Source organism: Nicotiana tabacum, chromosome 20, assembly GCF_000715075.1.
Source record: "Nicotiana tabacum cultivar K326 chromosome 20, ASM71507v2, whole genome shotgun sequence".
NCBI lineage: Eukaryota > Viridiplantae > Streptophyta > Magnoliopsida > Solanales > Solanaceae > Nicotiana > Nicotiana tabacum.
Window position 1 is genome coordinate 149075777 of NC_134099.1, and position 144179 is coordinate 149219955.

At 37.3% G+C, this 144179-nt stretch overlaps 3 protein-coding genes and 2 long non-coding RNA genes across 16 annotated transcripts; 3 read left to right on the top strand and 2 right to left on the bottom strand.

The window, feature by feature from the left end:
* The first annotated feature begins 49253 nt into the window (after positions 1-49253).
* Positions 49254-51522, top strand: LOC107809880 (uncharacterized). Of its 2 annotated transcripts, XR_001653509.2 has the most exons (3): positions 49254-50261; positions 50834-50917; positions 51074-51522. It is a non-coding gene; the product is annotated as an uncharacterized LOC107809880 (long non-coding RNA). The 2 variants fall into 2 exon arrangements; XR_001653508.2 differs by having other exon boundaries at positions 50834-51522.
* Positions 51523-59601: 8079 nt separating this feature from the next.
* Positions 59602-63890, bottom strand: LOC107809879 (uncharacterized). 9 transcript variants are annotated; one of them, XR_001653503.2, is made up of 8 exons: positions 63595-63890; positions 62903-62973; positions 62515-62784; positions 61308-61413; positions 60849-60935; positions 60660-60754; positions 60487-60573; positions 59602-59795 (listed from the first exon to the last, which is right to left on the bottom strand). It is a non-coding gene; the product is annotated as an uncharacterized LOC107809879 (long non-coding RNA). The 9 variants fall into 9 exon arrangements; XR_001653505.2 differs by lacking the exon at positions 59602-59795 and having other exon boundaries at positions 60162-60573; positions 62515-62622; positions 62715-62784; XR_001653504.2 differs by lacking the exon at positions 59602-59795 and having other exon boundaries at positions 60162-60573; positions 62515-62625; positions 62715-62784.
* Positions 63891-64702: 812 nt separating this feature from the next.
* LOC107764932 (uncharacterized) lies at positions 64703-68606 on the top strand. Of its 3 annotated transcripts, none has more exons than XM_075241070.1 (3): positions 64703-64821; positions 64954-65124; positions 67894-68606. In XM_075241070.1, exons 2-3 carry the CDS (start codon positions 64960-64962, stop codon positions 68449-68451), a joined length of 723 nt encoding a protein of 240 aa, XP_075097171.1. In that variant the 5' UTR covers positions 64703-64821; positions 64954-64959; the 3' UTR covers positions 68452-68606. The 3 variants fall into 3 exon arrangements, with proteins under 3 accessions (XP_075097171.1, XP_075097170.1, XP_075097169.1); XM_075241069.1 differs by having other exon boundaries at positions 64709-64849; XM_075241068.1 differs by having other exon boundaries at positions 64709-64811.
* Positions 68607-80350: 11744 nt separating this feature from the next.
* Positions 80351-82668, top strand: LOC107821461 (uncharacterized). The gene is made up of 2 exons (XM_016647893.2): positions 80351-81513; positions 82050-82668. The coding sequence occupies exons 1-2, from the start codon at positions 80351-80353 to the stop codon at positions 82666-82668; spliced, it is 1782 nt and encodes a 593-aa protein (XP_016503379.2).
* A 37330-nt stretch (positions 82669-119998) lies between these two features.
* LOC107789563 (uncharacterized) lies at positions 119999-124857 on the bottom strand. The gene is made up of 5 exons (XM_016611401.2): positions 124070-124857; positions 122832-122984; positions 120737-120832; positions 120504-120656; positions 119999-120380 (listed from the first exon to the last, which is right to left on the bottom strand). Exons 1-5 carry the CDS (start codon positions 124598-124600, stop codon positions 120246-120248), a joined length of 1068 nt encoding a protein of 355 aa, XP_016466887.1. The 5' UTR covers positions 124601-124857; the 3' UTR covers positions 119999-120245.
* Positions 124858-144179: the final 19322 nt, after the last annotated feature.

The window sequence follows — 144179 nt, forward strand, 5'->3', positions numbered from 1 at the left end:
TATATGTGTAATTATTGTCAACCTGCAGTTTGACATTTGGAATTGCTTTTTTCGATTAAGAGCATAATTTTCAGATTATGAAATGAAGACAGTTCATCATGATAATGCTGGTTTATATCCAAGCTGGTTTAGCATTGAATACCTCATATTAATGGGTAAACCATTGCTTATGACAACAAAGCTTCATGTGTTGGTCTAAAATTTTCTAAATTGCATATAGCAGCACTTGTATGCATCAGACCAACAATATATGATAAGTCCTCCCTTCACAATTGGTTTAGGATTAGAAACCAAATATTTTTACTGTCTTTTGTTGCGTGGTATATGATTAATTTCTCTAACATAATACACAAAGATATGTTTCCCAAAGATGATTGGGGGTATATGTTAGTTTTTCTAACATTTGAGGGATGGAATAAGCAGCTAAAAAATATGCTATATGAATCGAATTATCATTAATATAATCCTCACTTAGAAGATAATTCAAGTCGAATGCCAGGAGCATTTGTTGATCCAAAATTAAATATTGTATTTCAGCTGCAAATGCTCTTATTAAAATTAAAGTCCCTGAAGGATAAAGTTTACTACACGCATGAAGCGTAGTAAATCGATCGGTTCCAAAGGTAACAATCCTTGAAAAATAATAGGAGCAAATGATCATAATGAGGAGGAAATGAGCTCTAGAAGAGCCCACGACATAACATTTGATGAAACTCCAGAAGAAGTTCAGGTACCTGAAAATAAAGAAAGTTATGAGATCTCAACAAGTTATGCTGCTTAGGAACCGATACAAAATGATCTTCGACGATATATTTGATACAATATAGTGCACAATATTGTAAAAGATTGTGAGGATCAGACCTGTAGTCCAGGCACTTGGAGATATCATGCCATTTAAATGCAAGGCATAACCTATATGACTCATTTGATTAAGTTTATATGAAGATCCCTGAAGGATTTAAAATGCCTAAAGCATATAATTCAAAGTCTCAAAAAATGTACTCGATCAAATTATAAAGATCTTTGTACAGTTTAAAGCAATCTGGGCGCATGTGGTATAATCGCCTCAGTGAAAATTTGCTGAAAAAAGGTTAGATAAATGATATTATTTTTACATATATTTTTATAAAGAAAATGTCATCAGAATTTGTTATACTTATTATTTATGTTGATGGCATAAATCTTATTGGAACTCCAGAAGAGCTCCAAAAGGATCTTAAAAATGCTTTTACATGGACAAAGTGTACCCATTAAGTACACCAATGGATATTCAATCACTTGAAGTAAATAAGGATCCGTTCCAACCTCTAGAAGAGGATGAGGAACTCCTTGGTCCTGAAATACTCTATCTCGGTGTAGAGGGTGCTCTTATTTATCTTGCTAATGCTAACAAAAGTGGTGCAGATCGCATTGGTTATGCAAATGCAGTTTATTTATCCAATCCCCATAAAGCTCGATCTCAAACTGGAAAACAGGGAATGCATATGATTGAGATCAGTGATTCATTCGAGAAATGTGTGGGTTGGAATGTGATAAAAGACCCACAATATTATACGGAGACAATGTGCATGCATAGCCCAATTAAAGGGAGCATTTATAAAAGGAGATAGAACGAAAAACATTTCACCGGAATTATTCTACACACATGATCTTCAGGAAAATTGTGATATTGATGTACATCAAATTAGTTCAAGTGACAATCCAGCAGATTGTCTTTACCAACTTCAACTTTTGAGAATATGGTATACAAGATTAGAATGCGGAGACTCAAATATTTGAAATAAGATTTTCTTCAGGGGGAGTAAAATGCGCGCTATACTCTTTTTCCCTTACTAAGGTTTTTCCCACAGGATTTTCCTTATAAGGTTTTTAATGAGGCAGCCAGCAATGCGTATTACTAAATATGTGTACTCTTTTTCCTTCACTAGATTTTTTCCCACGGGATTTTTTTTCGAGTAAGGTTTTAATGAGGCACATTATCTTTTAATGAACATCCAAGGGGGAGTGTTATGAATATATTATATTATGGATGTTCATTTAATACTCCGTTGTAAATAAGCTTCCTGAAGAAGCTTATCCATATGGGAGTCCGCCGTAAATATGTTTATCTATTTAATACTCTATTGGAAATAAGCCTCCTGAAGAAGCTTATCACTTCAGTACCCGGTTATGGATAAACATTATCCCCGGTAGAAGATTATCTATACTGGGTATAATAAGCTTATCCTTTCGATACTCGGTTATGGATAAATATTACCCCCGGTAGAAGATTATCCATACCGGGCATAATGAGTTTATCTTTTCAGTACTTCGTTATGGATAAACATTACCCCCAGTAGAAGATTATCTATACCTGGTACAATGAGCTTATCCTTTCAGTACTCCGTTATGGATAAACATTACTCTCAGTAGAAGATTATCCATATCTGGTATAGTAGCAGCTTACATAGCAGCTTGCAGTAGCAGCTTATACAGCAGCTTCCTTTCTTCTATAAATAGAGGAGATTTCAGTTCATTATGTACATCAGTTTGAATTCGAATAATATATCAGTTTCTCTCTATATTTATCTTTACTTTACAGTCTTTATTTTATAACAACTTCTAGTCTTTATTTTTTCCTTCTATCCAATTTGGATTTCCTTATTCTTGTTCACAAACGAATTCGAATTCAGATCTTAACACTACTTTTTAATTTTCTTGATCTTTTTGGTCTTCTATTCTTGTTCCAATATATTATCGATAATCCTCTACATCATCATTATATTAAAAAAGTGCAGCCTAGTGCACAAAGTATCTCGCATTCATGTACGGTTCCGGGAAGAGCAATCCCCCAAGGGATATGATATAGACAACTTAACCTAACGAAAGTATTAATGACTGCTTCCACGATTCGAACTCATAACCTATAGCTTAATCATCTTAATTCGTTAGTATTTTTTTAGAACTCTTCTATGCCATAATAATTGGTTAAATTTGCCTTGTTGAAAGTAGCATAAAGGAGCATTTAAAACTGATCTAAAGGCTTCATATGCATGGATGAAATGAGCATTCATTGATCAAGAAATGAAATTGTTTAACTAAAAAGTGGAATTTTGGTCAAAGCTTTAATTTAGAAAAACACGGGTTACTGATAATCAAAACTGAATAAAGGAAAGTGATTTTGCTAACAATAAGATAGACAGAAGAAAACAAAGTAAACCAGTATATTCAGATGATCTTTCGTGTCCTTACAAATGATCCATTCTCTCCTTTTTATAGCTAACTCAAAGATAAACGTTTTGCCTTTGTCATAATAAGGCCATTATAGATAATTAAAGGCATTAAATGCTAAGTTACATAATCATTGTAATTTAATACAGATTCTCTAACGTTTTTAGTATTCAATGCTTGTTAAATACTGTATCTGTACTTTCTCGTGTTGTAAGATTCATTCTCCTTGAATTTTGGATATAAATAGGTACGAGCGTTGAGTCTTTTGAATAACTGCTCGTGCCTCTACTTGTACCTCTGCCCGTATCTATTGCAACTCGTACCTCTTTTCCAATCGTCACTCTTTGACCAGTCTTCTTGTCATGACACGTCGTCTTCCAATCAGTTCAATATGTAAACTCAATTTTCCCAATACAGATAGTCCCCCCACTGGCCATGTCTTCATCAATTGAATATTTGGGAAGTGAATTTTATTAAAGCTGGAATATTTGCCGCTATTAATGCTACGGTAGAATCGACGCTTCAATTGTCACTTCCATTTAATGCTTATCACTCGTGGCACTCTTTTATTCGCTCTGCAACTTTATAGAACTTTTTAAGGCTTTTTTACAACTTCACTAATCACGAAGCGACAGTTCCCATTATGACCTTTCCATCATTGCACCTTTTCCTTTGACGGTTGCTTCTTAGTATAAATATAGTTTTCGTCTTTATCCTTATCACATAAAGTTCTCTGAATATTCAATTCTTGAATTTTTATTTGCTTCTTCCTCGTACTATCATGTCTTTATTAGACCCTAACCCTAGAAGAGTCCCCACAGTTAACAGGAGTAGAAGAGGAGGTAGATTTCGTAATTTAGGGTCTGCTTCTATACGTGGTTCTTCTCCTCCTTCATCTAGTTCCAGTCCTTCTTTTAGAACCAGAGGTTCTTTCTCACAAAGATATTCATCCAGGGTTAAGGAACCCGTTGAACCTGTTCGTGAAACTACAGTAGAAGAAATACTTCCTGCGAAACTATCTTTCTACAATGATAGGCAGTCCCTTAGAAATCAAGTGTCCTCTTTAGATCGTGCTGATATCTATCCAACTCAGATCACAAAGGGTCTGATTTCTTTAGTTCGTAAAGACTGTCATTGGAGTCATAACTTCCCTATCATAATTCCCAACGCGAATCAAAGAATCACCTTTTATTTAATTGGATTTTCCTTTGTTTATACATACCCTTTCACATTAGGATTCAAACCTGCTATTGATCTTGTTATTCTCGAATTCTATTATTTTTTCGATGTTTGCTTAAGTCAAATTGGCCCTATAGTGTGGAGGGTTGTTGCCTATTTGAGGCACTTGACTAACATGGCCGGTGTGCCTTTCACTTTTGCTCATTTAATTCACCTTTACTCTCCCAGACTTTTCCGCCAAGGTGTTTTACTTTAGTAGAAAGGAGTAAAAGAGTTCTGGTTAGTCCAGAAGATGACAGAGACCGTGGCTGGTACGCCAGGTTTATTGCTGCCCCCACTGTTGGTTTAGTGGGTGATGAAAATATTCCCTTCCCCGAGAAGTGGAATTTTGCACGTGAGCTTTATTTTTTAATAACTTTCTCGTACCTTTTTCTTCAATTTTGATAATCATTATTCTCATTTCTTTTTCAGCAACCACGGGAATTGTTGAGAAAATTCCCAATTTACATGGTTGGGTAGGAAAGTTATTAAATAAAGCCCCAATGGAGGGTAGATCTTGGAAGAATCTTTCCCAACGATTTGGTTGGAAAGTGAAAACTCATGGTAAGAGTTTTTTTTAATTTTTTTATTTAACTCTTTACTGTTTTTCCCAGAACTTATTTTAATCCTTCTTTTATCAGGATTTGTTGTTCGAGGGATTAGTGCCGAGGCGATCGCGGCTTCCCTTATTTCTTTGGAAAGATCCCAAGAGATAATCTTGGGTTCTTCATCTAAAAGGAAAGCTGCTAGTGACCAAGACTTTGAAGAAGAGGAAGATGGGGGTTCCTTGGTAAAAAGGCCACGAGCTCATAGGCGAATCATTTCTGATGATGAAGCATCCCCGCCTCGTTATGTTCCTCTTACTGAGTCTATTGAAGCCCTGGTGATGATCCCTGATGATGAAGTTCCCGTTGCTGCTCATGATTTAGTTGAGCAACTTTTTACCCGCGGGTTTGGTGGTGAAAATTTAGTTCCGGTTTCTGATGAAGCACCTCTTGCTTATTTTTCTACTCTCGTTCTTGTGATTCCTCCTTTGCCGGTCGTGGCTGTTACCATTCCTCCCCAGGCTATTATGACTGCTTCCACAGTTCCTCTCTCGGCTACTCTTCCTTCAACTGCTCCTTACACAGAAGTTGGTTCTTCAAGTAGGAGTGGTGCTATGAGGCGAGTTACCATTGAAGTCCCCGCAGAAGGTAACCTTTTAAGGAAATCAGGTCAAGCTGACGTGTGGCTAAAGTCTTTGATTGGTCCAGTTAAGAGATCTAAGCTTGATAGCCATAGTTCTGTGACCTTGATGAATGATATAGTGCATGCTTCTTTAAAGGTATTCCTTTTTCAAGCTTTACTTTGTCATTTCTCTATCTTCAGGATTCTCATTTTCCCCTCTCTTTTTTAGGTCAATCTAATTGGCACAGAGATGAAGAAAAGGGTTACCCTCTCAGAGCAATTAGTGCGTGACTAACAAGTGGAAGTGGATAATTAGAAGGAACAATGTAAAAGTCTTCATATCGACGTGGAAACTTTAGAAGAAAGTAATAGTACCTTAGAGCAGCAGGTACGGGCTTTGACTTCAAAGTTGGCAGTTGAAAAAGCTCCTTCAAATCAAGCAGGTAAGGAAAAGGCTCGTCTGGAAACCTCTTTTTCCGAGCAATTGTCCAAGGCAAGTGAAGAAATTAGAGAGTTGAGGGCTCTCTTGGGTGAAAAAGAAGCATATGCTGGTGAACTCGTGCAGAATTTGACTCAAACTCAAGAAGACCTTTGGGTATCTTCTGATAAGGTTTGTTCTTTAGAAAATTCTCACGCTTCTCTTCAAGCTTCTTATGAATCTGCCTTGGTTGAAAATGAAAAGTTAAGAAATGAAATTGCTGACTGGGAAAGAGATTACGAGATCCTTGAATATAAAAATACCATTGAAGTGAGTTGGGCATTTTTAAATTCTCGCCATGATACCCTCGTTGAAGTTAGCCAGGAGAATTTTAACTTGGAATCTAAGTTAGCCAAGATCAAAGAGACTATTGATAAGATTCAGCAGAACCAAGATTTTTCTTCCCCCGTGGCTGAAGTTTCTGAAAATGTTGAAGATGATACGGGTATCCCCACTACTTCAAATCAAGTTGAGCCTGTTGCTGTTGATGTCCCTGCTTCAGTTCCTTCATCTTCTCAGTGAAAAGTTTATGTTGTTTGAATTCTTTTATGTTTTTTTTTCTTTTGGTGGTATGTGATTGTGACCCTTGGTCTTTTTAAGGGTTTGTTGAAAACGTTAAGTCCCCAGACCTTTTATGGAGTACTTTGTATAAATAACTTTTGGTTTATGACTAAGTTCATACTTAGTCTAAACTTTTTAATATTAAGAAGTTTCCGTTGCTGTTTGAACTTGTGTTTTGTTTATTCTTGCCTTTATTTTTAAGGACTTACTGAATAACTTACATTTTTATTCTTCAAAAATTCCTTCATGAATACTTGAATTAATCATGAATTTTATAAAAGAGGGCCCTTTTATATTCGACACTTAATGAAGAAGACGTTTCAACTTCATAATGGTGTTAATGTACGACAAAAGAAATAGGAACACACATGTTTCTTGAAATAACTTTGATGAGTTAATATTTGAACTTTTGTCAAGTTTAAATAACACTTTGCATGTATTTGAATTACTTCTATAACTTTCTCGCAACTGTTTTCCTTATAACAGATTTCAAAAAAGAAAATAAAAACAAGGTTTTTACTTATAACCCGTTTCAGTACATTGCCTTTACCCTAACTATGATAAGGTTTTTCTTTGGCCTTAGCTCGTGACTTTGCTCTGTACTTGACTCATTAATGAGTGAACTTCTCAGGCTTGATCTTTGATTATTTCTCAATCTTCTTTGCCTTCTTTATACACATGTCTGTGTATATTATATAGTCCTCCAAGTGTTTGAGCATTGAAGTATGAAGCCTCGAGCACTTGATTGTTCCTCTCATTCGGTCCTTTCCCTGAAAAGAAAAAACACACGGGACTCGGAGGTGCGATTATAGATGAAGACTGCTTAACCCGTCTGAATTTCTATCAGAATAGTTGTAACCCTAGACCGGGAATTTCAATTTATTCCACGTGCCTTGCAAGTCGTGATTCATTATTTAGTACGAGCTAGCTTTTTTTCTATCATTTAAAATCGTTAGTAAAATTTTAACAATTCAAAAATAAAAATTTAAAATATGGATACCTAACCGTGGGTATTCCTTAGAAATAGTATCTCTTCAAGTGAACAACATTCCAATGTGAAGGTAGTAGCTTTCCATCCATCGTTTCCAGTTCGTATGCTCATTTCCCTATGATATCATGAATCCTGTAGGGTCCTTCCTAGGTTGGACTTAATTTCCCCGCATTGGCTTCCTTCGTAGATTGAAAAACCTTTTTGAGCACGAAGTCCCCAATCTTGAAGAATCTTAGGCGTGCTTTTTGATTGTAGTATCGTTCTATGACCTGTTTTGTGCTGCCATTCTTATTAATGCAGCTTCCCTTTTTCCTTCAAGTAGATCAAGATTTATGTGCATTTCTTCGTCATTAGATTCTTCTGACGCTTGTGTAAACCTGGTGCTTGGCTCTCCTATCTCAACTGGAATTAAGGCTTCAACTCCATAAACCAATGAAAATGATGTTTCTCCCATTCTTATTTTTGCTGTTGTGCGGTATGCCCATAAAACACCAGGTAACAATTCTGGGCAATTACCTTTAGATTCCTCCAAACGCTTCTTTAAATTGTTGATAATGACTTTGATTGTTGACTCAGCTTGACCATTACCCACCGGATGATAAGGTGTGGATGTAATCCTTTTGATCTGCAAACTCTGAAAAAACTCTGTGATTTGTGAGCCTATAAATTGAGGGCCATTATCACACACGATTTCCTTTGGTACACCAAATCGACATATGATGTTTCACCAAATAAAATCTCTAACTTATTTTCTCGCACCTGTTTGAATGCTCCTGCTTCCACCCATTTAGTGAAATAATCAGTGAGTACAAACAAGAATTTTACCGATCCTTTTGCTTGTGGTAGTGGACCCACTATATCTATCCTCCATTTTATAAATGGCCACGGTGCAATGACCGGATGTAATAACTTTGCAGGTCTATGCATGTTATTACCATATCTTTGGCACTTATCACATTTAGCCACGAAATTTTCCGCTTCTTCTTCCATTTTAGGACAGTAATAACCTTCCCTAATCATGGTTCTTACCAGTGATCTTCCTCCAGCATGATTCCCACAATGCCCCTCGTGTATTTCTCTCATTACATATTCTATCTGAGAAGGCCCGAGACATCTTGCTAAGGGACCACCGAACATTTTTTGATAAATATTGCCTTGCTTTAAACAATATCGAGCAACCTTTTTTGAAGCGCATGAGCTTTTTTCTTATCTTCAGGGACGGTTCCATACTGCAAAAAAGCAACAATCTCGTTCCTCCAATCTCAGGTTAAGTTGTTAAAATTTACCTCATTTTTATCTGGATCGAGTACTGAATGAAACAAATGGATCACGGAAGCATTACCATTGCTTGCCACATCTGCCACACATGTGAGATTGGCTAGGGCGTCCGCCTCGACATTTTCATCTCTTGGTATTTGCATAACTTTACAGGTTTGGAATTGCTTGATCAGATCCCGTACCTTCTCTAAGTATTGCTGCATCCGTACTTCCCTGGCCGTATAAGTCCCCGGCATTTGATTAACTACGAGCTGCGAATCACTTTTGATTACAATCTGATTATTATCGAGTTCTCGTGCTAGTTCTAAACCTGTAATCACAACTTCATACTTTGCTTCATTGTTAGTTATAGAATGACATTTAATGGCTTGTCGAATGGTTTCACCCGTAGGTGGTACCAAAACAACTCCTAATCCTGCACCTTTCACATTAGACGAACCATCAGTAAATAAGGTCCAAATTCCCGGATTAGATCCGTTGAATACCTGTAATTCTTTTTCTGCTTCCAATTGCATTCCTTGGCTAAAATCAGCCACAAAATCTGCTAACACTTGAGATTTTATCTCAGTTCTAGGCTGGTATATGATGTCATATTCACTTAATTCTATAGCCCATTTGGCTAATCTACCTGACAACTCATGCTTGTGTAATATATTGTGTAATGGATAAGCAGTTACTACAACAAGCTTTTCTAATTGAGGATACCGCATCTATGCATCTAATAAAGATTTGCTGACATAATAAACCGAAGACTGTTTACCTTAATCTTCACAAACTAACACAGCACTTACCGCTACTTCAGAGACAACAAGGTAGATGAGCAATCTTTCCCCAACTTTTGGTTTGGCGAGTAACGGCGGATTTGATAAGTATGTCTTCAAATATTTGAGTGCTTGTTGACATTCCTCAATCCATTCGAACTGATCTTGTTTTTTAAGAGCTGAAAAGAATTTAAAGCGCTTTTCTGATGATTTAGAAATAAATCTCCCCAAGGCTGCAATTCTTCCTATCAACCTCTGCACTTCTTTTTTACTTGTAAGCATGTTAGGGATTTCTTCAATGGCCTTAATCTTTGCGGGATTCACTTCAATACCACGGTTAGAAATAAGAAATCCCAAAAACTTACCTGATGCAACACCGAATGCACATTTCTCGGGATTTAATTTCATATTGAATTTTCGCAAGATCTGAAACATATCAGACAAGTGTGATATATGATCTTCTGAATGTTGAGTTTTAACGAGCATATCGTCTATATATACCTCCATAGTTTTTCCCAAATGTTCTTGAAATATTTTGATCACTAGTCTTTGATATGTTGCACCAACATTTTTAAGACCAAAGGGCATTACTTTATAACAGTAAGTCCCTCTATCAGTTATAAATGAAGTTTTTTCTTCATCTAAAGGATCCATTTTGATCTTGTTGTATCCTGAATACACATCTAAAAAGCTTAACAACTCATGCCCCGCAGTAGCATCAATTAGTTGATCTATATGTGGTAATGGAAAAAAATCTTTAGGACAAGCTTTGTTAAGGTCTGTGTAATCTACACAAACACACCATTTACCATTCTTTTTTGGTACCACAACAGTATTGGCTAACTAGTTAGGATACTTTACCTCGCGGATAGACCCAATTTTTAGTAATTTTTGGACCTCATCTTGAATCACCTGATTTTTGAAAGTTCCTTGCTTTCGCTTCTTTTGTTTGACAGGCGGATATGATGGGTCTTTTAATTTGCGAGTCATTACTTCCGGTGGTATTCCTGTCATATCAGAATGGGACCAAGCAAAACAATCCATGTTAGCTTTCAAAAATTCAATCAACTTACCTTTTATGTCCTGGCTTAGATTGGCCCCTATGTAGACTTTCCTTTCAGGCCATTGTGTGAATAACATTACAGCCTCCAGTTCTTCAATTGTTGTTTTGATATTTTCGTTTTCCTCTGGTTCTTGAATGGCATCAGGCCTTGAGTCCACATCTGTTCGCCCTTGTTCAGTTGAGGTTTGTGTTGTGGTACCCTCAACTAGATTCTATAACTGCTATTTTTCTTTGTTTCTCGTACTTAAATCTATTACAGAGTTGATGCTCCTGGATGTCTGTTGATCCCTACGAATTTGACATACTCCCCATGGTGATGGAAATCTAATTACTTAGTGTAAGGTCAACGGAACTGCATCCATCTCGTGGATTCATGGTCTTTCGAGAATCATATTGTAAGCCATCTCCATATCTATCACCTAAAACTTTGTATCTTTGACAACTCCTTCTGCGAATGTAGTAAGTATTACCTCCCCTTTGTCACGACGCTGGAATTGTCAATTCCAGACAAAGTATGCGCCTTTGGTATTAATTTATCTTCAGCTTGCATCTCACGCAGTATTCTTAGCAGAATAATGTTCACGGAACTTCCTAGATCAATCAAAACTCATTTCATATTAGTATCATGTACAAGTAGAGATATTACCAGTGCATCGTTATGTGGAGATAATACACCATCCACATCTGCATCATCAAATGTAATACTTTCTTCTTCTAAGACATGTCACACCCGCTTCCCGTGGGTAATTGTGACTTTGGAAATTTTATTGGTTGTTGTGTATGTCACACCACTGATGTCTTCACCTCCGCTTATAATATTAACGGTCCTTTTGGGAGAAGGTGGTTTAGAGGTCTCCTGCCTATTCTTCATGTATGCTTGCTTACCTCTCTCACTGAATAATTCGATGAGATACCCTTGCTTTAATAGATGATCAACTTCACCTTGTAGCAACCTACAGTCTGTCATTTTATGCCCGTGATCGTTGTGAAATTCGCACTAGTGGTCAGGATTGCGCCTGTTTGGATTCGATCTCATTTTTTTTGGCCACCGCACCTTATCACCCATGCTTCTTAAAACAGCTACGAGCTTGGAAGTGCTTACATTAAACTTATAACCGCCAAATCTTGCCTTCAAGTTTCTATCATCATCCCGTGACTCTCGCGTGTTTCGATCATTCCCAAATCTTGATGACGAGCCCGACTCTCTATTCCTCGACCTATGATCGTACCTGGGATTCCCGCTGGGCCTATATATGGTTCATACCTATTTTTGCTGGACCTTTTTTCGGTTTCCGCCCGTTTGGAACTTATCTTTTCTTCTTTTTGCTATCATGAAATAATATCCTCTTCTATCCTTAGCTTCGTGCTATACCTGTTGTAAACGTCATTCCACATTGTGGCAGGGAATTCACGAAGACTTTCCTTGAGTCGCCTCGTGGCTTCTGAACTATTTTCATTCAAATTACTAGTGAAGGCTATAGCTGCCCAATTGTCAGGTACACGCGGTAACGTCATCCTTTCACGTCGGAACCTATCCACGAACTCTCTAAGCAACTCTGAGTCCCCTTGCTTAATCTTGAAAATATCTTCCATTCTTTTTTCGAATTTTTGAGCTCCAGAATGTGCTTTGATAAATGAATCTGCAAGCTCAGCAAAAGAATTTATGGAATTTTCGAGTAAAAGAGAATACCATGTTAGTGCTCCCTTAGTGAGTGTTTCACCGAATTTTTTGACCAATACTGATTCAATTTCCTGTTTGGTCAAGTCGTTGCCTTTTACGCCTGTTGTGAATGCAGTCACGTGATCTCGTGGATCAGTTGTTCCATCGTATTTTAGAATATCGGGCATTTTGAACTTTTTTGGAATTGGGAGGGGAGCAGCACTTGGCTTCCAAGGTTGTTGTGAATATTTATCCATATCTATCCCTTTGATTACGGGTGGTACTCCAGGTATTTGTTCTATGCGGTCACTTTGCTCCTTGAGCTGTTTCTGCAATGTTAGTACTAAATTTTGTAAATCAGAATTGACTAAGTTACCTGGTTTGCCTTCTCGTGACTCGCTAGGGATTCCACCACTGCCTGAATTAGCAAGCCCAGAACGAAGGTTTTCCAAAGTGTTGTTATTTGGAGTGGGTGTGGGTGGTGTAACAGGTAACTGGCTGACAAAGGCCTCAAGAGTTTTATTGACCTGTTGAGCGATTAGCTTTTGCAAAGCTTCATTAATAGCTTCATCATTTTTGAATTGGGCGTTTCCATTTGCATGAGATCTAGAAGGAGTGCCTTCTCGAGACCGTCGAGGGGAGCTTTGTGGAGAAGGGATTGGGATGTGATCATCCTATGGATTCTCCTGGAGTTGTTGGTTTCCTCATTGATGTTCGACATAGTTGATGCAACAAAAAAGGTTAGGCTAAGAAAGAGTAGATTATCAGATTCCCGGTAACGGAACCAATTTGTTTAACCAAAAAGTGAAATTTCGGTCAAAACTTTAATTTAGAAAAATACGGGTTACTGATAATCAAAACTGAATAAAGGAAAGTGATTTTGCTAACAATAAGATAGACAGAAGAAAACAAAGTAAATCAGTATATTCAGATGATCTTTTGTGTCCTTACAAATGATCCATTTTCTCCTTTTTGTAGCTAACTCAAAGATATACGTTTTGCCTTTGTCATAATAAGGTCATTATAGACAATTAAAGGCATTAAATACTACGTTACATAATCATTGTAATTTAATACAGATTCTCTAACGTTTTTAGTATTCAATGCTTATTAAATATTGTATCTGTACTTTCTCGTACTGTCAGATTCATTCTCTTTGATTTTTGGATATAAATAGGTACGAGCGTTGAGTCTTTTGAGTAACTGCTCTTGCCTCTACTTGTACCTCTGCCCGTATCTATTGCAACTCGTACCTCTTTTCCAATCGTCACTCTTTGACCAGTCTTCTTGTCATGACACGTCGTCTTCCAATCAGTTCAATATGTAAACTCAATTTTCCCAATACAGAAATGTCAGAAGAATATTTCAAAACAATACATACTGTAGACAACATCTAAAGGGAACATCACACACCGTACTTAGAATTCAAATAACAATTTAACAACCCAAAGAGCACATCACACACCAAAATTAAAGACAACATTACACAAAGCAGAAGGCGAAAAACGACATAGTTTAGAACAAACAAACTTGTTGCACGCATTGCTTATTTTGCACACAATAGCTATATATCTCCACCACCAAGCTTCAAATTGCACCATTATTCTGTTGAACCAATTAGATGTTCGTTTTGCGTTTAAGAGCTACGAATAAACTTATTGCTTCACCAGAAAGCAAATCAAGATATGCATCCTCAAGCTTTTGTGTGTAGAGATGAAAGAGTTTGTCCAATATTTTTGGACCACACTTTTCTTCAATCAGTCCCTCAGTTATAGCCCTAATGTGCACGGACGCATCTTTAGCAGTTAGACCATTGATTGGTGATGTTTCCTTTGGCAGAATCTCCAGTTTTTCTATGTCAAAACATCCATTTCTTGTAATTGCTTCTTCTATTTCAGAAGGAGACGTGCTGTACACTGGTATATTGAATGCATCCACCTCGTCTTCCTCAATCTCACCCTGCAAATTAAAATTTGCTAAGTGAAACTAATAACCTAAAAAACTAATGATTTCTTTGTATCGTGTCAAATATGGTAAGACCTTCTAACATGTGTATATATAACACGCATGCCAATTAGTTTTGCCAAATGATCATCAAATTAGAGGCAAATATAGGGTTTAAAGACCGTAAATAGTCCCCTTGAGTTGAGGGTCTATCGGAAACAGCCTCTCTACCTTCTAGGGTTAAAGTCTGCGTACACACTACTCTCCCCATACTCCACTTGTAGGATTACACTGGGTTTATTATTGTTGTCGTTGTTGTTGTAAATAGTGGCGGAAGTAGGATTTCTGCTAAGGGAGTTCAAAAAAAAGTTAAAAGGAGACGGTGACCAATGGGAAATTAACCAGCGACCTCCAAAAAGTTTCGAACCCCCTTGACCACCGAGCTATGTTTTTGGGTAATGTCAAGTAGATTCAAAATATTATATATAGAGACACAAAATAGATTTTGCTTTATATGTACAGTGTAATTTTCCGACAAAGAGGGTTCAGGGAACCCCTTCCGTGCTCCTAGATTCGCCTCTAGTTGTAAAGACCATAAATAGTCCATACGCAATCTTAAGACTTTTTTCTTTAAACATTACTACTATATATATAAAAATATGCACTTTAAGTACGAGACTATGGGTGTATACCTGCTTGGCCAAATCCACAAAACATGAACCCAATGTGTCAGCTAAAATATTGTAGATCACCTTAGAATGAGGGGTTCCATCGGGTCGGGCTGGAACAGCGATAAACACTAACCCTCCAGGGACTACCTCTTATGCCCTGGCGTTAAAAAACGAGTTCATATCTTTCTCATGTTGTCTTTCATATTCCCTAATCACCTCTTCTTTAGCATGGGAATAGTAAACTTTTCCTTTGTTCCAAGCAGGTGAAGTTTTGTCTTCAACCTCACTTGGAACTTTGGACAGAAAATGTAGACCATAAGAGCAGTTAACAATATGAAGAGATTCATAGGAAAAACACGATCGTAGAAAGAACCCACAGCAGCAGCAGCATAATATGATTTATTCGTAGGGAGAGATGCGAAAAGGGTATTGAAATCATTAAAGGAATGATCACTAAAGAAAACTTGAGTTTTAGGTATTTCAGTGTCATTTGTTTTCTTCTGCTGGAACTTCAGTTCCACAGATTCGACGATGTTTTGTACTGAAATAAATGTATTAGGCCCAGTTGAACAGCCCATATCAGTGATCTGAAAAATTCCACGTATATTAAGGCTTTCAACTTGGAGTTTCTCCGCCACCACTACATTCACGAGCTGCTTAATAGCACGAACAACACGTCTCTGCAGAAATTAAACATCAAAATAATTGTTAATATCAATACTTAGCTTACCTACATTAAAAGGGCGGCCCGGTGCATTAAGCTCCCGCTATGCGCGGGGTCCAGGGAAGGGTCAGACCACAAGGGTCTATTGTTCTTCTGTAAGAGACTGTTTCCATAGCTTGAACCCGTGACTCCTGGTCATATGGAAGCGACTTACCAGTTAAACCAAGACTCCACTTCAACTTTTAACTTACGTACATTGATTATGTAAACTTATTTTTGTACAGTACTATCAAGTTTAATTTAACTTGTTCTCATCAACTTGTGAATTATGTCTCATTTGCATGTATTATTAATGCATGTTTAGGGTAGTAAGAAATAAAACCTGATAGGCGGAATTTTTCTTGTAGCTGAAAGGGCTAGCTCCACTAGCCATAGGAAATTCATGAGAACTGTTGATATTCCTTTCGACAGCCATTTCCCAAACCTATGAATGTGAATATGTGATAATATAAAATACTTACAAATCAATGCTATGTGTATTTCTGTGTGATGAATAGCTTCGTGATGGCCACTATTTATAGCCCATAGACACCTAGTTTTTCTATCTTTTATAAAAATAAAATAAATTATTACATGCATGGTCGACTGATTATAAAAAGGAGAAGGATTTGAAATGAGAGTTTGATCATTACTGACAAAGAGATAAGTTAATATAATCATTAGTAGTTGAAGCCAAATAAGGAAAACATGTCTTGCTAAAAAGAGGACAAAAATAGGAAAGGAAAATATAAAAAACTGTCAAGCTATCATGCCAATGCATGTAGCGATACAACTTATTCCATCCGTTTCAATTTAGATAATTTAATTTGACTTGACATAAAGTTTAAGAAAAAAATAAGAATTTTAAAATATGTGATCTTAAAAGCTTAAAGGACAAAAGCTTTGTGGAGTCATAAACTCATAATATTGTGTGGCTATAAAAACTTCTCATTAAGGTAAAGTGGGTAAAATAAAAAGTTTAAAATTAAATTATTTCAAAATATAAAAATGTGTCATTCTTTTTGCAACAAACTAATAAGAAAAGTGTGTCATAAGTATTTATTTACTGTATATAGCATATTTCGGATGAATTAACTACGGCCACAACCCCCTCACTGGGAAAAATGTGTTCTAAAAGACGTTTGAAGTGTTATGGAAGTATTTGAGACACCCTTTATGATTTAACAAAAGGGCTGACTAATTAACAATGGTTAGGGGTGATTTGGGTCAAATTAAATATAAAAAAATTTTGGGGTAAAATTTAAAATATTACAAAATAAAAAAACCCATCTTTTAATCTCACTTTTCAAACTTTTCTCTTTCTTCCTTTTTCCAAACCAGACGAGCGATTTTCCCCCAAACTTCTCTTCAATTTTTCTCTCAGATTCAATCTCCAAACTCAAGAGTACTATAGGACTTCAAAAATCGGCTTCATTCCATTCAAATTTGCTTTGAAGTCGAGATTCCATTATCAAGTTAAGTTTTTTATTTCTTTTTTCTACCATATTGCTAAACCCTAAATTTGTTATTTCAACCCTAAATTGATTTTTTGGGTGTTTTGGTATCTTCTTGTTGTTGTGTAGTTTTTGTGCCTAAATTCTATAGTTATTGTGTAGTTGATATTTTTGACCAAAAACTTGGTATTTTTATATTTTTTAATTGTAGCCGTTGATGTGGTTGTTCCATGTGCCCATAAAATTAGTTATTGTGATGTTGAAACAGTTATATTGCTCTATTTTGAATTTGTGGAACACTTTTTTGCCCAGATGTTTCAAACATGCCAGTTGAGTGTTTGAAACATCTTAAGATATTGTTAAATATTCGTGTTGTTATTGTTGTTCTTGTGTGTTGTGAACTTATTGCAATGTTTATCTGGGTTTGGTTAATGATATTTTGAGCTGAGTATTTGAAACATCTCATTAAGATGTTTGAAGCTTAATATAAGATGTTTGAAATATTTGTAAGGATGTTTAACAATCCATGAGATGTTTCACTAAAAGATACATGATAATTACAATGAGATGGTTGATTATTTTAGCGATAAAAAAATCATTGATAGAGATGTATAGATAAAGAAGTTTAGAGAACTATAATATGAACATTGCTAGCTTGTTTTCAAATTCCATCTAAATAGCTAGAAACTTAAATTACTATATCTTACTTGGCATTTGTAGATGGCAGAAAATTGATTTTGCCTCTTAAGCTCAATCTTGTATGACCATTCCATGCAACACCTTTAGAGATGTTTCAAACATCTCATTAAGATGTTTCAAACATCTTAATGAGATGTTTGAAACATCTTATATGAGGCTTCAAACATCTCACTGAGATGTTTCACCAAAGAATACTTAAATATTTATAGTTTTATTTTTTTATGTGTTAAGAACAAATTATTTATTAATTTTATTGGTGGTCGTTACTTCTTTGTATGTGCAGATAAAATGGCAAAGGGACATGTGTCAAAGACAGGTGGAATAGGAAGAGATAAATCTCCTTCCAAAAGATCTAGCAAAAGAATTACATCTCAAGAGGATGAGCTACAAAAATCAATTGTAGCTGAAATGGAAGCCAAACCTCTTTAAGTAGTAGAAGGAGGGAATGCTGGAGAAGAAAAAAAAAGAGAACGAAAATGAAGAGAAATTGAGAAGGAGAAAGAATAGGAAATAGAAAAGGAAGAAGAAGAGGAAGCAAGGAAAGTAAGAGAAGAAAAGACAAATGTTGATGAAGAAGAATCAAAAGAGGAGACAACAATAGATGAAAGAGAAGAGGACACAAATATTAATGATGAAGCATCAATAGCAAATACTGAAGAAGAAGCTTCAAGAGAAGAAGAAGATAAAGAAGAAGAAGAAGAAGATGATGATGATGATGATGATGAAGAAGAAGAAGAAGAAGAAGAAGAAGAAGAAGAAGAAGAAGAAGAAGAAGAAGAAGAAGAAGAAGAAGAAGAAGAAGAAGAGGCAGCGGCAGAAAAAAGAAAAAAGAGAAAGAATGATAATGCACCTTCTCAATCTATTGAGATAAACTTAATACGTTTCAAACATCTCTCTGTATGTTTGAAACATCTCTCTGGATGTTTAAAGTTTCTATCTAGATGTTTGAAATATTTTCTAGGATATTTCACTAAAACATGACTGTAAAGAGATCTTTTTGATTATTAAATTAATTATTCTTTTGCCTTTGATTAATCAACACCTTTAAATCATGTACAGGATGAGATGCCTAAGGATGAGTCTGACAATTGCGAGGTTGAAATTGTAAAGCTTCGATCGGAACTTCCACCCTTAAAGTACAAGATATTTTTAGATGATAATGAGACATTAAACAAGAAGATCACTGTGAGATCCTCATTAGGATTAGCAGGTATAGGTGAGTTCCGAAAGTTGTTGCAGGATGAATGCTTCAAAAACAAGTTTAGGAGTAGTCCTTTCGGGCATTTTTTGGATTTGCCTGAGAGGCCACTATTTCAAGCATTTATAGTGCATGGCCTTCTACTTCGTAGAGTATTGTCTGAGAAGACTCAGGAGTTATGGTTTGATTATAAAAGATTACCAGTTTGCTTCAGCCTTCGTGAGTTCTCCATAATGACTGGACTCAGTTGTGGACATTCTTACACGAATTCGAAGCTTCAAAAGTACCTTCTTGATGGTGAAGAGTTGTGGAAACTTATTGCTAAAGGAAAAAGGGTTGTGACTGGTAAAATGGTGTTTGAGTTGATCAAATCTAAATAAAAAAAAATACAAAAATACAAGTATGCATTATGTTTGATTTGGTTTGTCCATTATATTTTATTGGCAAAGGATTTGAACTGTGGTGTGTCCGAAACTACAGTTAGATTAGCCTCCATAGAAGAGGCTTTCTACAATTATCCATGGGGCCAAAATAGTTTCCGGTTGACTATTCATTATCTTATGAAAGATACGAAAGAGCGTCAACAATATAAGGGTGACTCGTATAACCTATACGGATTTCCTTGGGCTTTCATGGTAACTAAATAAATCTTGTTCATTACTTCTACTTTAGTGTTATTTATATAATTTTCTATTTACTTTTTTATCACACAATGTAGCCTTGGGCATTTGAAGTTATACCTCAATTGCGGCCAAAAGACTATCTAAAAGAGAGGACATTGTCGAGGATGAAGAGATGACTATTTGAAAAAGTAGAAAAAGACAGGCCTGACCCATTTCAAATCAAAGATCGTCTGGTAAGGCTCATTCTGATAGATGTTTAATATTTGAAATATTTAGATGTTTGAAACATCTTTGAAACATCCACAAGATGTTCGAAACATCTCCACAGGATGTTTGAAACATCTCCACAGGATGTTTGAAGCATCCACAGGATGTTATCAAACATGCCTCTAATATTTTTTGCTTAAAATATTTTTTATTATCTACCTAGGTGGTACACCCTTTTCTTTACCCTACAAAGGTTGAAAAGATGAAGACTTACATCCAAAATCTTGTTATCTTATCTGAAAAAGAGGATATGATGATAGATAACCTAAGTAAAGAGTTGGATGGAGTGTCAGTCTTAAGGCATTTGGGTGATGCCCTTATTAAGATAAAGAAGGGTAGTTTGCAAACCCCACAAGTTGGGGGCCATGTGGTTGGAGGATATGATGATAGAGCAGAAAAATCTATTGGTGGAGATGGTAAAATGGGAGAAGAAGTTATTGATGACGATGATGGTGATGGTGACGGTGGAATGCACTTTAATGATGATAATGGCAGGGGGAGGTTCTAATTATGATGATGGCAGAGGAGCTGCTTCTATGGAAAAAATGGGTGATAATATAAAAGATCGTGTTGTTATGGGTACATCTAGTATCCATTGTCCTTGCATATGCTCTGATTGACAGAAAAAGGAAAAGGAACAAATAAAGTGGAGGGAATCGATGCAGAGTCAATTGAAATCTGTGCAAACGACAATGGATGAATTGGTTAAAAATATATCAAAGAGACTTGTGGTTCTTCCCCAAGCTATTCAATCTCCTTACACTGAAGGGAAAAAAAAGGAACAAAAAGAGAAAGAAAACTGGAAAGGAAGAAACCTCCTAAGAAGTCAATGAGGAGAGGCTAAATGTTGCTATTTATAAACCGATTGACTGGGAGAGGAAAAATGCCCTAATGACATTTATCAAAAATAGGGGGCCTCAAATACACCGATTGACTGGCGGATGTTCAATTATGAAGACTTTAAGAACATTCACGATTCTCAATTTTGTTTGGAGGATAAGGTACATATTCATAACCCTTTCATCTTGATTTGATTTTTACTTCTTAGTTTAAAACATCCTCTAGGATTAGTTGTGTATAATTTGCTGAATTGTTTGATCTACAATAAGATTAGTTTTTACAAGTTCAATGTTTAAAATTTTCTATATCACTATTAAAAAGTTTTAGGTTGAAGTTCTGCCTGTCTGTAGTATCATGAAACAAGAACCAGATATATTTCCCTTGAATTAAACTAATGTTTCATTATTTCACTTGCTCCAGTGTAAGGTAATTTGTGAGATGTTTGAAACATCCTGTAAGATGTTTGAAATATTCTAATGGATATGTGACTGATGTTTATAGATGTTTGATGTTTAATACTAGTATATGGATTAGTAATTTAGTTATTTTGATCCTGCAGCACATGGAGGATTTCTTGGCCCTTATGCGTATTAGACATAGAAGGTACCCCAAGCACTATGATCAAGCTGATATCATCTTGGATTGTAATTTTCTTTATATCTTAAAGAAATGCTATAGTAGTTTGTGTGATGGGGTGGACAAGGTGAATGCTGCTCTATCTCTTCCCATGATTTTGAATGAGTTCCAATTTCATAAGGATGATCTAAAGTATGCTCGAGGAGAGTTGCCTTTCTATGGTGGCCGACCTTGGAATGGTGCGAAGAGGATCTTCTGTGTATACAACATTGAGAGGAACTATTATTTCATAGTTGTATTTCTTGTTGAAGAGTCAAAGATGCTTATTTACGACTGCAATACCTCTGTGTACACTGATGAAAAGTTCGGTGAATTTTTGTATCCCATTGGCACAATGGTCCCAAGATACCTCCGATCATGCGGCCTTTTTATGCTCTTGCCTAAAGAATCCTTGAACAATGATTGGATACCTGAAAGGGTCTTTGATCTTCCACGAGATAACACATCTAGTAGTTGTGGAGCATGGTCTTTAATGTTCATTGAGCACCTCATCACCAACACTCTGATGGACAAGATGAATGGAAACATTGTTAGCGAGTTCAGGGAGAAAATGGTTGTGGATATCTTTCACAAAGATATGGAACCATAATATGATTTGTAATTGATGCATATTTTTATATTTTTTTGGATGGTATAAATGGATGATTTACCAATTTTATTGTTTAAGTTTATTTCTACAGAATAAGCATCATAATTAAACATTAACCTATTGATTAACCTAAGAATACTTTAACATAATGATCTATTGATCTTGTGGATAATTATATGTCAACCTATTGAATACTTTAAATAATTTATCATCAACCTATTGAATTTATGAATAATTAAATATAGAACAATTGAATACTTCAAATAATTGATCGTGAATCTATTGGCCTTGCGAACATCAACCTATTTAACACTTAGACTAATTGATCATCCACTTATTGATATTGTGGATAATTATACATCGACCTATTAAATTGATTAGTAAATAAGTTTAATAATTGATAATCAACCTATTGAGTACTTTAAATAATTGATCGTCAATCTTTTCGATCTTTTAGATTTAACGACAATCGATATCAAACATCTTAATAGATGTTTGAAACATCTGGGTTAGATGTTTCAAATATCCCAAGGGTGTTTGAAACATCCTTGGGATGTTTGAAGAAATTAGATGGTAGTTGAAGGTGGAGAAAAATACAAGAACATAATAACATCAATATTAAACTACCATTAAATATCAACCTACTTAATACTTCAAATAGTTGATCGTCAACCTAATGACCTTATGATTAATTAAACGTGAAATAATTAAATACTCAAAGGTTCAATCGTCGATCTATTGATCTTGAGGATAATTATATGTCAACTTATTGAATACTTCAAATAATTTATCATCAACCTATTGAATTTATGAATAATTAAACATAGAATAATTGAATACTTCAAATAATTGATTGTGAACCTATTGGCCTTGCGAACATCAACCTATTTAACACTTAGACTAATTGATCATCCACTTATTGATATTGTGGATAATTATACATCGACCTATTAAATTGATTAGTAAATAAGTTTAATAATTAATAATCAACCTATTGAATACTTCAAATGATTGATCGTCAATCTTTTCGATCTTGTAGATTTAACGACAATATCAAACATCCTAATAGATGTTTGAAACATCCTTGAGATGTTTGAAACATCTAACCCAGATGTTTCAAACATCCATCAGGATGTTTGAAGAAAGTTGAAGGTGAAAAAAAAATACAAGGACATAATAACATCAACATCAAACTACCATTAAATATCAACCTACTTAATACTTCAAATAGTTGATCGTCAACCTAATGATCTTGTGAATAATTAAATGTGGAATACTTAAATACTCAAAGGATCGATCGTCGATCTATTGATCTTGGGGGTAATTATATGTCAACATATTGAATACTTCAAATAATTTTTCATCAACCTATTGAATTTATGAATAATTAAACATAGAATAATTGAATACTTCAAATAATTGATCGTGAACCTATTGGCCTTGCGAACATTAACCTATTTTCAGCAAGGTGTCTCATGCAAAATCCGTGATGAGCCTGAGGGTAAAATTTTTAGATCCCATTAACTATGCTTATGTGCCTATCAGAGATTATACACAACTCAACACTTTCGGGGTGTATGCTAGACAATTGTTCAAAAAAATATTCATATGCGGCATCACACTCCTTGTCTACTACACAAAATGCCACAGGAAAAATATTGTTCTCTGAATCATGTGCCACGGCAGACAACAACCCTCCGTGATACTTTCCTGTCAAAAATGTCCCATCAACAACTATGAATTTCCTCATAAACAAAAATCCCTGAATCCAAACTTCATAAGTTACAAAAAAGTACTGAAACTTTCCCTTGTTATCAAGCTTCAGTGCCATCTTGCTTCCTTCATTTGCCTTCCTAAGCGTGTAGCGGTACACATCTAAAATTTCATACCCATGTTCTGGAGTCCCCCTTACCATAGTCTTTGCAATATGACCTCCCTTCATACATTTCCAATAACTAACATTACAACCCAAATCTAAACGAATTGTTTCCATAATTTCATTGTTAGATGGACCTCTACCCTCTTCAAACTTAGATGGATGTATTCACCAATGACATTCGCTGAGGCGTGTGGATACTTTTCTGTAAGATGTTGTGACTCGCATGTGTGCTCATTATTGTACCTCGTAATATAAAATTTGTTAGTACTTATATATTTGATGGCTCGCAACCACCACTTGCAATTTTTGTCTACACATTTGACACAGTACACAAATTTAGTACTCTTCACTGATTTGAAACGGAAAGGAGCCTTCAAGGAAGCAAGCTTCAATGACACAACTAGCTCGCGCTTGTTATTGAAACTTAAACCCTTATAAAACGTCGTGTTGTCTTCATAATTGTGGCTGCTTTGTGTTGTCAGTTCTACCTCTTGTGAATTGCTTTACACTCCAAGAAAGTTTGCATATTCTTCTTCTTCTTCTTTAGTTTCTGTTATATCCATATTTAAAGGATCCATTTTTGGAATATCGCTATTCAAAAGATCTTCTTCAATATCATCCAATCCATGGATATCATGTTGTTTTGTTAGAGGTGAATTTGGAAATTCTACCAATCTTTCAACCACAAATACCCTTAGAATGGGCTTATTTTCATCTTTCAAATAATATCTCAAACAATCATAATTCTTTATTTTAAAGGGGGCTACTTTCGTGTGTTTTTCACCAATGCTATGCATGTAAGTTATCGACATATCACTCGGATAACAAGTTAATTCACAACCAGCAATAATCTTGTCAACAAACTCATCATACGTAACATCTCTACGCACCTTTATTAGAACCGTCTCTTTACTCTTCGAATGCCAGGTAAAACGTGTAGAGGACTCCACCCATTCACCATAACAATCAACTCCCAATACAATATAATCAACCATTTTGTAATGGAATACCTGCAAATATCACAAGTATATATAAATAATTGGTATAAAGAATCAATTTTTTTGCAGACATCCGAATAATCTTTCAAACTTTCTAAGAAGATGTTTAAAACATCTTGAGCATATACTTAGGATGTTTGAAATATCCTGAGAAGATGTTTGAAACATCCTGATGGACTTTCAAGATATTTGAAACAACTACCTACAATTATATAAGGATGTTTTAAACATCTCACAGAATATTTTAAACATCTCATTGGATGTTTGAATCATCTTACCAGATGTTTGAAACATCTCGTCAAACATCTCACCGGATGTTTGAAACATCTCACAGGATGTTTAAAGAATCACAAAAACCTGATATCTGCAGACGAAAAAAATAAGATTAAACATCAATATTTACTTACTAATAGTGACGACTAGACTGAATATCTCCCTTGAAATAATGCACAAGTCAATATAGCAAATCATGATCAAGTGTTTATCAATGGTTCAAGGGTCAATCTTCAATTGTTCTTGTTTTTTTTTTACTAATTTTTCTCAACAAAGAACATGAACCTCAAAGAAGAAGACCTGTGAAAAATAATGTCTGGAATAAAGAAAGAAGAAGAAGAGGTTGAACACAACAGAAGAAAGAAGAATCGGAAGAAGAACAAGAGAAAAAATGTAGGTTTTTGTGAATTGGGAATGAGGAATGGGGGCTGGGAGCGGGAATGGGAGCTGGGGAGGGTTTCCATTTTTAGAGAGGGTGGGGCCCATTTGGGGCAATTGTGATAATTGTAAAAGTTTGGGATTTTTTTAAACCTAGTTATAAATATTAAACACTGACAATGAAAGTGTCTTTTTTACACCAATCTTAATACTTTTGTCTTATAAATTGCTTTAACTGTTCAAAAGTCTTATAAATTCAAATTTCCCCACTCACTATTGTTATATGGTTGCAATTTATAGTATTACTATCCTCTAGTTTGGTGAGTGTTTGACCCCAAAAGATATTGAAACCTTTTTTATTAAATCAACTAAAGAAGATGAAGAGGTAAATCTCATCCAAGTATAATAAACTCTAGATTGAAAGATATAAGGGATGAATAAAATGAATAATGTTTCATGATGTCATGAAACCGAATGATTAAGCATCCATCTCGCAACTTTGAATGTAGAAAGATATTATAATGGATGCTCTTAGCCAAAAGTTCGTGGTCTTTATAAAGTCTTTTCCTCCTATTTATAAGGGACAATCTCCTCTTGAACCCTAAAAGATATAGCATAGAGAATATTCGAAAGTATATTCCTACTACCTCCTGTTGTGCCTACACTACTACAAAAGTCGTGCGTCTTCTAACCGTTGTCAATCGTCGCCGTCTTCAACGGCCATAGGACGTCGTGTCGTAAGGATCTCATCTCTTGTCATATTCGTCAGTAGTCGTGGTCATCTAAATTTAGACCTATACAGTTAGTCCCTCCGCTGCTTGAGATTGCGACTTGATGCGTCCTCGACAAGCGGACATCTCCCACACCCGCGGAGAAATTTGGTTTACGAATCGCAATGGTTTGGCCAACAACGGAAGGTTAGCATGCTCAACGATATCCTGGGTGGTGTGACTTGTCGGGAAATAACATCACTTCCACGTGCGTCATCGTTATGCGTGTTTTTGAGATAGAGGCTGATGGTTTGTTTCTTCGATTTCGGTGCTATTTTGCAGCCTTCCGCTTCGATTCTGGCGCCACCCAATCCTATAAATAGGTGGAGGGTTTATTTTTTCAAAAACTCTTAGCCATTTCGTCTCTGGTTATTCCTTCTCATCCCTTCTGTGTTTGCTCTGACGATATCTTTGGTTTCTCTCTTCCATTCTCTGTTCTTAGCTTTTTCTGTTATATTAACACATCTTCTGCCATAGATATGCCTAGAACACATCGATCTCATGAGGGAATTTATGAAGCCACCCCGTTGTCCATGGAGCTCCCCTCTAGTGGTGAGGACATGACGGTGGAGGAAAGGGATAGTTTTCCCATGGTGGAAGAGTTACTGCCGAGACACCCCATGTCTCGAAGTGACTTTCTTAAAGAACCTCCTACTACTCCCGCCTCAGTATTCTCTGAAACTGATCAGGTCCATATCGATGCCCTCCGTGCAAAATAAAACATTCCCGCTCATATTGAGATGGTTCCAGCTGGAAGGGACTTCATGGAAGTCCATAGACCAGGTTACTGTGATTTTTATGAATACCCCTTTGTGATTGGTTATTCCTTCCCCTTTCTCCCATTAGCGGAAGAGTTTTGTTGATTCTATCAGGTTTGCCCGGCGCAGCTTTCCCCTTACATGTGCAAAATACTCTTGGTGTTGACAAAATACGCGGAGTTGGCGGGGTGCGAAGTTACCGTTCACCACCTCCTACACTTGTTTTCTCCTAGCTTTCACAGGGGTACTATGGTGCATCTGAGGCACTGTGGGGCAAAAGGGCTGGTGGTCGGAACTGACGACTGGATGAGTCACAAATTTTGGCACAAGTACTTCTTCGTCGGAACTGAACACATCATGTCTAATCCCGCTAGATTCCTGGAGCAGTGGAATGATAATCGTAAGTGTCGCAACTTGTTTACTCTTTCTTTTTTCTTTTTCCAACTTAGTGTTTATTTGCGGATCTCTTTCGCAGCTATGGGGCGCCCACCCATCCCATTGCAGGTATAAGGGATTGGGTAGCCCGTCTGCTGTTTCATGCAGTGGAGACTCGAGAGCGGCCCGCTTTTGTGAAACGCTTTGGGCCGAAAGTTTCATCTGGTAAGTGTCTTCCTCTGTATCACTCTTCGGGTATATACCATTGTCTACTGATACGACTCTTTATGATGACTGTCGTGGGTGTCACGACCCAAATTTCACTAAGGGTCGTGATGACGCCGAACACCACTGTCAGGCAAGCCCATCAAAATACTTAATTAAATTCTCGTAAATAATTTTGAAAACTATAATTTTCCTTCAATTTTACCAGTAAAAGATACTCGTTTCAAATCAAATATGAATATTAAGCAGTTAATACAAGATACCCCATAATAATCCCAGAACTCGGTGTCACAAGTGCATGCACATTTACTAGGGAATGAAATAAAATACGGTAATTGTCCCGAATACAAAGTGGACAGAAATGAAAAAAAATACAGTACAATACTCTGAAGGGGACTTTGCTAGCTGCGGGTCGTCTCGGTAAATGCAGCTCACCTAAGTCTCCATATCAACCATGCCGCTATGCTACTAAGCCACTAGCCACATATAAACCTGTGCAACAAAAATGCACAGCAAGTGTAGTATGAGTACGAAAATAATGTGTACCCAATGAGTATCTTGTCTAATCTCGAAGAAGTAGAGACGAGAGGTCTACTTCGACACTTGTTAGTGGTCCAATAGTAATATTATTAATGCAATGAATCACAGATTTATTAAGAACAACAGTAAATTCAAATAAGTCACGAAACAGGTAAAAGTTCCTTTTTATTTAAAAGTCTCTAAATTCATAACTCATTCATTAACAATTATCTCAAGTTGGGGAGAGCAAATATCAATATCAATAAATCTCCAGGCAAGCAATACAAGCATGCGCAAATCATGCCGAGGTTGTACGGCCCGATCCAACATAAATGTAAAATGTGCATTCCCGAGGGTCGAACGACGCGTGAACCATAGATGCATCTATTACCCGCTCATGAATCATACATGCGACGCGGTCAAATTTAAATAAACAATCACCCTGCTCACAAATCATACATGCGACCGCAAGTACAAATAGAAACATGCTCAAAGAGCCAATTAAGAATTTATCAGGGAACATTTATCCAAATAAAAGTCAATTATCTTTTAACGATTTAAGAAAATGAAGTTTAATCCTTTAGAAATTCATTGACCAATTCGATAGGATTTAAGCAATTCAACTGTCAATAAGATTACAGATATTCCAAGTATAGCATGCTTTTGGGTCCTAGACTACCCGTACATACACATATTAGTAGCTACGCACGGACTCTCATCACCTCGTATGTATGCAGCCCCCACAAATAGGAGCACATAACCAATTATTTCACCTATGAGGACAATTCCCTCTTACAAGGTTAGAAAGGAGACTTACCTTGCTTCGAAGATCCATAACCGGCATTCCACGCTCTTCCGAAGACTCGAATCGATGCACAATGCTCCAAAACTAGCCAATAATTATGCAAATCTATTGATATATGATCAATTAGTCATTACAATCCAGTTTATAACAATTCCTAACCCCGATCGAAAAGTTGACAAAATTGCCCTCGGGCCCACATGCCCGGATTCCGAAAGTTTTCGAAGATAAAGTTTACCCACAACCTCACGACTCAAATATATACTCTCAATTTCATACCCAAAATCGTGGTCAAAATCCAAAATACAATTTCTAGGTCTTTCTACCAAAACCCCAAATCTCTACCAATTTTCATGCTCAAATCCGTACATAATCAATGTATTTAACTCAAGATAGGTGGGGATATCTTACCTTGTCGTTGATGATGAAAACGCCCTCTTGAAACTCTCCAAAATTGCCCAAACCAAATGAAAATGGGAAAAAAATGACCAACCCCCGATTTTAAAAGAATACACTGCCTCCAGCATTTCCGCACCTGCAGACTCCTCGCCGCTTCTACGAGTTCGCTTCTGCGGAAGCCCCATCGCACCTGCACCAATAGCCACTTCTGCGGTCTTCCATCTCGCTTCTGTGCTTGCGAAATGCGGTCAATTCCCTGCACCTGCGGCCTTTCACCTAGGCGGTCATGTTCTGCTTCTGCGTCTCCTAGGCTACTTCTGCGGCTCTGAACCTGTGGCCCAAGCCTCGCCGGTGTGGTTACACCAGAAGGCAGCTGATCACTTCTTCTTTAACTTCCAAAATTGATCCGTTAATCATCCGTAATCCACCTGAGGCACCCGAAACCCCTATCAATCATACCAACCAGTCCCAAAACACATTACGGACTTACTTGAGGCCTCAAATCATATCAAACAATGCTAAAATCATGAATCGACCCCCAATCCAAGCTTAAGGATCCTTACGACATGGCGTCCTGTGGCCGTCAAAGATGGCGATGATTGATAGCGGTTAGAAGACGCACGACTTTTGTAGTAGTGTAGGCACAACAAGAGGTAGTAGGAATATACTTTCGAATATTCTCTATGCTATATCTTTTAGGGTTCAAGAGGGGGTTGTTCCTTATAAGTAGGAGGAAAATACTTTGTAAAGACCACGAACTTTTGGCTAAGAGCATCCATTATAATATCTTTCTACATTCAAAGTTGTGAGATGGACGCTTAATCATTCGGTTTCATGACATCAAGAAACATTATTCATCTTATTCATTCCTTGTATCTTTCAATCTAAAGTTTATTATACTTGGCTGAGATTTACCTCTTCATCTTCTTTAATTGATTTAATCAAAAAGGTTTCAATATTTTTTGGTCAAACAATTTGGCGCCGTCTATGGGGATTTCTTTAGCTAAGATTTTAGTTTCATCTAGACTCCTGAAAGGGATAATCACCTCTCCCTAACTTGGTACAAACCAACAATGGAAGGGAAAGGAGATGCAAGGCAAAAAGCAATAGTAGGCATCACAACCAACCTTCTAGACACGATCCACGAAAATAGAAGAGAGGATAACGAAAATGAAATACCAAACACCACACCCGGGGGAGACGCTTCACCTCCCTGCACGAGAGCATGATTGTTTCATGCGAGAGGGAAGCCTCCACATCTGCAACAAGAGAGGCACCACCGACAGTAAGAAGACTGCTGGAAGAATGGCTAACAAGTACTCTGAACACCATACTTGATAAACCCGTCCAAAGGGATAACAGGAATGTTGCACATGAAGATGTCACGATAAACGCTGATGAGCAAGACGCGCTCCGTACAGGTAACACTTACGTTGCTAATGACGCAGGCAATGATGCACTTGCAACCGTTTTAAAGAAAATGGAGGAGATGGAAAATGAGAATAAGGCACTCCGTGACCAAATGAAGGAACACCAAGAGAGGGTTGACAAAATACCAGGCGCTCTAAAATTGCTGCCAAAATGCGATGTTGGTCGATTCATCGAACAACCATACAGTGAATAAGCGCCCCTACACCATTCCAAATACCTTCAAAATGCAACCCTACTTAAAGATATATAATGGTACTACCGATCCAGAAGATCATATCATCCACTACGTTATAGCCGTAAAAGATAACGATCTTTCAAAAGAGCAGGTACCATCGGTGCTATTGAAAAAGTTCGGTGAAACCCTAACAGGGGGAGCCTTGACATGGTACTCTTAACTATCGGCACGGTCGATAGCAACGTTCAAGGAAATGGCAAATAAATTCGTCACCGCCCATGCAAGAGCCAAAAATGCAGAAGCTAGGGTAAATGATATATTTACCGTAAGATAGATGCACGACGAGGGACTCAGGGACTTCTTAGCTCGGTTCAACAGGGTGAGAATGAGCTTGCCGAATGTGTCAGAAGGAACTAAGTAGCAGCCTTCCAGAATGGATTAAACAGAAACAGGTCGAGAGCGACCAAAAAATTGCTAAGCAGGCTCATGAAATACCCTCCAACTACTTGGTAAGAAATCCATAACGCCTACTGCGCCGAGGTACAAGCCGACGAGGACGACCTCAACGGCTGACGTCACTTCAAACTGAATCAAGGAAAGATCGTCGCAATGACGGACGAAAAGATCAGTTGGGGGCCCCGCCTTGGTCGGGAAAGGCATCAACCCTACGTTAGGACATCTGCCCCACCTCCACCGCGGCACACGAATGCTCCTTCTCGATACAGCACCATATCGACACAAGAAAGGTATGCCTCCACTCCTATCCGCTCACAATTTTTGTGTTTCTCTTTCAGAAATAGTGTACGCCCTAGAGAAACTCGGTCCAAAGGTGTAATGGCCGCAAAAGATGAGGTCAGACCCCAGCACTCGGAAGTCGAGCGCTTTTTGCAAATTTCACCAAGAAAGGGGTCAAAAAACCGAAGAATGCATAGGACTATGATAGGAAGTAGTACGAATGTTAAGCCAAGGACATCTGAAAGAGTTGCTGAGCGATCGAGGACGGGCTAACTTCGCCTGCAGACGCGAACAGCCCCAAGGACCTCCAAAACCGCCTTCTCCTGCTCGCACTATACATATGATCATCGGCAGGGGTGATGACGCAACAATCAATTATGTCAAGTTCACCACCACACATAAACTCAAACGATCAATCACCCATGAACGGTATGATGACCTCGAAGACAGTATCATTTTCAATAAGTCAGATGCCGGCGGTTTGTCTTTCCCTCACTATGATGCTCTTGTTATCACTTTACGTATTGCATATACTGATGTAAAAATAATAATGGTAGATGGCGGGAGCGGCGCATGTATTATCCATCCTCGAGTCCTCGTGCAAATGAGACTCGAAGACAAAATAATACCACGCTGCATAACGCTAACAGGTTTTAATAATGCAGTTGAACGGACGTCTGGAGAGATAGTGCTACCCATCCTAGCCGGAGGGGTCACCTTGGAAACAACGTTTCACGTCATAAACTAGGAAACAACTTACAATGCCATTATAGGGCGCCCGTGGACATACTCCATGCGAGCGGTCCCTTCCAGTCTCTATCAAGTGATCAAGTTTCCTACCCCATGGGGAATATTCAGCATCCGAGGAGAGCAACGCACTGCATAAGAATGTTGTCGCATCGCCCAAGATTACGCACAAACCCAACAACTCAAAGGAGCAAATACGGAAGCATATCAGTCAGCACTGTCGGGAGACAAACTTGACATACGGACAGACGTTATCAAGGACCCCGACATCGTGGAAGCATCTGAGTCAATGATAAAAAATCTTGATCCCGTCCCGCTAGACGGCAATGATAACACAAAAAAGGCTTATATAGGGCACAACCTCTCGGAATTAGGTAGGTTTCATAAGTTCTTGACTGACCATGCCAATCTGTTTGCCTTCTCCCATGTAGATATGCCAGGTATCCCAAAGGATATCGCCACACACAAGTTAAATGTCGACCCCCTTTACCCGCCGGTACGACAAATAAGAAGGAAGTTCAACGCCGCGATCAATGAAGCCATTAGCAAAGAAGTCGATAAGCTACTTGCAAATGGTTCCGTCCGAGAGTCAAAATACCCTCAGTGGGTCACCAATGTGGTCATGGTGAAAAAGAAAAACAGAAAATGGCAGATGTGCGTAGATTTCAAGGACCTAAACAAGGCATGTCCAAAAGATTCTTTTCCATTGCCACACATTGACCAGCTCATCGATGCAATAGTAGGACACGAGTTGCTAAGCTTCTTGGATGCCTAGTCGGGTTACAACCAGATCCTCATGGAAGAAGAAGACTAGGAGAAAACCACTTCCATCACTCACCAAGGAACGTACTGCTACAAGGACATGTCGTTCGGACTAAAGAATGTAGGGGCGACGTATCAGAGATTGGTCACTAAAATGTTCAAAATCTAACTCGGTAAAACAATGGAAGTCTACATCGACGACATGCTAGTCAAGTCGAAAAGGAAAGAAGATCATATCAATCATCTGAAGGAAGCCTTCGACATATTAAGATAGTACAACATGAAATTGAACCCCAAAAAATGCACCTTCGGTGTAAGCTCGGGAAAGTTCCTCGATTTCCTAGTATCTAAATGAGGCATCGAGGTCAACCCATAATAGATTAAGGCCATAGAAGGAATAGCCGAAACACTGACCAGCAAAAAGCAGGTACAAAATTTGACGGGACGGATAATCGCCTTATCGAGGTTCATCTCACGGTCATCGGATAGATGCCATAAATTCTTTAACATATTGAGGAAAGATAATGGACTTCAGTGGAATTCAGAATGTGTCGACGCCCTAAGGAAACTAAAGCATACTTGTCTTCGCCACCCTTACTCGCCAAAGCAGATCCAGGCGAGTGCCTCCTAGTCTACCTAGTCGTATCCGAAGTAGCGGTAAGTGCAGTTCTAGTTCGAGAAAATAAAGGTATGCAATCTCCAATTTACTATATCAGCAAAACCTTAATTGACGCCGAAACAAGGTACCCCCACCTTGAAAAACTGGCTCTAGCGCTAGTTGTAGCTCACGAAAGCTTAGACCATATTTTCAGTGCCACCCCATAAAGGTGGTGACAACCTTTCCTCTTAGGAGTATCCTACACAAACCCGAATTATCGGGTCGGCTGGCCAAATGGGCTATAGAACTAAGCGAGAACAATATAACATATCAACCACAAACCGTAATAAAGTCGTAAGTGCTCACCAACTTCGTCACCAATTTCACCGCAGAGATACTACCCGAAGTCAAGCAAGAGGCGCTTCACACTTCATCTGAATGACCCGACCTCTGGGTCCTCTACACCGATGGCACATCCAACACGTCGAGATCAGGACTGGGACTCATACTCGAAGTCCCAACGGGCAAAGTAATTCGCCAATCTGTACGATGCCCTGAAATGACTAACAATGAGGTCGAGTATAAGGTCGTAATTGCAGGATTGAAATTGGCCCTCAAGTATGGTGCTCAGCGGGTCATCCTCCATTGTGACTCTCAACTCATTGTAAATCAAATTACTAGGACTTTCAGATTAAGGAGCAGAGGTTGCAGAAATACCAGATCGAAATCCACAAACTGCTGCCAGAATTCGACAAATGCCAATTCGACCAAATATCCCGAGCACAAAACATCGAAGCAGACGATCTCGCCAAGATGGCAGCAACAACTAAAAACATCACCAAGGAGAACGTGGTCACCCCCCTCCACTCATAAATAGACCAAGTCAAGGTACATTCTATAAATCTAACTTGGGACTGGCGTAATCGCATCATATCATATCTACAGGAAGGAACACTCTCACAAGATAAAAAAGAAGCCAAAAATCTCTGAATACAAGTGGCTAGATACAGTCTCATAAACCACGACCTTTACAAAAGGATGTTTGGTGGCCCGTTAGCCAAATGCCTTGGACCAAATCAGACAAGGCGTGTGCTCGAAGAGGTACACGAAGGCCATTGCGGTACCCATACCAGCAACCGATCCCTCGTTAGGTGTCTTATTAGTGCAGGATACTCTTGGACCACTATGAAAAAGAGGCCGCGGAGTACGTCAAGAAATGTGAGCAATGCCAAGAATACGCCCCTATGATACACCAGGCGGGGAAAATCCTACATTCCGTCACCTCTACATTGGCCGTTTATAAAATGGGGGATGGACATCGTTGGGCCCCTCCCATGTTACAACCCATATTCACATACGTTAGTTCATGACATAAGGTAGTCAACGTAAATCCATGAAGATATTATCTTTAAGATGATAAGAAGTTAATCATATTGGTCTTAAATGATACAAAGATGTATAAGGGTGGTTAACAAATATTAGAAGTTAAACGAATCAAGAATGTTGTAACTCATATTTTTGGGTAAACCTAGAGGTGCTTAATATACTCAAGAGGTCGTGTTTTAAGGTATTTGAATCATATAATATCTGTATCATAAGTCTTGAAGTCAAACAAGTTATGAAACAAAGATCGACAAAAGTTGTCGCAACTTAGGTTCATAAATTTACTTAAACGTTAGGTCAAATGTTACTAAGCTTTTCTCTCAATTTACATAGAATTACAAGGTTATCTACCCACTAAATTAAATATCTATGATTTAGTTTCCAAATCATTAAACCGTTCGTTGATACGACATCGGAGTAGAGAGATATAGGCCTTTTTGCGAGACTACACAAACTGCTAGGTGACAAGTAGGTGTGTCACCTACCTGGTTAAATGATAGCCCAAAAATAGGAAATTTTGGGTCGGCCAAAGAGCCCATTTAAAGGGTTATCTCCTACAATATAACCCTCATTATATATCACAAATAACCAGACCTAAACCCCTGCAAACTTCGTCCCAAAAATTATCCACAATCCCTAATCGATTTTCCCTCTCTTTCAAGTTCTAATTGGGGGTAAAACCTAGAGTTTGAAGAACCAAGGGAAGGGCTGAGTTATCCAAAAAGTAAGGTAAGTTTACTTCTATCTTCATACATTTTTTCTGCTGTGAATTCATGGTAATTCGTTCTATACATGTAAGAACTCACGGGACGGTGATCGGAAGCCATGAGTTCGAGTTATTCACTTGTAGCGGACTGTTTTGTGGACTATTTTGTGTTGCTGTTGGGATGCGTGTTTTACTACTGTTTTGTGGAGTTTTAGAGGAGGAAGGGTGTGGAGAAACACCATATAGATGTAGGGTTGTGGGCTGGTAGTTCTTCGTAACATTTCCGGGTCGTTTGATACGACTACGGTGGCTGTCGTATGTATGAAGTGATTAGGTTGTGCATGGACTGTTTTGGGAGGCTTAATATGATTATTATTGATTTGGGCTGTTTGGTAATTGTTTTGAATTGTGTGAAGTCATATATATAGGGGATGTGTTGTCTATTTCATCGTAAAATAGGTTGTGGTCGATACATAATAGTTATGACGCTTAAATGATAACAATAGTATCGTTTCTCTTATTGTAGACTAAGGAGTCGTGACAATTGCATAGCTTGAGATTGGGGCAGTATATACAAGGTATGTGAGGCTATCCCTTTCCTTCTTTTGCACGACTCCGATTGTACATAATGTAATGAACGAGCTTCCAAAGATACTCTACTCTTAGAAGCTAGCAGTACTTACATTGTTTCCCCTCTTATGGAACGATTGATGTTAGTGTTGCTTATCTTATTCTTATGTTATCAATGTTGTTGGTACTTCCTAATTCTTATAAGGTTCATAGTGAAGAGTTAGTCCTAATAACGTGTACAGAGGATACCGACCTTACGTCACTCCGAAAGGTTAGAACGTGATTCCATGAGTCGAGCATGCATTATATATATGTATCTATTTTACTCTACCGAACCGCACTATAGTCGGCCAGGTATGGCACCTATTGTGCAACCACTGATCAGTTGGGTTTTATCGAGCTCCACGTGGCCGGGTACAATACTACCGAGCCTTATGATGGCCAGGTATATTTTTTACCGAGCCTATTACGGTCGGGTACGATATGATGATGATGATGCCCACAGAGGCGTATGTTTTAAAATTTTATGTATATATACATATGTATTATGCATTTCATGTCAGTAGCCCTCAGAGGTACGCAGATGTTACAAGTTGTATATCCTCTATCCCTGCTTACATTACTGTTCATACTTATGGTTCCCTGCCTTACATACTCAGTACTTTATTCGTACTGATGTCCTTTTATTTGTGGACGCTGCATGTCGTGCTGCAGGTCTTGATAGACAGGCAGGTGCAGCTCCCCCACCATAGTAGGCTATCCAGTTCAGCGGTGATTAGCGAGATCCCTTCTCCGGACTTGATGTGGTCTTGGTATATATTTTTGTTATAGACATTATGGGTACGTCGGGGCCCTGTTCCGGCTATGTTGCAGCAATTATATTCCTTTAGAGGCTCATAGGAAGGTGTCGACTCATGTATAGTTTGGTATGCCTTGTCGGCTAAATTTTTGTTGTATAGTCTTTCATGGCAGCGTGGTAGCTCGTACCTTATATATAGTTTCTTGATTGTCTGGTCATCCCATGTTATGTATGTTCATGCCATCATATTTTATTGTTGGTTGTCCATGATCCATGTCTACCATTTATATTGATCTCGTCAGCCCTAAAAGATAATAAAGAAGGTTAGATAAAATGTATGTTGGTGCTCGACAAGTATGGTCGGGTGCTAGTCATGGCCCTCCAGTTTAGGTCGTGACATCCCAGCAGGGTGAGGTAAGATACGCTTCCTTTTGGTTTTAACTAACTACTTTTCCAAATGGGTGGAAGCAGGTGCGTTCGCTCAAATACGCGAACAAGAAGTCATCGCATTCATCTGGAAAAATATCATATGCCGCTTCGGCATCCCCAAAGAAATCAGTTGCGACAATGGAACCCAGTTTGTCGGGAAAAAGACGACTAAGTTCTTCGAAAAATGGCATATCAAGCGGATACTCTCTACGACATATCATCCTGCCAGCAACGGTCAAGCGGAATCCTCCAATAAAACAATATTAAACATATTAAAGAAAAAGCTTGAAGACGCCAAAGGGTTATGGCCGGAACTGCTATTGAAGGTGCTATGGGCCTACCGCACAACACCAAAGACCAGCACGAGTGAGACGCCATATTCACTAGTCTACGGCACTGACGCAGTCTTACCCGTTGAGGTCGGGGAACCTAGCCTGAGATACTCAAATGAGAGTGGATCAAGCAACGATAAAAGCATATTACAAGACCTGGATGAGGTTGAAGAACGAAGGGAATGGCACACATAAGGATGGTGGCCCAAAAGTAGCAAGCAGAAAGGTACTATAACAAGAAGGCCAAAGTACAACCGCTCAGAGTCGGGGACTATGTACTAAAGGCCAAAACACAAGCAGCGAAGGACTCGAATGAAGGGAAATTGGGAACAAACTGGGATGGGCTGTATAAAATCACAGCAGCAACAAGCAAAGGAGCATTCCAGTTAGAAACAAAGGAAGGAAAACTACTAAAAAATAACTGAAATGTCGCCCACCCCAAGTAATTCCACTTCTGAAAAGAGACGCCGCCCAAGTCGTACTCTTTTTCCCTCGCCCGGGTTTTGTCCCAATCGGGTTTTCTCGGGGAGGTTTTTAATACGGTGGCGAGGGGGACATCTCGAGATTTGAAGTATTGTTCATTGCCCCGCCTACTAATTACATCTCCAGGCCGAGCAATGAAGGGACTAGATATAAAGAATCTCCATTATATGTACGAAATCGACATGTATATCCGACATATGAATAAAATCACTCCATTATGTGTACAAAATCAACACGCGTCTCCAATGTATGAATGAAACTGGCATCTACGATACTCCAACAAATAAAATAGAATGCCACCCTCATGACGGGATACTACTTTGGCACTCAAAAGTAACATCCCAATGGCTAAGTCCATCAACGAAAAATGAGTTCGGCATCACTCGAACCACGACGGGATATTACTTCGGCACCAGCTCGAAAGTAATATCCCAATGGCTAAGGCCATCAACGAAAAATGAGTTCGACATCACTCGAACCACGACGGGATATTACTTCGGCACCAGCTCAAAAGTAACATCCCAATGGCTAAGGCCATCAATGAAAAATGAGTTCAACATCACTAAAACCACGACAGGATATTACTTCGGCACCAGCTCGAAAGTAACATCCCAATGGCCAAGGCCATCAACAAAAAATGAGTTTGACATCACTCGAACCACGAGGGGATATTACTTTGGCACCAGCTCGAAAGTAACATCCCAATGGCTAAGGCCATCAATGAAAAATGAGTTCGACATCACTCGAACCACGATGGGATATTACTTCGGCACCAGCTCAAAAGTAACATCCCAATGGCTAAGGCTATCAAGAAAAAATGAGTTCGAAATCACTCAAACCATGACGAGATATTACTTTGGTGCCAGCTCGAAAGTAACATCCCAATGGCTAAGGCCATCAACCGCTCAGAGTCGGGGACTATGTACTAATGGCCAAAACACAAGCAGCGAAGGACTCGAATGAAGGGAAATTGGGAACAAACTGGGATGGGCTGTATAAAATCACAGCAGCAACAAGCAAAGGAGCATTCCAGTTAGAAACAAAGGAAGGAAAACTACTAAAAATAACTGAAATGTCGCCCACCCCAAGTAATTCCACTTCTGAAAAGAGACGCCGCCCAAGTCGTACTCTTTTTCCCTCGCCCGGGTTGTGTCCCAATCGGGTTTTCTCGGGGAGGTTTTTAATACGGTGGCGAGGGGGGCATCTCGAGATTTGAAGTATTGTTCATTGCCCAGCCTACTAATTACATCTCCAGGCCGAGCAATGAAGGGACTAGATATAAAGAATCTCCATTATATGTACGAAATCGACATGTATATCCGACATATGAATAAAATCACTCCATTATGTGTACAAAATCAACACGAGTATCCAATGTATGAATGAAACTGGCATCTACGATACTCCAACAAATAAAATAGAATGCCACCCTCATGACGGGATACTACTTCAGCACTCAAAAGTAACATCCCAATGGCTAAGTCCATCAACGAAAAATGAGTTCGGCATCACTCGAACCACGACGGGATATTACTTCGGCACCAGCTCGAAAGTAATATCCCAATGGCTAAGGCCATCAACGAAAAATGAGTTCGACATCACTCGAACCACGACGGGATATTACTTCGGCACCAGCTCAAAAGTAACATCCCAATGGCTAAGGCCATCAATGAAAAATGAGTTCAACATCACTAAAACCACGACAGGATATTACTTCGGCACCAGCTCGAAAGTAACATCCCAATGGCCAAGGCCATCAACAAAAAATGAGTTTGACATCACTCGAACCACGAGGGGATATTACTTTGGCACCAGCTCGAAAGTAACATCCCAATGGCTAAGGCCATCAATGAAAAATGAGTTCGACATCACTCGAACCACGATGGGATATTACTTCGGCACCAGCTCGAAAGTAACATCCCAATGGCTAAGGCTATCAAGAAAAAATGAGTTCGAAATCACTCAAACCATGACGAGATATTACTTTGGTGCCAACTCGAAAGTAACATCCCAATGGCTAAGGCCATCAACGAAAAATGAGTTCGACATCACTCAAACCACGACGGGATATTACTTCGGCACCAGCTCGAAAGTAACATCCCAATGGCTAAGGCCATCAACAAAAAATGAGTTCGACATCACTTAAACCATGACGAGATATTACTTCGGCACCAGCTCGAAAGTAACATCCCGATGGCTAAGGCCATCAACGAAAAATGAGTTCGACATCATTCCAATCACGACGGCATATTACTTCGGCACTAGCTCGAAAGTAATATCCCTAAGGTCATTGCTAACGAAAAGAGTTCAACTAAACATTTCAACAAAGCTTTGGAATAACGTGATTGCGACAAAAGTCATTGTCAAACAAACCGAAGAAAGGAAACAACAACTCAGAGATACACGACCAAAATGACTTTCATTACAACAAATATATTACAAACATTTGTTTTTACAAAGGGCTCAAAGACGCCCTTACAACAATAGCGAATCAAGAAATAAGTACAAACCAAATAATACACATCATTTCTGGTGGCATACACGTCTTCATACAAAGAGTCAGAGGTAAGTCTGTTCGCATCATCGAAATTAATATCATCTCTGCCAGGCGTGAGAGGATCGTACCCGCATGCCTCATGAGATGCACGGGCCTTGGTACGCAGATCCCCGAGCTCTACTTCAAATTCCCTTCCGTCAATATGAAGAGCCTTGTACATATCGAGCTAGGCTTCGGCGTGAACCCATAACTCATACAAATGTCGAGGCACGACAGGGTCAGCTGAAACATGAGATGTAGAACGTTGTGACTATCGTCATATGTCCTCCGCTTTCAAATAAGCCACTTGCTCGTTTAATGCGAACAGCTCCGCCTCCAACCCTTGAATACTCCCCTCAAGTTCCGATATATTAAGTGCAGACGTCTCCATCTCCTTAGTCTGCTCCAACCTACAAACACGGAGGGCATCTTCTAAATCGCCACCTCAGAGACGGCAGTCGCCCTCTCCCTCTCGGCATGGGCCAATCTATCAGCTCATACTCAATTCACCCTTAAGCTCATCGACCTTCGCTGTCTTCCTATCCAGTTCAGTAGTTAAACTGGCCACCTTTGCTTGGAGGTCGTCATTTTCGGCCACTACTCCCTACTTAGCTCAATCTCATCTTCCCTGGTGAGCTCACTACTACGGGCAACAGCCTTCATAAGGTCCTCATCTCGTTCCTTCAACTCATCGACCTTACACGTCATTTGGTCCCCCCTCTACTTGAGCCCTTCGCGGAACAGTTGGAAGTTGCTATCTTGATTGTAGATGTCGACCATCGCACGAGGCTTGGTGCAATATTCTTGATACTTGGAAGACATATTTCCATAGATGGTCGTCTTCCTCCTTTCTCGACGCTCATGCTCGATCTCCATGATGAGGGTCTAGCATGAAAAGTAAAGTTAAAACAAAAGGATATGCCCAAATAGTAACACAAATCCAACGACGAAATGAAAAGAAAAATATTTACCCGTAAAGCCATGCCAGAAACGGTCTGAGACAACTCTGCATCACTCATCGCTCTAAGTGCCTCACTCTCAGGGGAAACACACAAAGGGGCAAAAATAGATGCCACCTGATCACAGTCCGACAGCAAGTCATAGTCCCCAGGAACGACTATGTGTCAGTCAGAACCCTCCATTTTGACCTCTACGTGAGTGTAACGCTCCAAAAACTTGAGAAAACCTCATGGGTCGACGTCCGATCTCGATCCGTCGCCTTCAGCGTGTAAGCCCCCTCTGATAATAGATGATGCGCCACCCTCGGTGGAGCGCACAGACCCCCCCTCCTTGATAACCCCCTTTTGTTTGGGGAGACCTCCCCGCCAAGATGGCGTCGGCCATAAATGTGGGTACCGGTGCCGTCTCCGACGCACCCATTCTACTCTTATCGGTATCAACAACCACTCTCTTCCCGAGCTTTATCCTTCTCTTTTTTCTTAATGAAGATTCGTCCCCATTAGAGGACTCATCCACAAAGTGATAGACCGGAAAAGAAGAGATCTCTCCCCTCATAACCATATACCGAGAGGAGTCCCTCACTTGTACCGGCTGAGCATGACCCTATCAGGTAGACTCATCTAAAGTGAATTGCACTCCAGCAGAGGCGACGACCTGGAGAAATGCAGGGACTGGAGCCCTCCGCCTAGAAGTCGCACAATAACGACCCGACCGATCGTTTAGCAGTTTGAGGCCATGAGCAGCTTCACTTCAGGTATTATGACTTGTGCGCATTGTCGGAATGGAATTTTGGGAAGTTCGAAGTTGATTTGGAAAGAGAATTCTCATTTCGGAAGCTTTAAGTTGAAAGAATTGACTAAGGTTGGATTTTTTAGTAAACGACCTCAGAATCAGGATTCGAAGGTTCTAGAAGGTTCATATCATAATTTCGGACTTGGCCGTATGTCCGGACTGGATTTTGGAAGACCCGAGAACATTTTGGCGCCTATTGTGGAAGTTAGCATTTTTTGGAAGAATCTCATAAGTTTGGGTTAAAGTGCATTTCAGTGTTATCAATATCCGTTTGGGATTCCGAGTCTGGGAATAGATCTGTATGGTGATTCTGGTATTGTGAGTGTTATCAGAAGTGAATTCGGAGGTCCGTAGGTCATCTTGGATTTATTTGGCTAAAGATAGAAATTTGAAGGTTTTTGAGAAGTTTGACTGGAAGTGGACTTTTTGATATCGGGGTCGGAATCTAATTCTGGAAGTTGGAGTAGGTATATAATGTCAAATATGACTGTGTGCAAAATTTGAGGTCAATCGGACGTGATTTGATAGGTTTCGTCATCGAATGTAGAAGTTTGAAATTCTAAAGTTCCTTAAGCTTGGATTGGGGGTCAATTCATGATTTTAGCATTGTTTGATATGATTTGAGGCCTCGATCAAGTCCGTAATATGTTTTGGGACTGGTTGATGTGATTGGACTGGGTCCCGGGCGGCCTCGAGTGAATTTCGGGTGGTTAACGGATTGAATTTTGGAAGTTAAAGAAGAAATGATCAGCTGCCTTTTGGTGTAACCGCACCTGCGAGGCTTGGGCCACAGGTGCGGAACCACAGAAGTGGCCTAGGAGGCGCAGAAGCTGAACATGACCGCCCAGATGAAGGGCCGTAGGTGTGGGGCATTGACCGCATCTGCACAAGCATATAAGCGAGATGGAAGACCGCAAAAGCGGTTATTGGCGCAGGTGCGATGGGGCTTTCATAGAAGTGGACTCGCAGAAGCGGCGAGGAGTCCGTAGGTGTAGAAATGCTGGAGGCTGTGTATTCTTTTAAAATTGGGGATTGGTCATTTTTCCCCCATTTTCATTTGGTGTGGGCGATTTTGGAGAGTTTCAAGAGGGGGTTTTCATCATCATCGACAAGGTAAGCTATCCCCACCTATCTTAAGTTAAATACATTGATTATGTACAAATTTGAGCATGAAAATTGGTAGAGATTTGGGGGTTTGGTGGAAATACCTAGAAATTTTATTTTGTATTTTGACCACGATTTTGGGTATGAAATTGAGAGTAAATTATATTTGAGTTCGTGAGGTTGTGGGTAAACTTAATCTTCGAAAAATTTCGGAATTCGGGCACGTGGGCCCGAGGGAAATTTTGTCAACTTTTCGATCGGGGTTAGGAATTCTTATAAATTGGATTGTAATGAGTAATTGAATATATATTAATGGATTTGCATAATTATTGGCTAGTTTTGGAGCATTGTGCATCGATTTGAGTCTTCGGAAGAGCGTGGAATGCTGGTTATGGATCTTCGGAGCGAGGTGAGTCTCCTTTCTAACCTTGTAAGAGGGAATTGTCCCCATAGGTGAAATAATTGGTCATGTGCTCCTATTTGTGGGGGCTGTGTACGCACGAGGTGACGAGAGTCTGTGCGTAGCTACTAATATATGTAAGTCCAGGTAGTCTAGGACCCAAAAGCATGATATACTTGGAATATCTGTAATCTTATTGACAGTTGAATTGCTTAAATCCTATCAAATTGGTAAATGAATTTCTAAAAGGATTAAACTTCATTTTCTTAAATCGTTAAAAGAGAATTGGCTTTTATTTGGATAAATGTTCCCCGATAAATTCTTAATTGGTTGTTTAGAGTATGTATTTTTATGTGTACCTGTGTCGCATGTATGATTCGCGAGCAGGGTGATTGTTTATTTAAATTTGACCGCGTCGCATGTATGATTCGCAAGCGGGGTAATAGATGCATCTATGGTTCGCGCTGTTCGACCCTCGGTAGTGCACATTTTATATTTATGTTGGATCGGGCCCTACGATCTCGACATGATTTTCACATGCTTATATTGCTTGCCTGGAGATTTATTGATATTGATATTTGCTCTCCCCGACTTGAGCTAATTGTTAATGAATGGGTTATGAATTCTGAGACTTTTAAATAAAAAGGAACTTTTACCTGTTTCGTGACTTATTTGAATTTACTATTGTTCTTAATAAATCCGTGATTCATCGCATTAATAATATTACTATTGGACCACTAGAAAGTGTCGAAGTCGACCTCTCCTCTCTACTTCTTCGAGATTAGACGGGATACTCATTAGGTACACGTTGTTTTCGTACTCATACTACACTTGCTGTGCATTTTTGTTGCACAATTTTATATGTGGCTAATGGCTTAGTGGCATAGCGACATGGTTGATATGGAGACTTAGGTGAGCTGCATTTATCGAGATAACCCGCAACCAGCAGAGTCCCCTTCAGAGTATTGTACTATATTTTTTTCATTTCTGTCTACTTTGTATTCGGGACAGTTACCATATTTTATTTCATTCTCTAGTAAATGCGCATGCACTTGTGACACCAGGTTCTGGGATGATTATGGGTATCTTGTATTAACTGCTTAATATTCATATTTGATTTGAAACGATTATCTTTTACTAGTAAAATTGAAGGAGAATTATAGTTTTCAAAATTATTAAAACGAGAATTTAATTAAGTATTTTGGTTGGCTTGCCTGACAGTGGTGTCCGATGCCATCATGACCCTTAGTGGAATTTGGGTCTTGACAATGGTATCAGAGCACTAGGTCACCTTAGGTCTCACGAGACATGAGTGAGTCTAGTAGAGTCTTGCGGATCAGTACGGAGACGTTTGTACTTATCTTCGAGAGGCTACAGGACTGTTAAAAGCACTTCCCTTATTGATTCCTCATCGTGCGATTTGATTCCTTTGAGGCTTATGCCGTTATTTCCTTCCTACTCAATCTTACGCGACGCGAAGCGCTTATTATAAATCGAGAATTAAAGAATTTTAATGGTACTACAGATGTGGTGTGGGATGTTTCTCCCGGCACAGTTGGTTAAGCTATTATCATCGTCTTGCGGAAGGATATTCTGCCATTTCAGCTCAGTAGTTGCACTCCTAAGAGCTTTGAGGCTATGTGCATATTTCTATGATTGATCATGATTGGTTATCGCACAGTAATGACTTGATAGCAGGATACTTGCCTATGTGTTGGGCAGTGAATGATTTGAAAGGAATCCTACTCAGTGCAAGATTTAGAGATCTGATATTTCATTTCCGGTAGAGGAAAAGCAATTGGCCTAGGGACATCCAGATTTGGAGTGATGGAGTAACAAGACTTGGTGATTTCAAGTGTGATGGGATTTTCATCTGCGATGTGGTGTCGTTGTCCGCGATTGAATGTGTTAAGTTCGCCGGTATTATGGTCTTCTGCAATTCGCCTTTGGGGTAAGATATTGTAAAATAATATTGGAGAAACAATTGTTAGATATCGTGGGGGTGTGGTGGTTCTGGATTGAATCGGTGTTTATAATGCTGACGGCTCGAGAAAAATGATCTTCGGAGAGGTTTAAAGTTAGTAGCGATTTATGGGTTCAAATGTTACGAAGATAGATTTTATTTAAGGCAACAACTGAGCGGCAAAAGGATGATGAAGGACATGTGGGGAGTGTCAGGCGGTTGTTAAAATTTTTAGAAGACCAAGTATAAGAAGCAAAGGTCGAGTAATCGATTAAAGGGGTGAGTTCTGCCAAAGTGGGAGAGTGGCGGAGTTGCATATAGGCTTGGTGGTAGGATGACCATGCACCTTGAGGAGAGTTTGGAATGACTTGGGAATTTTAGAGATTGGTGATTGGGGCCTACGGATTTAATTTGGAGCATTAGATATTATGCGGCAGGTGATTTGATATAACGGAAAGGAGCTGCTTGAAATGAAGAAGGATACAACATAACTTTGAATTGGAAAGATGTTGTTGCACATCTAATTGATGTCCACGAGGGGTGAATGGACTTGTGCAGTTGGAGAGTGAGCTCGGACTCAGGATGGGTTATTGATGTCGTAGTGATTGTACCCCGTGTAGTAGCGTTGGAAGATGTCGGAAAGTGATTTCCACAGGTGGGTTATTCCCTGTGAGCAGGTTAGCGGTCGCGTGGTTGGCGAAGCTTCTACAGAGGATTTTACTGGCCATTCCAGTAAGAGGTCAAATATGTAAATATTGATGGAAAATTCACGGTGTTCATGAAGTGCTAATGGAAGGATTTCAAGGAATCTGGCGGTTTAATTGCGCGAGGTCATGTCAATAAGAGATAAAGAATCTTGGTGAATTCCAGAGGTATGTAATAGTGGGAGAGTCCCATCGCCTATGATTGGGTTGCATGGTTAACTACTTGCGAGGTTTCTGGTTATTAGCATATTGATGGGTTATTTAAGCTACGAAAAAAGGATATAAGTGGTAATTTAAGCAAAGAGATTGTTAAAGGTGTGCTATGGTTGGCCTTATTGGCTCATGTTCAGACTTGGGGAAGGATTCAGGATTTATGCCTTGTATAGATGCGGGTTTCAAGGAAAGTGATTTTGCCGGGTGCTTCGTCGGGAGGGTATTCATGTGCTAGAAGATTCATGGAGTAGATTATATTCGGGGCCAAGTCAGAGCGAGTGGCTCTCAACAACGGTCCTGGTGGATTTAAAGGGGTAAAGTGTGGTACCTAATGATTTTAAGCCTATAGGTACGGTTAAGGATCAAGCTTTGTAGCAGCTTATAAGAAGAGGCCTAAAATGTTTTATGATGTTTTGACTTGTAGTGTTGCATTTGGGAAGGAAAATGAGAAAGGACTTCGGATTCGTAGAGAGATTATCAGAATGGGCGTACCAGTTGAGGATGTGAATGTGCGCACAAGGGAGGTATGAAATAGTTCGTGGAATTTAAGACAACATGGTCTCGTGATTCAAGGTCACTCGGGATGAGTACGGATGGAGTGAGCTATGTGTTGAATGGTGTTATTATTATTTCAAAGGCAATCAAGGATAAATTGGCCGAAGATAGATTGGCTAGCCATAATTGAATTGGCATATTGGTGGTAGTGATTAGTTCCTTCGACATGATCAAGTTATGCAAGTGATTTGTGACGGTACGTGTGAGGCTTGTCGGCTGCCGTAATTGATGTTATTCAGAAGTATTCTACTGTTATGGTCTGTTATGGGTAGGCGAATCCCGGAAGGGATATGGTGGCTTAGACCACTACTTAGAGATTTGCATATTTTACAGTTATGAGAATTCACTTGTGTGTTGCTATGGTTCTCCTGAAGTAAGTTAAGTGAAAGGTTTTTATATGATGAAGTGTTAATCTATTAGTGGTTCCGGAGTTAAGACGAAAATCGTGTTCTATCGTATATTGGCATGATGGGTGCATTGAGTGGTATGGAATTTGAATTGAGGATTAAGGTTGCAGTTTGGTGTTGACAAGGATGTCACGAGCTCGGATGAGCAGGAAAGGAGTTTCGATGTTTAAAGTAAGTGGGTATTGCCTTCAGTGTCACGTGAGATCGGTGTTTTGTGAAAAAAGGCTTTGCATCCTGGTCACAAAGGTTGTATAAGTTTGGCATGTAGTCACTTGATTGATTGAAGAGTTAAACCAAGTACGAAGATTGTGGTGATGACGTTAAATTGAGAATTGATGCCTAGAGGGCACTCGGTCTATTGGGTTGTGGACTGTGGAGGATTACTCCGGTTATGATGGTTATTCTTATGTATTATGAGAAATGGGGAGTTATTATGGACCTTTGAAAGGTTATTAGCTTAGTTCAGTGCGATCAGAATCAGCTTGAGGTCTGTGGATGGATTTAAATGTGAATATGGGCTCAATATTAGGCCAGATGTGTTCATTTCAGCAATGTGCTCCTTATGGAAGAGTAATCAGAGTGTTATTTCGTCGTCAGCTATTTTATGTAATGATAAATTGCGCCGTGTGAGTTGTGAGACGGCTTGGTGAATTTTTTATGTGTTGAGGTTCCGCGTAGTGATGATGTTATATGAGCAGAATGGCTCTTGAGATTCAGATCGTATATTGCACCTCAGTTGCGCTTAAGTTCGTAGCTTGTAACGCTATATGTCTCCCCAGGGATGGTAATATGCACTTAGCGTGCTTGTGACTGATATTCGTTATTTTGTGGTAATGAGCAATCTAGCTCGGTGTGTAACTCTTTTGTGAATTTTATGTGTGGATCGGGTGGCACGCCACCATGGGTATGTTGTTTGGATGGGCACTACAACAAAAATGGCTTTTACCGGCAATTATTCAATGGCAATAACATTATTGCCGCTACTTTATTTCTCTAGACCAAATAATACCGGCAGATAAGCTATAGCCACAAAAAGGTACATTTTTGCCGGCAATTGTATGAAATAGCCGGTGAAGGTCAATAATTGAAACATTCCTTTTAGTCATATTTCAGTTCCCTCCAATTATTTCATTTTAAATGTTCCCTCCGTTTGATGAAAAATAAAATATATCTGCTCACATTGCCCTAATCATCTATTCCCTCTCTGTAAACCACAAATATGCAAAAAGAGCATCTTCCTATTTGGCCTCGTCTTCTCCATTCTACGACACAAATTCTCGAAGAGAATCAAGTTTACCGATGCTATTCTCTAATCACTTATCAATTTTAGATCTATTTTCTGCTTTGGAATTGCTTATTTATGGTTCATGATATCCTTTTTTTTTGGTGTGTTTATTGTTAATATTCATATGTTTATGTAGATTTAACTGTGACATATTGCATTTATATTGTTGGAATCTCTACTAAAATTTGAGAGAAAAATCGGGGACTGAAATTTGAGAGTAGTTACAATCCACGATTTTTTGATTGCTTTGAGAAATAGAGAAAGAAAAATAAATCTCGTATCCAACACTTTTGCTTCTCGTTGTTTCTCTTAGAGCCAAAAAGCTTCAAAGTTTTATATGTCATTTTAGTCGAGCATTTTCGCAGCTAACCTATTTGTGAAAATGCCAGTAAGACTACTTATCAAGAAATCAGTTAGAATCTTATTGTGGAAGCACATATTGCTACTGCTTTTGGCATGAAATGAGTAGTTATTTTCTTATAGCAATTTTGAACATTAAGTAGATGGGAATTGACATGTTATTCTTAAATAGTGCTTGCATGGCATAGGAGGTGCATAGCCGATAAAACTATCATGAAATTCTATTTTTTTCGTCTTAGTATATATTAGTTGTGCTATTATTTGAAGGGCACTTCAAATGGATTACACTTGATCTTAAATAAGATGACTTTTATCCTGCTGTTGTTGCCTTAATTCTGATGTCATTTTCTATGTGCAATTGAATAGGATGGCCCAGGAATTGGTGGATTGCTTGGTGCAAATTGATGGATTAAATACAAGCGTGATAAATTGATCAATTCATTATGTGCGTTTCTGTTTATAACTTTTATTTTCTCTCTCTTTTATTCTACAAATTTGTGATAAACTATTTTCATGTACAAGATCCTCAGGTATCCCTTTTATTCATAAACTAGAATGAACCAAGTCTCAGAAGATGGATGATGCTAGTCTAACGATTATTATTGCGTGAGCACCAGTTTTTGTGCAATTTGGTTTTGCAACTTGAACTATCTTGTAATATTTCAAAGCTTAGTGAAAGTATTGCAATAGATGAGCTTAATAAATATCATCTGCTTTGTCAAAAGAAAATTTAAAGATTTAATTAATGTTGTAAATTAGATTTATATTGCAAAACAACATTTCATTATATCTGAAGTGGCAACTCTTGAATGAGGCTTCCCTTTTTCCTCAGTTCTCACTTCAGATAGTGTGTATTCCCCACTCCCCTACCCTCCCCCCTAACTTAAAGGTTTGAAATCCTGTTAATCCATTTGTCTTGCTTCTGTTCTGAGCTCGAAAGATGGGATATATAGGCCCACAAGTTTTTCGCTGCTGGAAGTTCACATTGGTGCTTAACATTAATATCTCTTCCAATAGGTCACTGCCTGTTCCAGATGCAACTCAAGGAAGGGTCATAAGACACCCGAGGAAGCAAATATGAAGCTTATGAAAGAACCTAAGGTATTACTAATTCTTATCATAGTAGTTTCATAGCTCCAGAACTGTGGCAAAGCTTCTTAATTGGAAATAGTTTTATATATGTTATAGTTTTCCTTGTTTTTTTCCTGATTTATTTTACTTGTTTATCGTTATCCTTTTTTATTTTTCTTCTCTGAGGTGGTTTGGGGTTGTGAAGTATCATGTTTAACAAAAAGGGTCAGCAGAAATGGCAGTACTCCTGTTGAAGTATCATGTTTAGCAAAAAGGGTCAGCAGAAATACCAGTACTCTTGTTTTACCAGATAAAAGGCTGCCTAATTGTGATCTTGTAGGCCCCTAAAGAGTATGACATTCTTGTTATACCTTTGACCAGCTCGGCTATAAAATGTTAAGATCGAAAAAAGGGATACCGGAGGAGTGGCGGCAGTATTTATCAATGCCGTCAGCAGCCCCTTAGTAGCAATGTTAGGATGCAGCTTGTAAATTCTCTTCCTTGTGCAGAAATGATAGCAGTCGGAAATTCAATCTGAAATACCAAGACTCAGTTGTACCTCTTTGTACCTATAAATGTTTCTCTTCACCCCTACATGGTTGTATATATGATAAATGCTCAAAGGCTCTAGTAAACCATTGGAGTTTCTAGTAATTAGTAGTATGCATAGGTGATCTTACTCACTGTTATCCTTGCTTTACAATGGCAAAAACTTCTAAAATCGTACTGCAAAAAGAGTGTCTCTTCTTCACGGCCCGTCGGCGACGGAACCTCCCATTGAGGATTTTGTTCCGGGAGGTTGCCCTACTGTCGACGATTTTAGGTTTGAAAAAACCTCCTCAGTACCTGGTCGATGTGAACCGATTTCGAGGTATAGATGCACGATAACCGATGATCTCCTTGACAAAGTTAAAGAGGAGTGCCACTGGGTCGATAAACATGTTGTGGTACCTTCGCCTGATAAGTCGATCACTACCCATGTGAAGGGTTTCCTAAGTGTTTATCTTACCCTTTTACATTGGGTCCTTTAGACCCTATCATTGTCGCCTTCTGCAAGAGGTATGGCGTGACCCTCGGCCAGATCCATCCTTTTTCTGGAGGATAGTGATCCTCCTCCGATTCTTCGTGAGCAAAATCGAGGGATGTCCTTTCACCCTCGATCACTGTATGCGCCTTTACAGTCCCTGACATGGATATTGGCTGCTAGGTACAAAAGTATTGTTATCATATTAGAGGAAATTAGGCATAAGATTATGTCTAGACAGGTTGATATGATAAAGTTTGCCAAACCATGAATTTCAGATATATCACCTATGGCTAGGCTAACATTAGAAGAAAATAAGGATTTGGCTAGACAGTGCCAAGTTATATGGAATGGGCAGGATGGGTTTGAAATCAAAAAAGGAGATTTGAGATTTATAGTTGACACTAGGATGAAGATTTGTAGATGTAGTCTTTGGAGGTTGAGAGGCATCCCATGTGAACATGCTTTGTGTGTATACTATTACCTACAAGATGATCCAGATCAATATATGGAGCATTGGTACAGAAAGGAAGTATTTCTAAAGGCTTATGAACACTTCATTCAACCAATTCCTAACCTGAAGATGTGGCCTGAGAGTAATAATTCTACCTTTGAACTACCAGCCCCAAAGCCAATATCAGGCAGACACCAAAAAAATAAAAGGAAGGACATGAATGAACCTAAAAAGAAATGGGACAAGCTATCCGAAAAAGGATTCAAGATGACATGTACTTCACACTGTCATCAAGTAGGCCACAACAAAAAAGCATGTACATCAAGGGTATGATATGTTTTTATCTAACTTTATATTAATCATTTAAGCCGAAATTGACCGTATGTATGTATTCATTTAAGAGTGCACCTGGAGGGTCTTCAAGTAGACAAGAACCACAAGGAAGTCAATCAAGTCAACCAACTCAAAGGAGTTCAATCTGTGATGAAGCAACAACAACTGGTGCAAATAATAGAGGAAAGGCACCTATTGTAGCTATTAGACCTACAAAAGGTGCATTTCCATATGCACTTCCTCATACTGCTCCCATGGGAAGAGCTCCAAGACCAAGGGCAGCAAGATGATCTTCATCTGCTTGAAAAGGGGGAAGGAAAAGTGGACCTGCAACTGCAGAATCATCTGCTGCTTCTAGGGAAAAAAGGCCAAGAACTGTTGGCTTTGGATGCTACACTAACACATAGACTGAAAGGACAGTCCTTAATATAAGAATCTTGCATATTTCAATTCTAGTTATTTTAAATTTTTACTTGCTTAGGTTTCTGGTTTTGGACAATTGCAGCCTAGTACTTCTAGTGAAAGGGTTGTCAACCATGGGACTAGAGTAAGAAGCACCACTGATGTAAATCGGATGACGGAATTAGGCTTTTAGGACTTAGATGGAATGGGAGAGATGCTATTACTACTTCACAACTGCACCAAATGAGTGCAAGTAGAAGAAACAAAGTTAGACCACAAGCACCAGCTCAATCTTCAACTCAAGTGATTATGGATAAACTAGTCAAAAAAATTAGTGACCAGTCAAGATTATGTAATATGCAGCACTATGATTGTTGAAACTTGCTTTTTGTGTTGAATGTAGTTTGTTGCACTTAATTTTATCTTTTGGAACTGGATATGTAATATGCAACACTTCTTTGTGTCTAAACTTACTTTTGGTTCAATGTAATTTGCTGCACTTTTTTTTTATCATTTGGTATGAACTAAGTTCCATTCCATTCATAAGGCATTTGCAATGAACAATCTTTGATTTGCACTATTTTTGATGAAAAAACAGCTGATACATTTTTGAACAGAAACAACTAAACAAAAACAACTGATACGAGTACAGCAGCAGTAAACACTAAAGAATTACAATTTTTTAAAACAAAATAAAGATACATTGCATTAATAAGACAGTATAAAATTACACAAAATAAGATCCCAACCATCCCAAGTACATCAGCAATAAACAAAACAAGAGCAACAATCACATAAATTACACAAAATAGGATCCCAACACTAGGCACTAACTACATTAAATAGCCTAAATTACAAACGATTTTCCCAGAAATTCATAATAGACCAAAACCAAATAGAACAATTCTCGTCAACTAGAGTAAAAACCACAACAAAGCCAAATGATCAACGCCACTAGTAGAACAACAAATAGTACTATGTTCCTCCATTTTTTTGCTCGGTCTCTTTCTTGGCCTTCACTATCTTCAACAAGCCCCATATAAATCTATTCGCTTTCCAAGAAACTCATCCTCTAACCATCTAAAATAATTACATCCACCATTGTCCTTCAAAAAATAAAAAAGTAAACGGATATAAATCGATGGCAAATAAAATCGCATAAAAGAATTTTTGGCGGAATATACTTACTTTAATTTTGCATACAAAGTACCTTCTTCCTGGGTCAGCAACACTCCATGAAATTTTCAGTTCACACGGACGACCACATCCACAACAGTCAACCCTTTCGGTGTTTTGGGACATTATTCGAACATAAATTAAGAGAAGCTAGCATGAAAGATTATGTCAAAAATTCGACTAAGGAGGATGAAATTCTTTAAATTGATAAAAAAAAAAAAAGCTTCGGTTTTCACTACTTGATGAAGAATTTAGCTCAGTTGAAATGGTGAAAAATTAGGGCTTGGGAGAAGAGAACAATGGAGAAAGGGGTTAAAATAAGGAAAATAACGTGGGGTTTAGTTTATTACTGTTAGAATAGTCCATGTCAGCTTTTTTATAATGCACGCGCTTAACATCTGTGATTCCCGGGCAAGGTGGCCAGTGTGTTTTTTGTGTCTAAGGACACAGTAATAACCTTGTTATAGGTTTCAAATGGAACAGACTCAAGATTAAGTGTTATCATGGAACGTGAGGACAAATTTAATGGGCTGCCGATGTATTCTGTCAACATATTTTAGTCGGAAGAATTTTAGGTTTATGTATCTCTTGTTTTGGATATTTCATCATCCTTTATCGTTCTTTAATGGAATTTTTACCTCCTATAGCAAAGGTTAACAACTTATTTATTTTTAAAAAAATATATTCTATAGATACCTTTTAATATTTATAACAAAATATCTAATTTTGGTTACCTCCTACCCCTAAATCACTAAATAAGCTATTCAGTAATACTATTTTCTTTCTCTCACTACTTTGATACATGCCATTCTCTTCCCCTATTCCCTGAAAATACGATGTTCAATCTCAAAATTCCTCTCACCCACATCACCTACCATTAGTCACAAACGGTGATTTCAAGTTCACGATGGGTCATCACGGTGATAAAAGGAACGCTGAGAAATCCCACATTTCGTGTCTCTTGTCCTCGTTTTCAATTCACGAGAAGTCACGTTGCAAAATAAGATAAACTAAAGAGAAGAAAGCATAAACAGTATAGCCGATTTACTTGTCTTCTTTTGGCAAAACTTCATGGTCTACTGCTCAAAGCTTTTGTCACCGAGCTACTCTCAAAAGTTGTTGTCTATGTAGATCCGAATTTCTGCTCAGTGAGATTCAGGGGTTTTGCTTGACGATGGATTCGCCGAAAATTAGGGTATGTTCTTGAACAAAGACGACGGAGTTTGGGGCTGAGCAACTTGATTTTCTGTTAATGTATTTCAATATATTTTCAATGTATCACTCTGTATTTTCATGTATTTCATTGTATTCATTATATTTTTTTCATTGTAATTCAATGTATCTCGCTGAATTTCGTGTATTTCATTGTATTCACTGTTTTTTTTAATTCTATTTCAATGTATCCCATTGTATTCTATGTAATTCATTGTATTTACTGTCTCGTTACATGCCATGAATGTATCCATATGTTTTTTTTTAATTAATATAATTTATGTATTCAGATGTATTATATAATTTCTCTGAAGATTGCTATGTGTTTGGGGTATTTTTTGGTTGAGAATCTTTTTTATAACTGGAAATACAAATTTTGTGTATTATAATTGAGTTTGTTGAGTTATATTAGGAGTCTATTATGTTAATTGAATTACTTTCCATTTAAAAACAGTGTAATCCCATGTTTCACGTTGTGAATACAGTCAAATACAATAATATGTCCAACTGTAATCCCATGTTTAACGTCATGAATACAGTCTAATACACTCGAATACAACAACTGATTAGCTGAACTTCCCTGATTCACGCCTATTTTTGCTACTGTATTCATGAATACAGTAGCGTAAATACATCTAATACATCTTATAACAACAGAAAACGTATCTACAATCCATAATATAGTAAATGGTATCTATAAATAGCTAATTACCACTAAAAGATAGTGCTTTATGAAAATTTCTCTTTCTTTGATTCTATAAGGAGATCTATTTTAGAAAAAACAAGAAAGAAAATGATAAAGACATAACTACTATTCCATTTAAAAAGTAACTAGGGTTGTTCACGGTTTGACAGAAAATCGATCCAAACCGAAAAACGAACCAAACCGATTAAGTAAACCGATATTTTTCTTGATTTGGATTGGTTTTGGTTTTAAATTTTAAAAACCGATAATATTTGGTTTGGTTTTGGTTTTATTATAAAAAACCGAAAAAACCGAACCGTACCGATTAATTATATAAAAATATGAATAATTATTGATATATGACATAATATCTTTTCGTAAATAATTTTAAATACTTTATGCATTTTAATTATTATTTTAAATTTTGATTTATCCTACTTATATCTTAAAAGATTGCCTAAGCCCAAAAGAATAGGAATCGACCAATTTTCTTTTCCTTAAGAGAATCTAATTCTCTAACCTACACACATACTTTTTCTTAATAAAAGAGTTAGGAAAAAAAAATCTACGACAAGAGTAAAGAAAACAAACTCAAATTGCAAGACTATAGTAGCTAAAGCTTGAGAAAGTAAACTTTTAGTTTGTTTTTTGTTCATTTTTTTCGTATAAACAGGTAAATAAACTTTCAGTTCCGAAATAAATATATAAAAAAGCATAAATTTAGCAAATTATTTTCAGATTGTTGTCTAGTGTTGTTTTACTATTATCGACTTATCATTAGCTTATTAAGAACCGAAAAACCGAACCAAACCAACAACAACCAAACCGATGGTTTGTATGTAATTTGGTTTGGTTTTGGTTTTAAAATTTTAAAAACCGATTAAATTGGTTTAGTTTTGGTTTTAATCAAAAACCGGCCAAACCGAACCATGAACACCCCTACCCGTAAGTATTTCTAGACAATTTTAAAGAAAATTCTATATAAAATCTTAAAAGTATATATAAAAATTATATATTTATATGTCTGTTCAATTTTCTTTTATAACTTTTCAACAAGATTATTAGAAAAAATTTGTAGTTCTAACCATGCATTTCACATATATCGTTGTAACGCTTGATACCCTATGTATTTGTCTTAAGCAGTCTTATAGTATACTATCAAAGCACTTTGTTGGAACAGAACTTGCCTGTATCTTAAATGAACTTTTTACGAAATTTAAAAGGCAAATAATACACTTAAAGAAAGTTCATAAATTTAAAAGGCAAATTACATCAAAATATAAAAGTGAAAGAAGAAGAAAATGACAAATTTGGTTTCATGTGTACTGTTTCTAAAGCCCATGATAAATCGATTTTCTTCATTTATAGCTGCGAGAATTTCTTTATTGTCCCTAGACCCTCATTCATAATTTTTAATTTTCTTTTCTTCTCAAGTTGAATTGCAACTTCTTTCATTTTTTTGCTGGTTAGTATCCAGCTGTGTAAGTTGGTTTCCAAATAGCAGTAGACAATGACGATTCAAATTCCAATTTTAATTCTAAATCCGGTTAATGACTAGTCAAATTCAATTTTTAATTTTGAATCTGGTCTATATCTTAAATAGCAATGACTAACCAGATTCGATTTTAATTCTAAAATCTGAACTATATTGTATCATTCATTGTAATTTTTTAAATTTACTGCCAAAGAATTAAGTTTGGTTAATTAACTTTTTGATTTGTAAGGTAATAATATAACTTTTAGAGGACATAAAGGTCTATTCATTTTATATGGACTTTTTAGTCTTTTAACTTTCACTTTAAGACTTCACATTTATAACATAGTACGATATGATGATGATATATATAAATTAAGAGTCTTAAATTATGAGGTGCCGTTCAGATATTGAGAGTCGAGCTTGTTAACTTTGATCATAAATTCAGACATAAAATCTTTAACTTTCTTAAAATAGATTATATATTTGGGAACTATGTAAAAGATACATTAAATTACAATAATTATCAATTCAAAATATTTAAAAGATATATAAAAATATTAGGAATAAAGAAAAATTTGTTTCACTCTCAAAATCCGAATTGTGATACATAAATCAGGAAGGAGGGAGTAACAAACAACAGAGGAAAGTCTTTATGATGCTCTCAATATCTGTTGACTTTCATTCGTGAGATGTAATGGCTACAGCAAGAGAAGGACGAAGATTAGCTGATCTAAAAAACCAAAACTGATTGTTTACCACTAAAGGATGTGGTGCAGTGGATGAGGTCTCGAGTTCGAGCCCTGGGTATGGAAAAATCTTTAGTAGGGAGCGTTTCCCCCCGAATGGGGCCCTACACGACGCTAATCCGAATATAGTCGAGCTCCAATACGAGTATCGAACACCGAACGAGAAACCAACAAAAAAAACTGATTGTTCTGTTATTAATAAGAACACCAAAGTTGTGCTTCCATCTTAACCAACCAAAAGTCTCAGCTTTGAACTCAGAAAATAAAGTCGTTTTCGGTAGGAAACACTTTATTTACAATATGAATTTTTATTAGTTAGGCCTAAACAGACACTGGACATCGGGGAAAACAAAAAAATCCTATTAAGGATCTCATCATAACAATTCCTAACTTTAAATCCTTTATTTGCTTAGATGAGTTCAATAATCTATTTGGCCAAGCTTCTTCAAACTCAAAACTGCCAAAAGTATTCTTTTCAATAAAAAAATATTTTTTATTTTATTTTTAAAGTTAAAATATTTGGCAAAGTTTTTAGAAGAAAAAAATACTTTTGAGTAGAAGCATAAATAGTTTTGGAGAAGCATAAAAAAATAGTTTCTCTCCAAAAGTATTTTTTTTAAAAGCAATTTTGAGAAGAATACACTTAGAAGCACATTTTAAAAGTTTTGTCATACACTAATTGTTACTCAGAAGTGATTTTTAAATTAATTAATCAAATACAAACTATTTCTTACTAATAATACTTTTGCAAAAAATCATTTTTAAGAAACAATACTTATTAAAATAAATTGATTTTAAAAACTTGGCCAAAATGTGACTCTCATTCCTTCACCTAAATAAAATCCTAAATTGAACTTCAATTTCCGTGAATCATAACATGTGAATCTAATGACTTTCACTTTCACGTTTCTCTTTTGGCAGGTTATTGCCTTTTGTGTCCTTATGAATGACTTTCACTTTCACAAGGCACAACTTTTTCTCGTGATAATATATGGGGCCGCCTCATTATAAAAGTTTGTCTACTGTCGGTTGTATCACTTTGTGAACGTGACACTTTGGAGTTTGTTAATTGTTAGTTTCAACTGAAAAATTAAATAAATACTTGCTCCAATTATATCATTTGACTTTAAAGATTCTTGCTCTTCTGTCAAAATAAAATTAGTATACGTACGCGGATCGAGTCAAATAAAAAAAGAGCAAAGATATAATAGAAACATACATATATATATATATATTGCAGATTAAAAATTTAGGGATCAAATTCAAATGAATTAATAAAAAACAAATAGATGAATTTTATTGGGGCTAATATTGGGGCCTAAGTATGATCAAGACCAAATGACAGTACTATTCTAGGATAGCTGTGAAGATAGCTTAGACGTATGGTGCTCTCCAAGACCTATAAACAATTAAAAAAAAATTAAACATCAAGTTTTGAGTACAATTTATAAGGAAAGAAGTCACATTGAATAATAGTTCATTATTCACCTTCTTTGTGTTCACTGATGAAATGAAGCAACTTGACAAATAGATGAAGTATTTATCTTTCTTAATTCAGCTGTCGAAGTTAGCTGAATTTTTTTACTGATGTGCTACTGTATATGTAGCTTCATCACTTTGTGGTATGAATGACAGAGTATCAATGAAGAGCAGTATAGAAAAATAAAATGGTCCGAGCAGCAGAGAAAGATCAGATGGTCCTTTTAATATCCCTCGCCAATGTTGTTCTGTAAGACCATAATTGTATCTATATTGATTCCAACACTGAATTATAAGGTGCAGGCCTTTCACATTGATGGAAAAATTATTGTTTCTATTACAAAAAATGTGAATTCTACCATATGATATATAATTTGCAAGAAGATATTCTCTGTAATGACGACTCCATGAATCTATTTTTTTGAGTTGGAGATCAGCATGCATTTGCCATCAGGAAACTCTTCTAACTTATATGTTATAATCTTAGGAGTTTTCATAATTGGTGAGTGCTCAACTCTCCATATTGGTATTGTATGATCTGGACTCTGAACAATACCTGCTCGTATTTTTTATATTCCATTTTGTAGGTGATACCTTGCAAGTTTACTCACCAGCGAATTGTACATTTGGATAGCTGAGCTTTTGCAATATACTGGAATAATGCTAAAAAAGTACTTGGCTTAAAAGGATTAGTCCACCTGAAAAAGCAGAATTTTTTTTCTAAAGTTATGATTAATAAAGCATATTTAAATATATGTGCAATTCATAATAATTAAGACATCACCTTCTATTGTGCTACACTTTGTTTTAGTGAAACGCCTGTGCGGGAATGTTACTAATAGAACTTGCCTCTTCCTTGGCAGCCTCGACCAAAGAATCCTGCAAGTTGTTGATAGGATTCAGTTTGAAGATCAGTAAAGAATATTGTATCGTTACCCTACGAATGCATCATTGAGTGTGCAATCAAGAATACCTGTGCAGCAATAAGACGTACAACAGTTTTCTTGCTTGATTCTTAGAATTCACCAGCAATCACAAGTTCATCCAATATATAGTATGCCTGCCCAATCATTCATGTGGTTTAGAAATATTTAAACTATACCTTGTAAAGTTGTTTAATATGAAAAAGTGCATTATAGATGGAAAGATAGAGAGCCAAGCAGTTGCTATTATTTACACCCTATTCTCAAGTTCAATCAACACATAATTTATCGCTAGCATGATAGGAGAGAAGATAAAAAATCCACCCCAACCACATACAAAGTTGCATAAATGATGGAAACACCCATTACAGACATTCCAACGACTACCAATGCTGAAAATCCACCAGCACGGACAACTATCTACATCAGAAAGATCTCAAGTCAATTTATACAACAAAGGACCTTAGTATTGCTGATGTTGACATTATTTTGAGAAGTGAAAAAAGAACCTGCAAAGCCTCTCGAGCAGATCGTTTTGTTACACTTGATATTCAAACATTAGCACGTATTGATACCCATATGACAACGTAACCAGCAACACCAGAAAATTGAGCCCTGAAAAGAGGAGTAGAGACAATGATATAAGGTATACTGTCTATATTTCTATTTGTTGCAAGAAAATCAAGAAGAAGAAAATCCTTAGATTTGTTCATACTACATCTAATACAGGGGAATTACTTAGGTATGAATTATCGTATATTAATTTTATAGACTATACTTTATCTATGAATACCTTCTTGAAAATAAACACCACTAAGAATTTATGTTTTCCACTTCCAATTAAATATCTCATCATAAACTGATAATAAGAAAAGGTGATGAATATTACATATTAGAGTATTTTTTATACTTAGCAGAGGGGTGTCTGATAATTATGTGTCATTTAAAAGTTAAAAAACTAAATACATTAAGAGCCGACTAAAAACTTTATAATATAATATTTCAGTGAGAATAATTTGAGTTAACATAAAAATTAACAATTGCAAATCATTGGCTCAAATATACTTTAAATTGCTATATAAAAGCTCAAACTTATCCAAACATTTGGCGATGACTGCTCTTTTGTTAAGTTTTTATCTATCTTCATGAAGAGTAAAAAAGAATTCATATATCACAGTCGTACATATGGCAAAAAATGGCATCGTCACTCCCTTTCTAGTTGCACACCATATTAACGTGAAGTGTAATCTTGATATACTTGAGTAATTGAACATAAGCCACCTTTATTCGATGAAATCAGCCACATCAGAGGCAGTACTCCAAATCGTTAAAATACGCCAATTTAAATAATTAAGGATCTAACAAAATCAAGAAATTCAGCTTTATTCTAAAACTTAAGTTTTAATATAAGGTATTGTAATTAGGATTGTATTGAAAAATAAATAGATCCCAAGTATCTTATCTTATTTCTTCTTAATAAAGGATCCAGAGGATGGAATAACTTACAAAAAAAAGAAGAGATAATGCTACAGCAAGCAAAACTAACCGTCCACCTAAATGCTTAAGGAATCTAACAAAATCAAGTCATTCAACTTTAATCTAAAACTTAAGCTTTGATTTATGACACTATAATTGGGATTGGTTTAGTTCTCAAAAGATAGAAAACAGATCATGAAAAATAAAATACAACTGGAAAAAATGAGAAGATTTAATTACCGAATAATTTACTGTTGTCAAATTTTTGTGAATTTGACAGCTGCTCATAGGTCTAACTTTAAAGATACACATGTTGAAATATGGATCCTTTATTTCCTCAACATTGATCTTCTGCGTGAATATCAACTTAAACTTGTGGTCTTTGGTCTTAAGCTTCATATTATTTGGACAAACCACAAAATTCTTCATAACATACAAACCTATTTTCTTAATTTGTTCGTTGAACCTTTGGATAAGAGATATGCCAACACTTGCGTAAATGCGGTCTTCCTGCAAAAATACTCAATTAGTTAAATGACTATTTAACTGATGCATATGCAAACAATGAAAAACATAAGTATAAAATTTAAAAGCATAATCTTTTCATCAATAACCTCAGGATACGAACCTTCAATTTTCAGTTCATTGACTTGCTGTTAATTTCGCTAATGAAATTACTTTCAGCCGCCATTAACTCCTCTGTTAATTGAGTAGAAGTGTGAATCAAAATAAAGACACTTATGCAGAGTAAGGTGATTTACATTACTGCAATATGAATCAAAATATAAAATATATCTTAAACAAAGTATCGAGAATAAAAAAGAGTCAGCAGTGTCAACACACTCATATGCATTGTTCTATAGTTTCTGTAGATAATCCTTTTAAAACTTTTATCATATAATCATTCCAACTGAAGAAAAATCATAATTGATTATATTTCCTGTATGTTGGTATATTTTCAAGAATTTACAGAGTTTCAACCAAGACCTTAAAATATGTTTCGACAAAGTACAACAAAGCCTCTTGTAACTCAAATTAACGCAAAATACAATTTAGAACATAAAATAAAGAAGCGGAAAGAATGAAAAGTGGAAAATTATGAAAGCGGATTGGGGTAGTTAGTCAAAGAATTACTTGTTTCCCCAGTACTGTAACATCCCACAATAGATAGACCCAAATCTGCTACTAATTAGGAATTGTGTTTAAATGAAAAATTATAGAAGCTATTGAGTTATGGCTGTGTGGACGACAAAGCAAACATACCTTCATAAACGCATATCAAACAAAACAATATCAATTAGTAGGAGAGCAATACTATACCTATAATGTATCAAATCATCTATGACAACATGGTGCAGTGAACTTATAATGGAAAAGACTTAATAGCTTCTATCCAGAATTCTTGCTTGATGTGCATAAGGGAGAAAGAGTTACTTATTGTAAAAGTAGAAAAATGATTTCAAAAGGCTGTGAAATCATGTTACTCACAATTCCCGCCGAAGAGTTGGTGGGATAGGAGTTAGAAATCGTGGTTTGAGATCATGGGAATGAAGCATCATCGTGGGAACCGAATATGTAAGAATATTTACTTTTTAGGTCAAAGCGCAAGGAGGGGAGGAGTTATATTAGGGGAGGAGTTATATTAGGGGTGGGTTTCATAATATAATTTTAATTTCAGAATGTCTTTTATTTTTTTGAAATTCAAATTCAAAAAATTCAAAAAATAAACTAAATTGACCTAATTTAACTAATATACTGTCTTAAAATTGGCACATGGCATCCTCTTCATCCGACACTTGGCAAATTCTCATGGCTGACTTCTTTGCTTTTAATAATAGATAGATATTTAGTCGCAATTTACAATCTTTTATAATAATTGTTCTCACTAAAGATTGTACAGGTGTAAAGTTCTCTATCCGTTCATTTTTAGTTATCCACTTTTGACTTTGCTCTCTCTTAAAAAAATAAAATACATATTTTACAATTTTACCCATAATGATACTATTTTGCATTTCTTTTTAAGTAAAAATAAATAAAGTATATATTTTACCATTTTACAGTTTATAATGATAAACTTTTACATGTCTTGAAAAATAATTTGAAGAATGGATAATTAATGATAAGAGTATAATAAAAAAGAATTCAAAAATTTACTCTGTTTAAGTTACTGAATTTTAAATTAATAAATTCGATGAATTTTTTTTTGATAAATACTCCCTCCGTTCACTTTTACTTGACATGTATATTAAAAATAATTTTTATTTTTACTTATCACTTTACGCATATTAAAAGAAGATAAATTTTTTTCTCTATTATATCCATCATATTTATTACTCATTTTAAATTATTTTTTTAAATTCAATAAAATATGCATCAATTAGGTATTATGGTAAATTATATACTTTATTTATTATTTGTTAAGAGACGGGTAAAGACAAAACGGGTAGAGTAAAAGTGAACGGAGGGAGTACATGGTTTGAACTAAGGCTATGCGTTCCGGAATTCTAGCTTCGAGCTCCGCCCCGGTTTCCGGACAAGTAGGAAGTAGTACGCAACTAGAGATTTAAATTCCTAAGTACAGCTCTTTGATTTTTGTGATATATATATATATATATATATATATATATATATATATATATATATATATATCTTAAGATGCACACTAATTAGTGATTACAGGGGAAGATGATGGAGGAACATCAACTTGATTACGCACTTGTGCCTCTAGGTCTGGCCATTTTTCTAGCATATCATGCCTGGCTTATGTTCACTATAATTCGGTATCCAAGAAGAACAGTTATCGGAATCAATTCTGAGTCTCGCCATAACTGGGTCCTCTCCGTTATGACTGTTAGTCTCCTTTCTCTCTCCCCTTTTGTTTTCTTTTTTATGTGCGAAATATTGATGAAATTATGGTTTCAAATTTTGAGGTTATTTTTGCTTTGTAATAATTACTCTTTTAAGTACAGTTTAGCTATTATGATTTGAGCTGCTTAACATTCAAATTGTAGAAAGGAATGTTGTAATTAGCTAGTTTAGGTAACCGAATGAAAGAAAAATAACATTACCAACCCAGCTAATATAGGGTTAGCCCGGTGCACACGGCCATACTCCAAGAGCTGTGATGTAGACAGCTTACCCTAATGCAAGCATTAGTGGCTGCTTCCATGGTTCGAACCCTTGTTCGGCTTTTAATTCATGCGCCCCTGGCCCTCGGAATTTTGCGTTGTAAAAGAAAAATTATAATCCAAGCTAGCCATCTGGACTGATCGATCGTCTCGACGATTGGTAACCGGTTGATATGGAAATGCGAAAAATGGGGAAAGTGCAAGTTAGAAAGTGAGTAAGTCCATGATATCCAAGTTTTGGGTTTTCGAAGTGAAAGATTGAGCAGCTGTGGAATATAAAGCTGCAAAGGGTAGTTCTTAGAAAGTGGAAAAGAAAGTGCTCGAGTGATTCTCATCTTCGGGAGCTAGTATTAACAAATGCCTATCTTTTCAATATGTTTTTAATGCCTAGTTTGGTGATTTTTGCAGTGTGTTATTGAGCAAGAGAACTTAAGGTAATCTGATGTCAATTCTTCTCGGGTTGGATCCCTTTCCCCTATTTTGCTATTTACTTCCTCCAAGTAAGAACAAAGTGTATAATCACAACAACAACAACAACAAGAAGAAGCCCCCAGTAATTTCCCACAAGTGGGGTCTGGAGAGGGTAAGATGTAAGCAACCTTACCCGTAAGATGTAAGCAACCTTGCCCCTACCTTGGAAAGGGCAGAGAGGCAAAGTGTATAATCACATATAATGTAATATCTACCCTGGTTTTATGTACCAAACTCCAAAGCAAAATCCAGTATGTACTTCACTGAATAGAAAGTGCTTGCCATTGCAAGTTTTATCTTTACCAGTTCCTGAAGATCCCGTCTAGTCTTGTTCTTTGCTCTGCAAGACTTGTTTTGATTAACCGTGAGTTTTCTACTAGAATTAGAACTGCGGGCCTTCTGTAATAACATTTAGTTTCCTTCAAGAGTTCCTTTTCTTCTCAAAGATCTATCCTAATAAGTCTCATGCAATTGCTCTTGTTTCCATAATATTTCATGTATTCTATTTTATTTTTAGTTAGTATTTAATGTACTTGTACTTATACTTTCTATGATGCTGATTAAGAATCTTCCATCACCATTGAGATAAATATAGTTTAAAAAAAGGAACATCTGCTCATTCTTATTTTCAATAAATGAACTTTCTGTGATAGAATTATTTTTGGCTCCTGTGAGAAACCTTTTTCTGTATAAGAAAGTTTTTTTGAGTATGTGTAGTGCCTTCGATCGCAGTAGCATAGATTCCCAAATCCCAAGGCCCTGCTGCCTCATTTCAGTTGGAAATATTGCTTTGTAATTGCAATATACTAGAAGACTATCTATCTGTTCCTATTCGACCGGTCCCTGGCCTTATGACAAGCAAAAGTTGAGTCCGGTACTGTATACATTGTTTTCCTAGCAATGGCTACTTTGTTGGGTTGTGCTGAAGGTCAAATCTCCATACACCTTTATATAAAATGGTTTAAAGCTTGCTAACCCTATAAGAAGTCAAGGAATTTTTGTTGTTCTGTTGATACTAAGCGGATCTAAATTTCTGGGAGACCAATATGGTTGTAATTCAAAGGAATCGTTTTAAGACATAAAGTGAAAGGCAGGTTACATATAATAGTTATGAGACAAACAATGTTATATAGGAGTTAACCCAAAATATCCACAAGATGAGTATCCTAGAAGTACGAATGTTAAGATGGATGTGCCGTGCGCGGGCGTACAAGATCAGATAAGAGTAAAATTGATCACATCTGACATAGGGTGAGTTTAGAAGCTACTAAATTGTATAGTAGGAATGAGAAGGGTTTGAATACAACAGAACATGTATCGAGGTTACGTATGCCAACTGCAACTTTGGGATTTGTAGGATTGAGTGATTGTATCACTAATGATGATCTACTTGCAGAAATTTAATTATTTGGACTGAGCAATAATAGTGAGTAAGGTCATCTGTTATCGCGAAGGTCTGCTTAATAATCAGTACGACCTTGAGACATGATATGTTTGTTTCTTTGATTGGCGTTCTGTAGCTATGTGATTGCAGGAACTTATCAAACTAACATGGTTGTGGAATAAATTTGTATACATCATATAACTTTTAAAGATAATTGATTATGAGAATGAGTAATCTGATTCACGTGGAATGCTATCTGGAAGCAAGTCTTGGCGAGTTGGTTTTATGTAACTTTTTTTTCAATATATTAGGCAGTCAGCCAGATACTACTAGTTGGAACATTGCATGGTTTACACTCTGCCAAAAGGAAGAAGGGGGAGGAAGAGAGTCTAAAATGTGAAACGAAAAAAATAAACCAGCATCAGATTTGCAGAACTTATCCGACATGGATGTATTATGTCGATTATCTAAACTATTTATCATGTCCTAGTTTTGCATTTCTATTTTTTTTCCTGCTGATGTGCTATAGATTAATAACCATATTATTATGCTATGTTCTAGTAGAAGAACAATCAGTATTAATTGACCATCAGTTTGGTATGGATTGTCAATTGACTTTGAGGGAACTGTATCCAGGATCCAATAAAGAACGGAGTTCTGGCAGTTCAAACTATACGCAACAACATTATGGCATCTACCCTTTTGGCGACGACTGCAATTACTCTCAGCTCAATCATTAGCGTATTTGTGAGCAACAAATCAAGCTTTACATACTCGGAGCTACTGTTTGGGAATAAAACTCCTATGATGTCTTCTATAAAGTTTTTTACCATCTTGCTTTGCTTTCTTGTTGCATTTCTCTGCAATGTTCAATCCATCAGGTACTATGCCCATGTTAGCTTCTTAGCTACTTTGCCTACATTCAAAGACAGATCTGAATCTATAGAGTATGTCGCGATGAATTTGAACCGAGGGAGCATGTTTTGGTCACTGGGACTACGGGCATTTTATTTGTCATTTCCTCTCTTCCTTTGGATATTTGGACCGATACCAATGTTTGTAGGTTGCTGTGTAATGTCAATCGTTCTATACTTCTTGGATACGACGACAAGTTTTACCAGGGATCTCCACTGTCAATCTATAAGAGAGGAAAGGAAGGCAACTGATTTGGAATATGTAAGTCATCAACTCTAGAAGTTGTTAATGAAATAACAATTTCAAGGAGGGTATATTCAGTGTCTAACCTATAAGATATTGAGTGTCTTATTTGGAAGATAGTAGCTGGTTTTGTAACTAAGTTTCACCTATTTATGTAAAATTTATATTCAAGTGGTTCCACTTTCATATTATATATTGCTTTCCTTGTACTTGAAGTAGGAATGCTGCCCCCAAAGCATGTACATGAGGAACAAATTGTTGCTTGGTTGTTTCTTCTTTTTTTGGTTTTTTTAGGTCAGTCACACAAAAGCACTTGATATAGAACTATTATTGACTATCACTAATTTTAAAAGTTGAGCAATTTTTTTCATGATGTTGAACGATTTTTTGGTTTCCCGCCCGATGTCCGGGACCCATATTGAGGCTCGACTAAATCCGGATAATATTATTAATAAGCCAATCCAATCCAATAGGTTCACTACTTTTAAAGTAGCTGAGGAGTAGTAGTATAGATCACATCCGACCATCAATTATACATTCTATGTCAACAAAAATGAGCAACTCATTAAAATGGAATTGCAGTGTTTAACCTATGTATTTATGTTGACTTGGCGAGAAGTGATGCTTCATTAATAGAAAGTTTATTTACTCCTGTCAACTAATAAATCAAAGTACTTTTCTGCCTCGAAATTTTATTTTGATCTAATTCACAAAAGGTGAAGCATAAACGACTTTCTTTTAATAGTTGATTCTTTGTCTCATATAAAGAGACGTAAATTGTTTGAAATTTGAACATATATAGAGATTACTTAGTTTATACTGTAGTTTAAATGCGCATAATTTTAAAATGTTCCGTGATACTGTTCTTTCTTCGCCCCCCCCCCCCCCCTTTTTTGGCTTTTCTGTTACTATTATATTTTTCACCTTTTCCTTTTTTGTGTGTGTTCCCGAAACTTACTTGCCGCTCTTAGACAGCCTCTTACTCAACTAGTATGAATGAAAACTATAAAAGTTACTCCTGCTATTTTCCTAATACTAGTTTTTCGACACGTGTGTTGCATGTGTATACCAAATCTTGCAGTATACATATAATTAAAGAAATATCAAAATTACTAAAATAAAATTTTGAGTAATAATCATAAATAAAATAATAAAGAACAGAGTTTGTGAATGATAGATGTGGAACATCATATGCTAACTTGTTTATGGAAGTCAAAATGAATAACCAAAGAGATATTTATTTAATAATATTATTTTATATTTCCTTCTCTGTTGTAGTATGTATTTCTCATTTGGTTAAATTTATTTTCTGGTTTACCTTTATGTGTTGTAGTATATTAATAGTGGCGGAGCCACATTTAACCAAGGGTTGTCAACCGACACCCCTTCGCCGGAAAATTACATTATATTGCTAGATAATTTATTTTATTTTATATATATTTACTATGCATTGATTCTCCTTGATTTTAAGGTGTATTTAAATTCTTATATTTTGATACCCCTTTGTGAATTTTCTGGCTCCGCCACTAAGTATATATATTGTTAATGTTTTGTTTATGTCTTCCTTAAAATAGCTAGTTGATCATTGTTAATTTTACAGTGTACACCTGCAAAGAAATAGTAGCAATTATTTGTGACAGAAAAATTTAAAAGCTACATTATTTACTTTACAATGTAGATGCAGCATGTATATTTTTCCATCTCAATGTTGTTTCACATTACGATTGTACTTCAACGTAAAAGTGAATGTAAATATTTTTGTGACAAATATATAATATATGTGAACTTTATGTACATCTACATGCATGCATATGCACATATAATACGTATATGTATATAAATACCTCACCTGGATCGTTTATTGGCTTTTTAGCAGTGTTGATATCTTTATCAAGTAAATCTAGCTAATATTACAATTTATTTTTGTTTGTTTCCCATCAAATTTATTTTGTGATGATGTTAGTTTTGAGACATAAAGTACAATATTATGGATATAACCTGATCTTTTGTTGAGGTGTTTTAATGATTTGTCATGTTTACTTTCCATGCATTAGAAGGTGGCGGAGCCAGAATTTTCATTAAGGGGAGTCAAAATATAAGAAAATAAACTCACCAAAAAATCTAGGGTGTCATTATTTAGTATATATACATATTTTAAAAATTAATTACCAAACTAAACAATGTAATTTTCCAACGAAGGGGTGTCGGTTGACACCCATGGGGTGCATGTGGCTCCGCCACAGGCATTAGACAACATATTCTTTCTATCTTTCAACAGAGTGAGCAATTTTTTTTGTCCTATACAGATAAAATAAAATGATCAATTAAAATAAAATTGATGATGTCACTAATTTATCAAGTAATAATTATTAATATTACTTGATTCATACCTCGATTCACCTTTTGTTTAAATAAAAAGATATGATGATTCGCAATATAGCACTATATATTAATAGCAATATAATTGATATATAAATTTATGAAAATAGTGAATCACGTAACTTCTTTTTTTTTGTTGGTTTTTCGCGATCCAATATCCGCGTTGGAACCTTGACTAATTCGGATTTGTGCTGTGTAAGGCTCATTTTCTATATCCAGGGCTCGAAATCAAGACCTCTAATTAAGGGTGAGGGATCTCATTCATTCTACAATAACTCATGTTTGTTGAATCACATAGCTAAGCAGATAATAACGAAAAGTTAACTTATCGCTATGGTATAGATTAGAGAATATGTGTAAAACGATGAGAATATAAAAGCATTAAAGTAATTATGGATCAAAATGGTGAAGACAAAAGACAAACCAAATTTTGAATGCTATAATTTTTTCTACCACAAAACTGAACTCAATAGGAATAAGGAGCTTTAAAATTGGAGTAGTAGATTGAATATAGAAGAACAATAACATACTTTTCAACTTTAAAGAAGAATTAACATAATAGCTATGGAGAATGATATGTTATTTTTGTATAACCGTAAAAAATATATTAGAAAGCTAAGGGGATAACTATTCTATTTATACTACCAATTGGTGGATTCAACTCCTCTTCGTTTTTTATCGTCTCTATTTTCCCAAGTTCCTACTTGAATGGATGACCTATATCCCTTTTTGTTATTAATGATTTATATTTAATCTACAAAATATGAGTCTTAACCATGGTTAGAATAATAGTAGTATATTTCAATTTTGCTCCCAATAATTTTGGAAATCTCACAATTCTAGCTAAACAAAAAGGGTTTTAACATATTTTCAGAATCTATAAATGATCAAATTATTGTCAGTTGCCATTTTCTGTCCGCTACTAAGGTTTTCTTCTTTATTTTATTTGATTTTTATATATATTTGAGGTTTTTGATGAATCCAACTAAATTTTGAGAGCATGTTCCAGTGGTCTTCCAGAAAAGAAAAGAAAAAGTAAGAAAGAAAGAAATAAAAGAATGAGTTTTTGACAAACTTACCCAAATATCTCCCTCTAAATTGCATGAAGAGCAAGGATTTTAGAATTCTTTCTTAACTTTGGAGCATATGACCAATTAAGCGTGCAACAAATTTAGACCAGAAAAAAGGGAGATCTCGGATACTTCGCAATCTAATGTTGATTGAATGAACTCAATAAACAAAGCATCCTTTCTGAATGGACACATCGGTTCGTAAGTTTTTTTGAGGCAGATATTTTTCTTTTTTAAATAAATCAGGTAATTAGGCTGTTTAGGCTAAGAGGGCATAACAGTAATTTAACTTTTTAATTAAGCGCTTCCCACTTTTAATATAACTAGTTTCTCGGCATGTGCGTTGCACATGTATTCCAAATCACGTAAGAAATGATTTTTTAAAATAATATCAATTTAGAACAATGATTTCAGTAAAATATTATACAAAAAAATAAAATATAAATTTATGCAAATGATCAATATGGATCATTACTTGTTTACCGATGTCAAAAAGATTGTATATTTTTTATTTTACGAAGATAAACAATTAAAGTTTAGTTAGATGCATGTGATTCTTTGACTTGTTTTATTTTATGGCAATCATCATGTAATTAAGTGCATCTAACCTAATACTCCCTTTAAAACGATTTTTTTGTTGTGCGTTCCCTTCCACTGTCCCAATGATAATTATATCGGGTCGTTTTTATTTTTTGTAAAACTTTTTGATCTTTTACATTGTTATCTCTTCATTTTCATTTTCATTTCGATTGCACCAACTTTTTCAACTTCCAGTAGCTCCTCAAATTGTTTATCAATTTTAACAATCCTTAGGTGACATCAATTTGCGATAAAATTTAAGTTCTTCTTAATATACCAAATTTGCGATAACTTTTTTTTTATACTTGCTTTGACTTTATTATAATAATATGATGAAGTATACTCACTTAATAATTTCTTTTATATAGTATTCTTTTTATGTTCATTTTCACCATTTCGGTGATAATCATATTGGGTTGCCATTGGCTTCTTCAAAAAATTTGGTCTTCTTGATTATCTCCTTGTTTATCTCTTCATCTTTAATTTTAATTGAACTAAAATTTTCAACTTACTATATCTTCTCTGCAATTAAACGTCTTGCAACTTGATCTCCTCAATTTTTTGTATTAGTATATATTGACAAGAAATGTGAAATCTTCATCCTTAATACAGTTTGCGATAAAATTTGGAGATGATTAATTATATTTTCATAACTCAGAAGGAGATGATTTATCGAGAAATGTGAAACCTTCTTGCTTTATGACGTGGGTGCATGATTAATAGTTTCTATAATGCCACTTAGCTTGTTAATTTGAAATAAATTACCCGGTTTCTGCTCTCAAAATACTCTCTCCGGTCCGGAATAAGTAATTTTTTGGCTTTTTTTTTGTGGTTCAAAATAAGTGATTTTTCCAGATTTCAAGAATGAATTAATTATTTTTTTCCTACATTGCCGTTGGAGTAAATAGTGTTGGAGTATGTGTTAGGAGTATTTATGTAAAGAGATAGTAAAGGTTAATATGGTCAATTTCATTTCTAATTAATGTTAAAAGGTGAATTTCTTAATCTGTGTGAAAATAGCTAGAAAATCACTTATTTTGGACCGAAGGGAGTAGTATTTTGTTGGAATATGCGCTCTGATCTTGCAAGACATAGAGTAAGTACATTAGTGAAGTGTTGTGGTACTTCTAAAGCACCAAGTGTGAAAATTTAGCGAGCAAATGAATGGTAATCACTGTTATATCAAGTGCCAAAAGGTATTTTTGCATCGGGGAAAAATTTCACGTCCAACATTTATATTGTTTGTAATCATAACCTCAATTACGTATTCTTGCTTCTTAAAATAAATCGTATAATTGTCTACAAAAAGGTGTTATTTGGATTATAACTCCCTCAATTAATTTCACGAACCGGATTTTCCATCGTTGGGATCGTGATGACGCCTAACTCCTAGAATGCTAGGCAAGCCAACAGATACAGTTATAACACATTAATCATTAATACAAACAGTAATTAGCAATAATTTAAATTAAGCAAATGTCAAGTGCGAAAATTTTATAACAGTTTAAAACACTAATACGTAACTACTCAAAAGATCTGGTGTCACAATCCACGAACTTCTAAGAACTTTCTACAAACACTGGTTTAAAAGAAATATATTTGTTCTCGAAATGAAAAGAGACAGGAAATCTAAGATAGAGGGAAGGGGACTACAGGGTCTGCGAACGCCAGCATATCTACCTTGGGTCTCTTGTGGACTAAAGGCAGCAACCCAAACTTTGATCAGTGCGGTCCAGTATTGGGATCTGCACAGAAAGTGCAGAGTGCAGTATTAGTACAACCGACCACATGTACTGGTAAGTTACGAGCCTAACCTCGGCGAAGTAGTGACGAGGCTAGAACACGACAAATAACATGAACTTGTGCAGTTAAATCATATACGAGAGAAATAATAATAACGGAAAGGGGAAAACATGCCGAGGGGACTATGAATATTCTGAAAATAGTACAATACAGAAACACAATGAATATCATACTTTGAACCAATGAAAGTAATAACACAATAGCCACGTGCACGACATCAACCTTCGTGTTTTTACTCTCGCCTTACCATAAGAAACAATAGAAACGGCACGACATCACCCTTCATGCATTAACTCTCTCATAATCATGGCACGACATCTCCCTTTGTGCATTATCATTATCAGAATACGACACGACATCACCCGTCGTGCATTAACACTCACAGAATATGGCACGACATCACCCTTCGTGCTTTATCACTCGCTCAACATTGCACGACATCACCCTTCGTGTTTTACACTCTCACCCAAACAGCAGGAACAATAATAACCCAATAAAGGAATCATCAATAAACAACCTCGTTTCAATATTTAACTTCACAATATAAATCTCAACTTGAGTCAATACTCAACAAATATCTAATACCAAGAAAAAAACATATTATAATTTGTTTAACATGAAGAATAACCAGTTTAAGCATGAACAATACATATAAAGAAACACAATAGTCATAAGTATAAGGTTCACTCGCATGCTATGAACCAACAACAACGTATAGATACTCGTCACCTCACTTATACGTCGTACTCAACAACTACACAAGTAGCAAATAAGGCAGCAACACCTAATCCCTCAAGCTAAGGTTAGCCACAACACTTACCTTGATTCCACGGTCAAAATCAAGCCTCAATTACCGCTTTAACTCTCGGTTCCACCTCCAATCCACTCGTATCTAGTCATAATTAATTTAAATATCAATTATCGCTAAAGAAATCAATTCCAATGCATAATTACATGTTTCCCAAAATTTTCCTCAAAAAGTCAAAAATTGACCCCGAGTCCGCTTGGTCAAAACTCGAAGTTCGGACCAAACCCCGATTACTCATTCACCCCCGAGTTCGAATATACAATTTATTTTGGAATCCGATCTCAATTTGAGGTCTAAATCCCTAAATTTTGAAATTCCTAAGTTCTACCCAAAAACACCCAATTCCACCATGAAAAACCCTAGATTCTAAGATGAAATATTGTAAAAAGATGAAATAGATTGAAAGAAATAAGTTAAGAATCACTTACTTATGATTTGGGGAAGAAAGGGTCTTTGGAAAATCACCTTTTGAAGTTTAGGGTTTGAAAATTTGAGAAATAAATCAAAAATCCCATCCAAAATCGTTTTTGAACAGTTGTAGATATCACATTTGCGATAAGGGGTTCGCAAATGCGAACATTTCATCGCAAATACGAAGAATGTCCACGACCTGCTATCAGCGCAAATGCGAACACTTGTTCGCAAATGCGACATATTCCTATCGAAAATGTGATCCCGAGCTTCGCAATTGTGAAGGTCTCCTCCCATCCCTACTGATCGCAAATGCGAAGCTACTTCGCAAATATGATGCTCGCATTTGCGAGCCAGACATCGCAAATGCGAAGTTGCAGACCTGAAGCATACTGACAATTTTCTTAAGTTTCAAAACACTCCGTAGCCTATCCAAAACTCATCCGAGCCCTCGGGGCTCCAAACCAAACATGCACACAAGTCTTAAAAGTTTCTATTTTTCACAACCGAGGGTCCAAATCACGTCATTTAAACTCCGTTTCTCACCAAATTTCACAAACATGACTTAAATACCATATTAAACCTTTACCGGGCTCCGGAACCAAAATACGGGCCCGATACCAACAAGATCAAACATTATTCGATTTCCAAAAATTATTATATTTTTAGTTTAATAATTTTCTTAAAAAATTTATTTCTCGGGCTATGGACCTCGGAATTCTATTCCGGGAGTATGCTCAAGTCCCATATTTTACTACGGACCCTCTGGGACCGTCAAGGCATGGGTCCGGAGTCCATTTACTCAAAATATTGACCGAAGTCAATTTAAATCAATTTTAAAGGCAAAACTTAGTATTTTCTCAAATTTTCACATAAAGGCTTTCCGGAAACGCGCCCGGACTGCGTACGCAAATCGAGGAGAAGTAAGATGAGGTTTTGAAGGCCTCGAAACCCCAAATTAAATTTTAAAACACGAGATGACCTTTTGGGTCATCACAATTAATAATGTTCTTCTCAATAAACCATCTTCATAAAATCTTCATCCTTACAAAAATATACATAAATATCTTATTAAGTCGTAGAGAAATAATTATAAAAAGTATGAGTGTTTTACCTTTCCTTATAATCAACATTTTCGATGCTACGACAAGGACGTGTTGCAATATTATTTAAAAAGTTTACTTGTAATTCTTGCAAGAAAATTCCATGGGTCATCTTTATATGTTATAATTTTTATTTTTTTATTGAATCTACAATGTATATCCCCTCTCTATATATATGTGTGTGTGTTGGATTGGATACACTCTAAAAAGCTATACTTTTTTAAAGCAATTGAAAAAAATATGTTTCTGCATAGTCAAATGAATTATGATATCCTAACCTTCGTGTATTTTGCAGATTATTTGTTTGGCAATGTAAAATTCACAATGGAAAAAGAGATCTTTACGCAAAATAGCTGATTGTATTTGTGTTTTTTTTAGTCAGTTTATATCAATTATATACACATTATACATGGATTATACATATATTATATATCTACCTGCTAATTTAATTTATATTTTGGATGAACGACTATTTAGGTTAATTCGATTTAAAGCCCATCTAATTATATCTAAAGCAAATGATGATCTTTGTTGGCAGGGCAAGTTCAAGCATCCTTTGGTAAATAATCTAAATAATAACTTTTAATTTAAAACATTATATCCTTGACAAATAATCTTAATAATTTTTTAAGTTATATATTTATTTTATTTTATATTATTAAATATAATATTTAATTAATTTAACTTTTAAATGTTGGGTTTCCCACGTGCACATGAATGCTAAATCATGTGGTACACGATTTTTTAAAATCAAATTAATATTATTAAAATAAAACTTTGGATAAATAATTCGACATGAAAGAATCATTATTATAAACTATTAATGAATCATCGTATGGTGACTTATTTGTCAAGATCAATACGGTATAATATCTATAATTGTTACTCTATGTACTTTTGAGTTTTTTAATCTTAATTGATCACATTTAATCACACATATTATTTTTAGAGGACAAGAAAAGATGTACATGTCATTCGGCATATGAAATACGTAGCATGTTGGAAATAAAACATACCAAATAATGACAAATATATCACCAAAAATCAGGCACTCTAACAATGTTATTTGTTTAAATTTGTACTTTTTTCACAATTACTTATCATCACATAATAAATATTATACTGCAACCATGCAACAACAACCACACACAAAATTTCTCCAACCTTGACATGCTCGAATTCATTTTGTATAATTTTTCATTCCTTTTCTTTTATTATGTAAGAAAAATATTTGCTATAATGCCTTAGAATAAAATTGACATTTTTTTACTCATTATCCAAGTAAGAGGTTGCACTTTTGATTTGGATTGCAGACCTTGTTACTCTTTCAATTTCAAGAGATACACTCTCTTTAATGAAGTGATGAGCGATCAATGATGACCTCCCATTTTAGAGAAATAAACAAATGGAGACTGCATACAATACTTATATACTTTGTGCTTCCACGATCTCCAAACTTCTAATTACGGCACATTGAAAATGAACCATTTGATTTTGAAAGTAATTTCTTCCTTGCAAAGTAAAACAATTTATAGGGAAGAAAAACACAAGTTACGATGAAAGTATGCATCCTTTCATCTTAAGACACAACTCTTCGTTATAAATATTTATTTATCTTTTATATTTACACGTTGCCTTGGGTTAGTGTGTAAATGTAGGTGTAGGTTCTTTTTTATAAAGAATATTCAAATTATTTAAAAGGACATTCTAGTAATTTAGCTATAATTTTTATTGATAGGAAGGCGTTGGATGGTTTGAGTAAAAATAAAGTGCTATTTGTAAGGCTTTTGAAGATATATTTTTATGTTCTAATTTTGAAAAGGCACCCTTTTTTCCTTTTAATTATATATATATTTTAAAGGCAAACGATTGAAAATAAAGTAAACAATAGACACTTGTTAGAAAAAATCACTTTGAATATTAGATACTAATAGGAAGGATCACATCTTTTCAAGTAAATTTAACATTTTTGTGTAATATTTTTATATGTAAAGTATTTAAATAATTTAAAAGGGTATTTTGGTAATTTGACTTTTAACTTAAGGACTTTCCACTTTTAATATAATATAGATAGATATAGATAAATATAGATTTGTCTGGCTCTAATACTACTATAATAGGAAAAGTCAAATAATATTTCATTGGATAATATATTTCAAATTTTTCTTGAAAATAGCTTTGAACTATAAACTTTTTAGTGTTTTTTATGTCATTCCTAAAAATGAAAATTTTATTTAGAGATGAAAATGTTCAAATACGCACCATAACTTTTACTCCGTGAAATATTTCTAAGCTGAATCCGACTGCTTCCCTCTTCTTCTTTTTTTTTCTTTTGAAAGGTTGGAGTATAACAAGGAAAAAGAAAGGAAACAATTACTAATCTGTCAAGCCAATAACAATTGAGATTCATTTGAAATTCCTTAAAAATAACATGTTAATGTTGCAGGCAAAAAAAAAATGGATAGAGAATAAAAGAGAAAATGAAAGGAATGAGCATGATTAAAATTCATTGGGAACAAACATTCTTCACTGCCAATGCTTCTTGGGATTTCACCTAAGCAGTACATTTTCTCAAATCTCAAGGCCGCCGCACAAAAGCAAATGTTTCATGGAAGTTAGGATTGCTTCTAATACTCGCCACTACATATCCTCGCAAGTAGGTGTGTACAAAAGAAATCAACAAATCGCGTCAATCTGATAATTCGAATCAAATTAAAAATAAAAAATCGATTATGGTTCGGTTTGATTTAGTTTGGTATTGGAAAAAAAAATTCGATCATAATTAGTTTGATTTTAGCTAAAGAAAGTCAAACCGAAATCAAACCAACCCGACAATACATGTATAAATTTTTTAGATATATTTAATATATAAATATGCTTATTGTGATGTAAGTTATAAATATTTCTTAATCTTTTTCATAATTTTATCTTTTAAGGTATTATTTCAATGTTGGATTTAGAACTTTTGAATGTTCCAATAAGTTTTAGTCATTAATATTAGTAACTCAAATAATGCTAACAAAATCCCAAAACAAAATCGAATCAATACTAATGCTAACAAAAGACATTCAATTTTAATACTAGAAATGACAATGTATTGAATATCTATTTTTTGTTTTGCAGTGTTTGAGATTAAAATACATAACATATTTTTATTTTTCTTTATTGTTTAGTCATGTAATTAATATTCCCTTGTAAGTCTACTTATTTTAGCATGACTTAGTACTTTTAGATTATGTTTATTTTTATTATGGCTTCTTAATTAGCAATATTTATTTTACGTGATTTTATAGTTGAATATTTTGGGATATTGCCATGACACATCTCATATTTTGTATTATTTTCTTGGAAAATACCTCATATAGTTGTATCTTACTAGGATTAAAGAAATATTTGGAGCACAATTTATATCCTTTATCCCTCAAATTTGACAAACATGGTATAAACTCATCTTAAATTTAATCCCGGAATTAATTACCCTTATCCCTCGTATAAAACGAGCCTTTGGAGTAAAATAAAGCTGTATAAAATCAAGTTCCATACTTTATTATTTAGCTGTTGCCAGTAAGTGTTTTTAACTTCATTTCCCTCGTCATATGCTTGTTGTTAGCCCTTGATGAAAGGTAAAACCACAACTATTACTTGCATTATTTAACCTAAGCTTCTATAGTCAGTACAAAAGAATTTTACAGGGCCTGGTCCTACTGTTTTACATTGCTTTTCCACAATTAAGTCCTCAGCACTTCAGCTCCTCTTTAAGTAAACTTTCTAACATAAAATCAATGGATCCACTGGCATCTCATCCAACTGCCTTTCCAGATTTCCAACAAAACTATCTGGATTCTAACCGCTCCTCCTCATGCTCCAGCCTTAATAATACAAGGGACGGGCCTCTGCCACCCGTCCCTGGTGCCAAGCTACGCCTTATGTGCAGCTACGGGGGTCACATTATCCCCCGCCCGCACGACAAATCACTATTTTACATTGGAGGTGACACTCGCATTGTTGTGGTGGATCGCCTCTCCTCCCTCTCTGACATCCACACTCGCCTTTCACACACCCTCCTCAACGGCAACAAGTTCACTCTCAAGTATCAGCTTCCTAATGAAGACCTTGATTCAATTGTATCAGTCACCACAGAAGAAGACTTGCAACATATGATTGAAGCATATGATCGCGCAATGTTGGTTTCACCTAATTTGAGACCTTCCCGTCTTCGCTTGTTCCTGTTTCTTGAAAAGATAGAAACTGCAGCCTCTATGGGTTGCCTTCTTGATGATGCCAAGTCCGAAACGTGGTTCGTTGATGCTTTTAACAATGCTGGCTTTATTTCCAGAGGTCTCTCTGATTCAGCTGTAGTAGATAATTTGCTGGAACTAGACAATTTTCCAGAGAGTGATTCTTTTGCAGACCTGGAGGCTCGGAATCATGAGTCATTGGCCAAGAATGCTATTCAGGAAGTGCATTCTACAATGCCTGATTCACCTATGGTTGATACAACCTCATCATTTGAGTCCACTGTTTCATCTCAATCTAGGGGAAATCTGCTTCCTGTTGCAGTTAAAGTTGAAGATAGTCATATGAACGCGACATTCAAGGATCAGATTCTTGGGTTATATGAGCGGTTCTCACATATTAATATCGCTTCAAATGAACAAAAACTGGATGATGGTTTTAATCATTTGGCTGCAACTGCAACCGCAGCTGCAGCCCCAGCTATTCCTACTGTAATTGGTGGTGCAGAAACTATGTTATCAGCTGGTTTTGTGAAATCTACAGCTGCTAATGATGATGAGAAAACAGATCAGGGTGCGCCTACTAGGCTCCGGAAACTCCTATTGAGGTCACTATCAAATCAGAGAAAAAATGGAGATGGTTATACCTTGCCATCACCTGATTCACAATGTGCTGGTTACAATTTGCCATCACCTGATTCTGTAGCAAGGTATGAATGTACTCTTTGTTCATTTTGCTTACAAGTTTTGTAGGGAGATTATAAGAATCATATCAAAAGTTGAAGTAAACCACAAAGGGATCATTTGGTTTGAAGACAAGTTATGCTGGGATTAGTTATGCTGAGATTAGTCATCCCGGTATTATTTCTTATTGACTGTTTGCTATGTTGTATTGATCCTGAGATTGTCAATTTTATTGTTTTATCCTTGGATTACTACTCCACTCTCTGACAGGTTTAAGTTATCCCGGTACTATTTTTAATCCTAGGATAACTTACCCCAGGATTAGTAACTAAACAAGAGATAAGGCGACACCAAAAATTTTTATCCCAGGATTATTTTTGCTAATCATTCGTACCAAACGACCCCAAAGTGTAGTAATAAAATAATAATCCCAGAAAAGAAGTAATGTTTTTGTTGCTCCACCTATTTGGCGTATTTTCCTGTATAATACTGAAATGTTTTTTTTTTTAACTTTGTCAACTAAGATATCTGTTATATAATTTTCCAACATTTTACCTTTCAGTGATAGCAACATTGCCTCAGCAACTTCACTCGCAAAACACACGATTTACCAAGAAGCAACTCCAGCAACAGGTGTCGAAAACAGTCTTCATATTGCAGTAACTGATTCCAGGAATAATAGTAACGATACAAACTCTCAAAGTCAGATGCAACAAGTTCAAGATTCTGTAGTTATACAGGCTTCCCAACATAATTTGTACCAGCAACCACAGTTCATTCCAACCGGCGCCCATTACATCCAACATACTGCAACAGGTCCAATAACAATTCCATCTTACTGTCCAATGTATGCACTTCAATCCCAGCACCCAATACATCAGCAAATGGATCAGCAATATCAAATGTATTTGATTCCTGTCCCTCAAATGACAATGCAATCTAATATAGCTGATGCTACAGTTACATCCTTTAAACCTGAAATGGCTGCAAATGCATATAGAATAGCCACCACAGCTACTCCATCATTTGTTCAAGTTCCTAATAGTCAATTTCAGCAACAATATTGTTGTCTTTCCAAGTTTTCTCCTCCATCACAGCCACTGGCTGCTGTTTCCAATGCCAATGCTAATTTGAGCTATGAATATTCTCATCCTACGCATGATCAGGTGTACTACGCTTAACATCCAGCTCCTCTGCTTCCTTTGCAGTACCAAACAACGACCCCTACTGCAGTTTTATTTTCACAGGCCTCATCACAACTAGCTGCGGAGAACACCACTTCACAAAACATAACCTCGTAGCCTCTTTAAGTAAATACAGGCCTTAACACAACTAGCTGCGGAGACTAGTATATGGTGTTGTAAGAAGCAATTTAAGATCAGTATTGGAACTGCATCCTATGTATTATTCTCTCTTTTCTACATGCATGTATGTCTTTATAATTGGTATTCTCTATAATAAAGAACCTGTTAGATGAATCCAAGATTGTTGCTTTTGGTCATCCATCTATGCCCAATATAAAAGAGGGAAAAGAATCCTTTCCATCAGGCAGCATTTCATGCTTAATTCATGGTCATCCTGCAGTTCAATTGTTTGCAAAAACTAGAGAAACAGGAAGTTTAAAACAAGCTGAATCCACTATTGTGGTCCACTAAAAACTACTAGTATCATGCTTCAAGATTATCAGATATGTCAATGGAACAGTAGTTCGAGCTTCAGTTCAGCCCAATGGTGATGGGAGCTTGACCTCTATGCCATGAGAGAAGGGAATGGAGAGAGAAGAAGGAAGAAGGAGAAGTGAATCTTCCAGAATCTGTTTCTCTAATTAAATTCTGACTGGAGTGCCTACTATATACAAGATGTAACAAAACACAACCAACTAACTAACTAACAAATGAGTTGGCTACAGCTGTCAACTTCAAGCTACTGCAACACTAACCAACTGAGCACTAAGCTAAGTAAAGCTACTAATTCTACTAATTTACATAATTAATCTTAACACCCCCCCCCTCCCCAAGTTGGAGGTGTAGTAAACACAATCAACTTTCCCAATATAGCACTGTGTTTGATTCTAGTCAGAGCCTTGGTGAGAATGTCTGCTAGTTGATTGTCTGTTCTGATATGGTGGAGTAAAATCACGCCTGCTTGTAGTTGATCACGCACAAAATAGCAATCCACTTCTATATGTTTGGTTATTTCATGCAATACAGGATTCCTGGCAATGTAAAGTGCAGATTGGCTGTCACAAAATACTGAAATGGGCATAGAAAAAGGGACAGTCAGCTCTTCAAATAATCTGCTCAATCATACCAATTCCCCTACTACTTTCCTCAAGGCCCTATGCTCTGCTTCTGCAGAGGACAAAGATATAGTCTCTTGTTTCTTAGGCTTCCAGCTGGTGGGGCTATTACCTAGAAGGACCAGATAACCTGTAATAGATCTCCTAGAGTCTGGGCAGGCTGCCCAGTCAGAGTCACAATAGGCTCTAGCTGTGTGATATGCATCTTTTGACATGAGAAACCTAGAGTATGATCATTTTTCAGGTATATGAGTAGGTGAAATGCTGCCTTCAAATGAGGCTCTCTGGGCTCTTGCATGAATTGGCTCAAGTGCTGAACACTATATGCAATATCCAACCTGGCATTAGTTAGGAAATTCAGCTTACCCACCAGCTTTGATCCTGCAAAATGGTGCCTTCCTTGGCCTTTAGCTTTATAGTGGGATCTAATGGTGAGGAACAAGAACTATGATCCAAGCAATTGTATTCTTTCAGCAAGTCCAGCACAAACTTCCTTTGGGATATAATGGCACCATCATCTTTGTACATGACTTCCAACCCCAAAAAATAATGCAATTGTCCTAGGTTTTTGATCTTAAATTGTTCATGTAGAAAGGATTTGAGTTGTGCAATTTCCTCCTGGTCAGTCCTAATGAGCACACATCATCCATATATAGTGCAACATATACTGAGGACTTTCCATTCTTTTTTTAGAAGAATGAGTAGTCATTCATGGAATGTGTATAACTTTTTGAACATAATGCTTCAGTCAACTTTGCATACCACTGCCCACTAGCTTGTTTTAAACCATAGAGAAACTTATTTTGCTTACAAACTAGTCCTAGCTTATCCACAACAAGTCCAGGTAGGACTTGCATATACACTTCCTCAAGAAGATCTCTATGAAGGAAAGCAATGTTCACATCTAGCTGAGATGTGGCCTAACCTTTCGTAACCGTAATGGCTATCAATGCTCTCACTATTGTCATCTTCACCACTGGCGAAAAAGTTTCTGTGTAATCAATTCGTGCCTGCTTGGGTGTAACCTTTGACAACCAATCTATCTTTAAATCTTTCAATGCTGCCATTAGTTTTATGCTTCACCTTGTAGACCCATTTGCAACCTATTGCCTGCTTCCCAGGTGGCAATGGAATGAGGTCCCAGGTCTGATTAGAATATAATGCTTCAAACTCTTGTGTCATTGCAACTTTCCATGCAGGGTCAATAGCTGCCTCCTCATATGATGATAGCTCCCTGTCATGACAAATATTTCTCACAAGAACTTGACTATTAAGAGTTAGTAGATCAGAGGCAATGTGATGATTCATAGAAAATAAAGCATTAAGGGAAACATAATTTGGTTTAAGGTTGGGAAGAGAATGTACATAATCTTGCAAATAACCAGGTGGCCTATGTGTTCTTTGAGATTGTCTCAATTGTAAAGGTTCTACAGAGGATTATTCAGTATAATGTTGTGGTGAATAAGGCAATGGAGACATAAGTACTGTAGAAGGTGATGAGGAAGCAACAGGTGCAGGTGACATAGAGTTGTGTGTGATATCAAAACTCCTTTGATTAGTCAGAACATCAGACAAGTGTTGTACAATTTTTGTGTCACCAGAAGATTGTTCATGTAAGGACTCAATGAAGGGTATTGAATGAGGAACATAAGGTTGAGAAGGTGCATGCATACTGACTGCAAAGGGAAAAATGAACTTGTTAAAGACTACAACTCTGGAAATGTGGAACTTCTTAGTGTCTAGATTCAAAACTTTGTACCCTTTTATGTTGAAAGGATAACCAACAAAGACATGTGGTGTTGTTCTAGGCTCAAACTTGTCCCTGTGTGGTTTTGATATAGTAGGGTAGCAAAGATATCCAAAACTTTTAAGGTGAGAATATTTTGGTTTTCTTTTGTACAATAGCTCACATAGAGTCTGGTTTTTAAGAGAGGCAGAGGGCAATCTGTTTGTAATATAGGTGGAACAAAGAACACACTCTCCCCGGTACTTTAGTGGCAATTTAGATTGGAAGAGAAGTGCTCTGGCTGTTTCAAGGGGGTATTTATGGTTTCTTTCCATCACACCATTCTGTTGTGGTGTATAGGGGCAAGTTCTTTGGTGAATGATGCTTTTAGATTGGAATAGCATACTTGCTTCTGTGTTGGTGAATTCTAACTCATTATCTGACCTAATGGCCTCGACAGTCACAAAAAATTGGTTTTCCACCAGATTAATAAAGCCTTTGAGAACTTGAAGAGCATTGCTTTTGCTAGATAAAAGGTGAGTCCAGGTAGACCTATTGAAGTCACCCACCATGGTGATAAAGTATTTGTGTATGTCATGTGCAGGGACATGGTATGGGGCCCATAGATCAATGTGTAGTCATTCAAAAATTCTGCTAGTTGTGCTAGTTCTCTGAGAAAATGTGAGTCTTTCTTGTCTAGCCGTGGGGCAGATGGTACAGTTAAAAGGTTGTTTGGGAGAAACAATTACAGGAATGGAAGAAATGTTTTTCATTTTGACAAAAAGGGACATGTCCAAATTTGTTGTGCCATAACATATCCACATTATCTCCAGTACACAAATGAGAACATGCATTGGAAGTCTTAGAAGATGGATTCATAAGAGAAAATTGTCCTTTATTATTTGCACATGGAGTATTTACAACATGATGAAATGAAACACACTTATTGACATGCAATGAATTATTTACAACAGAATAAGAAGGACACTGTATGTTACAAGTGCAACAAGCAAAAGTATTTGGTAAGATGTCAGGGGTCTTTACTGTAGGGCTCGCACTGTTGTTCTTCAAACAACTTGGGTATAGGATGTACAGTCCATCCTTGACCCTACCAATCACCAGAAGCCTCTTCAATGAAGGGGTCTGCAGTATACAATAATGTTTAGCAAGGGCAACAAGGCAGTTGAGATGAGAAGCCAAAGAATGAACAGAGATCAAATTGCATCTAAAGGAAGGGACAAACATCACCCTGTCTAAAGTGATCTTAGGAGTGAGTATCACACTACCAATCTCTGTCACCTTTACTTTATATCCATTTGATAGTATAACTAACAAAGGACAGGGTAATATTATTATATTGGTTAATAGGGATCTATTAAAGGTCATATTGTTTGATGCCCCTGAATCTATAATCTATGAATTAGACTTGTTTTTTAAACATTCACAAGACAACTTACCAAAATCCATAGAAGAAGTGCAAGCTATAATACCTGAAAAATTTTGCTGCTCCAGTTGGCATGTTGGCACTACTTGTGCAATCTCTTCCTCCTCCTGATTGAACTTGCTGCAGGCTCACTAGCTGGCCGTATTCCTCTTTGGTGAGACTCACACTTTGAGCATTATCATGAGCAGCAGGTCTCTCATTGTCGGCAGATTGTGCATTTATGGCTGTCACATATGCATTGGCCACTACTTTATTTCCTCTATTGAACTTAATGTTTTGGTTACCATTGGGATTATGGCCATAGTTGAAATTTTGTTTTGGATTCTGATTGATGTTGGAAATCTGATTGTGATTTTGTGTTTAGATTTTGATTTTAACTGAAACTCTAAGGATAGCCACGAAGCTTATAACATTTCTCTTTGGTGTGTCCTGGTCTTTTGCAATAATCACAAAATTGTCTGTTTCTATTGTTGTGATTGTTGTTGGGAGAGTAATTAAACCTAAAGAACTATGGTCTACTTGTGTTAGCATTCAAAGCTGCTGATTCAAGAGCTAGATGGTTATTTGGCCTGATTTCTCTCTATCTTTCCTCTTGAATTAGTAGTGAGAAGGCCTGGGCAATTGAAGGAAGTTGATTCATCATGAGGATACTACCTCGGACTACAGTGTATGTCTCATTCAGTCCCATGAGAAACTATATCAACCTCATATCTTGTTCAGTTTTGTGCATACTTTCCTTGGCCCCACACGTGCAATTGCAAGAATAGTGAGATTTGGCAATTAAAGTATTGAGTTCCTCCCATAACTTCTTCATCTTAGTGTAGTAACTAGTGATATCAAGAGTTCTTTGAGATAAATCATTGATTTCTTTTTGAATTTGGTACAGTTTTGTTCCATTAGTTTGGTCATATCGATTTTCAAGCTCTCTCCACAATTCGACTGCATCTGTCACATACTCAACACTGTCTGCTATTTCCTTAGCTAGAGAGTTTAGGATCCATGAAGTTACCATGTTATCGTACCTTTCCGATAATCGATACTTCGATGAGTCTGGATCTGGTCTTTTGCATTTCTCATTGATGAATCCTAGCTTATTTTTCACTGATAGGGCTTGTATTACACCTCTTCTCCATGAACAATATCCAAAACCATCAAATGGAACAGGAACTAATGTTGCTCAAGGATTATTAGACGGATGCATGTAAAAGGGGCTACTGGTATTGGCTGATTAAGAGAGTAAGCCATGGACTGTGTAGATTGTTCATCATCATCGACGATAGTCATCTCGCACAATATAAATTTTCTACGTGATTGAACTCTAGAAAGTAGTAATTACATATCTAAGACAATAAGCAGAGTACAACTTTTCCAAAGTTACGACTCGAGATCGATGAAAAACGAAACTTGCATGGGCACGATCTAATCGAATTGCAAAATAACGGATCAAGAATTAACAGAATCAAAACAGCGAGTCGAAACCTGCGATTGGCTCTGATACCATATGAGATTTGTCAATGGAACAGTAGTTCGAGCTTCCGTTCAGCTCCAATGTTGATGGGAGCTTGACCGCTGCGCCATGAGAGACGAAAGAAGAAGGAGAAGTGGATCTTCCAGAATCTGTTTCTCTAATTGAATTCTGAGTGGAGTGCCCACTATATACAAGATGTAACAAAACACAACCAACTAACTAACTAATAAATGAGTTGGCTACAGCTGTCAACTTCAAGCTACTGCAACACTAACCAACTGAGCACTAAGCTAAGTAAAGCTACTAGTTCTACTAATTTACATTATTAATCTTAACAAAATTTCTCTACATCTTTCCAACGGAGATTTACAGAAAATATAGCCATGAATTTCTCTGCTTATCAGATGGACTATCATGATTATTTACAATCAGTTACCACATCTAATCGTACCAATGCATCGCTACTCCTTCATTTGACCATTGAATAGGATTTCAGTGCAAAATACTGTATCAATTTTAAAAAGGAACATGTTGACAAAATGAGTATATAAGATGTGCTGCACTTAATTACCGGTATTAGAGGAGATTGAGAAAATTAAATAGTACTTAGGTAATAGGGAATAGTTTGGGACAAAAATGTTGTCTTTGAGATAATGCAGCTAGCTTCAATAAATTAGCTTCTCCCAAAATAATTAACAATTTCTTTGTAACATGACCAATCTCAAATGATTCGAAAGGAAAATCTTATTAACAGAGAATACCACATGATATATGCTTCTTCATTGAATTTAGAGTTATGATATATTTGATAGCTTCCAAATAAAGCTGCATATTACTTTCATAAGAACATGGTTTCCACATACTGTCAAAAAAAGCAATCTCCTATTTGGCTTGAAGATGAGCAAGACTGAAATTTTGACTTACTGAAAGTGCAAAAGTGAGTAAGCTTTACTTGACACTAATGAACAGAATATGCAAATACATTTTCCATTTCTCAGCTAATAAGGTGGGAAAAGAGCTTTTAGCAAAATCATCGTCATAAATGTCTATGGCAAGGAAACTTTATACAACTACAAGCAGTTTGACTTACTCGTGAATGCAGGAATAGCTATTTCTTTAAAAAAAAAAATGCCGAAGATAGTTAAGTAAATAAAAGTGTTTTCTCTCTACAAACTCAAATTTTCAAATAAGATGGTCACACGATTTAATGACGCCACTGCAATTACATCTCTTCAGTAAAGTGCCAAATTAGCATTCACGCTAAAGATAAGGTATATATTTGGCTAAGGAATTCTCCTAGGTACATTTTAGCTGTGGATTTTCTAGCTTAGCTAATGTTGCGTACAAGCTACAAATTTAGTTCTCCTAGCTAAGGTCAGTAGCTTAATTGCATGTTTTCTAATATTAAATACTACCACGGCCATAATATTTTTCATTTTGTCAAACTGAATTTGTTCCAAACTATTTGGCATCTCAGAAAAACAAGATGCATTTATTAGTTTTTTTTCCCTTTCAAATTCATGCTTACTGCTCAAATTAGTGCAATGTTAATCAAATGATACCTGTAACTGTAAGGCCTCGTAAAATTCTATCTAAAACTCGGGATTTTGTGGTGCCGAGACAAACTTATGTATTAATGATAGTAAACAAGCTCGCCGCGGTACGGAGTTTTTGGGTTGAGCAGTGCATTGGAAAGTTGAAGAAAATTTTTGGGCGGAATGGGGTCGCATATGCGACTGCAAATTCTGCTTTGGAGCTTCATTTTTGGGTTTTTATAACCTCACCCCCTTCTCATAAAACACTATTAGAGGTCATTTTAGAAAGTTAAAACTTACATTTTAGAGAGAGAGGAAGGTGGTCTAGAGTGAGAAGAGGGATTCTAAGCCATTGTTCATCAATCTTTGCTCAAACCTTGAAGATTTCTCTAGAGTAACTCACAAGGTCTTCAATCAAAAGGTAAGATTTTACTTCCTAACCCTTAATTTCAAAATTTAACTAGAAATGGATAATTAGTAAAATAATACTTGGGTGTGGGATTTGCTTATTTTGCATGCATGTATTATCAAGGGGTGTAGGAAGATGCTGAGCTAAAAATGGTAAAGAATGGGTTGTGGGATGATTGTTGAGCTAAAAATGGTAAAGAATGGGTTGTGGGATGATGGAATCCTCCATAAAAGGACCTTGAAACTTTAATGCACACCTAGTGTTTGATAAAATGCTCAAATGAGCTAGAACCATGATCATCTTCCTAATTTTGGTTCAATTTGTTATATTTCTAAAATAGATCGAAGTTGCTAAAAATTCCGGAACATTTTAGAGTTTAAGGAAGCTCAAGTAAGGTATGTTGGCTAAACGCTTCTCTTAGAATTGAACCTCACATTGTCCTTGTAATTCCTGAGTTGCTCATTATGAATCGATTATCCAAATAAGCTTGTGTCAAAAGACATCCATGTTCAATATGTAATTCAAATGCCCTTGTTATGTTGTACTACTATTTAAAAATGTGTTCAAAGTATGGGTTGCATATCTAAATGTCTTGACTTCAAGTTGTGTTCCAAATGAAAGCTAATGACAATTGTGTAAGAAATCTTAATGCGAGTAAGACTCTTATTTGCTCATATATGTGCTTAAATGTCTTGAATAGAAATGTCTTGTTGATGGAAAGTCCATGATGATTGTCGCGCCCCCTTTTTCCTTCGCGGATTCTGGGTTTCGACATTCATGGGGAAACAACTCGTTTCCTTTTGGAAATTGGGTATTTAAAGAGTCGCCACCTAAAAGATTAAGGTGCGTTAGGGAATCTAGAGCAATTAACTCAAGTAACCAGTTTGTGTTACCAGAGATTAAGGTAAGGGCTCTAAATAACCTTGAGGGGAAGGTGTTAGGCACCCCTCGCGGTCCACAACGGTGGGTCCCAGCCGAACTTAAATTATGTGAATTAGTCATTTAACAAGCAAGAGGTCTCAGCATATATTTGCAAATAAAGGTAGTTTACACAGTCTAAACACATATACAATCAAGAAAGATAAGCGTAAATTAAGGAGGTTTGGACAGTCCGAGCATACATAAACCAAGGAAGTTTAGGAGGTCTGAGTACACATATGTAAAAGGGATAAGGGAGGTCCTAAGTTGTTTATCCTATAGGATCATATCCATGCAATGCCCGGTAATCACTCCTCAGTGAGAGGGGCTACATGTTGCATTGGCGCATAGGTCATCATATTCTTTTACTACCCATTATCCCACCCCTTAGCGGTTATATAAGCGAATTTGATTAACGAACTCTAAGCGTGTTGTTACCCGTCCCATCCTTGTTGTCCGGAGGAGTTTAGGACCTCTAGACTTAGGCAGTTCTAGACAATTCTGAGGTGTTTAAAAGGCAAAATCTAGGCGACAACAAATAACACATAGGACTGTCAATTAAGGAAGCATATAAAGGGCTCATGTTTACCTCCACATACATAGACAAATAAGCAGCACGTCTCAAACATAGTTTTTAGGTAATTTCAGAGCAATTCTAGAACAGGGTATCTAGGTGAGCATCAAAACACAGAATATGCAACATTATTTTTTAAGGGCGAAATGACAGAACCCTAATCACATTGCCTACTAATTTTTTTTAAAAAAAATTGTCAAACCTAAGCAGTTTATAAATAATTAGAGTGTAGTTTCTCAGTTTTTACAAGGACACCAATTACCTAAGGCTTGCCTAGGCATAGGGCTATATGCAACCATAGTGATAGAAGTTGTTTAAACAATTTGAAGTTATTTCAACCTATAGGCATGTTGATCTAAGTGATGAAGGTTATAACAAGTGATTTTCTACTAATTTGTACCAGAACATGATTCCTATGCATGAGGCTATTTTTTAACCTTTTCATAGACAGTTGTTTATTTAGGCGATATAGACATGATTTAAACTAGATGCAAATAGAGTCCTGAGGTAGGATTTCTAATGCATATAGAGATGGTCGTTTTGTTAAGCAGTATTATTAACTTAATAGCAGGATTTTTAAGTGATAGCGACTTATGCAGAATCAAAAGTGAAGTGATGAACTATAACATGTAATATGCAGAAGCAGTAAACATGATTGTCCTAAGACAAATAACCTAATGCACAAATTTAGCATGGTTTAATGCGAATAAGCATAGCAATCCTAAAACATGATATCTGATGCATCACATAAACCTAGAACATGATTTCTACAGCAACTCAACATAATGCAAAGCCTAGAAAACATGATTTCTACCCAGTTTACCCCACAGAATCATATAGCTACCCTCCCTTTTTTACTAGTTACCCCAATATCTGTTTACTAAGGATTATTACATACCAGGATTGCATATATTACATAAATGCCCAGAAACCTATAGTAAACTGAACTATAGGGAGCCTGAAGCAGGCCCAAAATAAACCTAGGAGTACCAGGCCTTCAGTGTAGTCTCAAATGCCCAGAAATCTCATAGCCAATTTGTGTCCAGGTGTGTCAGAGTTCCCTAAGGACCTCAAGGATTCCAGGCAGTGCTCACACCAAGACCTTTCTCAAATAGGGACTGGTTATATGTAGTGTGGAAGAGCCAACCCCAGTATGCCAGAGTTTAGAGAGATCTCAAGGATCCCTAAGCAGTACACATACCAGAGGGGCAGAACTTAATAATCTAAGAGTAAAGTGAGAGTGCTCGACATAGTTTTGCAAGACTTAGTGAAAAACAATGTGGAGATAACTTTTAGGAGTGAAAAATATTTTATAAAATAGACCAGTTTTAAGAAGATGCTAAGAATGAAAACCAGTTTTTAGAAGAATACTAAGAACATTTTGAAATCAGTTATGAAGAGAGCAAATTCAGCAAACAAGCAATCAGTCATGGAATACCCATATTTAGAGACATGCAGATCTCACACAAGGGTGAAGGGGGTTGGGAACATATAAAAATCACATTAAGGGGGCACATGAACAGGGTACAGGGAAAACATATAGACAACAAATGCATAGTACACTTAGGAGTCTTAGAGACTTAATAGGCTAGCCATGATAATAGGCAATTAAGACATAGAGCAAAGATGTAGTAAAATCATGTGGAAAACAAGGGTGTCTTAGACAGGATTAGACATACAGTTAAGTTCATTAGGGGATTAAGCTACTAATCATGATCACACCAAGCTAAGGGAGTAACAGAAACATGCTTAGCCAGTATCAAACCATCAAATGAAGTCAAGACACACCGATTACATGCTTGAGAAAAAGGAGACAGAATTTAGACATGTAGGGTAAAGCAGTAAACAAAAGGACAACTTGAATGCATAACCAATCGAACTAGTGCAACAGTAGACATAGAACAAATAGAGTTGAGTTTCAAAATTAAACTAGAGACATACCAGTTGAAGAAAAGAGTACAAAATATAAAGTAGGTGCACTTCCAATATTTAGCCTTGACTTTCAGTCGGCTATACCAGTAGTTATCACAAGTAATAGAGAAAGAAAAGAGAGTTTGAGTGTGAGTGTGTGTTCTTTGAACTTGTATCTGTGTCTTAAGAAGTGAAATAAGAGAGTTTATATAGTAGTTCAAGAGTAGAGCAAATAAGGTAAATGAATCAATAATCAGCAATTAAGGGATCTCAGAATCCAATCATACAAAGAGTTCAACATAGTCTTCCATTAATTAAGGGCAATGAGCCAACGGTAATAATATGATTAATTAAGGCAAGAGGTTCAAATCAGACCAAATAAAGGAGTAAATAATCTGGGGTCTAATTAAGGAAAGAATCATGTAAGGAATCAGTAAATATACAACAATCAAATAAGGCAAGAACGACTAATTAAGGTCGTAATCGTAGAAATAAGCAAGACTTAGGAGTACAAATTCTTAACAGAGAAAATCAATCAACCAGATTAACAACAATTCTGGAAAGAATATATCGATTCCCATAAATAAAGTAGACTAAGTAAAACTTTATAAACACAGAGAAGTTAATCGGAAAATTGATTCAAAAATCCTAATAGAGATTAGTTAGGGCAAAAATCACAGAGCAATGCATTTGACAAAGGAAAATCATGTAGGTCAAAGATACAGAGTGAATCAATACAACTGGTAACATTGAAAAACTTAGAATCGAAGCAAAAAATTAGAAAATCAGAGTTTCACATAAATCGACTAGGGTTTAAGAAACCTTTGCATAAATTAGTCAATAAAACTAAAGGATAATCAATTAAACATTTAAAAATCAGAAAGACCTTGAGAAAATGATTTATAATGAACCCTAGTTTAGGGAAAAGTCAAAAAATCAGTTGAAACCGAAAATTTATTTCAAGGAAATCATGTAAGAGTTGCTCGATTCGTCTCAGATCTATACAGACCTGAGAAGATCGGAAATAATAAATTAGAGTTTTTTAGAAAGCATAACAGAGACGAGATATATGCCTAGAAAACCATGGATTCATAGCAAAATAAGAAAGGTTTCTTACTCATGGTCGAGCAAACGGCCTAAAACAGACAAAGAAATCAAAGGTGCAAACCAGACTGCCTAGGTCCTTAGAGATCTTCTCGAGGATCTAGGAAACTGATGAACCATAGCAAGTAGGAGGCCAGTATAGGCCTGAGACGACAAAGAAACATCATAGAACGGAGGGCTAAGCCGGTGACGACGCCTGAGGATTAGGGTTTAGGTAGAGAGCGTTTGAGAGAGAAGAGAGAGGGTGACGGCGGGGGGAAAGGGTGGAAATGAGAGGGTGTAAGGGGGTCATTGGGGTCATTAGGGTTTAATTATGGTAGGGAAAATCTGGACCGTTGATAAAAAATGATCAACGACCAGGATTGGCCATGGTATTAGGTCGGGCAGGCTAAGTTTTGGGCTTAAGGAGTTGGGCCAAATTATAAGGGGTCTTGGGCTGGTCTCTTGGGTTAAAATTGAAAACAAAAAGGGCTATTTGTTAAATACCCAAGCAATTGAATAAAATTAATTTATAAAATAATTAACTAATAAAAAAAAATCATGCATATAAATGTTTTTAGAAATAATTTTCAGTATTTTGAAATATATTGGACTAATTTCTGGTAAAATAACGCAATAATTGTATGAATGGGCTATAATTGCAAAGTTATTGCAATTATAACCTAAATGTGCCAATTTGGCTATTTGTGAAATAATTAGGACTTCATAGGACCATAAATAGTAATATTAAATCAAGAAATATTTTAAAATCATTTGTGATGCAGTTTTATAATTATTTATATAAATAAAGTACTAGAATAAATTAATTTAAAAATATAAAGATTATGAAAAAAAATCTATTGATGCTAATGCATAGTTTTGAAGGTATATATGCACTTTAAAATATTATAGGGAAAAATAGGATATCAATAATGATGATTGAAAGTGAAAATGTGTGCATAAAATACGAAGCATAAAATACGAAACATGAAATACGAAACATGAAATGCAAAACGAGAAATATGAAATGTGAAGTATGAAATACGGCCAACATGCCAAGAGAAATAATACAATTGTGACCGCTAGTTCCAATAAAAAGGAAGAGATGTGAAAGAAGTGTGGAATGGGATGATTGATAGAAAAGGATGATGTCTCGAATGAGACGGCCCAGTAGATTGGGTCGTGATCGGACGCTATGATGCACACATGGTGGTGATTGTGTTGAAACTTGTACTCGAAATTGTGATTATGGTTGATGTCTCGAATGAGACGGCCTAGCATATCGGGTTGTGATCGGACGCCATGCCGCACACATGGTGGTGATTGTGCTGGAAATTGTAATTTAAATCGGAATTGTGATCGTGATTGTGGTTGATGTCTCGAATGAGACGGCCTAGCCGATCGGGTCATGATCAAAATCCATACTAAAAGTACGGTGGTATTGTGAATGGTGACATATCGGTGTTAAGATCCCCCAACTTAAAATATGAAGGTTTACTTGAAAGACTTATCTTGCTCCTACCTTGATGTTTGATATCACTTGAGGTTTTGAATTGAAGTTATGATTGTTCCTTCTTGCATTATTACTCATTCTATTGAGAGGGTGTTTAGTTATACATACTAGTACTATTCCATATGTACTAATGTTCCTTTTGCCGGGGGCATTGCATCTTTAATAGATGCAGGTGGGTCCATGTCAGGCGGCGTTGATCAGCGATAGTGGTACACCCTCTTCCTAGCAGACTTGATGAGCCCCACTTCGTTTCGGGGTCATGCATCTTTTGTTCATTTTATTGTCACATTTTGAGGTATAGTCGGAGCCTTATTGCCGACACTATCATAATATTCTTTATATCTTTTAGAGGCTCCGTAGACATAGTGTGGTTTGTATATGGGTGCTGGGAAAGTCAAATAAGTTGTGTTGTGTTTTGATCACTTGTTCCACTTCAAATCATGAAAATGCATGTATTTCGAGACCTATTAAATGGAGTAACTAATGGTAATGAATTTGTATTGTCTATGTGATCTCCCTATTGTTTATTTAACAAAAAATATATTTTCTTTAATCATGAGTGAGTTTGGGTAAAATTTATCTAACAGGCTTGCTTGACCGGGTTCACTCGGTTGAGCATCGGTCGTGCTCCCAGAGTTCGGGGCATGACAAATTTGGTTTCAGATCCTATGGTTTTAAAGTGTCCTAGGATCTCTCTGAGCCGTGTCTTGTAGAGTCCTTCTTATTGGTGTGTTGTCGACCACATCTATAATAATACCCTTCTTTGATGTTCTCGATCGTGCGATAGAGTTGATTGTGAGACTGTTCCTCCTCTAACTCGTGCATTGCTCTAACTTTCAGTACATGGTACCTAGGAAGAAAGCAAGAACTGGCCAAGGAGACAATGTCGGCCAGGAGTGGCAGTTGATTCTTTACTTGATGATGCGAGTGAGTACCCGAGGGACGAGAATATTCCAAACACTACCTGATTCCACTACACCTGACCAGATTGCACCAAATCCTGCACCTACTGAGGGTGCAACGATTCCTCCAGCTGATATTCTAGTTCCAACTCCAGCCCCATCTTCCGGTCCGGGTGTTTCTGATGGAGATCTTAGGGGAGTCATACAGATGTTGACTCAAATAGTGGCTTCCCAAGCACAGAGATCAAATGTTGCACCCACTTCTTCTAGCCAACAAAAGGATTCTATTGGTTCCAAGGTGAACAGGTTTCTTCAGTTAGATCCTCCAGTGTTCACGGGTACTAATCCCGAGGAGGACCCCCAGGACTTCATTGATGAGATGCATATGAATCTCTGAGTTATGCATGCTACTGAGACAGAGGGAGTGGAATTGCCTCTTACCACTTGAAAGGGGTGGCCTATTCTTGGTTCGAGATATGAGAGGACTCCTATGAGGAAGGGAGCCCTCCGGCGAGGTGGAGTGAGTTTGCTGATGCTTTCATGGACCATTTCTTGCCGGCCGAGACTAGGCCAGCCCGTGCCACAGAGTTTGAGAACCTAAAGCAAGGTTGCAAGAGTGTGTGGGAGTACCATATGGAGTTCGCGCGTCTGTCCAAAATATGCTATTGGCATGTTGCCCACCATGGAGGCTAGAGTGAGCCGGTTTGTACAGGGCCTTAGTTCTTTGATTATTATGAAACCGCCACAACTGCCTTGAATTCTGATATGAACTATGGGAAGGTGGTGGCAATTTCTCAATCTACAGAGAATCATAAGTTGAGGAACAAATGGAGTGAGAGGGTAGCAGCAAGGCCCGGTCCGCGAGCAACTTTGGAAATTCATTTGGTGGCGGTAGGTCAGCATTCAGGAAAGGGTCATCATGGCCATTCCAACCTTTTTCTCAGTCTTCAGTCAGTGCACCGCCATCAGGGCCCAGTCAGCAACAGTGGAGTCATTTCAAGCCCAGTCATGTCAACAGGGACCCTACCAACAGGGTCGGTACAGAGGGAGATTCCAGTAGCAGTGAAGGCCCTCATGTCCTAGATATGGGAAGATGCACCTAGGAGTCTGTTACATGGACTTATTCATATACTACGGGTATGGATTTAAGGTTCATATTCAGAGAGATTGTCATTCGTCCCGCCAGGGTGGGGGCAGGGGTACGACACATCTATCTAGTTCTGCAGTTGCTACATCCACAGCACCCCCTCTAGCTCGAGGCATCCAGCTCCGCAGGGTATGGTGCATCTAGGGGTGGTGCACAGAGTTTGGGAGGACCCAACTATTTCTATGCTATGAGTGGTTACCAGAGTGCAGAGGCTTCTATAGATGTTGTCACAGGTATATTGACCGTCCAATCTCATGTTGTATATGCTCTTATTGATCTCGATTCCACTTTGTCCTATGTCACTCCTTATGTTGCTATGGAATTCAGGATAGAACCGGAACAACTTCATGAGTTGTTCTCTGTATCTACTCAGGTTGATAAGTCTATTATGGCCGCGCGGGTTTATAGGGATTGTGTTGTCATGGTACGTGGTCGGGATACCATACCCGACCTCATTGAATTGAGGATGGTTGATTTTGATGTAATAATGGGGATGGATTGGCTTTATTCATGGTTTGCCAAGCTTGATTGCCAAACTAGAACTATGGGGTTTGAATTTCCAAATGACCCAGTTGTTGAATAGAAGGAGAATAATGTGGTGCCGAAGGGTAGGTTTATTTCCTACCTTAAGGCCACAAAGATGATTAACAAGGGGTGTATCTATCATTTGGTCCGGGTTACGGACACCGATGTTGAGGCACCTACACTTGAGTCTGTGCATGTTGTGAATGAATTTATGGATGTCTTTTCTGATGAGCTCCCTAGGATCCCACCAGACAGGGAGATATATTTTGGGATTGATGTAATGCCAGGCACATAGCCTATATCTATTCCACCTGACAAAATGGCACCAGCAGAATTGAATGAGCTAAAGGAACAATTGAAGGATTTGTTAGAAAAGGGTTTTATCCGACCGAGTATGTCGCCTTAGGGTGCACTAGTTGTCTTTGTAAGAAAGAAAGTTGGGTCACTACGGATGTGTATTGACTACCGGCAGCTCAACAAAGTCATAATAAAAAAATAAGTATCCACTTCCAAGGATAGATGATTTGTTTGATCAATTACAGAGTGCTAAGTAATTCTCCAAAATTGATTTAAGATCCCGGTATCACCAATTGAAGATCAGGGAGCAGGATATTTTAAAAACAACTTTCAGGACCCGGTATGGGCACTTTAAATTTCTAGTGATGTCTTTTGAGAAAACAAATGCCCCAACAACTTTCGTGGATCTTATGAATCGGGTTTTCAAGCTTTTCTTGACTCCTTCGTGATAATGTTTGTAGACATGTGATTTTTGACCCTCCCCAAGATTTTTTATATATTAGCATAAAATATTTAATTTAGGCATAATATAGATATTTTAAGTAATTTTGACTCTTTTACTTTAATTTTATTACAAGAAAACAAAAAATCACAAAAAAAGGTTCATTAATGTTTTGTAGTCATTTTTAATCTAAAAAAATCTTTAAAAAATATATGCAAAAATAGTATCGTATTTTTATTTTAATATGATATTTGAAAATACCAAAAATAGATTTGTTTTAATGGTTAGTTTTATTTTAATAATTATTTGAATAGTAGGAATAATTAACAAATGGGCCCGTATTTTTAATCTCGTTCGCAGCGAAAGAATAGAGCTTGGGCTCGAGCAACCCATCTTTAGGCCTAATTTTGGACCTAGCCCACAATTGCCAAGCCCATAATTCTTAGGCCCATACCCCTTAACCTAAAACCCTACCAAAAACCTAGACTATATAAAATAAAAGAAAAGCAAAAAAGGAAAAGGGGAAACAGACAAAACAATACACAAGAAAGCTGCGCAGAAACGACCCCCACCCCCCAGACTCCATCTTCTCCAATGACCCCCTCCTCCACAAGCCATCATCCTCTTCAGAAAAAGCAACCGGAACAAAAAATCCAAACGCTGAAGCAGGACGGACGCTGAAAAGAGAAGGAAAAGGGCGGACAAAGCTGGGAACGAAAAAAGCAGCAAAAGCTGCGCATGAATAATGAAGAAGGAGGCTAAAAAAACGAAACAAAACTCGCCCCCCCTGCGTTGTCTTCTTCAAGACCCCCCACCCCCTCGTTTTAATCTCCTTGAGCAGCCATGAACAAGGAAGAAGCCATGAACGACCCCTACTAAACCTTCTCTGAAACTCGCCGGTACGCAGCAACAGCCATACACGACCCATGCACGCCGGAGGAACGTACAGACCCCATACTCTCGTCTTCGACTTCTTCACGACGACCTGAGCCGACAGCCGCGTAACACCAAAAAAAAAACGATCCCCCCGGTACTCCATCTGCCTTACACCCCATCAGCATTTCATTCACTCTTCAACGCTGAACCCATCAACATTTGTTGCCTCGCCGGAGCTGATCACCGGTAAGTGGAGACACTGTTGACGAACCAAACAACAACCTTCATTTTTGCTTGCTTCAACCTAGAACGAGCTCACACCAGTAGCTCACGCCATCACACACACACGCACATGCTGAAGTAGCAGTGAACGAAAAACGGGCTGAAAATAGTGAGGAGTTCAAAACGCGTTTAACACTTTTCCGGTGAGTTTCTGGCCAAGTCCCGATGACTATTCTGCTGGTTCCTCGTCGTGGTTGAGTCCATCTTGGGGTTCGTTTGCGAGATCTGTACAGCGCCATATATTGAGGTTGTCACTGTCCGTCGAGGTCGTTCGAGATTCCAGTGCACTCCCTGTTTGGCCGATTTTATTTCCGACTGAAGCCTATTTTGTCGATCAAAGTTTTTTTTCTGAGATAATTCAGGTCTGCTTCTATTTCTCTGCTACTATTTAACTTTACAACATATTCTTGTGTCATGTTTGTCACGTTTTTGCTTGGTCAATTGTCCGAGTAAACAGTTTTCGTTGGTTTGTTCGTTGTGGAATGCTTTAATAGTACTCGTTTGTCGCATTTATTTAGTTGACTGTTATTTGCACCTTGGTTTGGTTTAATACATGTTATTTGAATTTGATGGCCAAAAGCAAGGTGATTCTTTTGTTGTTGGAATTGAGTCTGCCTAAATATGTGCATGTCGTTGATTTCCTGGGTTGAAGTATTGAATATGGTTGGGTTTTTGAATTCTTAATCAAAAATGCTAGGTGACCGTGATTCGAGTTGAACATAAGTCAAGATCTGTTTATTTTGAATTCGCTAGGCGCATGCTAGGCCTGTTAATATCATGTAGTTGCTCTCTTTTATTAGTCCATAAATAATTTTGTAGTGTTAATTAACAATATCTTAGTTTGCTTTAGGCGCGTTAAATTTATAATAATCACAGCAATTGTTAAAATCCGGGGGTGCAATTCATGTGACCCGGTTCTAATTGCCAACAAGGTTAAATAGAGCGTGTCGTGAACTATGGGTGCATTTCATGTGGTGTGGCTTGCGATATGTTTTAAATGACCTTGAATTAATTCTTTAAATAAGTTAAAGGTGGTTAAAAGGTTAAATTTGCACATAGGTTCAAAATGTTCTAAAATCAGATTATTAAGCCGAATATAACAGTTGAGCGACCGTGCTAGAACCACAAAACTCGGGAATGCCTAACACCTTCTCCCGGGTTAACAGAATTCCTTACTCGGATTTCTGGTTCACGGACTGTTAAACAGAGTCAGTATTTTCCTCGATTCGGGATTCAATAGGTGACTTGGGACACAATAAATCTCCCAAGTGGCGACTCTGAATCTTTATAATAAATCTCGTTTCGATTGTCCTTTAATTGAAAAAACTCTCTTTACCCATTTATACCTTTTATAGGGTATAGGTAAAAAGGAGGTGTGACAGCTCTGGAGACTCTACTGGGGATCGAACCTAGAATCTCTGGTTCAGGGTTCAAGAATTCGAGCTTAGAATATTTGTTATAGTTGACTTTATCCATTATCTGATTTTTTACATGATTTGGGCCTAATGTGATAATTGATTGATTTTACCGCTTTGATATTCCGTGAACTGTATATAAATTATTGCGAAATCCCTTTTCTCTCTGATTCTTCTAAATCATGAAGAAGTGTGCACTTCGTGTGACTTCTTTTCTGTTAGAGTCATATTCCAAATTTGGAACGAGGTTAGACAAGTTGCAAAGCCGGTGAAGCTTCTGTATTCCCGGTATGCTGCCCCCCCTCGGCTCGAGTTGTCCGCTCGGGTAAGCCAGATCTAGAACAATAAACCCAGGTTTTGAACCTAGAATAACTCAGCCTCATGCCGGATCCCTAGTAGGCACGTTTGTTTGCATCATGTGCATTTGACTTTGGGGACTCAACACAGGGGTTGGGTCCGTCTAGGACAGGTCAGAAAAGATGATCCTATGGGCTTTCCCGATCAACACTTATAGCCTCGACATCGTCCCCACGGATATCCTGATGCACCAGATAATCCTCCCCAATGCCACTTCTCTCCATAGAACTCCCAAAGTCGCACATCACTTTCCCAGTACCCAGCTCCACGAAATGCCTATCCACCCCCATGAGCCTATCGAAAACCCCCTGGATCAGGTTTCCGGCCCAATCAAGCATTTAAGAATGAGAGGTTGCTGAAAAAAGAAAAGGCTTTCACCTCATTGGGAGTGTCATATGCCAGTTTGTTCCAAAAGTTGAAGCAATTGGACATGTTGAAGCCAATCCAAATAAAAATGTCAAACCCTCTTCCAAAGAAGATTGATTTTTCTCAAAGGTGCGCATATTGCTCCGATGCCCTGGGGCATGACATAGAGAAGTGTTGGAATCTGAAGAAAGCAATTCAGAAGCTTATTGATGTAGGCAACATTGTCGTACAAAATCCAGATGCAGCAAACACTAGCCAAAGTCCATCGCCTGTGCATAATGAGACGCATATGGTGGGTATGATTTATTTTGAAAAGGAATGTGATAATTCTTCTGGGATCCTTGGAGGTTCACGTGCTACTAAGCTTTCAGTGCTATCAGAGGTTGATCTTAAGAACGCGCCAGCAAAGGGAACCCAAAAACAATTTGTTAAGAATAATGTGATGGAAGTTTGTGAAGGTCCTAGTAATATTGATGCAGAATTCAGTGGCTAAGATGCCGAGCTTGGCAATTGGAAAGACGCTCCTGTCTTGGTTAGCCAGGGGAGTTTTGGTGGTTTATTTTGTTGTCATTTCTGTTGTCCGGGTTATTTCAGGGTTGTAATCCAGATATTGTCTTGTGACTCAAACCCTCCAATCCTCTTATTTTGCCTAGTTTGTTTAGTCTAGTAGCCTGCTTAGTGTTTTCTAGGTTTGTTCTAGATTTGTAACCCCAGACCAGTTTGTCTGTTTTGTTGTCCAAACCCTTTCACCATCTGTCTAAGGCAAGTTTCTGTTTTCTGTTATTTCTAGTCATTTTTGTTTAGTTCTCTTTTCTTTTTATAGTCCTTTTCCTATTGACTCTAGTGACGTGACATGCACGCGCAATTCTCAGCCTGGTTTTGAAAGTCAGTTTAATTATGAAGCAATGAAACAAAGTTGAAGATGTAAGGACATTTGAGGGAAATAAGTAAAGGCATTTTGAGATCACTTCAAGCCCGAATTGTGTGAAACTGGGGCAGATAGAACATAAAGAACCCCTATTGAAATGCATTCTGCCGCATCAATTTGAAGATAAAAGCAAGTTTGTCCTAAATTTGTAGGGGGGCGTTCGTGGTAATGAGAGTGAAAGTGTTATCCAATGGTGCTTTGTATATAACAAATGTAGAAGGCGAATATGTGGGTACGGTCATCAAGTCTGGCGCAACCAAAAGATGTTACAAATGTTTTCCTTGGTTTGTTTAATTGTGTTGTTTGTACTCGGCATGTTTTGAAGGTTGGAATGACGAAGGCATTTTGTTCTGCTATCTAAACACTTTATCCCTCGTAACCCCTTTTGAGCCTTATTTATTTTCTTTCATACCCTTCTTTCAGAATCAGTAGCGAATATCAAAAACACAAGCATGAAAGATAAGAAAAGGAAGAAAGAAAAGAGAAAGAAAAGGAAAGAGAAAGGAAGAAAGAAAAAGAGAAAAAAAAAAGAAAAAAGAAGAAAAGAGAAAAGAAGAAGAAAAACAATAAAAAGAAAAAGAGAAAAAAAAAGAGAAGAAAGAGAAAAGAAAAAATACAACAACAAAGTAATTTCTATGACATGAACTACATTCAACCTGATTTCTTTTAAGGATACGTAGGCAGCCTCACGGTTCGGTCTCATCAAAACAAAAATCCAAAAGTCCCTCATGCAAGAAACTGGGACAGAAGTTGTGGTTGTTATGAGAAACCTGATTCCGAAATTTGTAACTTTAACCCATTTGAATTGTTTTGAGCCTTTTATACTCTTTCTTTCTAACCCTGTCCAAAAGCCCACATTATGGTCCAAAGAAAGACTTCCTGATCAGTCTTTGAGAAATGCCAAGTCGAGCAAGTAAAGGTAATTCATGTCAGAGGCAACACTCTGGTCCAAGCAGAAAAATAATGAAAATGAGAGAGTCTTATTGGTGAAAACCCTCATGGGCACCGTAGGGCAACGAGAGCTGAGAGAAATCCAAAAATGAGAGAGTCTTATTGGTGAAAACCCTCGCGGGCACCGTAAGGCGACGGTAAGTTGAGATAGAGAACAAAATGAGAGAGGCTTGATGGTGAAAACCCTTCGGGCACTATAAGTCGAATAAGGATTGTGAATCAGATTGGATGATCGGAGCATTGAAGCCCAGTTTCACGGTTCAGAGGTATAACAGGGGTTGAACATCAGACTTGCTCCACAGAATAGGCTACAGGTGCATGTCATGGTCATTAGAGTTGGTATCCACATCTGATAGGTTTCTACTTTGTAGTCTTCTTGTTAGGAATCATCTCTTTACTTTGCCCTTTACTCTGTTCCTTTTGTCTTGTTTACTTCCTCTTCCTGAGTCTGTTTGGTCAAAATAAGTGAGAAATAACTTCAAAATTTGCCACCATCTTTTCAACTGCACAAAACGGGATTTGGCCAGTACATCAAAGTGTCATAAGTCAGGAAAGAACAACAAGCGCATTGAGCTGGTAATAATCAACATACTTTGGGATTTTTATGAAATACAAAGGTTTGGTACACATCAATTCAGGAACAATGCAACATATGGAAGGTGTTAGGTGAATAAATCAAAGGTATTTTCGGTGAAACACGGCGGTTCGGTACATATCAATTCATAAACGATGCAACAAGATGGAGGGGTTTGGTGAACGAATCAAAGATATTTTCTGAGGTAAGATCGACAAAAGGTGTTTAATCTGTGACAAGCGAGGTCCTCCGAGCAGAAATCAAAGTTATCGTGGCAAGTGAAGGAGCAACAGACCTCAAGGCCAGGGCCAGTGGTTTAAGTCAAGAAAAAACAACATGCGCGATGAGTGGGTGGCAATTGTCGTGCTTTGAGATTCATGAGAAACACAAAGGTTTAGTACATGTCAATGCAAGAGCATAATGCAATAGATGAATGGTATTGGGTTGGAACGGATCAGGGGTATTTTTTGTGAAAAGGACGACAGAGAAAGTGGTTAGTCCATAAACCAACAAGGTCCTTGAGTGGAAATCAGTTATCATGAGAAGTGAAGGAGCAATCGCCCTCAAAGTGAAGGCCACAAACCAACCTCCACATTTTAAACTAACAAGATTTTTCTTTGATTAAAATAGGGGCAGAAATCTCGTTTGTTTCGGAGAAACCCTCCATGGAGAAAGGAAGTCACCGAACATGTTTGATTTTGATTTTCAGGACCCTCCTGGAAAATGGGGCCTAGTTTAAAGTTCAGAAATAGCATAATCTAGCATAAATGTATCCCAAGGGAATATAAATTGGCTTAGAAGTTTGCATGTTCGAGATAGGATTCAATTAGGAGTTTCCAGGACCCTCCTGAATCATGAGACTTATCTTTAAGATTTCGATTAGATAACAATATTTAGCGTAAACTCTGCTGTAGGGTAGTATAATTCAGACATGAAAGTTGTCACCCTTAAGATAAAATTTGACATTTGATTTTTAGGACCCTCCTAGATAATGGGGAGTAGTTTAAAGATTCTCTTAGATAGCAAGATTTAGCAGAAGTCACACATGTAGAAGATATAACTTAGATTTAAAATTGTCGTTTAGTTAAGAGTTGTCAGGACCCCACTGCATAATGGGACCTAGCTTTCAAATTCTTAGTAATACTTGGTAATATGACTTAATTTTACACTCACATCTGTGCCCAGCCACCAAACTGGGGCAGAAAAATTTTCTTTGTCTATTTTGTTGCAGTCAGGAGCCCGCCTGAAGAGCAGAGAATACATTTCAAGTTGAAGTCAGGAGCCCGCTTGGAGAGCAGGGAATACATTTCAAGTTGAAGTCAGGAGCCCGCCTGGAAAGCAGGGAATACTTTCAAGCGTAGCAGTCAGGAGCCCGCCTGGAGAACAAGGGAGTACAATTTAAATTTTAGCTTTCAAATTCTTTGTTTTGTCTATCTTGAAGTCAGGAGCCCGCCTGGAGAGCAGGGAATACATTTCAAGTTAGCAGTCAGGAGCCCGCTTGGAGAGCAGGGAATACATTCAAGTTTAGCAGTCAGGAGCCCACCTGGAGAGCAGGGAATACATTTCACGTCAGCAATCAGGAGCTCGCCTAGAGAGCATGGAATACTTTCAAACATAGCAGTTAGGAGCCTGCCTGGAGAACAAGGGAGTACAATTTAAATTTTAGCTTTCAAATTCTTTGTTTTGTCTATCTTGAAGTCAGGAGCCCGCCTGGAGAGCTGGGAATACATTTCAAGTTAGAAGTCAGGAGCCCGCCTGGAGAGTAGGGAATACATTTCAAGTTAGCAGTCAGGAACCCGCCTGGAAAGCAGGGAATACATTCAAGTTTAGCAGTCAGGAGCCCGCCTGGAGAGCAGGGAATACATTTCACGTCAGCAGTTAGGAGCCCGCCTGGAGAGCAGGGAATACATTTCAAGTTAGCAGTCAAGGAGCCCCGCCTAGAGAATAGGGTCAGTTTTTACTTTAGTCAAGATTAGTTTATAGTTTTCCTAGTCTATTTTTTAGTTTAATTTCATCACTGCATCAATAGTACAAGCGGTTTACAATTCTGCTAACAACCCACAAATCTTCCTAGTGCAAACTGGGGCAGAAAATTTCTTTGTTTTGTCTATTTTGTTATAATCAGGCGCCCACTTGGAGAACAAGGGAAAACAACTCAAGTTTCTAGGGAAAGCAGTGTCGAAAGAAGACAACTCGAGTTTCAAGGGAAAGCAGTTTCGAAGGAAGACAGTTCAAGTTTCAGGGGAAAATGGTTCTAGGTGCAGAGGAAAACAGTGTCAAGTAACAAGAGAAGACGGTTCGAGTTCAATAGTCAGGCGTCCACCTGAAGAAAAGGAAAATCATCTCAGATTGCAATTCAAGTCAGCAACCAAAGAATCTCGCGGCAAGAATGTGAGTCAACAGTCCAAGGTGATCAACAGAAGTTAGTCACAATAAAGAAAAGAGAGAAAGACAAGAAGTGAATCCAAATGCAGAAGTTGATGAAAGATGTGAACTGCTTAAGACGTGGTGGAAGTCACAAGCACTACATGTCCGGTCCTGACCCAAAAGCTGTAGAAGAACGAGCTAGCACCTGCAGCTAACAAGCGCCAAGGTTCAAATCTAAAGTCTGCATGAAGAACCATTCAAGACTCAAGATCAAGCTTCAGAAGACTTATAGATAGGAATCTTGTAACTCGTAGTTGATAGGCTTAGCTAGTCTTTTTCATGTTTTGATTTTGATGTAATAGCAGGACTGCGGACCGGAACCTCGACGGAACGACACCTCGACCGGCTCTCCACCTCGGCATACTCCATCATTTCACTCACCTCTGAACTACACGTGGCCTGATTCCTTTATAGCCAGGGATATGTAGGCAGCCCAGATACCAAGGTTCGGTCACATTCCCTTTCTCTCTCAGTTTTAGTCTCTCCAAATAAGGGTCGGGTCAAAAAACCTGTCTAGTCAGTCTTTGTCTGAAAACTCTGCGCGTTTCCAGTCAAAAAGGGGCAGCTGTAGACATGTGATTTTTGACCCTCCCCAAGATTTTTATATATTAGCGTAAAATATTTAATTTAGGCATAATATAGATATTTTAAGTAATTTTGACTCTTTTACTTTAATTTTATTACAAGAAAATAAAAAATCATAAAAATATGTTCATTAATGTTTTGTAGTCATTTTTAATCTAAAAAAATCTTTAAAAAATATATGCAAAAATAGTATCGTATTTTTTATTTTAATATGATATTTGAAAATACCAAAAATAGATTTGTTTTAACGGTTAATTTTATTTTAATAATTATTTGAATAGTAGGAATAATTAATAAATGTGCCCGTATTTTTAATCTCGTTCGCAGCGAAAGAATAGAGCTTGGGCTCGAGCAACCCATCTTTAGGCCTAATTTTGGACCTAGCCCACAATTGCCAAGCCCATAATTCTTAGGCCCATACCCCTTAACCTAAAACCCTACCAAAAACCTAGACTATATAAAATAAAAGAAAAGCAAAAAACGAAAAGGGGAAACGGACAAAACAATACACAAGAAAGCTACACAGAAATGACCCCCACCCCCCAGACTCCATCTTCTCCAACGACCCCCTCCTCCACATCATCCTCTTCAGAAAAAGCAACCAGAACAAAAAATCCAAATGCTGAAGCAGGACGGACACTAAAAAGAGAAGGAAAAGGGCGGACAAGGTTGGGAACGAAAAAAGCAGCAAAAGTTGCGCATGAATAACGAAAAAGGAGGCTGAAAAAAAAAGAAACAAAACTTGCCCCCCTGCGTTGTCTTCTTCACGACCCCCACCCCCTCGTTTTAATCTACTTGAGCAGCAATGAACAAGGAAGCAGCCATGAACGACCCCTACTGAACCTTCTCTGAAACTCGCCGGTACGCAGCAGCAGCCATACACGACCCATGCACGCCGGAGGAACGTACAGACCCCATACTCTCGTCTTCGACTTCTTCACAATGACCTGAGCCGACAACCGCGTCACACCCAAAAAAAAAGAACCCTCTGGTACTCCATCTGCCTCACACCCCATCAGCGTTTCCTTCACTCTTCAACGCTGAACCCATCAACACCTGCTGCCTCGCCGGAGCTGATCACCGGTGAGTGGCGATGCTGACGGCGAACCAAAAAACACCCTTCATTTTTGCTTGCTTCAACCTAGAACGAGCTCACACCAGCAGCTCACGCCATCACACACACACGCACATGCTGAAGCAGCAGTGAACAAAAAATGAGCTGAAAACAGTGAGGAGTCAAAACTCATTTAACACTTTTCCGGCGAGTTTTTTTGTCGACTCCCGATGACTATTCTGCTGGTTCCTTGTCGAGGTTGAGTACATCTTGGGGTTCGTTTGCGAGATCTGTACAGCGCCATATATTGAGGTTGTCACTGTCCGTCGCGGTCGTTCGAGATTTCGGTGCACTCCCTGTTTGGCCGATTTTATTTCCGATTGAAGCCTATTTTGTCGATCAAAGTTTTTTTCTGAGATAATTTAGGTCTGCTACTATTTAACTTCACAATATATTCTTGTGTCATGTTTGTCACGTTTGTGCTTGGTCAATTGTCCGAGTAAACAGTTTTCGTTGCTTTGTTCGTTGTGCAATGCTTTAATAGTACTCGTTTGTCGCATTTATTCAGTTGACTGTTGTTTGCACTTTGGTTTGGTTTAATACATGTTATTTGAATTTGATGGCCAAGAGTAAGGTGATTCTTTTGTTGTTGGAATTGAGTCTGCCTAAGTATGTGCATGTCGTTGATTTCCTGGGTTGAAGTATTGAATATGGTTGGGTTTTTGAATTCTTAAGCAAAAATGCTAGGTGACCGTGATTCGAGTTGAACATAAGTCAAGATCTGTTTATTTTGAATTCGCTAGGCGCATGCTAGGCCTGTTAATATCATGTAGTTGCTCTCTTTTATTAGTCCATAAATAATTTTGTAGTATTCATTAACAATATCGTAGTTTGCTTTAGGCGCGTTAAATTTATAATAATCATAGCAATTGTTAAAATCCGGGGGTGCATTTCATGTGACCCGGTTCTAATTGTCAACAAGGTTAAATAGAGCGTGTCGTGAACCACGGGTGCATTTCATGTGGTGTGGCTTGCGATATGTTTTAAATGACCTTGAATTAATTCTTTAAATAAGTTAAAGGCGGTTAAAAGGTTAAATTTGCACATAGGTTCAAAATGTTCTAAAATCAGATATTAAGCCGAATATAACAGTTGAGAGACCGTGCTAGAACCACGGAACTCGGGAATGTCTAACACCTTCTCCCGGGTTAACAGAATTCCTTACTCGGATTTTTGGTTCGCGAACTGTTAAACAGAGTCAGTATTTTCCTCGATTTGGGATTCAATTGGTGACTTGGGACACCATAAATCTCCCAAGTGGCAACTCTCAATCTTTATAATAAATCCCGTTTCGATTGTCCTTTAATTGGAAAAACACCCTTTACCCATTTATACACTTTACGGGATATAAGTAAAAATGAGGTGTGACAGTGTTCAATGACGATATTCTTGTATGTTCACGAAGTAGAGAGGATCATGCTGAGTATCTCAGAGTAGTTCTGTGGACTCTATATCAACACAAGTTATATGCGAACTTTTCGAAGTGGGAATTTTGGCTTGAATCTATTACATTCTTGGGTTATGTTATCTCCAGAGAAAGAATTAAGGTTGACCCTCAAAAGATTGCAGCTGTGAAGAATTGGCCTAGGCCCACAACTCCAACAGAGATTCGCAGTTTCTTGAGCTTAGCTGGATATTACAGGAAATTTGTGGAGGGGTTCTCTAATCTTGCCTCTCCATTGACTAAATTGATGTAGAAGGCAATTAAGTTCCAATGGTCTGATACTTGTGAAAAGATCTTCAAGGAGCTGAAATCAAGATTGACTACGGCGCCGGTGTTGACCCTACCGGATGGTACATATGGGTTTGTGGTATATTGTGATGCTTCAAGGACCGGGCTTGGGTGTGTATTGATGCAACATGGCAAGGTGATAGCTTATGCGTCTAGGCAACTCAAGAATCATGAAAAGAAATACCCAACACATGACTTAGAACTTGCAGCGGTGGTTTTTGCATTAAAGATTTGGCGTCATTATTTGTATGGGGTCCATGTGGATATATTCAAGGACCATAAGAGCCTTCAATATATTTTCAAATAGAAGGAATTGAATTTGAGGCAGAGAAGATGGTTGGAGTTACTCAAAGATTACGACATCGACATTTTATATCACCTGGGAAAAGCCAATGTTGTGGTGAATGCTCTTAGCTGGAAATCTATGGGTAGTTTGGCTCACTTAGAGGCATATCAACAACTTTTAGCCAAGGGGCACATCGGGTGGCTAGTTTGGGAGTTTGTCTTGCGGACTCTAGTAAAGGAGGGGTAATTTTACAAAATAGGGTGGAATCATCACTCGTGGTGGAGGTCAAAGAGAAGTAATACAATGATTCATTATTAGTACAATTGAATGAGGAAATTCATAAACATAAGACTGTGGCTTTTTCTCTTGGCATGGATGATGATACACTAAGGTACCAAGGGCAACTATGTGTCCCAAATGTAGATGGTCTCTGGGAAAGAATCATGACTGAGGCTCACGCTTCTAGGTATCTAGGTATTCCGTGCACCCGGACTCTACAAAGATGTATCATAATCTCAAGGAAGTCTATTTATGGAACGACATGAAGAGGAATATGGAGGACACTATGGCAAGATGTCCGAGTTGTCATAAAGTAAAGGCCGAACACCAACGGCTCAGTGCGTTAGCACAGAACATAGAAATTCCAATGTGGAAGTGGGAAATGATTAATATGGGCTTTGTGGTAAGACTACCGCGCACTCCGCACAAGTTTGACTCAATTTATATGATTGTGGATTGACTCACGAAATCAACACACTTTTTTCCAATTAAATCTACCGATACATCGGAACAATATGCTTAGTTGTATATCAAGGAAATAGTCAGGTTGCATGGCACTCTAGTTTCTATCATTTCTGATCGAGGGGCGGAGTTCACGACTAATTTTTGGAAGAAATTTCAACAAGGTTTGGGTACTCAGGTGAATCTTAGTACATCCATTCATCCACAAACCGACGGGCAGACATAGCGGACTATTTAGACATTTGAGGATATGTTGGACGCTTGTATTCTTGATTTCAAGGGTAGTTGGGATGATCATTTGCCACTCATAGAATTGCCTACAACAATGGTTATCATGCTAGTATTCAGATGGCACCATTCGAGGCGTTATATGGTAGGATATGTATATCTCTTATTGGGTGGTTCGAGATTAGGGAAGCTGAATTGATAGGACTAGACCTCGTGCATCAGGCTATGGAGAAGTTCAAGATCATTAAGGAGTGGTTGAAAACTGCTCAGAGTCGTCAGAAGTCCTATTCAGATGTTCATCGTAGGGATTTGGAGTTCAAAGAAGATGATTGGGTATTCCTGAAGGTTTCCCCCATGAAGGGTATAATGCGGTTTGATAAGAAAGAAAAATTGGGTCCGAGATATGTCGGATCGTACAGAATCATTCAGAAGATTGGTCAGGTGGCGTACAAGCTTGAGCTACCACCTGAGATGTCATTAGTGCACCCGGTATTTCATGTGTCTATGTTGGGGAAGGTAGTTGGAGATCTGTCACTTATCGTGCCAGTTGAGACTATTGAGGCTGATAAAGAACTGACTTATGAAGAAATTCTAGTAGCCATTCTTGATAGGCAAGTCCGAAAACTAGGAAATAAAGAAATTGCCTCTGTGAAAGTGTTATGGCGAAACTAGCAGGTTGAAGAGGCTACTTGGGAGGCCGAGGAAGAAATGAAGAAGAAGTACCCTCCTTTGCCTATGAATTATGTATCACTTGTATAATGGATGTTAAGGGTGTTCCTTTCCGATAATATGTTGCTTATAAGGCCACGGTTGGTATTGTTTTGTATTATATTACGTCATTAGATTATGTATATGTTGTTAGGATTTGTTTCTAGGATTCTTTGGTAGGTGGATAGGCCGATTACAAGGGAAACTCTGGCGAACTTTCGGAAATTTAGGGAGTTAGTCAAAATTTTAGGGATTTCTAAGTATGTGATGTAGCAACTCAGTCACATTGGATGCTAGTGGTGAACCTTGAACCTCATTCGAGGATGAATGATTTTAAGTGGGGGAGGATGTAAGGCTCCGTAAAATTCTACATAAAACTCAAGGATTTCGTGGTGCCGAGACAAACTTATGTGATAATGATAGTAGACAAGCTCGTCGCGGTACAATTTTTGGGTTGAGTAGTGTGTTGGGAAGTTGAAGAAAACTTTTTGGTAGAATAGGAATTTCTACGGCAGAATCACTCTGCGAGCCGCAGAATGGCCGCAGAGTGAAGCAGAAAACTTGGGGAAATTTTGGGACCATTATGCGGTCTATTTCGCGGCCGTAGAATTGTTTTGAGGACCATTGAGTCAATCGCAGGATCGACATGAGGAATTCCAAGAGGAGATTATGTGGTCCATTGTGCGACCGCAGAATTGATATGTGGACCGCAGAACGGCCGCATACCCAGGCAGAGGTGCCAGTTCTGGCGGACAATTTCGCGTCCCATTTCGCGGACCACGAATGCATTATGGGGTCGCATATGCGATCGCAGATTCTACTTTGGAGCTTCATTTTTGGGTTTTTATAATCCCACTCCCTTCTCATAAAACACTATTAGGGGTCATTTTAGAAAGTTAAAACTTACATTTTAGAGAGAGAGGAAGGTGGTCTAGAGTGAGAAGGGGGATTCTAAGCCATTTTTCATCAATCTTTGCTCAAACCTTAAAGATTTCTCTAGAGTAACTCACAAGGTCTTCAACCAAAAGGTAAGATTTTACACCCTAACCCTTAATTTCAAATTTTAACTAGAAATGGATAATTATTAAGATAATTCTTGGGTGTGGGAGTTGCTTATTTTGCATTCATGTGTTATCAAGGGGTGTAGGAAGATTGTTGAGCTAAAAATGGTAAAGAATGGGTTGTGGGATGATGGAATCCTCCATAAAATGACCTTGAAACCTTAATGCACACCTAGTGTTTGATAAAATGCTCAAATGAGCTAGAACCATGATCATCTTCCTAATTTTGGTTCAATTTGTTACATTTCTAAAATAGATCGAAGTTGCTAAGATTTTGGAATATTTTAGAGTTTAAGGAAGCTCAAGTGAGGTATGTTGGCTAAACGCTTCTCTTAGAATTAAACCCTTACAAGTCCCACAATGTCTTTGTAAGTCCCGAGTTGCTCATTATGAATCGATTATCCAAATAAGCTTGTGTCAAAAGACATCCATGTTCAATATATAATTCAAATGCCCTTGTTGTGTTGTATTACTATTTGAGAATGTGTTCAAAATATGGGTTGCATATCCAAATGCCTTTACTTCAAGTTGTGTTCCAAATGAAAGCTAATGACAATTGTGTAAGAAATCTTAATGCGCCTAAGACTCTTATTTGCTCATATGTGTGCTTAAATGTCTTGAATAGAAATACCTTATTGTTGAAAATCCATGATTTTGTTTGAAAGTGAAAAGGTGTGCGTGAAATATGAAGCATGAAATACGAAACATGAAATGCGAAATGAGAAATATGAAATGTGAAGTATGAAACACGGCCAACGTGCCAAGAGAAATAATACAATTGTGACTACTAGTGCCAATAAAAATGAAGAGGTCTGAAAGAAGTGTGCAATAGGATGATTGATAGAAAAGGATGATATCTCGAATGCGATGGCCTAGCCGATCGGGTCGTAATCGGATGCCATACCGCACACATGATGGTGATTGTGTTGAAACTGGTACTCGAAATTGTGATTGTGGTTAATGTCTCAGATGAGACGGACTATCTAATCGAGTCATGATCAGATGCCATGCCACATACATATTGGTGATTGTGCTAGAAATTGTAATTTAAATCGGAATTGTGATTGTGATTGTGGTTGCTGTCTGAATGAGACGACCCAGCTGATCGGGTCGTGATCGGTCTCCATACTAAAAGTACGGTGGTATTGTGAATGTTGACATATCGGTGCTAAGATCCCCCAACTTAAAACATGAAGGTTTACTTGAAAGAGTTATCTTGCTCCTAACTTGATGTTTGATATCGCTTGAGGTTTTGAATTGAAGTTATGATTGTTCCTTCTTGCATTATTACTCATTCTATTGAGAGGGTGTTTAGTTATACATACTAGTACTATTCCAAATGCACTAACGTCCATTTTGTAGGGGGATCTGCATCTTTAATGGATGTGTCATGCCCCAAACCTAGGGTAGCGTGGCTGGCACCCGGTGCCGAACTGGCCCGAGCGAACCACTCTATAACTCATATTTTCCTTCTGCAACTATCATGGGCCAACTTGGCCACAACTCATAATGTATAACTATAAGTGGGAAAACGTTGTATTAATGAATCATTTTTCTTAAAACATGAATACATATGGGCCGTCAAGGCTTCTGACATACTATACAAAATGAACCTCTGTCTACAAAGCCTCTAAGATTATTTGACATCAAATGGGACATGTTACCGGCCTACCCATAAGTCTGTAGCAAAACTCTGACACGATGACTCATAGACTCGGCTGCACTCCGAATGAGGTGGAGTCTTACCGATCCTTCGCTGAATGCCAATATCATCTACTATGAGGTCTCGTCAAACTGATTATCTATACCTGCAGGCATGAATGCAGCATCCTCAACAAAAGAACGTCAGTACGAATAATGTATCGAGTATGTTAGACAATTTACTGAAAGCTAAAACTAAACTGATAATATAGCAACTGCAGGTAGCTGGAAGTCAAAGAAAATATGATGGTATGATTACTTGCTGATACTGACTCAATTCTTTCAATACAATAAGTAAAATAGTTGTCCGGCCCTATAAGGCTCGGTATATATATATATATATATATATATATATATATATATATATATATATATATATAGCTATATAACTGCTCTGCCGTAGTAGGCTCGCTCATAGGAACTCGGCCATACTAGCTCTGTATCTCGACTAATTGGGCTCGCTCATAAGCGCTCGGCCACAATAGGCTCGGTATATATATAACTGCTCTGTTATAGTAGGCTCGCTCATAGGCGCTCGGCCATACTAGGCTCTGTATCTCGACCAACTGGGGTCGCTCATAAGCGCTCCCACAGTAGGCTCGGTATATATATAACTGTTATGCCGTATTAGGCTCGCTCATAGGCGCTCGTCTATACTAGGCTCTGTGTCTCGACCAACTGGGCTCGCTCATAAGCGCTCGACCACAGTAGGCTCGGTATATATATAACTGCTCTGCCGTAGTAGGATCGCTCATAGGCGCTCAACCATACTAGGCTCTGTGTCTCGACCAACTGGGCTCGCTCATAAGCGCTCGACCATAGTAGGCTCGGTATATATAACTTACCATCGGATCAGAGGTTGCCCAATAGGGGCCTGCCCATAGATTATAGCTCCATGGTAATGAAAATACTTTTAATACTGTATATATGTAAATTCTCTGCTCTCTTGACTGGAAGAAGAAAATACTTAATTGAATATGAAGTCCCGGTAAGGAGAGTATTGTAACTTACAAAACTAGGAACATATATGCAATTTGCGAGACTAGCAAAATATATGTAAATTCCGGGATATGAATTTTTCTTTATGCCTCGTTATCAAACTTGTGTAATGACGAGATCATGCCAAAATGAAAGAAGAGTTTAGCCTTAACATACCTGAGTCGATTCACTTAATAAGCTATGCTTACTAATAAGATGTATCCACATTAAAATCTCAACTTTTGGTTGGATCTAATAAGATGTATCCACATTAAAATCTCAACTTTTGGTGAATCCAATCAGATGGCCATTCTTCATAAAATAAAATGATATACTAGTTCCGTATTTCATCTTAGTGCCATAAGGAAGTGACCGATGCATGCCTCCTCAAGATTTTACTTTTGGCTTCCTTCAATCGGTCTTTATGAAGGTGCAGTTCATCATAGCTCTTGAGAACATCCATATACACATTCCTTTCCCGCTTTCGATTGACCTCATCCAAGGAAATTGAAGAAGCTCAAACAGATTCCTCAGAATCCATAAAACCTAGTCCAGCTTTTCCATTCTCCACTTTTGAGCCAAAATGATCACCACCACTGAAAAAAGTACTCAAGCCTAGTGAATTTTTAGGGAAATTTCGATCAAGAGATGATTCTTCAGTGGAATAGATGAGAGGGGAATCAAGGGTTGTAGTATCTCCACCCAAAGCTGCTCACTCAACTGAAAAGTGAAAACTTATGTTATTTTTCTTTTAACACACTGTCTTAGTGTTCTTATACTATTTAATGCATATGAGTCACTAGTGTATGTATATGAGTCACTTAAAAGGCATTTGCTTGTGGCTGCCACGTGGGGTAGGGAAATTTTAACCCTATTTAATTTATTAGTTAATTAGGTAATATCTCGTTATTCGATAATTAACCAATTACCCACATAATTAAAAATTATCTCAAATTACTTAAAATACTACTCACTTTTTAATGCACTTCATATATCATACTTTTATGGTCATGTGGTACCATACAAAATAAATATATACACTATTATTTCGTTAAAATACTCATGTAAAAATACATATATTTTCTCAACTTTTAATTTTCCTAAGCTCATATAAAGAATAAATAATTTTATATACTTAATTCTTAAAATAATAAAAATATAACCTTCTTTACTTAAAATTTCGTAGCTTTTCGATAGGCATGGAGATTGTCATAAGTGCTAGAAGATATGAACAATGGAACTTACAATCGGCAAACCAGTTGAAAAGCACTTGTTAGGTGGTATAACAAAGAATGAAAGCAGTAAATATTTATTATTGGCTTTTGTACAAATGGTATACAAATGAAATAATGTTTAAACATTTTCTGAATAAAAATTACAAAAAAATTATAGCAGCTAATTTTATTTCCACGTAAAGAAAAATGACGTCTAATATTTTGGCTTTCCCTATCGGCTATCGCATGACATATAAAAATATAACCTTCTTTTCTTGTAAGAAAATAGTTTCTTTCTTTACAATAAGCAAAATCTCATAACCTTTCTCAATTTACCATATTCGAAAATAATAATAATGGTAACTATCCAAAATTATACTTATAAAATTTTTACTAAAATACTTTTACTTAAAAGAAAATACCAAACTAACATAATATCTAACAGTTTTAAGGTTGTTGCACTTTTGAGGTCTTATTCCCTTCAACCTTGTATGGATTACTATGACTTATCCTAATATATAAATATGAGGTGTAACAGGATGCAGGTGGTTCCATAGCAGGCGGCGTTGATCAGGGATAGTGGTACACCCTCTGGCCTCTTCCCAGCAGACTTGATGAGCCCCACTTCATTCCGGGGTCATGTATCTTTTGTTTATTATATTATCACGTTTGAGGTATAGCTGGAGCCTTGTTGCCGGCAATATCATAATACTCTTTGTATCTTTTTAGAGGCTCCGTTGACATAGTGTTGGTTGTATATGAATGTTGGGAAAGTCAAACAAGTTATGTTGTATTTTGATCACTTGTTCCACTTCAAATCATGAAAATGCGTATATTTCGAGACTTATTAAATGGAGTAACTCATGGTAATGAATTGGTATTGTATATGTGATCTCCCTATTGTTTAATTAACGAAAAATGTATTCTCTTTAATCATGCGTGATTTTGGGTAGAATATATCTAAGAGGCTTGCTTGACTGAGTTCACTCGGTTGAGCGTCGGTCGCGCTCCTCGAGTTCGGGGCGTGACATTAACAGTATCGTCTGTGATGCACAAAATCACCTTATTGCGATTTAACCAGTGTTTCCTTTGAGTTATTTTTATTTTGTTGGCAAGGAACAAACATAAGATTCCTTTTTTTTTTTCTATTCTTTTTTGCTAATTTGTTGAGGAGTGGGTGGGTAAGAGTTTGCTGATATTTTTGCTTCTTGAAAATGACAATTTATGTGGTACCTCCAGTCCAACAACTTGATCAGAAAATAAATGATAAAGGTCCCATGTATTTTGGCAGAAGTTAATTGACTCACTCCCAGGCACGTTTAAAAGGCCAAAAAGAAAAGCAGCAAAGTGACAATATCTGGCCAAAATCTGTGGCTTAGACATTCCAACTATTCCTATAAGAGAAATGAGTGACAATTTTTGTTTTACATTAACACCAGGACAGCCAAGACAGACTTGCCATCTTTCAACACAGAAGCTACTAAAAAAGACAGCCCGGTTCATTAAGCTCTTGCAAAGTCCGAGGAAGGTACGGACCACAAAAACCTACTTTTTCTATAAAAAATAAAGGCAACCGTTGATCACAAGTAACTAATCTTAAGGTATTTTAGTTACCAATTTGTAACAATACACTAATTTTATATGCCATTACGCTTTTTCCCCCTTAAATCAAAACTATCTTCAAAATTAGAAAATAATTCACAATACTGAAGGAATTTGTCACCATAACATTTTTTTGTTTTGTTTTGAGAATGGTAACATAAAACATGACAATAAAATTGCAATCACATATCTGCAACACATGTAAGAATTCATATCTGGTTGGTTTTTGTATGATTGAAGCATTATAATTAAAAGACAACCAGAAGATTGTGTCCTACTTGTTTCAAGCTGTCCCATGACTGCTGTCCAAACAAAAGACGTCTATCTTCAGGAAACACTTGGCACCTTACCACATAAATGGAATTTCTCGCATGCATAAAAGCTATACAAAAGGAAAACAAAAACAACAGGTTTATGAGGGTGAAAAATTCTTGGAAAACTAGCTATCAGGTATGGCTGCAGATTTACAAACAGGACAACTATTTTTGTGCATAAGCCACTGTTTTATGCAAGGAATATGATAGAAGTGTCCACAACCCAGCTTCCCCATCTCATCTTCAGCCTCGTATTCTTCCTGTATTTCGAAAAGCAGAAAAGTATAGTTTTAATTATTAGAGCAATTAACTTTTTCTTTAAAATAAAGTTTCGAGACAAAGCACAAACGCAAATGTCCAGAAAGTTTTTACTAAGCACAAACCTGACAGATGCTACATTTTTTTTCCATTTCTGTGCGCAGATGAGATAAATTGTTCAAAAACAAGGGCTTAGTTCTTCTGACACATCGAGTTATCTCATCTTCTCTCAATCCTGTGCTCACATATCCAATTCTATCACCGAGTTCCAGCAATTCCTGTTAGCAAAGGGTACTTGTCGTTAGTAAAAAGATGGGAGTTACGAGGACAGACAGATCTGCGCAAATGAATGACTTGCCTCATATGACATGTTATCCACATCAAGTCTCCAGCTCCGGTATCGATCAAGACCATTTGTTCTTCCTCCCATAAGACTATTCTGAAGCATCACAATCTGCAAATAGACTACAGTTAGTCACACCACCAATTCATACATTATGTTGGAATATAAGGTGGGCTATCATAAATACATAAGGCACAAAGACATTAAGCTCACCTAATAATATATTGAAACTCCACTCTATCATAACAAAATAACAAAGAGGGGTTTTACAGGTGCTAAAAGATAATTCTAGAGTCAATCCTACTAAATGCTTTCACACCCTAACTATGAACTTGGCCACCTAGATAACATAAAGGCTATGCACCTAATCACATAGATATTCCAAAAGTCGCATGAATTATATCAAAATGCATGCATGCACTTAGTAAGTCTAGAATATTCAAAATTATGTTTCTAACACAATAAACACTTGAAGATTCATTACCACTTCAAATGTTAACTTATCAAAAAAATAAAGAGATCTGTTTCGGCTGTGCTATGGCACCGCGCAGAATTTAATAGATAGTAGTGACAGAAAGCTCGTCTAATGGTACTAAATTGAAAGGTTTACATATGATTATATAGTAAATACTGATAGAACCCACAAACTATATGATGCAATTCACATAGGATGGGTGCTTGCTATGTGCTGACAATAACGAACAAGCTTAAGGCATTGTTAACCTAGGTTGCCACTATTGCTTCAGCATCATTACTCTCATCAGAGACTTATTTGCAAGAACATTGACACTTTCAGGTTAGGTTACTTCAAATTTATACATGTTCTCCAGCATCTCTATCTAGTCTATTCATGTTTTTCTTAGAAAAGAACATTACACTGGCATTGTAAATTAACAAGACAATATTTTGCTCCATCTTATAGTATCTCAAAATCATATTTTTGTGATTGGCAGCCATCAAACCAGCAAGCATATACCTTAGATTAACTTTGTTACTTCACTTCAGAAGTCAGGTTCAACAGAATCAATCACTCTGATTACCAATGTAATGTGTTTCCAACAGACATTATTGCCTTTACGTTGTAGAGGGGAAGGAGTAGAAGACATTCATGTCAACACACTTGAAAACATCACTAACAAATTTTACCACTGCAAAAACCTTTATTTTTATTTCTCTTTGGAACTAAACGAGGGCTAGCATAAAAACCTTAAGAAAGAATTTGGCTGCCATAGTTTGCAGTTTTGAGGTTGCTATGGAAGCATAACGGATTCACTGAAAAATCTCATGTTGTTATCAGCTTTTCAAGACATTTTAAAAGTTCAACATCACCAGGAACATCAATTAAAAGCCAATGCCACTAAATTTTTCAATAGCTAAGCAAACAATATCCCATGATTAGTCATTCTGCATTAATTGGTAAACTATGAAGAAAAGGGTTGCAACAAGCTACTTTCAAGATGATCAAGCAAATTAAGGCTATTAAAAGAAAAGGAATCCGGTTAAGTGATGATGCTTCACGGAAGTGCAAAAGCTAATTGATTCTACTACAGCTAAATCTCATAAGTAGAGGACTGAACTTCGACAGCATTCGCCAAGCATGTTCAAGAGTATCAACTCAGTCTTGTGATGCAATGAGCTTGACCATTTCCTTGGAGGCTAAGCATGGCCCCTCATGATTCTAATTAGATTATGCATGGCACCGAAAACTAAGGGTCATTCTCAACACAATGGCAGTTCCCCCAAGCACCCAAAAAAAAAAAAAAAAAAGAATCCAAAAAAAAACCCAGTCACCGAACTGAACACGTAAAGCCTCTATACTGAACTGCTTCAGTCGGTTGTTTTCTAGCAATGATCTAGACAAAACTGTGCACAAATGGCTAAAAACATTTGATAATAATGAAAATGATAATTATAAAATATAAAAAAGCACTCACAAGACCACCAGATTGGATAATATTGGTCATTGGCTATATATTCAAGTACAGGAGAAAACATAATTTCACTAAGGTATCAAGATAGGAGTAATGAATCTTCTTGAGAAAAAGCAAAGCAGCAGCAGATAGATAGCTAGTTATCAGTAAATTAGGAAGTAAAGCATGTATGGACAAACCTCTGCAAGCCCTTCAGGAAAACCATAGTGGGAATGACGATGATGCCTAAATCCAAACCAATTTGCTCGGGAGCTTTGCATTTCCAGAGTTTCAGTATCAAGGAAAGGATCATCTTCTGGGCTCAACATTCTTCGCACAGAAGATGAAAATCGCTGTGGAAAAAGGAAATGAAATTATAGAATATTCTTCAATTTATTTACACGTAAACCGTGTACTCAACATTCACCATCTATACATTTAAATGCAGATAAATATAAAAGTTACTCTAAAATTCACAATGATGAGAAAACAAATAAAGGACAGTTTCAACAGTTCCAAACCCACAAGGCAGAAAATGCCAAGAGTAGAATAGACAAACACAATACGATGAGAGATTTGAACAGCAAATATCATAAGTTTGATGGATCTTGTAGCTTAGATGATTCAACAACTTGAATTATTTGCTGAAAGATGATTTCTACGTGACATAACCAACATGGATAGTGACTATAGACATTGTAAATGGCTAGGTGGGGAAAAGAAGCTCTTCCTTAGACAAACAAGCATTATAAGAAACCATCTTCTTGCACGAATATCCTGTTTAGACCTAATTTTACTGTATTGATTAGCCAACACACAACACCAAAGAGTGGCTTGATCCCTGACATTCAACTTGGCTTAAGACACCTGACTTAACAGTTCAAGGGCAAATCCAAAACCAAACAATCAGTTACTTCATTAGTTGTGCAGTATGAAACCAAGACCAGTGAGTAGAATAACATACACAGGAAGCAAATGATATCGCCATGGATGTGAGAAAACAATGACAACAACAACATCAACTGTGCCTCAAACCAAACCAGTTGGGGTCACTATATGAATTCTCAATAACTATTTCGCTCCATTTGGACCCGTTATATTCCATGGATGATAGGAAACGATTTGCTAGTCCCTTCAATTCCATTTTACGGTCAAATCAGCATTTTTCAGCGTCTTGTCAATTCCAGCATTGATAATTTAAGCTTTTTAAATAAAATTCATATTATTTGCAAACGGCATACCTAAAAAGTATTATAAGTCGCACCAGTTATAGTTCACAATATTTAAGTAATATTAAAAGAATCATAGTTAAAAGAAACTGTCAGTAGTAACAGTGGCATAAAAACATGAGAAGCAATTCACAAAAACAACATTTTCCATAAATATTACTTAAAAAACAAAAGTGCCAAAGGTATTATTTTCCATAAATAATTAATACCTCCCTGGGAGTACTCTTCTCAATATCACCTCTGCCTCTAGCAGAAAGGGGGCGCCTTGTTGAAACGAGAAAATCAACAGAAGCAGCATCAGTAGTTAATCCAATTCCAGGACCACACCAAACATCAGTAGGAGCAGTCAAATATGACGAGGAGAGGTTATTATCAACAATGGAAGAATCTCTACCAACAAAATTAAGGGTCTTATTTTTCTTCTTCTTTTTGACTTTGTTAGAGGATTCCCAGTCAGCTGAAGTCCTAATAATAGCAGAAGGCAGCGAAACGTGTTGTGATGTAGCTGCCTTGCAACTCAATCCCTTAAATGATGTAAACTTCTTCATCTTCTTCTTTTTACTGAAGATTTGTGCTGTTGGACTGGTGGGTGAAAAGGGTGTGTGAAGGAGAGAAGAAATGGTGGATTTTGAGGAGCGAGTTGATGGATTAATAGAATACATAGGGTCAGTTTCTGAGATGGGTTTTTGTTTCTTTTGGTTTTTGGGATTTGTGTTTCTTGTTTGGTTTGCTATAGACATGGCGGTTAGAAAGAACTGTGCAGAAAAATGGCAGAACAAGAACAGGGATACAGTGATGAAAGAATATGATTTTGTATATTTATTGTAAAGAAATAGTGATTGATTGTAGAGAGAGAATTGAGAAAAAAGAATACTAAGATGAAACAGAGCTGAAAGGATTGAAATGTGGAGACCTGAGACCAAGAGAAAGAGCGTGTCAGATAGGAGTAGCAGATTCTGCCAGAGAACGCCAAAATAAAATTAAAAAAAATACCCTACTTGTTCCAAATTTTTGCGTTCTTTTCATTTTGCATATGTATTTTATATTAAGTTTTTAATATCTAGAAAAATATAGTTTAGGAAACCTCTGGTAAAAAAGAGAGTTTAAGTAGGTAACCAACACAAAAAAAAAAAATTAGGAAGATTTTATGCTGGGTTAAATAGTCATTTTTTTAATTAATTAGGAGCGTATATCAGACGCGCCTATAAGAATATAATCGAGTTTTTTTTTTAATATAGAGAGGAATTTAATTTAGGAGGTTTTGGGGATATTAGATAGTTTAAATAAATAATCAGCAAAAAAAGGGGTTTAGGATATTTACTCTTGTATTTTTACACATAAAAATTTCAAAAATAATAAACTAGTAATCTTTAAAGAGTTATTTTTTCTATTTAAATTATAAAAGGATATAAAAAGTCATTTACACTTTTTCTTTTTTTCTTCTTTTATTGAAAGTGGCATGGGGCTGAGCTCTTAGAAGATGAAGGTAGTAGAAATGAGGATGTTGATATGGATGTCCGGACACACAAGATTAGATAAGATTAGGAATCAAGTTATTTGGGACAAGGTGGGTGTGACTCCTATTGAGAACAAGATGCGGGAAGCGAGGCTTATATGGTTAGGGAATGTGGGGAGGAGGAGCAAAGACGCCCCGGTCAGGAGGAGTGAGAGGTTTTACTAGAAAGCCTGGGGAAAGGTAGAGGTAGGCGAAGAAGAGTGGGAATAAGTGATCAGGCAAGACATGACATAGCTTCAGCTGACCGAGGACATGACCCTTGATAGGAAGGTGTGGAGGTCGATGATTAGGGAAGTATGTTAGTTAGTTTAGTGCTCTCCATGTTCATACCAGTAGTATTACTACGTATTTTCGTATTCTGTCAGTATTAGATTTCTATGAATATCTGTCATTTCTTTCAGTTCGGTCATCTTACTATTTAATTGTTATTTATGCTGTTTTACATGGCCTCTCGTTGTTTGCGCTTGTTTTTCTTTTCATTAATATGGTATTTATGCTTCTCTACGCCGAGGGTCTATTGGCAACAACCCCTTTATCCTTATAAGATAGGAGTTAGGTTGCGTACGTATTATCCTTAAATTTTATTATATGGATTATACTGGATTTTTTGTTGTTGTTGTTGTTGTTGTTGTTAAAAGTAGCATAGTAGTATTAGGGGTTGTTTGATATGAGGTATAAGAAGGTATAAAGGTGGTATAAAAATTTAATACCATCTTAATACTCTGTTTGGTTTGCAAACCAGGTATAAGTTATCCCGGTGTTAATTTTAACACCGGGATAACTTATACCTTATAGAGGGTGGGGTAATTAGCACCGGTATAACTTATACCTTCTTCTTAAAAATTATGCAATTGTCATTTTTAATACAACATACCAAACAGTGAATAAACAACAAGCCCGGCATAACTAAGCTCAGCATAACTTACATCGGCATAAGCCGTATTCCAACCAAACGACCCCTTATAGTGTTGGGGGGTTGGTGCGGTTTGGTGGATACTTGGTTTGTCTTCTGGTGGGCTGTTTGGACGATTAATTAGCTGAAGTTTGACATGAAAAGTTTCGGTGTCAACTTTGGAATTTGCAAATTTCCCTTTTGCTTTACTTTATCGCTTTCTAAAGTGAGAAGAGAAACTAATTATTATCAGGAGAAAGCATCAAATTCGCTTTCTATTTCAAATGGAAAATTATATCTTTCGCTGGAAATTTGTCTAATATTTACTCTTTTCGTTTAAAAATTTATATTTGCATTTAAACTCTAACAAAGTTTTAATCTGAAAATAATTTTAAATCATAATAAAAAATTAAGGGATAAATTAGAACCTTCTTTTTCAAAGAATTTTTCACTAATAACAAAGACAAATACAAAATAATTTAGAACTGCAAGAATATAAAAATAAATAAAAGAGCAACAAAACAGAATTAGGATGTCGCTCCCTATTATCAATACTCAATAGTATGAGTTTCACTTCTTTTTTTCTTATCATGTTTTCTTTAGAATTCTATGTATTAGCTTATACAATTTTTTATACCATCAAGTTATAATGACTTACTATAACAAGTAATTATTTCTATAATCTAATTTTGCTAATCCAAATTACAGTAAATAAACTATTATAACTAGTTAAATACATTAATAGTATAATTTTTTTATATTATCAGAGTATATAAATTAATTTTTTTTTATAAATACAATAAATTGTGCCCCCAAAAAAGGGAACAAACACAACCTTATCCTTTTTCCCCCCTTTTTGTTCTATTTTCATTCATAATTATCTTGTTCTTCTTTTCCTTTTTTATTAGTGAACTTGTCTCAGTGTGAATTGGACATTTAACAAATGGTTAAAGGACATTTATATTGCGTAAAATGGAGAATAGCACCGAATCAAGGCTTTGCTTGAAGGCATAGAGATTATATTGCTACTTCATAAGATCTAATTCTGCTCATTTCTAGGTTATTTTTGGTTGATTTATTATCAAGATTTATATTTAAAAATATTATCAAAACACTATCATCATATTCTGTATTTTTTACTATTATTGTCTGCGAGTGTGTCACACACATATATACTCAATCAAATTACTATAAATGATTTAAAAGGTAAAAATACTACTCTTAGAAGTAGTTTGGTAGAATATATCTGTGAATTATATATATATATATATATATATATATATATATATATATATTATAAAAGCATGAATACAATATTAGTTTGCAAAAACAACCTTATAATATTAAGCATAATAATCCATAATAAAAAAATATAACCAGAATTCTAGATATTAGCCTTATAATCCTATTAATTAGCTTTATAATTTGTTTAGGTTTCTTTTGATAGTTCGTGTATATTTAGTTAGAGTTTGTTTTAGGTTTATTTAAACAAAGATTACGTCATAATGAAATCCAATTTAGAATATAACACTAAAACAGAAAACATATCAACACATATATACGATATTATTTAGGATCTTAAAAGTTAACCAAAAATTATGTTTTCAAGCCAAACACTATTGTGATATCCATTTACTGAATTGGCCTACCATTCTTTTATTTTGAGTGGGTTATCTCAATATGATTCCTTATCAAAAAGTGCCAACTTTCATATAAATCACAAGAGAAATAACCATAGGCTAAATACAAGATATCCAAGTATAAGAATTTACAAGCATCAATTAATATAGTCTTTTGACATATACTCATCCGAAATCCAGAGAAGTTTTACTTCTTATGTATAGTATATATGTGTTTGCTTTTCTAAAGCTTGTTTCTTTTTCTATTTTTGATAGTTGCTTCTTACATTGTTCTCACCACTGGCTTGAGAAATATTACTTTGAGTTTTTGTTTCCAGATGGCTCATTAATGCAATAGTCCATCTTTTTATGGCCATATGCATCTTAGTGTAGGATAGTTCTTATATTTATTTATCTGCGTTTTAACCCAAATAACTTTAGGATACAGATTAAATAAATCAGAAATAAAGGATCACTTATGTTAATCGAATCTGCGCCATGATTCTATATTTTATTATAGAAGCGCGAATTTCAAACAAATATTGATTCATGAAAATATTCTCGAAATATTAATGAATTTTTATATCCTTAAAAAATAAAATTATTATTATGGATAGTAAATATTAGATAAAGTTGTAAAATTAAGAACTTTGACTTCAATTAGAATTTCATCTACAATTTCGTAATGAAATGTGATTAAAGAATCCATATTTATGTATTAACTTTTTGCTAATTGGGTCACAACTTAAAAAGAATAGCTTTGATAATTTAAAAAAAGTTCCTCACCGCTTGTGAACGAAAAAAAAGAATCCGGAGAGTGAATTTGAGTCGGCAACTCACTTCAAGAGGATTTAAAAGGTTACGATTCCTAATTATCTGTTGTTCTTTTTTCTTTCGGTTATTTATAATTTTATTGGTGAATCAGTATTCTGTTTGTCATTAGTTTTTTAAGTTTCTAATTATATTGCATTTTAATAAGTAATTAAGTATATAACTGCATTCACCCATTTTATATGTTCATACTTGTTTAAAATTTCTAGCGATTTGTTTTCGTATCATTTATACTTTCACCTCCTTTTGATGAAATCTCTTTTAGGTTACCATGTGAAGCTCATTATTGTATTATGATTGTTTACATTAACCTTAGATGTGCGAAGGAAAATAAATGTATGAGAAGGATCAGTAGTTTCATTTAAAAAATAATGTATTAAAACCAATCTGCTAAGAGTGAAATCTTTATATCATATGTGAGAAAAAGGAAAAATAGAAGTCAAAAAGAATGGTGATAAATAAATTATAACAATCTGAATAATAACATGTGCCGATAAACTCCAATACTAACATTGTTGACATATTCCAATTAAAGATCATAAGTTTCTCCTCCATTTTGTAGTTCTTAAATAACCAACAACAAGAAGCAAGTTAATATGGTTCAATCTCATATGTTCACAGTAGTCTTCCTTGCCTAATTCGTCCATAATTAACTAAAGAATAATAGTGATAATAAAGTATTTATTCATGGTATAAACAGCTAAGAGAATGGCGTACGATTTTAATATTTTCATAATCAATAACACTTTTCAAGTAACAAGTATCCATATTCTTATGTCAACACTATAAGCAATTTGGTGTATTACGTGCGAGACACGTACATAATAAATACCAATATATATATATATATATATATGAGGTACTATTCTTTGATAGTTTACTCCTTCTGTGGAGAAGATCTGAATTACTATGGCCAACATCCTTTTTCAACTTCTTGAAGAAAGCATATTCTGAAGTTTTGGGCATATCAGCTGCACTAACAATACTATAATTTTTAAAGAATTTAGATAAGCATTAACAATGCAATTAGCAATGTATGTTATTTTTAATACACCAAAGCAAACAATGGATAAAAAGTAATTCTAGCATAACTAATCTTAACATTACTGATACATCATATTCAATGTTTTCTAATATACTCTACCAAGCCACTCCTTAAACTTCTCATTATAAATATATTATGATATTCAAAGGAATCTTAGTTATTCTTTTTCTTTGGGGGTGACACCCTTAGTTAAATTGTCACGACCTTAAATCCAACCGGGTAGTGATGGCACCTCTCGTGAAGACAAGGTCAGCCGACTCACTTTCAATTCACTTTAAGCAATTAAAATAATAATTACTAAGTCTTTAATCAGAAATAAAATCCCAAAATAAGCATTTAACAGTATAATTTGCTGAGATAAAAGCCAACACAGCCCGACATCGGGGTGTCACCAGTCATGAGCATCTAAAACAATACTACCAGTCCGAAAGTCTACTCCACTACTAAATAACTGAATCAAAAAAATGAAATAAGATAGAGGGAGGTTGCACTAGGCTGCGAATCACCAAACAGCTACCTAGTAAACCTCCGAAGATCTGCTGGAATTGTCAACCCTCAGTAGTAGGACCCGTAGTGCCCGAATCTGCACACAGAGGTGAAGGGAGTAAAGTGAGTACTTCCAACTTAGTGAGTAATAAGAATAAATGAAGACTAAACGATATAAAATCACGTTAAATACAACATTTAGCTATCAGAGGCATAACAAAATCAGTAACACAATTTAACAATAAAATCTCATAAAAACACCTTTTTAAGTAGACAATAATTGATAGGAAAAACAACTAGGAATGGTAAACGCATAAGAACTTCCCCTCGGGCACAATAACATCAAATCAGCCCCTCGGGCAATATCACAGAACAATACCAGCCCCTTGGGTTATATCTCATGTCACAATGGGTACCCGCGTTCACTGGGGGTGTGCAGACTCTTGGAGGGGTCCCTTACGGCCCAATCGCAATATCAAGCCATCTCGTGGCATCATAAACAGGCTCTTGGCCTCATATCAATATCAAGCCACCTTGTGGCGTACAACCTCAGGCCCTCGGCCTCATTATCATAATTAGTGTATCACTGCTGCGGCGTGCAAACTGATCGAAAAGTATCCTCACAATACAAGACCTTGGCCTTACTCAGTCAGAATCTCATAAGTCATTCGAGCAATAGTAAAAATATGTAGCTCAGTTCAAAATATCTTTTAAACATCATTTAAGGTTTCTAAAACAAAATAACATAGCAGAGTTTTGAAAATATTGAAAGATCTAGCATGACTGAGCACAAGTATGAAATCAAACAGTGAGGAAAATATCATTAACAATCCCCTAAGGGTTCAAACAGTTGCCACGAAGCCCAAATATGGCATTTAGCCCAAAGTATAATAATATCAAACAATTAGCTACCAAATATACAAAAAAAAGTCATTCGGGATGGACTAAGTCACAATCCCCAACGGTGCACGACCCCACACACGTCATCTAGCGTGTGTGTCACCTCAACACAGCCGAACATTGTATAATCCGGGGTTTCATACCCTCAGAACAACATTTAAAATCATTACTCATCTCGAACTATCCCGAAAAGCTACTCTGCAACACACTTGCCTCTCGAACCAACTTCCGAGTGCTCCAAATCTACCAAGTTCAGATTTTTATCATCAAATTATGCTAAACGAATGAATTCCAATTGAAAAATATCAATTTTAAGCACAAAACCCGACCCTCGGGCCCCCATCCCGGAACTAGATAAACTTTATACCAAAATGTTCTTCATCATCTCACGAGTCCGTACATATAAAGAACTCGAAAATCGGAGTTCGTTTGACCCCCTCAAATCATCCCTAGAAGGTGTCATAATCTCAAGCCCTAACTCCACCTTTTTCTACTGATTTTCATGAATTAAACACTGACATTTTGTTCCTTAATCACAAATAATCGAGTTTTAGGGTCCAAAATCCTTACCTCAATGAAGAACAATGATTTCCTCTCTTCAAAATCACCTCAAAGCTCTTTTCCCGTTCAAAAATAGTGTAAAAGGGTTTAATGGTCGCGGAAGGTTTATTTAAATACTGCTCACGCATTTTACTGTTCACCCGAGTTACTGTTCATGCTACTGTGAAAAATTGCAGCAGCTTTTTATCTAGTCTAAATTGATCTGTTAACCTTTCGAGATCCACCCGAGGCCCTCGAAAATCTCAACAAATATATCAACACATCCCGTAACATCATTCGAACTTAGTGGAGCCTTCGAAACACCAAAAAATAATATCAAAATACCAAAATCACATCAAATTCAAGCCTATGAACTTTGAAATTCCTAAATGCCACTAACGACGCCGAAACTATCCAAAACAACCCCGATTGACCTAAAATTTTGCAGACATATCCAAAATGATATTACGAACCTGTTCCAAATGTTGGAATTCCATTCCGACCTCGATAGCCTATTTTCCACTGCCGACCGGAAATCGCCAAAAATTAACTTTCGCCAATTCAAGCCTAATTCTATATCGGACATCACAAAAATATTCTGGACACACTCCTAAGTCCCAAATCACCTAGCGAAACTATCCGAGCCATAAAATCCGTATTCCGAGGTCGTTTACCAATAAGTCAACTCTCGATTGACTTTTCTAACTCTAAAGCTATTTTTAGAGACTAAGTGTCTCAAACCTTACAAAATCATTCAGGATTCGATCCGACCAACCCGATACCATATAACACGGATAAACAAAGCATAAAGAAGCAGAAATGGGGAAAAATAAAGCGGTAACTCATGAGACGACTGACCGAGTCATCACATCCTCCCCAACTTAAACAAACGTTCGTCCTCGAACATGCCTAGAGTTGTTCCAAAAGACAATCAATCGCTGAATAACCTTACCATGCACATACCTGGGGTGATCCCACGTCACCCTATCTCATATAGGTCTGATAACACAATGCAACTGAAATTTCACAATCCAACCTAGCCCATAAACCTTAGAACCACATTTCCACTTTTGAAATCATCCACAAGATCAGAATCTCATACCTATACTCTGGATAAGCCCGAACAAGCTGTAATAACCCATACATGCAACCTCAGGTGCAATTACGTGATATACCACATAACTCAATGCTTGTAGCGATAACTTCTAATTACAGCAGCTGCACACAACGATCGAATACCAGTGAAAAATCCCTTATCAACTAAATTCTCATTCCAACACTTTCACATACTGCCAATAACAAATGAAACACGCAGTAAGTCATAACCATTTCTCAGATTAACCATTCATGAAGCCACTTCTCCTTTGGCAACGACTATAGTAATTTTTGAGCCGAACCTCGACATTATCCTTCCAACGTGCTGAAACCGAATCCGTTTGTATACATCAAAGACCCCAGCGATCTCATCTAATCCAACACGACTACTCTGGTGACATGACACATCAATACATGCTAAAGCCGCAACTTGTGCAATCCGCGCACCACTGAGCAAAAACCCGAACATACTCAAATTATGAAAATGACTCAAATGAAAGAGCCGTACCGCAAACTCACCAGTAACACCTCACCATGCTGAGACCCCGTCACACCTCGTAGAAATAGAACACAGGAATTCATCCCGAAGGATCATACCTCCACATAACTTCGCTATAATGTGCGACCTTATCCAGACACTAGTTCATATGAAACACCTCAAGTCACTATGCTCAAAATCGACCGCCACACAATTTGATGTCTAGAACCAAAGCAAATCATCATAACCACGGCGAAACAATTGACATAACATTACACAACTCGAAAGGACACAACCGATGCGCCATCCGCCAAGCAATATTCAATACTCCTCCCGCTCGAATTCCACTGAGAGACCCACAATAACATCGCACCACGTGTGCCTATAACCAACGAATTCCAATGCCTCGCGACACGGAAAGGTAACTCATAGATCTCCCCAGATTACTAATAAGCTCAACAATAATCGAATCAACCCATCCTTCAACAAAAAACTCAGAGCCAAACAGGACGACTCAAGTTAGAACACACATCCACATTGGCCTGCCAACGAACCCCTTTATCAAGGAACCCTGAAGCTGCTCCTTCAACTCCTTTAACTCTGCCGGTGCCATACGATACAGTGCCCAACACCAAATCAATACCGAAATCAACAACTTTGCCCGGCGACATGCCCGGTAGCAGGAAACACATCCAAAAATGTTCCTCATCACTAGAACTGAATCAATATGAGGAGCCTCTACGCTGGCATCTATCATAATAGCCCAAATAAGGAAGACAATCCTTCCCAGCCATCCGCTGGGTCTTCAAAATATAAAACCACCTTACTAGAACATGAAATCCGTCGAATCTCGCCACTCAATCCATGGCATTCTCGCCATAGCCAACATCATCGCCTTAGCGCAATCGCCCAGAATGACACAACGCTAAGACAACTAGTCTATACCCGATATCACATCCAAAATCTAACATACCAAACAACAAAAGATTCACTCGGGACTCCAAACCCCGATAGTCACTAAACAGTGATGATACACACGACCCATAACCACAACATAGCCTGAATATGAGAACTTCCCGTCTCCAAATCCATATGGCACATGAATCACCATATCCGATCCCAATTCCGTCGTCCGAATACATACCACACCTCCAATACCAATCATTCCACGAGAGATACTCTAAAATTCTTCTGTGCCACCAAGCAAACTCGAATATCAGTAGTCGATCTAACAAGAAGTGTCGCAATACTCCCGAAGTACCCTCAACTTAATCACATTGCCTTTTCTGAAACATATACCCTCACCAAATCACTCTAATTAGCAATACCATTTCCTTAATCATCTGAAGATTATTTCCATAATCATCTGAAGCTGCCCACTGCCTAAGAGTTTTATGACCTTCCTTTCAGAACTGAACCGTAACCTTACACGTGCAATCTCAATCCTCCACAATGCACCGCATATACCATACCATCCTAGGATAACATGAGAACTTCATATCCCTTCCGAGCCACAAGAAATGTACTCTACCAACCAAGAACTTTCCATTGAGCTCATCTGGAAGAAAATCACTATACATCTCATGCTCCTCACGCTCGTGGAAAATATATACCTCTATCGGTGGTAGAAATCATCAAAACTCCCCGACTCCCTTTTGCATAAAACCCAACCCGTCAGGACTAAATCCTTCTAACTCAACCAAGTTACGCATGCCACTAAACCCAAGAGCATTGCCGCAAAACACCTGTAGAAACTCGTTACCTCGCAAGCACCCAAGGAACTAATCATATCCTTACCATACCAATCTGGCCTACTACCAAGCTATCTCATCTATCCAGGTTCCTTCTAATTTACCTTCAACTTGATGCTTGTTTTTGCTTTAATACTACAATCCCCGACCCAGACTCGTGACACGAGAGCCAAGCATAAAGCCACACTATCTAAGGTTCATAACCCACTAAATACTCTCTTAAATATCCCCAACAGCACCACATTCGAAACACTTTACTCTGAAGAGACTTCATACGCATCTAAATCTGTGGCCTTCACCTTTTTGATGCTGATGTATATAGAATTCCCTAATTGATATCAAAATACCACAAGCCTTGACACCCTCCAAATGTAAACCTCAGTTTCTAGCCAAAAGTACAACTTGAAAATCCCCCAATCATTGCATGTAAAATCTTGAACACATTAGAACTATTCTCTAGAGTCATCCACTCTACTCAAACTGCAATTAGCCTGATCCAATGAACCAAACAACTTGTGCCTCATTTGCACTTCGACACCGCAGAATGTAACCTCACCTTGATACAACCAAGCCACTTTCTTTTCTATGCACCGAGCATTCCTTATTAACAACAACTCAAGACATTTCGTGATTCTCACACACCTATGAAGCATGATATAACCTTACCTTAGTTGAAAATTTTCCTTTACTCGAGCCATCCTCGGTTTCAATCTCCGTAAGCCATAACTGATTCACCCGTACGCCTCAACTAGAACCACGTAGCACATAACCGTGTAGTTAACTAATCAATAGCGGACTCCCCCACTTGGCTCGAAGTCAAAAATCAAATACACACAATAACTCATAATGCTTATACTTTATTATTGCCATAATACCATAGTGAGATTAAACTCAACCCTTCATAAGCTTGTAAAACACCGACCATCTAGTACTTTAAATCTTCTATAAATCTCGCATTCACTCTCGCAACAGTTAAACCCATACTCTTAAACGACCCAAATCTAAGTTGCAACACATACCTTTCACTTGTAAATGAGATCTTCTATCAGACAACATAAGGGTCACACAACTTCATAACACTCCGCATGAGATTACCCACCTGCTTTGCCTCAAACTAGCATTTATGTATACCTTCCACCGTCATAAATATTACGCAGTCACTTAATCTTTCTGATTCTGAACTCATACCGCAACATGAAATTTACTTCACTCCCATCTAGGAAACATGAAAAGATTCTTCACACCCCCATAACTCGGGGCTATACCTCAAATCAGGATGGAAATGGAGCACCTGATAGTTCTTTTATCCTCTAGCAGACCCTTCTCGCCACTTCCAAATCATATAAATACATCTCGCAATCATAACATACTCATCACGTAACTATCCAGTCATTACTTCCCTCAATAGGGGCACAACAACATATATAGATCCACAAACACGCGCTCATGCACTCAACAGCTCAAGACTCAAGCTATAGACAAAATCCAGCTTCGAGTCCTCCAGACTGGCCCAACATTAATGCACATCTGATACTGAGTACGAACGCGTGGAAGGAATTCAAAGAGTTACATTCCAAGCTGAATCAAGGACGCACGATAAGAATTCAAGAATGTGAAGTTTTCCTAAAGGTTCTGCAGCCTCTCGAGGATAAATACAGATGTCTCCGTACCAATCCACGAGACTCTACTAAACCTGCTCATGACTCGTGAGACCTATGTAACCTAGGCTCTGATACCAACTTCTCACGACCCTAAACCCAACCCGGTCGTGATGGCGCCTCTCGTGAAGACAAGGCCAGCCGACTCACTTCCAATTCACTTTAAGCAATTAAAATAATAACTACTAAGTCTTTAATCAGAAATAAAATCCCAAAATAAGCATTCAACAGTATAATTTGCGGAGATAAAAGCCAACACAGCCCGACATCGGGGTGTCACCGGTCATGAGAATCTAAAACAATATTACCAGTCTGAAAGTCTACTCCACTATTAAATAACTGAATCAGAAAAAGAAATAAGATAGAGGGAGGTTGCACTGGGCTGCGAATCGCCAAGCATCTACCTAGTAATCCTCCGAAGATCTGCTGGAACTGTCAACCCTTAGTAGCAGGACCTGTAGCACCCGAATCTACACACAGAGGTGCAGGGAGTAAAGTGAGTACTTCTAACTCAGTGAGTAATAAGAATAAATGAAGTCTGAATGATATAAAATCACGTTAAACACAACATTTATCTATCAGAGGCATAACAAAATCAGTAACACAATTTAACAATGAAATCTCATAAAAACACCTTTTTAAGAAGTCAACAATAGATAGGAAAAACAACTAGGAATGGTAAACGTATAAAAACTTCCCTTCAGGCACAACAACATCAAATCAGCCCCTCGGGCAATATCACAGAACAATACCAGCCTCCCGGGCTATATCTCATGTCACAATGGGTACCCGCATTCACTGATGGTGTGCAGACTCCTGGAGGGGCCCCTTATGGCCCAAGCGCAATATCAAGCCATCTCGTGGCATCGTAAACAGGATCTCGGCCTCATATTAATATCAAGCCACCTCGTGGCGTACAACCTCAAGCCCTCAGCCTCATTATCATAATTAGTGTATCACTTCTGTGGCGTGCAACCCGACCCAAAAGTATCCTCACAATACAGGCCCTCGGCTTTACTCAGTCAGAATCTCATAAGCCCTTCGGGTAATAGTAAAAATATGCAACTCAGTTCAAAATATCTTTAAAATATCATTTAAGGTTTTTAAAACAGAATAACATAGCTGAGTATTGAAAACATTGAAAGATCTGGCATGACTGAGCATAAGTATGAAATCAAACAGTGAGGAAAATATTATTAACGATCCCCTAAGGGTTCCAACAGTTGGCACGAAGCCCAAATATGGCATTTAGCCCAAAGTACAATAATATCAAATAATTAGCTACTAAATATACAGAAAAATAGTCATTCGGGATGGACTAAGTCACAATCCCCAATGGTGCACGACCTCACGCTCGTCATCTAGCGTATGCGTCACCTCAACACAGCCGAACATTGTATAATCCGGGGTTTCATACCCTCAGAACAACATTTAAAATCATTACTCACCTCGAACTAGCCCGAAAAGCTACTCTGCAACATGCTTGCCTCTCGAACCAACTTCTGAGTTCTCCAAATCTACCAAGTTCAGATTTTTATCATCAAATTATGCTAAACGAATGAATTCCAATTGAAAAATATCGATTTTAAGCACAAAACCCGAAATTAGTCAAAACCCGACCCCCGGGACCGCGTCCCGGAACTAGACAAACTTTTTATAAAAATGTTCTTCATCATCTCACGAGTCCGTACATATAAAGAACTCGAAAATCGGAGTTTGTTTGACCCCTCAAATCATCCCTAGAAGGTGTCATAATCTCAAGCCCTAACTCCACCTTTTTCTACTGATTTTACTGAATTAAACACTGATATTTTGTTCCTTAATCACAAATAATCAAGTTTTAGGGTCCAAAATCCTTACCTCAATGAAGAACAGTGATTTCCTCTCTTCAAAATCGCCTCAAAGCTCCTTTCTCGTTCAAAAATGGTGTAAAAGGGTTTAATGGTCGCTGAGGGTTTATTTAAATACTGATCACGCGTTTTACTATTCACCCAAGTTACTATTCACATGAGTTACTGTTCATGCTGCTGTGAAAAAATGCAGTAGCTTTTCTTCTAGTCTAAATTGATCCGTTAACCTTTCGAGATCCACCCGAGGCCCTCGAAAATCTCAACAAATATACCAACACGTCCCATAACATCATTCGAACTTAGTGGAGTCTTCGAAACACCAAAGTCACATCAAATTCAAGCCTATAAACTTTGAAATTCCTAAATTTCACCAACGACGCCGAAACTATCCAAAACAACCCCGATTGACCTGAAATTTTGCAGACACATACAAAATGACATTATGAACCTGTTCCAACTGTTGGAATTCCATTTCGACCCCGATAGCCTATTTTCCACTACCGACCGAAAATCGCCAAAAACTAACTTTCGCCAATTCAAGACTAATTCTACACCGGACATCACAATAATATTCCGGACACACTCATAAGTCCCAAATCACCTAACAAAGCTATCCTAGCCATAAAATCCGCATTCCGAGGTCGTTTACCAATAAGTCAACTCTCGGTTGACTTTTCTAACTCTAAAGCTACTTTAGAGACTAAGTGTCTCAAACCTTACCAAAACCATTCTGGATTCGATCCGACCAACCCGATACCACATAACACGGATAAACAAAGCATAAAAAAGCGGAAATGGAAAAAAACAAAACGGTAACTCATGAGACGACTGGCCGAGTCGTTACATAAATATATAATGAAATTTGGAATAATAAGTTTGTCTAACCACGAGGTCAACATTCACCATTGCATAGGGATTATTAGACTAGTATATCTTTTGGCGTCATATTTAGACTTCCCAACTACTCCAAAATTAACAGATTTTAAACCATCATGTGATGATTGATTAAAAACCATAATCTATTTTTTACCCTAAAAAATTAATGTCTTCAGTGGAAAGCATCGTTTCCCATTATTCCCATACCTTTCTTCGAAAATTCTCATGATAATTTATGACTTCCTACTCCATGATAAATCTCTTCGATAATGTTTATGTTTCCAACTCAATAATTAAAAAATAAAAATAAACTTTTTAACAAAGACATTAGTTGTGTTCTAATGATTTAATTTTTACTTTTATGTCTACATGAAGCACGGTTCTGTAATGACCCAAAAGATTATCTCTTGTTTAGAAGTCAAATATGTGTTTCGAGGGCTTAAAATCCTCATTTTCATTCTCCTCAATTTGCGTGCGCAGCTCGGACGCATTTCCGTAAAGCTTTTATGTGAAATTTAAGAAAAATATTGAATTTTACCTTTAAAATTAATTAAGGTTGACTTCGGTCAATATTTTTGGCAAACGGACCCAGACCCGTGATGTAACGGTCCGTAGGGTCGGTAGTAAAATGGGACTTTGGCGTATGCTCGGAATCGAATTCCGAGGTCCCTAGCCCGAGAACTAAATTTTTTGAAGAAAATTGTTTGCTGGAATATATAAGGATTTTTAGAAATGGAATAGTGTGTAATCTCATTGGTGTCGAGCCCGTATTTTGGTTCTAGAGCCCGGTACAGATTTGATATAGTATTTAAGTCGTATTTGTGAAATTTGGTTGAAAAACGGAAGAGATTTGATATAATTCGGACCCTTGGTTGAGAAAATAGAAATTTTGAACTATCTTGAGAATTTCATGAGTTTTGGTGTTAAATTCGTTGTTTAAGATGTTATTTTGGCGATTTGATCGCACGAGCAAGTCCGTATGATGTTTTTAGACTTGCATGCATGTTTGGTTTGGAGCCCCGAGGGCTCGAAAGAATTTTGGATAGGCCGCGGAGTGGTTTTGAACTTTGGGAATTTGTTGGTATGCCTTAGCAGAGTTGCAAGCCACTGATCTCGCAGTTAGCTTCGCCTTTGCGAGCTTCACAGGCTTGGCATTTGCGATGGCAATTGTGAGGCTTCCATCGCAAATGCGAAGGAAGTTGGGCCTGGGCATGTTCGCAATTGTGAACTTTTATTCGCATTTGCGAAGGAAACATGGCAGGGGGAACTTTGCATTTGCGACCAAAAGGTCGCATTTGCGATAGCAACAGGAATGTGGAAGGTTCGCAATTGTGATGCCTTTCTCGTATTTGCGAGCTTCGCAAATGCGAAGCTCCAGTCGCAATTGTAACAGCTGCAGTGGTTAAGTTGGGAATTGGAAAGGATTTTGAACTCATTTCTCAAATTTTCAAACCCTAAGCTCCCATAGGCGATTTTCCAAAGGAGAGTTCTTCCTCAAATCATAGGTAAACGATTTCTAACTCATTTTCTTCAACCTATTTCATCTTTTTACATGATTTCATCTCAAAATCTAGTGGTTTTCATGGGAAATTGGGTGTTCTTGGGTAGAATTTAGGAATTTCAAAATTTGGGGATTTGGACCTCAAATTGAGGTCGGATTTCAAAACTAATTGCATATTTAGGTGTGGGTGAATGGGTAGTCGGATTTTGGTTCGAACTTCGAGTTTTGACCAAGCAGGCCTGGGGTCGATTTTTGACTTTTTGGGAAAAACATTGGAAAATCAATACTCATGCATTAGAATTGATTTATTTAGCATTAGTTGATGTTAATTAGTTAATTATGCATAGATTCAGGCGGTTTGGAAGTAGAAATCAAAAGAAAGGCAGTATTTGAGGCTTGATTTTTGGTTGTGTAATCGAGGTAAGTGTTTGGTCTAACCTTAACTTGAGAGAATATGTGTTGTTGTCTTATTTGCTACGTGATAGTATTGAGTACGACATATAGGTGTGGTGACGAGTATCTATACGTTGGTGTCGAGCATGCAAGTGAGCCTTATACTGTGACGACTGTGTCTCTTATTATGTACGGTTCATGCTTAAAGTGATAATTATCCATGTTGAATAAGTCTTATGATATTTTCTTAGTATTGGATTATTGTTGTATTGACTCTAGTTGAGACTTACATTGTGAACTATTGAAACGAGATTGGTTATAGCTGATTCCCTTGCCGGGATGTTATTGTTTCTATTGTTTGGGTGAGGAAGAGTGTAAAACACGAAGGGTGATGCTGTGCACGATATTGTGAGTGAGTGTTAATGCACGAAGGGTGATGTCGTGCCATATTCTGTGAGTGTTAATGCACAAAGGGTGATGTCGTGCCATGATTATGAGAGAGTTAATGCACGAAGGGTGATGCCGTACCATTTCTGTTGATTTTTATGGTGAGGACGAGAGTAAAAGCACGAAGGGCGATGTCGTGCACGTATTACTATGTTATCATTTCTGTTGATTCAAAGTTTGATATTTACCTTGTTTCTTTACGTTATTACTGTCAGAATTTGATATTCCCCTCAGCATGTTTCCCTTTCCCGTCTTTATCTATTAAATTTCTGTTATTATTGTTCCTCGTATATTATTTAACTGCACAGGTTTATATTGTTGTCATGCCCTAGCCTTGTCACTACTTTACCGAGGTTTGGCTCGACACTTACCAGTACATGGGGTCGGTTGTACTGATACTGCACTTTGCACTTTTTATGTAGATTTCAATGACGGACCTCGTGAGTAGATCTTGGGTTGCTGCCTTCAGTCCGCAAGAGACCTGAGGTAGATTTGCCGGCGTTCGTAGACCCCGGAGTCCCCTTCTTTCTGTTTTAGATTTCCTGTCTCTTTTCATTTCCGAGAACAGTTGTATTTCTTCTAAACCAGTGTTTGTAGAAATTCGTAGATGTTCATGAACTTGTGACACCAGATTATTGAGGTATACATGTATTGGAGTATTTTGAACTGTTATAATACTTTCACACTTTATATTAGTTTAGCTTTAGTTATTATTTATTCCTATTTGGGTTAATTGTTAATGTGGTAAAACCGAAATTGTTGGCTTGCCTAGCATTCAAGAGTTAGGGGCCATCACAATCCCGACAGTGAGAAATTCGGGTCGTGACAAGTTGGTATCAGAGTACTAGGTTGCCTAGGTCTCACAATTCACGAACAAGCTTAGTAGAGTCTGAGGGATCGGTATAGACACGTTTGTGTTTATCCCCCAGAGGCTACAGAGTTAGGAACAATTTCACTTCTATTCTTTTCTGTCGTGCGGTTTGATCTCTCAATACTAATTGAACTCTCTACTTTGTTCTTTCACAGATACGAGAACTCGTACCGCTTCATCAGTTAATCAGCAGCCTGAGCCCCTAGTGGCAGCTCCTACGAGAGGTAGAGGAGGAGGCTGAGGCCGTGCTAGAGGCTGAGGTAGGGGCAAGGCTTAACCCAGAGCAGCAGCACTAGCGGTGGAGCCTCAGGTAGAGTTTGATGATGAGGCTCCAGCCCAGACCGTCCCAGCAGGGCCAACTTAGGTTCCAAAGGGGTTCATTGCTACCCCAGTACTCCAGGATGCTCTGGTCTGTTTAGTGGGCTTTATGGAGAGTGTCACTCAGGCAGGCATACTTCCTGTAGCACCAGTCGTCTCTCAGGTTGGGGGAGGAGCACAGACTCCCGCTACTCGCACTCCAGAGTAGATGGCTCCCCAGTTTTAGACTCCAGTATCTCAGCCAGTTGGGGTAGTTCCGTCGGGTGTTATAGCTCAGACCGGTGATAAAGAAGCTATGTCTTCTAATGCTTTGTGGAAATTGGACAGGTTCACCAAGATTTTCACTACTACCTATGACACTACATCTTCGGAGGATCCCCAAGACTATTTGGACAGCTGTCATGAGGTTCTACGAAATATGGGGATAGTGGAGACCAATGGGGTCAACTTTGCTACTTTTCGTCTATCAGGTTCCGCCAAGAATTGGTGGAGGGATTATTGTTTGGCTAGACCAGCTGGGTCACCGGCTTTGACTTGGGATCAATTCTCTCAATTATTTCTAGAGAGGTTTCTTCCTATCACTCAGAGGGAGGACTATCTGAGGCAGTCTGAGCGTCTCCAGCAGGGTTCTATGACCGTCACTCAGTACGAGTCCAGATTTATTGACCTGACCCGTTATGATCTTCTTATACTTCCTATCGAGAGAGAGAGAGGGTGAGGAGGTTTATTGAGGGACTAGCTCAGCCTATCAAATTGCAGATGGCTAAGGAGATAGGGAGTGAGATTTCTTTCCAGGATGCAACCAATGTGTCCTGGAGAGTCGAGATGGTTTTAGCTCAGGGGAGTGGTTAGGGGTCTGACAAGAGGCCTTGTCATTCTGGCAGGTTTAGTGGTGCCTCGTCTGGAGGTAGGGACTCTTTTTGTAGAGGCCATTATCCCAGGCCATTTCATTCAGTACTTCAGACCTCTCATAGTGCTCCAGGTAGCCGTGGTTCTCATATGCAGTGATCAGCTACCCTACAGTGCACCACCAGACCCTATCAGTGCACCTCCCCTCCAGAGTTTTTAGGGTTGTTACTCTGGCCATCAAGGTCAGTTTCAGGGTCAGCAGTCTCAGCAGCCGAGGTCTTGTTATACATGTAGTTATCCGAGGCACATTGCTAGATTTTGCCCTCGAGTATCGAGCAGTTCTCAACATCAGGGTTCTCGTGCAATAGTTCCGGTACCGGGTGTTCCACTGCCCGCTCGACCA

Bases quoted from the DNA above. Each gene is read 5' to 3' on its own strand.
- LOC107789563 (XM_016611401.2), bottom strand. From the start codon at position 124,600: ATGTCTATAGCAAACCAAACAAGAAACACAAATCCCAAAAACCAAAAG. The intron at 122,985-124,069 runs GTATTAATTATT...CTTTTTCCACAG, and splicing joins AGAAGAGTACTCCCAGGGAG to CGATTTTCATCTTCTGTGCG. The intron at 120,657-120,736 runs GCAAGTCATTCA...CTTTGCTAACAG, and splicing joins TGGATAACATGTCATATGAG to GAATTGCTGGAACTCGGTGA.
- LOC107821461 (XM_016647893.2), top strand. From the start codon at position 80,351: ATGGATCCACTGGCATCTCATCCAACTGCCTTTCCAGATTTCCAACAA. The intron at 81,514-82,049 runs GTATGAATGTAC...TTTACCTTTCAG, and splicing joins TCACCTGATTCTGTAGCAAG to TGATAGCAACATTGCCTCAG.
- LOC107764932 (XM_075241068.1), top strand. From the start codon at position 64,764: ATGCGTTCCGGAATTCTAGCTTCGAGCTCCGCCCCGGTTTCCGGACAA. The intron at 64,812-64,953 runs GTAGGAAGTAGT...TAGTGATTACAG, and splicing joins CCGCCCCGGTTTCCGGACAA to GGGAAGATGATGGAGGAACA. The intron at 65,125-67,893 runs GTTAGTCTCCTT...AACTGTATCCAG, and splicing joins GGGTCCTCTCCGTTATGACT to GATCCAATAAAGAACGGAGT.